The sequence below is a fragment of the Urocitellus parryii genome, chromosome 3 (assembly GCF_045843805.1).
Source record: "Urocitellus parryii isolate mUroPar1 chromosome 3, mUroPar1.hap1, whole genome shotgun sequence".
Lineage (NCBI taxonomy): Eukaryota > Metazoa > Chordata > Mammalia > Rodentia > Sciuridae > Urocitellus > Urocitellus parryii.
The window spans coordinates 81,870,271-82,014,449 of record NC_135533.1 but is presented as its reverse complement, the minus strand read 5'-3'; the positions used below and the strand labels follow the sequence as shown (position 1 = coordinate 82,014,449).

General features: G+C 35.7%; 2 protein-coding genes, 1 non-coding gene and 1 pseudogene across 3 annotated transcripts; 1 reads left to right on the top strand and 3 right to left on the bottom strand.

Moving 5' to 3' along the window:
• Window positions 1-22,014: 22,014 nt before the first annotated feature.
• On the bottom strand, window positions 22,015-22,121 carry LOC113190753 (U6 spliceosomal RNA). The gene has a single exon (XR_003301822.1). It is a non-coding gene; the product is annotated as a U6 spliceosomal RNA (small nuclear RNA).
• Window positions 22,122-32,242: 10,121 nt separating this feature from the next.
• On the bottom strand, window positions 32,243-32,605 carry LOC113190752 (immediate early response 3-interacting protein 1 pseudogene; annotated as a pseudogene).
• A 15,843-nt stretch (window positions 32,606-48,448) lies between these two features.
• Stk31 (serine/threonine kinase 31) lies at window positions 48,449-129,697 on the bottom strand. The gene is made up of 24 exons (XM_026400223.2): window positions 129,648-129,697; window positions 127,006-127,052; window positions 126,864-126,916; window positions 124,306-124,404; window positions 120,291-120,365; window positions 118,602-118,760; window positions 108,696-109,054; window positions 107,321-107,495; window positions 105,268-105,383; window positions 102,470-102,629; window positions 98,903-99,025; window positions 90,763-90,942; window positions 82,834-82,950; window positions 81,167-81,286; window positions 79,716-79,847; window positions 77,028-77,129; window positions 75,594-75,674; window positions 73,590-73,715; window positions 72,659-72,784; window positions 72,391-72,477; window positions 71,359-71,508; window positions 68,361-68,483; window positions 52,564-52,632; window positions 48,449-48,679 (listed from the first exon to the last, which is right to left on the bottom strand). Exons 1-24 carry the CDS (start codon window positions 129,695-129,697, stop codon window positions 48,449-48,451), a joined length of 3,060 nt encoding a protein of 1,019 aa, XP_026256008.1.
• Window positions 94,893-95,136, top strand: LOC113190728 (mitochondrial import inner membrane translocase subunit Tim9-like). The gene is made up of 2 exons (XM_026400227.1): window positions 94,893-95,008; window positions 95,091-95,136. The coding sequence occupies exons 1-2, from the start codon at window positions 94,893-94,895 to the stop codon at window positions 95,134-95,136; spliced, it is 162 nt and encodes a 53-aa protein (XP_026256012.1).
• Window positions 129,698-144,179: the final 14,482 nt, after the last annotated feature.

Here is a 144,179-nt window from a genome sequence, read left to right as displayed (position 1 = left end):
CATAATTGACATTTTATCAATAGCTCTTAGAGATGCCAGTAACGGAGGTAGCTCTGTTTCCTAGGTGTCTGGGGCCTGGATGCCCTATGCACAATTCTCTTTGTGCCTATTTTAGTCACACTGGTCCAGGCACATTCTGGGCTCATAATAGGTGCCTGTGGATAAGACTGGCAATTTCCCAGTCTCCTGCCTCTGCTTGGCCATGCAGAACAGCACTTATAAATGGTTCCTGCACGGGTGACCCTGGTTCCTGCCAAATAATCTGCCAATGGGCCAGAGAGTTTAGTTGTTTTCCACTCAACAACTTCTCCCATTGACTTTAGGCCCATTAAGATCAACTTTCCTCTCTATTCCTCAGGTTCCCCTAAGGCCAGTTTTTTTCCCCCTCTCTCTGCCTATATTCTCTTCCCCTCAGTTGCTGCCACCACCAGCCAAGGTAGCTCACTTAATGTATTAGTTCTTATGTTTGAAGTTCCTGACTTTCTGTGTCTCTATGGTTTCCTTAACAGTCCAGTACTGAATTTCAGTGAGTTCTCCTAGTTACTCACTTTGCTGAGGAGCAGACTTCCCACTTCTTAAATATGGAGTTAAGGAATTGCTGGGAAGTACATCCTCCCCCTAATCTGCCATCTTTTCTCTTTCCTACTATAATACTTTTTAAATTATTTTAATTATAATAAATATAATCATAGGGGCTGGGGATATGGCTCAAGCGGTAGCACGCTCGCCTGGAATGCGTGCGGCCCAGGTTCGATCCTCAGCACCACATACAAACAAAGATGTTGTGCCCGCCAATAACTAAAAAATAAAATATAAAAAAAAATCATAGTATAGAAAATCTAGAAACTTAGATAAAAGAAAAAAAATGCTATTAAAATCATCACCCTAATATAATCTAATTTTCTATTTTGTGTTGTACTGTCATTGGGACAAGGGTCCTGAAGAGGTCCCTCAAAAAAGAGGTGGACCTCAACTCAGGCTTAAGGATTCTTGACATCATCACAAAAAGGAATTTGAAGGCAAGTCAAAGTGAGGAACAGATTGTACTTATTGAAAGAAGGAAGTACACACTCTGAGGGGGCAGAGTGCTGTCATTAGAGAGAAAAGCACTCACCATATCTCAGGCATATTTATTCATGTAAGATAAATAATACAGGGACATGATCACAAAGCTCTCCTTTGTGTTGATCACTGAGCATGTTGACTATTACTAGGATGGAGGGGTTATTTTTTTCTTTGTTTTTGATACATGCTGCTTTGTGAACACAGTACTATATTGGTATACCTGTGGATAAAGTCAAATAAGTGATTTAATAGTGCTGTTTGTGATCAAGGGATGTCAAAATGACTTTTAAATCTGGACTCTTAATCATGGCCATTCTTTGTGTTGTCCTGCGTGTCTCTTTTCTACCAATCCTTGTGTTTTCTATCCTACCTCTTGGTACCATAATTCAGAGAAAATACCTTTAGCAAATAAGTACAAGAATGTCAGTGGGCAAATCATCTTTGTCCCAGTTCAGATTCCTATGTTCTGACTATGGATGCTTCCTGGCTCTTTCTGCTCCTGAGTTCCAGATCTCTGTCTCTTTTTAACAATTAAATCTAGCTTTCCCAACTTCTAATTTCAGAACCTTTATTTCACCTAGAAATTCCTGGAAAAGAATGCTATAACCTACTAAGCATCTGCCAGGACCTTGATCTTTTCCCGGACCTTGATCTTTAAGTTGCTTCTAAATTCTGTTAACTTGGGGAACTTTAACCATTAACTTAGCAGTTTGGAATTCATACTTCTGTTCTATCTCTCCTAAATCCAGTCCACCTGACTAACTTTGTTAACTTATCCAACCTTCTACAGTGATCAAACAAACACAATTCATAATGTTAAGTGACCTATCGTATGTTTACTTAAAAGAATACTTAGAACACTGTTTTTAAAAGGTTTATGCAGGATTGATTACAATATGAAAAATAGCTATAGCATAATTTTAAGCAGAAAAAAATCTATGTACAATTTTATAACACTTTTTAAAAGGCTATACATGGAGGAAAAATGGAAGGGAAATGCTACAATGTAAAAAATTTTTTTAGGATATTGAAATGTTATATTTGTTATGCCAGATTTGTGGGACCCCCAATAGACCTCCAGGAGCTGAATCCGATGCAATCACAAAAGAGTCTTTATTTCAAGCTTGAGCCTGGACTCACAACCATTCCTGACACAGCAGTTCCAGGAAGTGAGTCCTGGTCCTTTGTTCAGTGAGATTTTATAGGTTTTGGGGGGATACTCTATGCGTCACAACGGCACACAGCAAATCATTCCATACCGCGGGAAAATCAAACAACAACTCCTAACATTGATTAGCACATTCAATGGCGGGAACAAGTTGGGTAGGGGTGATTGGTTAGTACAATAAAGGGGATTCGTTTGAACTGATTGGTTTAGGCCAAGAGAGGTGTACGTGCTAAACTACATGGTTTCCCAACATGTTATCAACCACCATAAACTACTTGGGGGTCATCTGTCATCTCAGGTATTTTCCCTGTCTCCAGCTGATTAGAGGTTGCTAGGGCGGTTGCTATGGGTCCTCACCTAGCCTAACTGAGTCAGGGACACCTGGCGCCTCAGACCTCTCCTGATATTTACAGACAAACAAATCAGCAGGGTGGGTATGTGCTTAGGAGTGCTCTGTGGATTTTTCCAAGGACAAGGGTCACGCCCCCTTCCTTAGGACAGGCCTTAGAGGTAGAAGCTGCTGTAATTTATTTGTTTTTAAAAATGGAGTCACATCACTTTCTCATTTTATCATTTCCTCTTACTTCTATCCCCAGGGTTTTCTACTATGTATGTATACTTTTTGTAATAAAATATATATAAAATAAATAACATTAATAAACTAATGAGGGGCTGGGGTTGTGGCTCAGTGGTAGAGTACTCACCTAGCATGTGCGAGGCACTGGGTTTGATCCTTAGCACTACATAAAAATAAATAAATAAAATAAAGGTATTGTGTCCATCTACAACTAAAACAAATTTTTTAAAAAGAAACTAATGGGGGAGTGGGGTTATGGCTCATCAGTAGAGCGCTCACCTAGCACATGTGAGGTGCTGGGTTCCATCCTCTGATTTCATTAAATAAATAAATAAAGGGATTGTGTTCAACTACAACTAAAAAAAATTAAAAAGGCATCTAATAAAAAGGTCTAAGGTGTAATTCAATACCTCTCGTTTATACATTTTTAAAAAGTAATACATAAGTAATCAAATTTTACTTTGTCAATTCAATCAGGATCCTAACATTGTCAAAAGTTCTATTTAGGCTGTCATGGTCTTCAAAGGCCTCAGCTTCTTAATTACTAGAGGTCAGTTATCTCTTTGTCTTAGCACGAGTTGGCCTTTTCAATCCTTATTGTGTTGGATTCTTAATATAGGCCACAACTCATTAATGTGAGCCAAACCCTTCATATGTGAGCCACCACACATACAAAATTTATTTTTACTAAAAACAAGAATATAGGGGTATATGATATATATTGTTGCAATATAAAACAAGGATATAGGGGTATATGATATATACTGTTGGACTTATGGATTATATGAGAGATTAGTTTAGAGAAGATAACTTGCTATAAATTAGATATGAGGAAAGATGAAGCATCCAGTGACCAAAAAATGTTTATGATTTTCTAAAACATGTCATAACTGAATGTCTTTGAGTATGTAAACATGAATATGTACAGTGTAGATAAAATAGTCAAGTATCAAACAGTAAAAGTGAAGAACACAATAACTGCGGTATGTATTTTCTATTTTCTAAAACATTTTTAAGAAAAAAAATATGTCCATCTTCTAAACCTTTAAGTGAACTGCCAAAAATTATACTCTTCAAGTTTATATAACAAACACAAAAAGTTTGGGAACACAGAGTTCAATAATGCTTATTTTAATCTCACCACATATAATAATGTCTCCATCCATTGCAATAACTTCCTTTCACTCAACTCTTATAATAAAGAGTAAAAGAAAAAACTAACATAATTACTACTTCTCTCAAGTCAGTTTCAGAGTTAATTAGTTCACTTCAATCTCTTACTCAGACCAAAACTGGGAAATCTGTAATCCCATATTAAAAATATTAGCTCTACAGATATTAGCTCTATTAGCTCCCTAGCAATGGTTTTGGTCTCAAAAATCACCTTCAATTACAAACTTTTTCTATTAAAGAGACCATATCTCCTACAATAGGAAATTTAATTAAGAAAATTAAACATGCATAGAAATTAAAATTTATTTCCTCACATGCACAATGATTCTTTCTGCCAGTGATTCAAAAAAATGACTTGTGAGGTGGGCCAGAGGGAGGCAGCATTCTGTGTCATTTTGTTTTGTTTTTGTTTTTCTTTTGGTACCAGGAATTGAACTCAGAGGCACTTGACCACTGAGCCACATCCCCAGCCCTATTTTGTAGTTATTTAGAGACAGGGTCTCAATGAGTTGCTTAGTGCCTCACATTTGATGAGGCTAGCTTTGAGAATTCTCCTGTCTCAGCCTCCCAAGCCACTGGGATTACAGGCGTAGTCCACCTCGACGGGCTCTGTGTCACTTTGTGACCTGGGACTCAAGTAGTAAGAATAGGCTTCACTGCGAGCAATATACTTGCTCCCATACAGCAGTCACAGCCACCGTGCCTGGGCAGGGTTCTAGGCCTCAGCATCAGAGTAGGTTTCCCACACAGGACTACCAGGTACCTAAGCGGGACCAATGGCATTAGCACCCACACAGAACCTTCAGCCACACACCCAGCAGAAATCCCTGACGTCACTCCCATGCAGGAACCCACACACAGGAATTCTGGCTGCCACTCCCATGTGAACCCCCAGATGAGGAGTCTTCCAATGTGGGGCACCCTCAGTTGCCCCCATCTTTGGACTCTGCAGCAACGGAGATAGTCCCCTACGTGTGGTAGCCTATGAGCACCTGGGAACTTCACACAGTCTCTGAAGACAATGGACAGCCACACACAGCACACCACAGAGTTCTCTGAATACATCATCCACATCCAATGTCATCACCTGGCTCCCCCAACCCTGACACCTAATCGCTGAAAGCAGCCACTTCCATTTTGGGTCACCTTCATCGCCATTTTTAGTGGGGGCAACTCCCAGTTTGGAGCTCTGGCTGGCCAGGTACCCAATTTCTAACTCGCTTGTCACTCCAGCAGCTACTAACCTGGCTCAGTGACACTCTGGTTTCTTTCACCATCCTGAGGACAGAGATACCAGTTAACAGACAACCTTTCCTGCTGGATGAGTAGGGAAGTAGGAAAGATACTGTTCTCCAACCAAAACAATCCTTGTTTCTTCTTTTGAGATTTTCTTTTTCTTCTCATTCTCTAGTCTACTGCCCTCACATCTCCAACATATGTAAAACCAAGTACTTTGCATGAATTAGGATTTTGAGGACTGGGATGCCTAAATAGTATATTACAGTTGTGTTGTATATTCTTTTTTTACCCTCCAATTTTCACTATTTTAACACTTCTTTTTTCTTAATATGTATGTGTTTGTTTTATGTACTCTACAGTCTTCCCACTTACTTGTCTACCCAAAATTACTTTCTGTTCTCCTGCTACTAACCTTCTTCCTTAGATTTCTCCTTCACACCTCCTAAGATACAATATCTCTATATCTTCACCTCCAACCTCCTCACCATAACATTCTACACCTCACCTCTGGTTCTTTGTCTACCATCAGAAACAGTAAACCCTTTTACAAATCTACTAATTATATTGTAGATAATAATTAAATTCACCATTTTGGTACACTGTGACAAACTGTAAGCAGCTTAACAGCAACTATTTGTTTTTAGGTTCTATATTGTTTGTATTAGGATCTGTTAACATTGTCCTCAAAGGAGACAATACAGGAGTACTATAAGCCTACAGGGTAGGCTTATAGTACTATAAGCCTACAGGAGTACTATAAGCCTAAGGGTAAAAACCATCCACAGTGCTAGAAGGGAAGACACAGATGCTACATGAAAAGACAAGGGAGGAGGTGCCCCAAATAAATCAACATACCACATTATTAGAATCCATGGCCAGCACAGCAGAAGAAATAATAGAGAAGGAGTTCAGGATATACATAACTAAAATATTCTGTGAATTAAAGGATGATATAGGACAGCAAATACAGGCAGCAGAAGATCATTTTGACAAAGAGCTACATAAACAAACATAAGAAGAAAAAGATTACTTCAGTAGGGAGATAGAGGTTAAAAAAAACAGAAATCCTTGAAATTAAACAAAAAATAAACCAAATTAAGAGTTCAGTTGAAAATATCACCACCAGATTAGACCACTTGGAAGACAGGACCTCAGATAATGAAGACAAAATATATAATCTTGAAAAGAATGTTGACCACACAGTGAAAATAGTAGGAAACCATAAGCTGAACATTCAATAATTATGGGATAGCATATAAAGACCAAATTTAAGAGTTATTGGCACAGAAGAAGGAATAGAGTTCCAAGCCAAAGGAATGAACAATCTATTCAATGAAATAATATCAGAAAATTTTCCAAACATGAAGAATGAGGTAGAAATCAAATATAAGAGGCTTATAGGACACCAACTGTACAGAATCACAACAGATCCACATCAAGGCACTTTATAATGAAGTGCCTAGCATACAGAATAAGGAGAGAATTTTAAAATCCACAAGAGAAAGGAATCAGATAACATATAGGGGGAAATCAACTAAAATCTCTGTCAATTTCTCAACCCAGACCCACAAAGCCAGAAGATCCTGGAACAACATAAAGCAAGCTCTGAAAGAAAATGAATGCCAACCAAAAATCTTATATCCAGCAAAATTAAGCTTTAGATTTGATGGCAAAATAAAAACCTTCCATGATAAACAAAATTTAAGAAAATTTACAGCTAGAAAGCCTGCACTACAAAATATCCTTGGCAAAATATTGCATAAGGAGGAAATAGAAAATGACAATGAAAATCAGCAAAGGGAGGAATTACACTAAAGGAAATACTAATCAAAGGAGAAACCAAGTCAAGTTAAATGCCAAAAATAAACAAATATGACCAGGAATACAAATGATGTCTTAATAATAACCCTGAATGTTAATGGCTTAAACTCACCAATCAAAAGACATAGTCTGGAAGATTAGATTTTTAAGAAAAAACTCAATAATATGCTTCCTTCAAGAGACTCATCTCATAGGAAAAGACATCCACAGACAGCAGGTGAAAGGTTGGAGAAAAAACACACTACTCACATGGACTGTAGAAACAAGCAGGGGTTTCCATCCTCATATCAAATAAAGTAGATTTCAAGCCAAAGTTAACCAAAGGGGATAAAGAAGGATATTTCATACTGCTTAAGGGAACCATTCATCAATAAGACATAACAATTATAAATATATATTCCCCAAATAATGGAGCATCTACATTCATCAAACAAACTCTTCTCAAGTTTAAGAGTCAAATAGACCACAACACAATAATTCTAGGTGACTTTAGCACACCTCTTTCACCACTGGATAGATCTTTCAAACAAAAGCTGAACAAAGAAACTATAGAACTCAATAATACAAATCAATAATTTAGTCTTTACTGTCATATATAGAATATTTTATCCTTCAATAAACAAACTTTCTTCTCAGTAACACATGGATCCTTTTCTAAAATAGACCATACATTATGCCACAAAGTAACTCTTTGCAAAAACAAAAAAAGTAGAGCTACTACCCTTTATTCTATCAGATCATAATGGAATGAAATTAGATATCAATGATGAAATTAAAAACGGAAGCTACTCCAACACCTGGAGACTAAATAATACGCTACTGAATGAACAATGGGTTGCAAAAGACATCAGAGAGGAGATTGAAAAATTCCTAGAGGTAAATGAAAACATAGATACAACATATTTAAATCTCTGGGACACTAAGAAGGCAGTACTAAGAGGAAAGTTCATTGCATGAAGTTCACTCCTTAAAAGAAGAAAAAGTGAACAAATAAATGACCTAACATTACATCTCAAAGCCCTAGAAAAAGAAGAACAAATCAACACCAAAATAGTAGAAGAGAGGAAATAATCAAAATCAGAGTAGAAATCAATGAAATTGAAACAATTGAAAAAATTGACAAAACAAAAAGTTGGTTCTTTGAAAAAATAAATAAAATTGACAAACCCTTAGCCATGCTAATGAAGAGAAGGAGAGAGAAAACTCAAATTACTAACATCTGTGGTGAAAAAGGAACTATCACAATAGACACTACAGAAATATAGATAATAATTAGAAATTATTTTGAAAATTTGTATCCCTATAAAATAGAAGATATTGAAGGCACTGACAAATTTCTAGAGTCATATGATTTGCCTAAACTGAATCAGGATGATATACACAATTTAAACAGATCAATTTCAAGCAATGAAATAGAAGATGCCATCAGAAACAGACCAACCAAGAAAAGCCCAGGGCCAGACAGATACACAGCTGAGTTCTACAAGACCTTCAAAAAAGAACTAATATCAATACTCCCCAAATTATTCCATGAAATACAAAAAGAGGGAACACTTCAAACTCATCTATAAGCCAATATCACCCTGATTCCAAAACCAGGCAAAGACACATCAAAGAAAGAAAACTTCAGACCAATACCTCTAATGAACATAGATGCAAAAATTCTCAATAAAATTCTTGCAAATCGAACACAAAAAAATATCCAAAAGATAGTGCACCATGATCAAGTGGAATTGATTCATCCCAGGGATGCAAGTTTGTTTCAACATACAGAAATCAATAAATGTAATTCATCACATCAATAGACTTAAAGATAAGAATCTCATGATCATCTCAATAAATGCAGAAAAAGCAATGGACAAAATACAGCACCTATTCATGTTCAAAACACTAGAAAATTCCAGACACAGTGATGCCTGCCTGTAATCCCAGCAGCCTGGAGGCTGAGGCAGGAGGATAGAGAGTTCAAAGCTAGACTCAGCAAAAGTGAGGAGCTAAGCAACTCAATGATACGCTGTCTCTAAATAAAATACAAAATAGGGCTGGGATGTGGCTCAGTAGCTGAGTGTCTCTGAGTTCAATTCCCAGTACCAGAAAAAAAAAAAAACTAGAAAATAGGGATAACAGGAAAATATCTCAACAGCACAAAAGCTATCTATGCTAATCTCCAGGCTAACATCATTCTAAATGGAGAAAAATCAAAAGCATTTCCTCTAAAAACTGAAACAAGACAGGGTTGCCCTTTTTCACCATTTCTATTTAACTTAGTTCTTGAAACTCTAGCCAGAGCAATTAGACAGATGAAAAAAATTAAAGGGATACAAATAGGAAAAGAAGAACTCAAGTTATCATTATTTGCCAATGATATGATTCTATACCTTGAACACCCAAAAAATTTCACCAGAAAACGTGTAGAACTAGTAAATGAATTCAGTAAAGTAGCAGGATATAAAATCAACACCCATAAATCAAAGGCATTTTTGTATATAAGTGACAAATCTTCTGAAAGAAACTAGGAAAACTACTCCATTTACAATTGCCTCAAAATAAAATAAAATACTTAGGAACCAACTTAACAAAAGAGGTGAAAGACCTCTACAATGAAAATTACAGAATGCTAAAAAGAAATTAAAGAAGCCCCTAGAAGATAGAAAGATCTCCCTTGTTCTCAGATAGGCAAAATTAATATTGTCAAAATGGCCATACTACCAAAAACACTATACAGATTTAATGTAATTCCAATTAAAATCCCAATGACATTCTTCATAGAAATAGAAAAAGCAATCATGAAATTCATCTGGAAAAATAAGAGACCCAGAATACCTAAAGCAATCCTTAGCAAGAAGATTGAAGCAGGTGACATCACTATACCAGACTTTAGAGAGCAATAGTAATAAAAATAGAATGGCATTGGCACCAAAATAGACTTGTTGACCAATGGTACAGAATAGAGCACACAGAGACTAATCCACATAATTATAGTTATCTTATATTAGACAAAGGCACCAAAAACATACATTGGAGAAAAGATAGCCTCTTCAACAATTGCTGCTGGGAAAACTGGAAATCCATATGCAACAAAATGAAATTAATCCCCTATCTCTCGCCATGCACAAAACTCATGCACAAAAAACACTCAGCTACTGAGCCACATTCTAGCCCTATGTGTGATATACTTTGTATACAACCAGAGATATAAAAAAATGTGCTCTATATGTGTAATATGAATTATAATGCATTCTGCTGTCATATATGATAAATTATAATAATAAATAAATAAATAACTTGTATGCTTGACAACAACAAGATTTTAATTTACCAAAGTAGTCAAATAACATATGCTTGATATCTAAGATAAGAATTTTTTTTTACCTTTACAGAAACTATCCTTCATCTCACTTCAAGAAAATAATCTATATTTCAATCCTCACAAAAATGTAAGGCATACATAAGGCATACATATTCATAGAAAAATAGTGGATGCTAGGTGTGGTGTTACATGCCTGTAATCCCAGTGACTAAAAAAACTGAGGCAGGAGAAATGCAAGTTTGAGGCCAGCCTTAGCAATTTAGTGAGACCCTGTCTCAAAATGAAAAATAAAAAGAACAGGCGATGCAATTCATCCCAGTAGAGTGCCCCTGGGTTCAATCCTCAGTACCAAAATTTTTAAAAAGTGGAGCTTTCTTTTTGAACTCCTAAGATCGAGAGCCTTAGGGAGGTTTGAAACTCCAAGATCGATTCACTTTTTCTGGGAGATACTACTTGAGGGTTAATAGCACTTAGAAAGCAATTCTTGTAATCCTGTCTCTTTTTACAGGCCTGCTTTGCCTCAACAACCATGGAAGACTTTCAAGGACAAAGACTCATGCCTCTTACTCTCTTCAGTATCTATCCCAGTGTCCTACCCATTATTTCAATTATGATAAATGTGATCCTTGCCAGGAACCCCACCTCTCATTCCTCAATTTCCTTCCTCCTGTGTAAAAGATGAATAACAGTTACACTTCACAGGGTTATTGTGAAGATTAAATGAGATAATGTAGGTTAAATGACTGACATCCATCCCACCTCAGATACTGTGGTAATGCATTCTATATAGCTTTTAATCGTGAAACAAAAAACATTTACAAACTTCATAAAGTTTTAACACAAAAGGAGGTGAGACTTGAAAGCAACAAAGGTTTTGCCAAATGAGCCAAATAGAGGTGCTCCGTGCATGACTCTGCCCCCAAAGAACCAGGGCAACAATGGAAAAACTACTTCAAGGACACTGAGGGAGAACTCTAAATCAACAAGGAAGTGTATAGTTGGAAAGGTGACCTAAAGAAAAGAACAAAGCAAATTACAACTTCAACCCTAGCTGCCTGGCACAGGGTGGGATGACCCCCTCCACAGTACCAGGAAAAGGTTAACCAGAATCCATCCCCTATCATAGCAATCCTAACTGAGGAAAATTCCATGGTCCTTACATAATTTAAATACAGTCTAGGAGGTGGCTGGTCTAAGACTAACTGCTCTGCTCCAGAGAAAGAATTCACATTGGGCCTCTCCCAATCCCCAGAATATAAACTGCTACAACTTCCACTGCTAGACGCCATCTTGTATTAGGGGACAGACGGCAGCTTGTACCCTGAAGCTGCCAGAAGCCTTGGGCCAGTGAGTGCCTAACTTGGAGGAAGACAGCCCCCTTAGCATCCTGTAGCTTCAGGACCAGCAGCTGCCATAGCTACAGCTCAGTCCCACCCATGCTTGCTGAAACTATAGAAGGACTCCTCCCCTAGCCTCAGCTTGGGACTTTGTTACTGGTACAAAGTTCCAGCTTCATCTATGCCTGCCAATTAGGAGCGGAGAAAGGTCCCACTACATTCCACCTCCAGTCCCCAGCACCACCTGTGCTCACCTAGGGAACTAAGAACCAAGTACCTTCAGTATTGTAACTACTGGTGCCAAGTCCCAGCTTTATCCATGTCTATCCACTGTAAACTGGGAAAGGTCTCAACTTTGTCCCACAACTCTAGGAATGTGGCTAACAATACCACAACCCCTGACCCACCAGTGTGCCCTGTCCTATCCACATTCTGCAGCTCCAGGACCACAAATAACAAAGCCACAAGACCCAGCACCACTCATGCTCAACCTACAAGACCTAGAAAAGGTCTCCATGTCCTTCTCCTCCAGTAACATGGACACCAGAACAAACTCAAATGTGACCTACACATGCCCTGGGAAGCCTGGGGAAGATCTTCTTCACAGCCCATGGACTTAGGACCACAATTGTCAGTGCCAAAAGCTTTGATCCCATTTGTGCTTGTCCCTTAGGACTGAAGAAGGTACCATCTGGGTCCCACAGCTTCAGGAAACTGGTTACCTGTGCTATAAGCCCAGTGACATCCATAATCATTCCATGGGACCCATTGCAGATCCACCATATGTTTAATAACCATTCATAATAGAAATTTCTCAACAAATTAGATACAGATGAACATATCTCAAAATACTGAAGGTTAATAAAAACCCACACCCAGGATCTTACTGGAACATGGAAAAGCTTATATAATTTCCTCTAAAGTCAGGAACAAGACAAGGATGTCCTCTTTCACCAATTTATTTAATATAGTACCACAAGTCACTACAAGAGCAGTCAGGCAAGAGATAGAAACAAAGAGCATCCAAGTTATAAAGAAAGAAGTTAAATTATCCATGTTTGTAGATGACATGAATTTACACACAGAGAAACCTAAGAACTCCATCAAAAACCTGTTAGAACTGATAAACAAATTTAGTAAAGCCGTAGGATACAAAACATTAAAAAAGTGGCATATTTATATACCAATAATGAACTTGCTGAAAAAGAAATCAAGAAGGCAATACCATTCACAATAGCTACAAAAATAGAATATTTAGGAATAAATTTAACCAAGAAAATGAAATATCTTTTCAATCAAAATTATAAAAGACTAATGAAAGAAATTATAGAGGACCCAAAAATGAAAAAAAATTCCATGTTCATGAATCAAAAGAATTTATATTATTAAAAGGACCATACTACCCAAAGTGATATATATAGAATCAATGAAATTCCCATCAAAATACCAATGACTTTACTCAAAGAAATAAAAAAAATCCTGAAACTCATACAGAAATTCAAAAGACTCAGAATAGCCAAAGCAGTCTTGAGTAAAAAATACAAAGATGGAGAATGATTTCAAAATGTTTCACAAAGCTATGGTAAACAAAACAACAGTGTACTGGCATAAAATAGATACAGAAACCAATATAACAGTATAGTGAGCACAGAAATTAATCCATATTCATACAGCCAACTGATTTTTAACAAGTACACTAAGAATATGTGGAGAAAAAAGTCTTCAGTAAGTTGTGCTGGCAAAGTTAGCTATACAGATGCAGAAGAAACTAGACCCCTCTCACTGTACTCAAAAATCAACTCAACTGGGATAAAAAATCTAATGTAAAACCTGAAACTATAAAATTATTATTAAAAAAGCAGGGGAGGGGGGACACTTCAAGACATTGGTGTAGGCCATGATTTTTTTACGTAAGACCCCAAAGGCACAGGCAACAAAAGTAAAAGTAGTCAGATGGGATTATGTCGAACTAAGAACTTTCTGCATAGCAATGGAAATGACAAATAGAATTAAGAGCCAACCTATAAATAGAAGAAAATATTTGCAGGTATTTGCATCCCAAAAGGGATTTAATATCCAAAGTATACAGGGAACTCAAAAAGCTACACACACACACACACACAAAGGCTAAGGATATGAAAAGAAGAAATATAAATGGCAACAAATACTCAAAAATGCTCAGTCTCACTAATCACCAGGGAAATGCAAATCAAAACCACAATGAGACGTCAACTTACTCCAGTCAGAATGGCTATCATCAAAAAGACCAAAAAAAAAAAAAAATGCGGTGAGGATGCAGAGAAAAGGGAACTCTTAAACATTGCTTTTGGGAAAGTAAATTAGTATAACCATTATGTTAAAAAAATGGAGATTTCTTAAAAAAAATCTAAAACTAAAAATATAACTACCATATGATCCAGCAACTCCACTACTGAATATACATCCAAAGAGATAAAATCGTTATGCCTAAAAGATACCTGCACTCCCATGTTTATTGCAGCATTCTTCCTAATAACTAAAATATGGAATCAACCTAGGTATCCAGAAGCAGATGAACAGGTAAAGAAAATGTGGTATGTATACGCATTGGGATATTATTCAGTTATAGAAAAGAAGGTAATTCTGTCATTTCCAGCAACATGAATAAAACTGTAGGTCATTATATTAAATGAAATCAGCCAGACATAGACAAATACCATGTTCTCACTCATTTATGGAAAATCAAAAGTTGATCTCATAGAAGAACAGAACAGAATAGTGTCACTAGAGACTAGAAAGAGAAAAAGGTTGAGAGGCTAGAAAGAAATTCAATATGGAGCAGAAAAACACATGAGGAATTATTTCTGGTTTTTCTATAGCACAGTAGCATAACTGTTGGATAAAACAATCTATAATATATTGCAACATGACTAAAAGATCATTAAGTTCCCAACATATATAAATGATGTTTGAAGAGATGGAAATATCTATTACTCTAATTCATGAATGGCATACATGTTTCAGATTACCATAACATACCAAAAAAAGCATGAAAATATGATGTCTCAATTAAAAAACATAAGAAATAAATAGACAGCCAAAGAGCTGGTTTGTTTTGTTTTCTGGAGCTAGGGATCAAACCAAAGAAATCCTCACCCAGGTCCTCACCCATGGTAGGAAAGCACCATTTCACTGAGCTATATCCTCAGACCCAAAGTGAAATTTTAAAAACTATTGTATCAGCAACTTAGGGTTTTCTTAATTATGTTAAAGTCACCTATGGCTGCTCAGATTTGAATTTTCACTCTGAATGTGTTTGTTTCAGTCCTGTAACAAACCATATCCCTTCCAACCTTGAAAATAATTAAAAGAAATTATTTTTATCGAGCTCATTACTTGTTGTCATAACAACAAGTTGGGATATGAGGTGTTCCCCAAAGCTCCTACATTAATGCAGAAATATTAAAAAATAAAATAGATTGTGAGACTGAAGGCATTCCCTCCAAAATCTTGAACAAGACAGGGATGCCCTCTCTCACCACTTCTATTCAATATAGTTCTCGAAATACTGGCCAGAGCAATTAGACAAACAAAAGAAATTAAAGGCATTAAGATAGGAAAAGAAGAACTTAAATTATCACTATTTGCGGATGATATGATTTTATACCTAGAAGACCCAAAAGGGTCTACAAAGAAACTACTAGAGCTAATAAATGAATTCAGCAAAGTGGCAGGATATAAAATCAACACGCATAAATCAAAGGCATTCCTGTATATCAGCGACAAATCTTCTGAACTGGAAATGAGGAAAACCACCCCATTCACAATATCCTCAAAAAATATATAATACTTGGGAATCAACCTAACAAAAGAGGTGAAAGATTTATGCAATGAAAACTACAGAACCCTAAAGAGAGAAATAGAAGAAGATCTTAGAAGATGGAAAAATATACCCTGTTCATGGATAGGCAGAACTAACATCATCAAAATGGCGATATTACCAAAAGTTCTCTATAGGTTCAATGCAATGCCAATCAAAATCCCAACGGCATTTCTTGTAGAAATAGATAAAGCAATCATGAAATTCATATGGAAAAATAAAAGACCCAGAATAGCAAAAGCAATTCTAAGCAGGAAGTGTGAATCAGGAGGTGTAGCGATACCAGATTTCAAACTGTACTACAGAGCAATAGAAAGAAAAACAGCATGGTACTAGTACCAAAACAGGCGGGTGGACCAATGGTATACAATAGAGGACACAGAGACCAATCCACAGAATTACAACTATCTTATATTCGATAAAGGGGCTAAAAGCATGCAATGGAGGAAGGATAGCATCTTCAACAAATGGTGCTGGGAAAACTGGAAATCCATATGCAACAAAATGAAACTGAATACCCTTCTCTCGCCATGCACAAAAGTTAACTCAAAATGGATCAAGGAGCTTGATATCAAATCAGAGACTATGCGTCTGATAGAAGAAAAGGTTGGCTCTGATCTACATATTGTGGGGTCGGGCTCCAAATTCCTTAATAGGACACCCATAGCACAAGAGTTAATAACAAGAATCAACAAATGGGACTTACTTAAACTAAAAAGTTTTTTCTCAGCAAAAGAAATAATAAGAGAGGTAAACAGGGAGCCTACATCATCGGAACAAATGTTTACTCCTCACACTTCAGATAGAGCCCTAATATCCAGAGTATACAAAGAACTCAAAAAATGAAACAATAAGAAAACAAATAACCAATCAACAAATGGGCCAAGGACCTGAACAGACACTTCTCAGAGGAGGACATACAATCAATCAACAAGTACATGAAAAAATGCTCACCATCTCTAGCAGTCAGAGAAATGCAAATCAAAACCACCCTAAGATACCATCTCACTCCAGTAAGATTGGCAGCCACTATGAAGTCAAACAACAACAAGTGCTGGCGAGGATGTGGGGAAAAGGGTACTCTTGTACATTGCTGGTGGGACTGCAAATTGGTGCGGCCAATTTGGAAAGCAGTATGGAGATTCCTGGGAAAGCTGGGAATGGAACCACCATTTGACCCTGCTATTGCCCTTCTCGGACTATTCCCTGAAGACCTTAAAAGAGCATACTACAGGGATACTGCCACATCGATGTTCATAGCAGCACAATTCACAATAGCTAGACTGTGGAACCAACCCCGATGCCCCTCAATAGATGAATGGATAAAAAAATGTGGCATCTATACACAATGGAGTACTATGCAGCAATAAAAATGACAAAATCATGGAATTTGCAGGGAAATGGATGGCATTAGAGCAGATTATGCTAAGTGAAGCTAGCCAATCCCTAAAAAACAAATGCCAAATGTCTTCTTTGATATAATTAGAGAAACCAAGAACAGAGCAGGGAGGAAGAGCAGAAGGAAAAGATTAACATTAAATAGAGTCATGAGGTGGGAGGGAAAGGGAGAGAAAAGGGAAATTGCATGGAAATGGAAGGAGACCCTCATTGTTATACAAAATTACATATAAGAGGTTGTGAGGGGAATGAGAAAAAAAATAAGGAGAGAAATGAATTACAGTAGATGGGGTAGAGAGAGAAGATGGGAGGGGAGGGGAGGGGGATAGTAGAGGATAGGAAAGGTAGCAGAATACAACAGTTACTAATATGGCATTATGTAAAAATGTGGATGTGTAACCGATGTGATTCTGCAATCTTTGTAATGTTTTGAATAACCAATAAAAATAAAATTAAATTAAATTAAATTAAAAAATAGATTGGGGGAGTTGTAACCTAATCAGTCCATCCTAATTTGAATGGACTAACTGGGTGGTAAACGTAGGCAAATGGAACATGGCTGGAAGAGGTGGGTCACTGGGAGCATATTCTGGAAGGGTTCATCTTCCCTGTAGCCACTCCTCCCTCCACCCCACCTCCTGTTTCCTGACTTCCATGAGCTGAGCTGCTTCCTTCTGCCACACTCTTCACCCTCACCTTGGGCTCAGAACAACAGAATTGGTCATCTATGAACTGAGACCTCTGAAAGCATGAGATCCAAATAAACTTTCCCTCCTCTAAGTTGTTCTTGTTCAGTGTTTTGGTCACAGCAATGCAAAAGCTGACTAAAACACTTAGTAATCTATTTTATAATAATCTCTCAGCATGGCTTGAAACACATTATGAAACAGTGGGGAAAGGTGATTATTTACAGGGGAATAAAAATTGTCATTTGCTTTAAAGAAAAAGAGCTTCTGACAATTTTTACAGCAGCTCACAAGAAATTACTTAGATAATTCTACTGAAACAAAGTGTCATCACATATTTATCTGTTATAACTGATGCTTATGTGGGGGTTGAAAAGGATATAGTGGAAATAAAATTTTGTGAACATGAATTGCACAAGATGATGCATATCATGACTCAGGCAAGTAAAATAATCTACAGTAATCATATGCCGTTTGTTATAGCAATGGTAATTCGCAGTTATCATTTGATTGCCATAAATGAAGCTGATATCAGATAAAAATGAATCATGACATTCAAGGAAAAGCAAATAGATGTCAAAACATTAATCTACATATTATTCGGGGATAGTCAGGAAAACATAATAATTAAGACTATATATTTTAGTATGAATTTTTTAATAATTTTTTTAAAGAGAGAGAGACAGAGAGAGAGAGAGAGAGAGAGAGAGAGGAGAGAGAGAGAATTTTTTTAATATTTATTTTTTAGTTCTCAGCGGACACAACATCTTTGTTTGTATGTGGTGCTGAGGCTCAAACCCAGGCCACATGCATGCCAGGCGAGCGCGTTACCGCTTGAGCCACATCCCCAGCCCCTTAGTATGAATTTTTAAAGAAATATTTATGTTCCCAGAATATCTGTTAATAACTAGCGATTTAATTACTTCAGTAATATCTACCTTTCTCTAAACTAACTAGTAGTGGCAAAGGGGGTGGGCAGAGAAGAGCAAACGGGGAAAAGGGAGAAGAGAAGGCAGAAGGGAGAAGGTACCCTAGGCAGATATGAATATAGACATTACTTAATTTGAAGGAAATAAAGGACAGACAAGACTTTCAGAGTCACAACCCTTCATGCTAGATAAAATGGTTCTTCTCAAGAAGTATCTTTTGAAATGTTATATGTAAAAGTACAATGTAATGATAAAAACACATGAAGAATTTAATTCTTGAGCTAAGTAATTTTGTGATCTTATTTCTCTAGAATTTTCCCTTTCTTTAAAAGGAGTCCTTTTAAAAACAGTGGTTCTAATACTTATTGTTGACTTCTACTTTGATGATTTTTTCCACTATGCTATCAGGTATTTAAAAGCATGACACTAAAATTCTGTAAGACACTTCCTTAACTTACATTAATATTCTCCCAAGACTTTTCATTCTGAATAGTTTCATTTTATGAAAATACTATTTTTATATACAACTCATTGAACATTTTGTCATCTAAAAATAATTTTTAAATTGGAAAATCTTTCCTCATGGTTATTCCAATTGACAGTTTAATTTACTACCAGAGTTTTGCCATGATTTTATTTTCTGGTAAGTAGAAAGAAATTCATAGGTCATAACATCCTAACTTAGAAACTTTCTCTTTAAGGAAAAAAAAAAGACGGAGTATTTTTGGTTAAAACAGATTTCAATATACTTAACTTCTATTTTCCTTTTAAAATAGCTATATTCTTTTCACATATAGAGAAAAAAAATCTTCCCAAAGTTATTTTAGAACTATTTCATTTATTTTATTTTTTATTTTTTTTCCTTTTTTTAAATTTTTATTGGTTGTTCACAACATTACAAAGCTCTTGACATATCATATTTCATACATTAGATTGAAGTGGGTTATGAACTCCCAATTTTACCCCAAATGCAGATTGCAGAATCACATTGGTTACACATCCACAATTTTACATAATGCCCAATTAGTAATTGTTGTATTCTGCTACCTTTCCTATCCCCTACTATCGCCCCTCCCATCCCCTCCCATCTTCTCTCTCTACCCCATCTACTGTAATTCATTTCTCTCCTTGTTTATTTTCCCATTCCCCTCACAAACTCTTATATGTAATTTTGTATAGCAATGAGGGTCTCCCTTCATTTCCATGCAATTTCCCTTTTCTCTCCCTTTCCCTCCCATCTCATGTCTCTGTTTAATGTTAATCTTTTCTTCCTGCTCTTCCTCCCTGCTCTGTTCATAGTTGCTCTCATTATATCAAAGAAGACATTTGGTATTTGTTTTTTAGGGATTGACTAGCTTCACTAAGCATAATCTGCTCTAGTGCCATCCATTTCCCTGCAAATTCTATGATTTTGTCATTTTTATTGCTGCATAGTACTCCATTGTGTATAGATGCCACATTTTTTTTATCCATTCATCTATTGAAGGGCATCTGGGTTGGTTCCACAGTCTAGCTATTGTGAATTGTGCTGCTATGAACATCAATGTGGCAGCATCCCTGTAGCATGCTCTTTTAAGGTCTTCAGGGAATAGTCCGAGAAGGGCAATAGCAGGGTCAAATGGTGGTTCCATTCCCAGCTTTCCCAGGAATCTCCAAACTGCTTTCCAAATTGGCCGCACCAATTTGCAGTCCCACCAGCAATGTACAAGAGTACCCTTTTCCCCACATCCTCGCCAGCACTTGTTGTTTGACTTCAGAATGGCTGCCAATCTTACTGGAGTGAGATGGTATCTTAGGGTGGTTTTGATTTGCATTTCTCTGACTGCTAGAGATGGTGAGCATTTTTTCATGTACTTGTTGATTGATTGTATGTCCTCTTCTGAGAAGTGTCTGTTCAGGTCCTTGGCCCATTTGTTGATTGGGTTGTTATCTTATTGTCTAATTTTTTGAGTTCTTTGTATACTCTGGATATTAGGGCTCTATCTGAAGTGTGAGGAGTAAAAATTTGTTCCCAGGATGTAGGCTCCCTATTTACCTCTCTTATTGTTTCTCTTGCTGAGAAAAAACTTTTTAGTTTAAGTAAGTCCCATTTGTTGATTCTTGTTATTAACTCTTGTGCTATGGGTGTCCTATTAAGGAATTTGGAGCCTGACCCCACAATATGTAGATCAGAGCCAACTTTTTCTTCTATCAGACGCATAGTCTCTGATTTGATATCAAGCTCCTTGATCCATTTTGAGTTAACTTTTGTGCATGGCGAGAGAAAGGGATTCAGTTTCATTTTGTTGCATATGGATTTCCAGTTTTCCCAACACCATTTGTTGAAGATGCTATCCTTCCTCCATTGTATGCTTTTAGCCCCTTTATCAAATATAAGATAGTTGTAACTTTGTGGATTGGTCTCTGTGTCCTCTATTCTATACCATTGGTCCACCCGCTTGTTTTGGTACCAGTACCATGCTGTTTTTCTTTCTATTGCTCTGTAATATAGTTTGAAATCTGGTATCGCTATACTGCCTGATTCACACTTCCTGCTTAGAATTGCTTTTGCTATTCTGGGTCTTTTATTTTTCCATATGAATTTCATGATTGCTTTATCTATTTCTACAAGAAATGCCGTTGGGATTTTGATTGGCATTGCATTGAACCTATAGAGAACTTTTGGTAATATCGCCATTTTGATGATGTTAGTTCTGCCTATCCATGAACAGGGTATATTTTTCCATCTTCTAAGATCTTCTTCTATTTCTCTCTTTAGGGTTCTGTAGTTTTCATTGCATAAATCTTTCACCTCTTTTGTTAGGTTGATTCCCAAGTATTTTATTTTTTTGGAGGATATTGTGAATGGAGTGTTTTTCCTCATTTCCAGTTCAGAAGTTTTGTCGCTGATATACAGAAATGCCTTTGATTTATGCGTGTTGATTTTATATCCTGCCACTTTGCTGAATTCATTTATTAGTTCTAGTAGTTTCTTTGTAGACCCTTTTGGGTCTTCTAGGTATAGAATCATGTCATCTGCAAATAGTGATAATTTAAGTTCTTCTTTTCCTATTTTTATGCCTTTAATTTCTTTCGTCTGTCTAATTGCTCTGGCCAGTATTTCGAGAACTATATTGAATAGAAGTGGTGATAGAGGGCATCCCTGTCTTGTTCCAGATTTTAGAGGGAATGCCTTTAACTTTTGTCCATTCAGAATGATACTAGCCTGAGGCTTAGCATAGATAGCTTTTACAATGTCAAGGTAAGTTCCTGTTATCCCTAGTTTTTATAATGTTTTGAACATAAAGGGATGCTGTACTTTGTCGAATGCTTTCTCTGCATCTATCGAGATGATCATATGGTTCTTATCTTTAAGTCTATTGATGTAGTGAATAACATTTATTGATTTCCGTATATTGAACCATCCTTGCATCCCAGGGATGAATCTTACTTGATCATGGTGCACAATTTTTAAAAATATGGAACGCTTCACGAATTTGCATGTCATCCTTGCACAGGGGCCATGCTAATCTTCTCTGTATCTTTCCAATTTTAGTATATGTGCTGCCGAAGCAAGCACTATTTCATTTATTTTAAATTGATCCTATAATAATTAAAAAGAAAATAAAGAATTCAACAAGCCCAATCCTAAGATTTACCAACCGTTAACAAGATAGGCTTCAGGAGAAGTTTCAAATCATGCTTTCCATTTATTTATTCAAAAAATATTACTGAAAGCCTGTGATAGCTACAATCTCAGACCTTAAAGATTTACATATAATGAGATGCAGAGACAATGGAGTCTCCCATGCCTCACCAGAGGTGTCTTCTCCAACAGCCAGTGTAGACATGATTCACTTTGAGCTAGTTATTTGACCTGAAGACCAGGAAAAGGATTCTTTCTGACCAAAGCAACCACCTCAAAGTGAGTCAAGTCTACACTAGCTCAAGGGGAGATCTCCAGCTATAGTAGGTCAATGGGAGCAAGTCTCCATCTACATTGGTTCAAGGCAAGTGGGTCCACATCTACCCTGGCTCAAGATGAGCGAGTGTCTACACTGAGCAGGAGTGGAAGGCACAGTGGTCCAGGCCCTGGAGAGGATAGCTGCTGGACTCCAGCCTTTGCCCTGAGGCCTCCCTCTTATTTAAAAAAAAAAAATGTCTTTTTTTATAAATCTTTGAACGTCAATTTTATTATACAATCTGTGAAGAAAAGAAATTAAGAATATATTGCTCCCAAAACATGGGAGAAAGGACAAAGACAACAGGGGGAAGCATCCCAGGGGAAAGTCTCTATGATGTGTCTTTGCAGGTGGGGGCAGAGGAGACCCCTGGTGGATCCAGAGGTTCCTGCCTGGAATTTGTGTGGAGAAGCCTGAGCCAGTGGGCACTCTTCAGGGTCTGCCGGCTGTCCCTTGGTTCTGTCGGTCTAGGCTCAGCATTTCCACTGGAGCCACTCTGTTCTTCACTGCTAACCGACCAAAGCAGGGTACACAGCAGAGCTGATGAAGGCAGGTGCTGATCCTCCTCCTCACCCTCATAGAGGTATGCAGCCCTGGCATCATCATATTTCTTATTTGACAGGGACACCCAAGTATTATAGGGGCTGTAGCCCATGTCAAATATAGTTGTTATAATGGCGGGACCTGGGAGGTTGAGGAATGCCTGATCAGAAGGACTGGGTGAGGATTCCTTGCCCTGGCTCAGCCATGGGTACCCCATTATCTGCTCTAGGGTGGGCCTCTGTGTGAGGTCCACTGTCAGGATCTCACAGATGAGACCCTGAGTTTCCTCTGAGCTCCCTCAGAAACATGCAGGGGAATATAACATGTTCCCTCCATGATCAGCTTCCTCATCTCCGGAGCAGTGTTGGCCATAAATGGGCAACTCCCTGTCAGCATGAAATAGAGAAGGACACCCAGACGTTTGCCTGGGGGCCCTCGTATTCCTCCTGCCCAACTACTTCAGAGTCAAAGTATAGGAGAGTACCCCAGAACCTGTTCAGCATCTGCCCAGCTGTGAATCTGGTGCTCTGTCCAAAGTCAATGAGTTTCATCTTGCCACTGGCATCCAGCACAACGTTCTCTGGTTTGAGGTCCAGGTGCAAGATACCCTTCTCGTGACAGTACTGCAAGGCACTCATGATCTGCCTGAATAGTCTGCCTTTCACATCTAGAGAAAAAAATTCCTCCTCCATGCCTCTTCCTCCAGCATGCCACCAGGTTCTGAGATGAGGCTCCAGAGATGTCCCCCACCTGCATGTTCCATGGTAATGTAGACATATTTGATGGTCTCAATGACCTGGAAGAGCTAGATCCTGTCTGGGTGGTCCAAGCCTACCATCAGATCAGGTTCAGATAGGAAGGGGAGGTTCTAGGCTGTTTTTGCCATGACCTTCACCACAACCTCTTTCCCCATGACAAGATGGTGCATAAGCTTCACCTTGGCGAAGTCCCCTTCCTCAATGCCCTGCACAACTTCCTAATGGTCCATGATGTTGGGCTCATAGGAGCCCAGCCCCTGGAGCTCTACACTACTCTGATTACTCTCACTGCTTATCCTAAAATGGAACACCATCTTAGGATGATAGCTAAATTTGATAGATAGATAGATGGACTCAACCATCTATGAACTGAGATCTCTGAAACTGTTAGCCCCAGAGAAGCTTTTCCTCCTCCAAGTTGTTCTTGTTGGGTATTTTGGTCACAGCAACAAAAAAGCTAATTAAAACCCAACCATACACACATGCCGCGTCCCCTCGCCAGCAAAGGAAACACGACACAGGATTCTTCCTTCAGCAGCTTATTCAGGCCTTTGTTTAGACATGTCTTTTAGCTTGTTTCTCTCTACTACTACTACTACTCCTACTGCTACTCCTACTACTACTACTACTACTCCTACTGCTACTCCTACTACTACTCCTACTACTACTGCTACTCCTACTACTACTACTCCTGCTACGTGCCCCAGCCTTAATAAAGCAGATAAAGCCCCAATGCACAACTGCCACGTGGATCTTTCTCATAGGGTGTTTTACAGCTACGTGCCAACTCTCCCAAAATAAGGAGTTGTTTATCACAGGCCACGGCGCTTATCAGCGCCATCTTGTAATGGCGGCCACAGTACACAGAAACGGCTCACCACACACACACACACACACACACACACACAAAAAAAAAGCTAATCACACTAAAGAAAAGTTATAGTTGTAATCAGTTTTCATTGTACCAAGAGTCAACTTGTTCATAACTAAGTGAGTCCCCCTAAAATCATTTCAAAGAGTGATTAACGGGGCTGGGGATGTGGCTCAAGTGGTAGCGCGCTCGCCTGGCATGCGTGCAGCCCGGGTTCGATCCTCAGCACCACATACAAACAAAGATGCTGTGTCCGCCAAAAACTAAAAAATAAATATTAAAGTTCTCTCTCTCTCTCTCTCTCTCTCTCTCTCTCTCTCTCTCTCAAAAAAAAAAAAAAGAGTGATTAACATAATCATATTTGCTACGGAACTCATATTTATTAAATTATTTATTAAATTGTTATTCATATTTCAAATTATTCAAATTTGAAAGAAACTGACATATTTCTCCTGGAAGCCATGGAGTAAGAAAATGATGTTCCAGTTAAAAGATAATATGGCAAAGACTTATTTTTTTAACAATAAAGAAATTAGATAGCCAATATATAAATTGAGTCTTTGAAATCCTTCAAGGAAGCAGTTTTAGATTCTGTGTCAAGAATAATTTAATAACTTTAAATCTTAATGAAAGAAAAATTTATTGTAGTCCCCCTCACCCAAATAAGTCTGATTTTATTGTTTAGAAATCACTTTTACAAAAACCCTCCCTTCATCTGCCCACTGCAGGATGCTATGGATCCAGAGCTACACCTGGTGGCCATATACAAATTTACAAGAAACTCTTCCAAACCCCATAAGTCTCCCAAAATAACAGTACATTATTACTTAATAGCTGAGTAAATTAAAGCTTTTAATGAAAAAACAAAATTTTTTAATGAAAAAAGATTTCATGAAACAATTCATTTGTTCACATTCTTCAGTTTCCATTTGGACAAATATATGTATAAATTTGTTTCTGTTAAACTGTTTCTAAAACAAATTTTTAAGCCTGATATCATTGGGATCAAAAGAGTGAGCCATTTTTATGGCTTATAAGACATATGACCAAGCTACCTTCCACCACTGCCACATTGCTCTCACAAATGACAATCTGTATCAATGTAACCAATATTATGTAACTAGATACTTATAATTTTGCTGCTTTACTAAGCATAAAATACTATCCAAGGATTAATTTGACTTCTTTGAATTTTGAAAAAATAAAAATTTAAACCTATACCTACTAGAATCTTAAGTTTTCTAAATTTGTCAATTTCTTTTAAATTTGAATAATTACTTTATATGCTTTAACATTAACCCTTTGTCTCCTAAACTCATGCTATATTCTCTGGTCAGCTCTCATCGTTAAATTATTTTTCAATATGTTAATTTTTGTATATTTTAACTTGTTGGTGATAACCAATATATTCCAAGCTAAGAAATACACTAACTTTCCACAAACATGACAAACATTTTAAATTTTGTTTTAATGTATGCACATTCAATGTGAGAGCAAACTGTCCACTACCATAAGTCAGAACTAAACAGAAGTGTGACTGGTAAAACCCAAAATACATGCTTTCAGAGCATTACTTCTTAATGTAATCCCCCAAATTAACTACATGAACTATACTTAAAGGTACTTTATATAAATATAGATTCCCACATCATATTTCTGATATAGGAGGCAGAATCACTGGGTATAAACACTAGAAAACTGTATTTTTTTTCTTTGGAAACTATATTTTTGATAGATAATCAGGTCATAAAGGAGCAACAAAGTGATCTCATAAACATGAGTCACTCAAAACTTTACTAATATAACATTCCATGTTTTCCTTTTTGAAATTATTTCTTCTAATTTGTTATATATAATATCAGAATGCATTTAAATTCATAGTACACAGAGCACAATTTTTCATATCTCTGGTATACATGTATTTGGGATAATGATGTCTATTCTTATTCTCTGTCTTTCCAACTCCCTGCCCCCTTCCTTCCCTCTCTTTTGCCCTATCTAAAGTTACTCCATTTCTCCCATGACCCCATCCCCATTATGGATCAGCATCCTCATATCAGAGAAAACATTTGGCATTTTGTCTTTTGGGATTGGCATACTTCAGTTAGCATGATATTCTCCAATTGCATCCGTTTACCTGCAAATGCCATGCTTTTATTCTCTTTTAATGCTGAGTAACATTCCATTGTGTGTGTATGTATGTATGTGTGTGTGTGTGTGTGTGTATATATATATATATATATATATATATATATATATATATATATATATATATATATATCACCATTTCTTTATCCATTCATCTACTGGAGGGCATCTAGTTTGGTTCCACAATTTAGCTGTAATGAATTGTGCTGCTATAAACATTGATGTGGCTGTGTCCCTGTAGTATGCTGTTTTTTTTAAGTCCTTTGGTTATAAACTGAGGCATGGGATAGCTGGGTCAAATGATGGTTTCATTCCAAGTTTTCCAAGGAATCTCCATACTGCTTTCCATGTTGGATGCACCAATTTGCAATATATGAGTGTGCCTTTCTCACCACATCCTCGCCTGTGGAAGACCAACCTTGCACTTGACTGAGTCACACTCCCCGGCTGGGTGCTGAGGTGCTCAGTCACAGAAATATGGCAGAGCTTTCCCCACCCTTCTTGGGTTCGGTCAGTGTCTCCTGAATGGGTGTGTCTTGCTACAGCAGTATGGAGATTCCTGCCTTCACAGTGTCTCAGAGATTTAAATATGTTGTATCCCTGGGATGAATCCCACTTGATCGTGGTTCACTATCTTTTTGATGTTTTTGTATTCAATTTGCCAGAATCGAATTTGCCAGAATCTCATTTACCTCTAGAAATTTTTCAATCTCCTCTCTGATGTCTTTTGCAACCCATTGTTCATTCAGTAGCATGTTATTTAGTCTCCAGGTGTTGGAGTAACTTCCATTTTTAATTTTATAATTGATTTCTAATTTCATCCCATTATGATCTGAGAGAATGCAGGGTAGTAGTTCTACTTTTTTGTATTTGCTAAGAGTTGCTTTGTGGCATAATTTACATTCTATTTTAGAGAAATATCCATGTGCTGCTGAGAAGAAAGTGTATTCACTCATTCATGAATGAAATATTCTATATATGTCTGTTAAGTCTAAGTTTTTGATTATATTATTGAGTTCTATAGTTTCTTTGTTTAGTTTTTGTTTGAAGGATCTATCCAGTGGTGAAAGAGATGTGTTAGAATTATTGTGTTGTGGTCTATTTGACTCTTAAACTAGAGAAGAGTTTGTTTGATGAATGTGGATGCTCCATTGTTTGGGGAATATATATTTATAATTGTTAATGTCTTGTTGATGTATGGTTCCCTGAAGCGATATAAATGTCCTTCTTTATTCCTTTTGATTAACTTTGGCTTGAAGTCTACTTTGTTTGATATGGGGATGAAAACCCCTGCTTGTTTCCACAGTCCATGGAAGTGATATGTGTTTTCCCAACCTTTCACCTGCAGTCTGTGGATGTCTTTTCCTATGAGATGAGTCTCTTGAAGGCAGCGTACCGTTAGGTCTTTTTTTAAAATCCAATTTGCCAGATTATGTCTTTTGATTGGTAAGTTTAGGCCATTAACATTCAGGGTTATTATTAAGACATCATTTGTATTCCTGGTCATATTTGTTTATTTTTGGTTTTCAATTTGACTTGGTTTCTCCTTTGATTAGTATTTCCTTTAGTGTGATACCTCCCTTTGCTGATTTTCATTGTTGTTTTTCATTTCCTTCTCGTGGAATATTTTACCAAGGATGTTCTGTAGTGCAGGCTTTCTTTTTAGTTATAAATTCTTTTAGCTTTTTTTTTTATCATAGAAGGTTTTTATTTTGTCATCAAATCTAAAGCTTAATTTTGCTGGATACAAAATTCTTGGTTGGCATCTATTGTCTTTCAGAGCTTGCTTTATGTTGTTCCAGGATCTTCTGGCTTTGTGAGTCTGGGTTGAGAAATTGACAGAAATTTTAATTGATTTCCCCCTATATGTAATCTAATTCCTTTCTCTTGTGGATTTTAAAATTCTCTCCTTATTCTGTATGCTAGGCACTTCATTATAAAGTGTCTTGATGTGGATCTGTTGTGATTCTGTACAGTTGGTGTCCTATAAGCCTCTTATATTTGATTTTCTACCTCATTCTTCATGTTTGGAAAATTTTCTGATATTATTTCATTGAATAGATTGTTCATTCCTTTGGCTTGGAACTCTATTCCTTCTTCTGTGCCAATAACTCTTAAATTTGGTCTTTTTATGCTATCCCATAATTATTGAATGTTCAGCTTATGGTTTCCTACTATTTTCACTGTGTGGTCAACATTCTTTTCAAGATTATATATTTTGTCTTCATTATCTGAGGTCCTGTCTTCCAAGTGGTCTAATCTGGTGGTGATATTTTCAACTGAACTCTTAATTTGGTTTATTTTTTGTTTAATTTCAAGGATTTCTGTTTTTTTTAACCTCTATCTCCCTACTGAAGTAATCTTTTTCTTCTTATGTTTGTTTATGTAGCTCTTTGTCAAAATGATCTTCTGCTGCCTGTATTTGCTGTCCTATATCATCCTTTAATTCACAGAATATTTTAGTTATGTATATCCTGAACTCCTTCTCTATTATTTCTTCTGCTGTGCTGGCCATGGATTCTAATAATGTGGTATGTTGATTTATTTGGGGCACCTCCTCCCTTGTCTTTTCATGTAGCATCTGTGTCTTCCCTTCTAGCACTGTGGATCCGAGGTGTTATGGTTTTTACCCTGTAGGCTTATAGTGCTCCTGTAGGGTTCTAATACCTCTCCTTTGAGGACAATGTTAACAGATCCTAATACAAACAATATAGAACCTAAAAACAAATAGTTGCTGTTAAGCTGTTTACAGTTTGGTCACAATGTACCAAAATGGTGAATTTAATTATTATCTATAATATAATCAATAGATTTGTAAAAGGGTTTATGGTTTCTGATGGTGGACAAAGAACCAGGGGTGAGGTGTAGAATGTTATGGTGAGGAGGTTGGAGGTTCTGTGTGGGTGCTAATGCCATTGGTCCTGCTTGGGTACCTGGTAGTCCTGCGTGGGAAACCTACTCTAATGCTGAGGCCTGGAACCCTGCACAGGCACGGTGGCTGTGATTCCTATATGGGAGCAAGTATATTGCTCACAGTGAAGCCGTATTCTTACTACTTGAGTCCCAAGTCACAAAGTGACACAGAGCCAATCGAGGTGGCGTATGCCTGTAATCCCAGTGGCTTGGGAGGCTGAGACATGAGAATTGTGAGTTTATTAGCTCTTAGAACTAATAAATTTAATCAATAACCAATTTTCCCAGCACTATTAAAGAGAATACTGTTTCTTTAATGTATATTTCTGGCACTTTTGTAGAGGATCCGTTTGCTTTATGTATGAGTTTATTTCTGTCATCTCTATTTTTTCTCTTGATCTGTGTATCTGTTTTTATGTCCATACCATGCTGTTTTCATTACTAGGCTCTATACTATGTCTTAAAATCAGGTATTACAACTCCAGCTTTGTTCTTTTTACTCAAGGTTGCTTTGGCTATTTGGGGTCTTTTGTGTTTTCATATGAATTTTGTTTTCTATGTCTGTGAATAATGACATTGAAATTTCAATAGGGATTACAATGAATCTATAGGTTGCTTTGGGAAATATTTTAACAATGTTAATTCTTCCAATCCATAAACACAGGATATTCTCCCACTTGTTTTTGTTGTTGCAATTTCTTTCACCCATGTTGTATAGTTTCAGTGTACACATCTTTCACTTCCTTGCTTGTATTTATTCCCAAATATTATGATTATTTTCATGATTTCTTTTTTCAGACAGTTCACTCTACATAGTGAATGAAAATATTAATTTTTATGTTGATTTTGTACCCTGCAACTTCATTAAATTTATTAGTTCTAAGAGTATTTTTTGGTGAAATCTTAAAAAAGTTTTCTATGTATAAGATCTTGTCATTTGCAAACAGAGACAATTTTACTTCTTTCTTTTCAATTAGGATGTCTTTTATTTCATCTTCTTGCCTAATTGCTCTGGCTACAACTTCCAGTACTCTGTCCAATACAATTGGCAAGAGTGGGTATCTTTACCATGTTCTTGTCTTAAAAGTAACTGCCTTCAACTTTTCACCATCAAATGTGATGTTACCTATGAAACTGTCTTAGATGGCCTTAATTATGTTAAGGTTTTTTCCTCCTATACCTAATTTGTTGGATATTTTTCTCATGAAAGGATGTCTAATATTGTCAAGTGCTTTCTCCTGTGTTCACTGAGATCACCTGGTTTTTGTACTTCATTCTGTTAATGTAGTGTATCATACTTATTGATCTGCATATGTTGAATCATGCTTGTATCCAGAATAAATTCAATTTGATCACAGTATATGGTCCTTTTAGTGTGCTGTTGAATATGGTCTGCAATTATTTTGTTGAGGATTTTGATATTTATGTTCATCAGGGATACTGGCCTATAATTTCCTTGTTGTGTCTCTATGGTTTGAATGTGCCCCTGAAATTCATGTGCTGTAAATTTAATCCCCCAATACATATGTTATTTGAAGGTGGGACCTTTGGGGGTGATTGGGTCATGAGGATTAATCCATTCATGAATTAATCAATTAGTGAGTTATTGAGGATTTTTTTGTTGTTGTTATAAAAACAGACTATCTAGCATGCATGGTCTGACTCATCATGTGATACCCTGAACTACTTTGGGATTTTACAGAGTACGCATCAGCAAGGCTCTTATAAGATGTATTCCCTCAATCTTGAACTTATTAGTTTTCAGAATGGGAAGAAATAGATATCTTTTCTAAATTTTCCAGATCTTGATATTCAGTTACAGTAACTGAAAATGGACTAAACTGGTGTTATTATCAAGGTAATGCTGCCTTGTAAAATGAGTTTGAGAGTACTGTTCTTCACTTTTGGGAGAGTTTGTGTTTTGTGTTTGTTTTCTGAAAAGTTTAAGAAGGACTGGCACTAATTCTTCCTTAAATACTTGGTGGAATTCACTAGTGAAGCCACCAGGTCTTGGTCATTTCTTTGTTGATTTTTAAAATTACCACTTCTTGTATCTACCTATCTTTTATCTGTCCAGATTTTGCTTCTTAATGATTCAGTCCTGGTGGAGTTGTATATTTCTATTAATTTGACCATTTATTGTAGGGTATCTAATTTATTGGAGTATAATTGTCCATAGTAGTCTCTTCTTTGTATTTCTGTGGTATTGGTTGTAACATTGCCTCTCTCATGAATTAGTTTTTTTTACTTAGTCAAACTTAAAGGTTTGTCAATCTTATCTTTCAAAAAGAAAAAACTGTTTCATTAATCTTTTGTATTTTTTCTCCTAGCCTCTATTTATTTTTGTCTGGACCTTTATTCTTTCTTTCCTTCTGCTGATCTTGGTCTTTGTTCTTTTTTTTTTTTTTTTTTAAATAGAAACTCTGGTTTTATTTTAAATTTTACATTTTTGTCAAGTGAAATATCAGCCTGCTAAGAAATGAATATTCTAGTAATGACTGAAATAATAACTTCACTGGTATCTCTTCTTCAGGGTCTCCATTTCTCCCATTGTTGTTCACCCAAATAATAAAAGCAGTACGATAGCAACTGAGTTTACTATTATCAATGGCACTCACATTACAGTTCTTACAGATCGAATCAGGTTCATTAGCTAAGATTTAATTCCTGGTTCCTCTCCGAATCCACCAATTCCCTGGTCCGTTCCCCAGCCAATGTTTTTAAGGAAGCGCTCCTCGTGCAGCACGGCGATGGCGTTAACACACCGCAGGGCTGCCTGAAGTAGTGAATACAGGGTAAAGGCCATGGTCACCGGGAGCCTTCACGAGGCCCAACTGAACCCCCTCCCGCCGCCGCCGCAGCGGATGTGGCGCCGCCACCACCCCCGCTCTCTTGGTCTTTGTTCTTTTTCCAATTCCTTCAGGTATAAAATTAGGTAGCTTATTTGACATCTTTCTCTTTTTCTTCATATATGTTTATTTTATAAATATCTCTTAGAAATGCTTTTATCTTGTAGGTTTTAATATGTTTCCATTTTGTCTCAAGTTATTTTCCTTTTGTTTTCTTTGATCCACAGGTTGTTCAAGAGTGTGTTGTTTAATACCCATATATTTGTGAAGTTTTCAATTTTCCTAATGTTTTGATTTCTAATTTCATACGTATCATTGTGGCCATAAAAGATTCTTGATAAATTTCAATCTTATTAGATTTAATATTTGTTTTGTGAATCCACATATGATCTGTCCTGAAAAATATTCCATGTGCTCCTAAAAAGAATGTGTATGCTGTTCCTGATGGATGGAACATTCTCTATTTGTCTGTTAATTCCATTTGGTCTATAGCATTACTGTCTGCAATTTCCTTATTGATTTTATCTGAATGTTCTATCAATTATTGAAAGTGGAGTATTGAAATAGGGATCCCTATCATTAAATTGTTGGCTATTTCTCCCTGCAGATTTTTAAATGTTTGCTTTATATATTTAGATGCTTTGATATTAGGTGCATCAAGTATTTATAACTGATAATATAATTATAATTTGCCCTTCATCATAAACTGTCTCTTGTGGCAGGTTTTTACTTAAAAGATTATTTTGCCTAAGTAGGACCACCTGTGCTTTCTTTTGCTTATCACTTATTACATGAAATATCATTTTTCCCTTTTTAAGATTTTTTGTTTTAATTAGTTGTACATGACAGTAGAATGCACTTTGATATATCATTTATAATGGAATATAATTTCTCATTCTTCTTGTTGTACATGATGTAGAATCACACAGATGTATAGTTATCTATATACATAGGGTTATAATGTCTGTTTCATTCTACTATCCTTTCTATCCCCATACCCCCTCCCCTCCCTTCAAATGTTGGCAAGGATGTAGGGGAAAGGTACATTCATACATTGCTGGTGGGAATGCAAATTGGTGTAACTATTATGGAAAGGGGTATGGAGATTCCTCAGAACCACCATTTGACCCAGCTATCCTACTCCTCGGTTTATACCCAAAGGACTTAAAATCAGCATACCACACTGACACAGCCACATCAATGTTTATAGTAGCTCATCACAATAGCTAAAAAACAAAACCAATCTAGCTGCCCTTCAACAAATGGTTTTTAAAATGTTATATATATACACATATATATGTATATATGTATGTATATGTGTGTATGTATATATACACACACATATATATACACACATATTTATATATAATGTACTATTACTCAGCTTTAAAGAAGAATGAAATTATAGCATTTGCAAAATAATCAATTTTAAGTAAAAACCTGCCACAAGAGACAGTTTGTGATGAAGGGCAAATCCATCAATTATAAATACTTGATGCACCTAATATCAAAGCATCTAAATATATAAAGCAAATATTTAAAAATCTGCAGCAAATGCTATAAATGGAGCTGGAGAATATCATGCTAAGCAAAGGAAGCTAAATTTATTCAAATGTCCTTTCTGTTCCTTTCTCTCCTCCTTTCTGAAATTCTTTCCATGGTGTTGAAATGCTTGATGGTATCCCCATAAGCCTCTTCTGTCCTGTTTTTTTTCTTTTTTTTTTTTAGAGAGATAATTTTTTAATATTTATTTTTTAGTTTTTTGATGGACACATCTTTATTTTTTATTTTTATGTGGTGTTGAGGATTGAACCCAGCGCCCTGCACATGCCAGGAAAGCACGTTACTGCTTGAGCCACATCCCCAGCCCTGTCCTGTTTTCTTAATTTTGTTCCTACTCCTCAAACTAGACAATCCCCCAACTGACTCAGCTTTATGATTACTAATTTTTATTTCATCATTTAAAATATGTTAAGCCACTACAATGCATTTTTCATTTCAGTAACTTATTTTTGGCTTCCTAGTTTCTATTTGGTCCTTTCCTTTTTCTTTTTGGACTGGGGATTGAAACCAGGGGACAGTTTCCCACTGAACTACATCCCCAATCTTTTTTTAAATTATGATTATTTTTTTTTTAATTTTGAGATAGGGTCTTGCTAAGTGCCTCACTAAGTTGCTGAGGCTGGTCTTGAATTTGCAATCCTTCTCAGCCTCCTGAGTCACTGGGATTAAAGGCATATGCCACCGTGCTCAGATGGTTTTTTCTTACAATACCTATCTCTTAGTTGACATTCTCCATCTGGTAAGAGATTGTTCTCATGCTTTTAACTTCTTAAATATGATTTCTTTGAGTTCTTTATACACATTTGATACAGCTTTTGTGCTACTAAGTCCAATATCTAGCTTTCCTCAGGGATATACTTTATTAACTGTTTTGTTTTTCCTGCACATGGACCATACTTTCCTGTTTCTTAGTATATTATCTAATTTTTTTTTCAAAACTGGAAATTTTAAACAATATAATGTGTCAACTTTAGAAATCAGATCTAATCTCTGCCTCAACTTGGGATTTGTGGTTGTTCTTGTTTCTGTTAATGATGCTAATATGTTGCTGAGTAACTTTTCCTAAATTAATACTGTAAGGGCTATATTCTTTCTCATAGGCCACTTAGCTTAATGGTCACCTAACATTTGAACATTCATTTCCTTAAATGCCTAGAACCAGTAAGATTCCAAACTTTGCTGAAAGGTTACATGTATCCATTGAGGCACACCTTAAACATTCTGGCAGTTTATAACTCTGCCTTTGCTTTCAAATTCTGCTTTTTAGAATTTCAAGATCAGCCACAAATGAAAGATTAGGGCCTTCTCAGGGGTTTCTTAGACATGCGCATGGCTCAATATGCACACAGTCTTCTAGATACTCAAGAATTTTTCAGAGTGTTTCAAGACACCCTAGAAATATCTCATTCTCTAGATTTTCCTATCAAATTGCTTTTTCCACCTAATATGACTGCCTCAGCAGCTACTATATTAAACTGCTGTGATGCTTTTTAAACAAATGCCATGGGAAAAGGACTTTTCTGAGTTTCAAATCAGATAACTTCTAAATTAAGACAAGTCCTGAGAATGGGGCTTTTCCAGGGTGATGAAAGACCGGTAAAACAGTGACAATTCTATAGCAATGAGGCTTTTGAGAACCTCCAAACATTCTGCCACCTCCAATGATGTTAAGCCCACTCATTTTCATTGATAACACAACTTTGAGGCTGCTACAGTTTATGAGACTTCTGCAGAGCTGTGGTCAAGGGAATGGAAATAGGTCTATTAAAACATTACAAAGTTTGCTGTTTTTGCCAAGACCCAACCATTTTTTCTTGAATAAATGTTCTTTAGATTGTTGTAAGCAACTGGTTATTTCTAGAAGTATGAAAAAGTTTATTTTGACCATTTTTGTCACTATTCTTGTTGATTTTATGGAGGGATACATTTTCAGAGGACCTTATTCTGCCTTCCAAAACTATTTCTACGCATAATATGGTTATCCCGATAACTAGGGCATATTAAAATATACCATTTTCTGAGTTAAAAGACAGACGCTTAGAAGAAATCTAACAAATGTTAAAATTAAAATACATGCTGAATGACTTAGCATTAATACTATGAAATGGGCCAGAGGTTTCCCATTTGGTTTCCAGATGGTTTATATTTTTGGTTCTCTCCCTTTTCAAACCCTGACCTAAAACAACATTTCATGCATTACTTTAGTTAAAATGTACTATCCTTAAATTTTTCCTTACCTCCAATCTTTTCATGCCTAAATCATTCTCTCTCTGGTTAATTATTCTATACTAAAACAGGACTATCTTTTTTAGCTGCTCCTAAGTTTATAAGAGGATCTCACCTCTTGCAAAGCAGCTCAATATTCTCTATTATCTGTCCCAAAATACTTCTTAAAAGTTATTTCTTGGGCTGGGGATGTGGCTCAAGCGGTAACGCGCTCGCCTGGCATGCGCGGGGCGCTGGGTTCGATCCTCAGCACCACATAAAAATAAACATGTTGTGTCCACTGAAAACTAAAAAATTAATATTAAAAAATTCTCTCTTAAAAAAAGTTATTTCTCAATTCCCTTATAAATGTTCTGTAATACAGCTAATTTCTTGGCATTTCCTAAATCCACATTTGAACTTTCCTAATTTCTTTGACCTGCAATGCACTTTTTCCTGTTCCAACAAGCAGAATTCTACCATGCTCCTTCAAAACGAATCAAATGTTCCTCAATCTCAGCATTCCTCTCCTCCCTTCTTTTTTAGTGCTCTTATTATAGTATATTACATGCTGCATTATTTACAGACTGCCTACAAAGCAGTTTGCCTCTGCAACAACATTCAAGAGACACTTATGTGACTGAACAGACATATACTTGGAATTTGTTGATTCTCACTACATATTAATATTTGCCATTTTAAAACATGAAAATTTAAAAATTCATCTGAGTAGATGACATGATCACAAAATATGAGACCACAAAATATCATCTTCATACTGGTTTCATAAGAGATTAAGAGGTATTATGATGGAGAAAAATGGATATCATTGTTTGCGCTAAAGAAAACTAAATTGAGTTACCCTCCTATAGAACTTTTTAAAACCTTTAATATTGAATATGTACAATCAAACTTCAATTTATCACTATTTCACAAAAAGCTAATCATGGAATTCACTTTTGTTTAGTAGAATACCCTTAGGAAATCCTGGTCTAATTCTTTATTTTAAGTAGTGTAAATGAGGTGGTCTATCCTTGCTCCCTTTAATCCAAATTTGCTTTAACCTTATCTTCTGAGCTTTTAATACTGAATCAACTAAAATTGAGTTCTACTGTAAAATAGAGAAGTCAAAATGCAGCAATGGCTTGAAAATTGGCAGTGGTTCCCTTGTTAATTAACTGATACATAAAAACTGTCCATGCTTATGGTATACCATACTATGTTTTGACAAATATATACAATGTGTAATATTCAAATAAGGGCTAACCTATCTCCCCATTTATAATTTTGATAAAAACACTCAAAATCCTTTCTTACAGCTTAAAAAACAGTGCATTAACTATAAAAAATTGAACACCAGAATTTCTTTCTCCTAACTAAGTATAACTTAAAACCCATTAATCAACCTTCCTCAAATACTTCCCTTTAGTGATTCCCTTTAGTGCTCACTATAATGACTTAAAGGATTTGTTAAAAGAAATTGTTAAGACTCTATTCCCACAGAGTTTCTGATTTGGTAGAGAAGAAGTAGAGCCAAGAATTTTCATTTCTAACAAGCTCCCAAGTGATGCTGAGGCTGCTGATAAAGGAACCATACCTCAATGTAGAGATTCATTCTCTCAAATAGCATGAAATCTTAAGGATAGTACAGAGATTCCAAAATGGTAAGGAACATCAGTTTCTTCTAACTCATTCTCCATCATGCTAGTTCATGGCTCACATCCTCAAGGTCACCTCATGATCCAAGAGGACTGCTCAATTTCTAGCCATCACATTAACTTTTGGGCAGTAGGAAAGGGGTAAAGGCAAAAGGGTACGTCTCCTACCTACATCAGCTTCTTTTAAGGAGCCTCATTTGCAATAACCTAAACTACCCTGAATAATAGAGACAGTGGTAAGTGTAGTCTTTTTAAGTATACTGCATCCCAAGTCAATTACTGAGAGTCTATTCCTAAGGAAGATTGGATATTGAATAGCCAACTGGAAACTTCCATGCTACTTTAGTCTACATATACTTCAATCACCATGTCCAATAATTTTTCCTAGTTACTTCATAAATTTGCTCCATATATTTCATCTCTATACCTACTTCCCTAGATCTTGCAAACCATCACCTCTCATTTCCTTTATTATAATTACCTTTTTACTAGTCTCCCTACCTCCTATCCTGATGATAAGCAGAAAATCAACTATGAAGAAGCTAAAGCTGGGCTGAGGTCATGGTTCAGTGGTAGAGCGCTTGCCTAGCATGTGAGAGGCACAGGGTATGATTCTCAGCACCACATATAAAGATCCAATGACAACTGAAAAAAATATTTAAAAAAAAAAGAAGCAGCAACAGCTAAAGCTGCCTATAATTCTTAAATGAATCCCTATTTCCTCCAAAAAAATCAGTAATAAACATTTTTTTTTCATATAAAGTCCTAATCTATCCTGCTCTACAGTTTTAACTACTAACCCCAAACAAACTGTTTCTCCCTTCAGCTTTTTCTACTAGCAAATTATAATACTCTTGCTCCTCTCTTCACTTTTGATACTCATATTTTAAGATTTAATTAAGAGGCTGGGGGTGAAATTCAGCAGAATTCCTAGCATGTGCAAGGCCCTGGGTTTGATACCCAGCACCACAAAAAAATAAATAAATAAATAAAAGAAATAAAATTGCATACAATTTCAATGTGAGTAACAAGGCCTAATTAGCTAGACCAGCCCAAAGTTCATTAAAAAAAAAAAGAAAGAAAGAAAAAGATTTATTAAGGGAGAGGTAGAGTAAGATGGCAACCCAGTAAGATCTTCCAATGATCCTCTACCTCACTGACACATTAAATTGAACAACTAATAACAAATTACCCTCACAAGAGCTTAGGAAATAAGGTTGAGAGATCACAGTGCCTGATTTTACTATAACAAAATTATAACAAAATTAAAAAACAAAATGAAGAAGGCAGGAAGTAAAGAGTTGCCTAAGTCATCCCTTACACCTACCCAACTCAAAGCAGCCCAGCATAGAGAGATTCTTCTCCCTTGGGGGAGGGAGAAAGAATTAAATCCAAAGCCCAGTACCCAGGCCTGCTATGGTAAAACTAAGTGCTGGAAAAAGCCCTACAACCCCTATACCATCAGGCTAACACCCACAGACTAAGCTGCTGCAACTGTTAGACCAACCAGCTGAATGCTCCCTCCATGCCTCTTCCAAACCCTGGGCAGCATTACAAGGAACAAGACTCCACCCATTGGAGAGTAGGGCATGAAAGTCAGCACAGGGCTTTTTCTTGGAGCCCAGGGGCAGAACTACTACAGTAAGATCAAGCAACCAATAAAACTGAAAGCCCTATAGCAGGCCAGAGCTCACAGATGGGAGCCCCTAGATCAACCTCAGCATCAGATGGATACCTATGCACCAGTGGGACAGACTCAAGTTTCGCCCTGCATTATTTGCAGTAGTGGAATAAGTCCAAGATATACTTTTCCTCCTGAGACTCTGCAGGTCCCTACAGCTATTAAGACTCACATTCAGATTAGTATCAGCTTTGGTGGTAAAGAGATTGTCTCTATCATGCATTTCCCAATCTTGGTGAGAGCAGCACAGCTATCACCAAGCCAGTGGTCACACATGGGGTTCTAGAACTGGCCTAGCATCACGCAAAGACCTGTGTCCCAGTGGAACAGAATCATGTTTCAGTCTGCATTACCTACCGCCAGCTACAAGTGGGCCTCATTGTACCCTAGACTATGCAAATCCTGAACTTGGAGACTTGTGTCTACAAGTTCAGATACAATCCAGCCTATCATCACTCTTAAGTAGCCAAGGGACTGTCATCACCAACACTACCCCAACCTCAGACAACAAAGAATAGTTAAAGACTATTCACTGGGAGTAGGTCATAATAGTAAGCACAAAATTTTGCCCTAGAAATTAGTGCTGAGCTGATGAAATCTAACACTGGTCACATCCTAAAGATTCCCGTCCCCAGACCTGCCTGTGCAAAGAACTTTTAGAATAGCCCCATGTATAAGAAGACACACAACTGCAGTCTATCAGACTTCTTCTGTAACTATCTTCATCTTTTGCTGAGTACAGCAGTCATGGGTCATGAGCCCACTGCAATAGGCCTTAGGTTCTATCCCAGTATTATGCTGGTGTTGATCGACTGTGGGCTTAGGTGTGACAGAAGTTGGCAGCACTGGTAATCACAGGTGTGACAGAGAAGCCTGGGGCTGGTCCACAGAGGGTAACTATGCCCAGAGCCAGGCATACTTCACAGTGCCTGAACACAGGCTGGGAACTGTAGACAAAGCATTTGACCTACCTTGGCCCTAGGGAGAGGTTTGTGGGAACAAACTACTCTTTCTAGGTACTCTATCAGTTCTTTCTAAGAACACACAACCGTGTGTTTGGGACAAACCTGGGTTTGTATTGTCCTCTACTGCTGAAATAGTAACAACACACCAACAGCAGACTCCCAGCAAATCTGGACCTGGGTTTCAGCCAATGCTAAAATAGTTGAGGCAACAACAGGCTCAGCAAAAATAATAAGCCTACTTAGAATTTTTGTTAAATTAGGAAAGCTGAAAAATTGCCTAGTGCTTCAATGCCCACTTGACATCACATGCCAACAAGCATCAAGAGCTTTCAGGAAACTATGATATCATCTAATACTTGAAATACAGTGCCAAAGGAAAAATCAGCCAACATTTTGGCCCTTGCCCTCTAAGGTCAGCCCCAGAGAACAATAGGACCCCTCTCTGGTGAGTCATCTGATCTGCCAATCAAGGAGTGGACCCTGCAAAGAAGGGGGTCACTGGAGAGGGAAATGTCCCTGATGCTTCCAAAAGAAGCCACTTATGGTCAACAAAACTGACCCATTCTGGCAGATAGCAACACTGGCAGAAGAAAGCTTAAGGAGCCAAGAGGCTTCACACATCTCCCCAACAGTGATCTCTGAGGAATTTCAGATGACTCTTAAGAGTAGAAAGGAACCCTCGCATGCACAAGGCCCTGGATTCAATCCCCAGCACTGCCCAAAAAAAGAGTAGATAGAAACAAGATCAGTTTTAATCAACTTGATCTTAAACACCTGGCAGGAGAGTGTAGCCTAAGCACAGTCCAATATGAACATTTAAAAGAAAAAAATAATAGTTTTTTAAATGTAACCTAAGATGTACCCTTGTGTCAGCCCTACCAAAATTAAATAGAGCTGGAAGCTATAAAGGAAGGGTTGTTGTGTGGGAGTGACTAATAATAATGATCACAAGGGACTTTAGAGTTGCAAGTTTGTCCTAATTTGAGCCAGATCTCATACACCTACAAATCTTCTTAACCTTCTACATTGATGAACTTGATCTGATTTTCACTGATATGAGTTACTGTCTCCATGGTTTTCAGAGACTGGCTGAAATACTAATTGCTTTTGTGCTATTTACAAAACAAGTAATGCTTTGCTGTCTTGTTTATTGTTGTCTTAGCATGATCCCTACTCTACATATGCTGTCCAGTCACCTGTCATCTGCCACTGTGGACCCCTGAACTGTTCTGATGCTGAATATCCTTAACTGTCCATGCCCCACCTGAAAGAAAACAGGACTTTGGATTACTTCCCCCAACTTTGCCCTCTTTCAGCAGCAAGCAGCTTGGAGATGTTGTTGCCCATTTTTCTATAGATGGAATTTAGAAACTGACAGTGGGGAAATGTAACAATTGTCTACTTTGTGCTTTGAATACATCCCTTGCTGCTCTGCCACTGCAACTTTAATTTTTAAAATGGACATGTTTCTTTCTCTTCCTCTTTCCCTGCTCCTCCTTAATCTCTTCCCCTCCCTAATCTCAGGGGAAACAAGATTACATTTCTTCCCCATTTTATGCAGAGTTATGTGTCCTTGAGTAGTACCCACAACTGGAATGTAGTAATCCAGACTTTGGGGATGGTACCAGAAGATCTCAGAAACTACTATCTCCCAAATTAACAAGTGAATTACAACTCTAAAGGAGAACTACACATGGAATGTAGCTTTTAAATTACCTCTTCTAAAGCCCCTTGTTGGGCCTGGGATACAGCTCAGTTGGTAGAGTGTTTATCTCCCAGGCATAAGGCCCTGGGTTTAATCCCCAGCCCTGCCAAAAAGGAAAAAAAGAAAATACCTGTTCCTGCTGATGGACAGAATTAAAGGTGCCCTGTGTTTCTCCTTTACTAGCAAAGCAATAAAAACCTTTTTCCTTTTTCTCAAAAAATAAAATGAAACAAAATAAAACAGTGCCAGAAACTACCAGATAGTAATCCATACAGGAAAACTCTCAGGCAGAAAATTTAAAACATCTGTTTTAAGGAAATTTCAATGAGCTTGAAGAAAACAGAAATGTTTCAATACCCTGTAAAAGAAACTTAACAAAGAGATGGAGGCAATTAAAAAGTCAAACAAATTCTTGAGATGAAAATATACTGTGAAATTAAAAACACAATGAAAGGTAACAATAGCAGGATAGAGTAAACAGAAGAAAGAAGTAAGCTCTAAGACAGGCTGTAAAATATGCAGTTGGAGGAGAATAAAGAATGACAAGGAATAAAGAAAACTTAAAGGAACTTTGGGAAATTAAAAGAGCAAATGTTGGGGCTGGAGATGTGGCTCAAGCAGTAGCACACTCGCCTGGCATGCGTGTGGCCCGGGTTCAATTCTCAGCACCACATACAAAGATGTTGTGTTCGCCGAAAACTAAAAAATAAATATTAAAAAATTATCTTGCTCTCTCTCTCACTCTATCTTTAAAAAAAAGAAAAGAGCAAATGTTCAGGTTGTTTGGGTTCAAGAAGGACTTGAAAATGCCAAAGAGATAGAAAGCTTATTCAAAAAAATAACATAAAACTTTCCAAACCTAGAAAAGGATACAAATATCCAAGTACTGGAAGGTTAAAGACTATCCCAAGATCTAATCAAGCTCCCAAAGGTAAAAGATAAACAGAAGACTCTTAAGGCTGAAAGAGAAAAGAAAAGAATAAAACACACAGATGTCCCAATCTGCATGACAGCAGACTTCTCAGCAGAAACCTTACAGGCCAAGACAGAGTGGCAGGAGGCCTTCATGGTACTGAAGGGAAAAAAAAACTGTCAACCAAAATGTACTGTACTCAGCAAAGCTATCCTTTAAAACTGAAATGAAGATAAAGATATTCTCAGACAAACAAAAGCTGAGAAAATATTTCTATATCAGACATGTTTTACAACAAACACAAGCAAGTTCTTCAAACGTAAAGAAAAACATTAATGAGTAAGAAGAAAACCTTAGAAAGGGGCTGGGGATGTGGCTCAAGCGGTAGCGCGCTCGTCTGGCATGCGTGCGGCCCGGGTTCGATCCTAAGCACCACATACCAACAAAGATGTTGTGTCCGCCGAGAACTAAAAAATAAAACATTAAAAATTCTCTCTCTCTCTCTCTCTCTCTCTCTCCCCTCTCTCACTCTCTCTTTAAAAAAAAAAAAAATATATAAAACTCACTGGTAAGTTTTCAGAATGTTCTAATATTGTAAGCATAGTACATAAACCATTCATTGTTTTAGCATGGAAACTAAAAAACAAAACACTTAAAGATAATAATAAGTGCATTAATATATTAGGAGATAGGCAATATAGAAAGAAGTAAAATGGAATATTCAAAATTCAAAATGTTGGGAGGAATGCAGTAAAATAGTTTTCTTATTAATATATTTTCTCTTATAAAATTTGTTTCTGTTCTTATCCTTATGATCTATTAAGCTGCTATCATTTCAAATAGCTTATTATAATTAAAATGTTTTTGTTAGAGAAACCAAAAATAATAAACAAGGATTAAAATGTACTACAGTAAATCACTTTACCACAAAGACAGAAAAATAGAAAAAAGGAAACTATAACTAAAAAAAAATTACATAATGGCTAGTAAGATTATATCTACCAATAATTACATTGAATATAAATTGATTAAATTCTCCAATTAAAAGACAGAATGACTGAATAGTTAAAAAAAAATACCCAACTATATGTTGCTTACAAGAAATTCCCTTAACCTCTAAGACCACACATACATAAAAAAGTGAAATAATGGAATAAGATATTCCATGTAAATGGGGTAAAAAGAAAGCAGGAATAGCTATACTTACATTAGATAAAATAGACAAATGCAATAAAAAGAAAAAGTAAGGTCAAATAATGATAAAGGGATCAATTAAACAAGAGGAAACACAATTCTGATTGCATACGCACCCAATACAGCAATGCCCAAATGTATAAAGCAAACATTAATAGTTCTAAATGAAGAGAATGATTTCAATACAATAATAGTTGGGAAACTTAACCCAGATTCAACAGTGAATAGATCATCAAGAAAGAAAATCACAAAGATACAGCAGAGTTATAATGCACCCCAGGCCAAATGAACTTAACAGATATCTAAAGAATATACATTTTTCTCATTAGCATATGCAACATTCCCCAGGAAATGAAAGGCCTCAAAAACAAGTCACAACATTTTTTTTTAATTTAAATCCCTTTTCAAATCACAATTAAATAAAACTAGAAGGCAATTACAAGAAAAATTCTGGACACTATATAAATACATGAAATTTTTTTGAAAACCCAATGGATTGAGGAAGATACAAGAAGAAAATTTTAAAATTTCTTGAAAACAATGAAGACACAACTTACCAAAATCTATGAGATACAGCAAAAGTAATACTAAAAGTAAAGTTTACAGCAATCAATACCCACATCAAAAGAAAGATCTCAGATAAACAATCTATCACTGTATCTCAATGAACTACAAATAAAAAAATAAACTAAACCCAAAATTAGAGGGAAAGAATGAATAAAGATCAGAGCAGAAATAAATAAAATGGAGACTACAATATCACAAAAATTCAACAAAACAAAAAGCCTTTTCTTCAAAAAGGTTATATAATAAGACAAATCATTAGCTATACTAAGAAAGAGAGAGAAAAGATTCAAGGAACTAAAACCATGATTAAAAAAAAAAAGGAGACACTAAACCAAGTGTGGTGGTGCACACCTGTAATCCCAGCAACTCAGAAGACTGAGGCAGGAAGATCACAAATTCAAGGCTAGTCTCATCAAATTAGCAAGGCCCTAGGCAATTTACAGAGACCCTGACTCAAAATAAAAAATAAAATGGCCTGAGGATGTGGCTCAGTAGTTAAAATGCCTCTGGATTCAATCCCCAGTACCAAAAACAAAATGAAAGTGAGACAGATATTACAACTGACATCACAGATACATAAAAGAGCATTAGACATTATTATGGACTGTATGCTGAAAATACTGATAACCCAGAAGAGACAAATTCCTGGACACATATGCCACTACCAAAACTGAACCATGATGAAACAGAAAACGTGACCAGAACAGTAAAACAAGTAATAAGACTGAATTAGTAAATAAAAAGCCTCCAATCAAAGAAAGCTTAGGACCAATGGCTAAATTCTACCAAATATTTAAAGAGGAAATAATACCAATTCTTATGTATTCTAAAAAAATATATAAGATAAAGGAATTCTTCCAAACATATACTACAAAGCCAGCCATCACCCTGATATTAAAACCAGATAAGAACAAAAAAAAAAAAAGAAAGAAAGAAAAAGAAAACTACAGGCCAATAGCCTCAATGAAAATAGACATAAAAATCCTCAATAAAAATATTAAAAGATACATCCAAAAGCATATTAAAGGGATCATTCACCCTGATCAAAGGCATTCCAAGGATGCAAAGTGGTTCAATATATGATAATCACATAAACAAAATAAAGGACAAAAACCACATAGTTATCTCAACAGATGCAGAAAAGATATTTGATAAAATTCAACATCCCATCTAATTACACATAGAACATATCTCAACACAATAAAGGACATTTATAATAAGCCAACAGCTAGCATTACACTAAATGGGGGGGGGGGAAGCTGAAAGCTTTCTAAGATCTAGAACAAGACAAGAATGCTACTTGCACCATATTTCTTCAACACAGTGCTAAAGTCCTAGCCATAGGAATAAGGCAAGAGGGAGAAATAAAGGGCATTTAAATTGAAAAAAGTCAAATTATATTAGGCTTAAATGTAAGATTGAAACTATGAAACTACTAGAAGAAAGCACAAGCAAAATGCTTCAGGATAATGAAATGGGCAAGAACCTTTTGGACAAGACCCCAAAAGCACAGGAAACAAAAGCAAAAATCGAGAAATGGAATTACATCAAACTAAAAAGCTTCTACACAGCAAACAAAGAGACAATCTATAGAATAGGGGAAAATATTTGCAAACTACACATCTGAAAGGGGGCTGATATCCAGAATACTTAAAGAAACTCTAAACCCTTAACAGCAAAAAAAATAATAATAATAATTAATTAAATAACCTGATTTCTAAAATGGGCAATAGCTCTATATAGACATTTTTCAAAAGAAGACATACAAATGGCCAACAGGTATATGAAAATGCTCAACATCAGTATTATCAGGGGAATACAAATCAAAACCACAAATGAGGTTATCACCTCACCCTAGTAAAAATGGCTATTACTGAAAAGACTCAAGATAACAAGTACTGGCAAGGATGTAGAGAAAGGGGAACTCTTGTACACTACCGGTGATAATATAAAATAGTAGAGCCATTATGAAAAATAGGATGGAGATTCCTCAAAAAATTAAAAATAAAACTACCATATGATCTAGCAATCTATTCCTAGGTATATAGCCAAAGAAAACTAAATCAATATATCAGAGAGTCATCTACACTCCTATGTTACCAGCAACACTTTTCACAAAAGCCAAGTGAAAACAACGTAAGTAGAAAATGTGGCGCATACACAACAGAATGCTATTTAACTATCAAAAATGAAATTCTGTCATTTATGGCCATATGGATGGAAATAGAGGTCTCTGTGTTCAGTGAAATAAGTCAGGCACAAAAGTTGTGGGCTAGGGTTGTAGCACAGTGGCATGGTGCTTGCCTAGTGCTTATGAGGCACTGCGTTCAATCTTAGCACCACACAAAAATAAATAAATAAAATATGCATCCATTTACAACTAAAAATATTTTTTAAAAAGACTAGTACTCATGATCTTACTCATACATGTAATTGAAAAGAGCTGATCTTATAGAAACGCAGAAAGTAGAACGATGGTTATCAGAGGCCAGGGAGAGTATGGAAAGGTGGAGAGGGCTGAAGAAAGGTTCATACATGAGCACTAAGTTACAGTTAGAACTAAGAAGTTCTGATATGCTACTTCACAGAAGGCCAACTCAGATAATAATAATGTACTGTACATCTCAAAAGGCTAAAGAAATAATTTTAAAAGTTTTCAATCATAAAGAAATGTAAATGTGAAGATGATTATGTTTAACTTGATTTAAACTTCTATAAGTTTAAATGTAAATATGTATATGTACACATGTATGGAAACATTACATGGTATTCCATTAATATTCACAATTTTTGTTTTTAATAGTTAAAAATAAATTTTAAAAGAATTTTAAAGCAATAAATAAAATCCTCTAGAATGTTTTCCCTAACACTACTCCTCTGCGGATGAGAACTACTCCTGGATAATCCCATAATGCCCAGGGCTATCACAGGATATTCCATATTATATTATGAAGATCTGTTTATATATCTGAATCTCAATAAATTGTGAGCTTCATAAGAGCAAGGACTATGTTTTAATTTACCTTTATGTTTCCAGAACTGGATACAAAGTACATACCAACTATCATCTGCTGAATAAATATCAGTCTTCACCATCAACCAGCCAACATACTGAAAATCTACATAGAATAGGAATCTTGCTGTCTAATAGCCTCTCCTAGTACAAGTATCACAGTCTAACTCAATTCCAACAATTACAGACAGAAAATTCTTCCTTGATAACCCCAAGTTAAGCAAAATTTCAAAGCATACAAACAGCTTTTAGACATATGCAAACATTTTTTATTTTTCACAACCTGAATACCAAAGATGAAATCCAACTAGTTCCAGAACATTTCCAAATCTTTTGTCTATTAACCAAACTAAACAAAGTTTTTAAAAGGAAGATCTGCAACATTAATAGAATATTAATTTATAAATCAATGCTGGCTTCACCATTTCTTGTCTTTTCTTTATATTTATCCAAGTTCTCCATCTTTAATTCGTCGTCCTTTTTATATTGAGTATATTCAATCTCTTTTTCTGGGTTTGGAATTGATTTCCCCTTCGGTAGCAAGAAACATTCAGCATTCAAAACTTGCTCAGCAGTCATTGAACTTCTAAAATATATCAAGCTACAGAGAAGGGATTTGACATTATCATCCTGCAAAGAAAAAAAAAAACAAAAAAAAATCAAAATCAAAATAAATGAACAAAAGGACAATCCTGTTTGTCACTGATACAAGCTAAAGTCAAATTTTCCTATTTAAAGATTCCTACCAATTTCAACTACTTTTTAATGTAAATGGATAAAATAATAGAATTGAATTCTTAGGGGGAAATGAAAAAGGAAAAAGAATCACAGCTGAAATCTCTCTCTCAAAAAAAAAAAGTGAAATTTCAGCAAAGGACATTTTATAATTTTCTCCATTCTGTCCTTTATAGGGCACTGATCAGAGTTTCACACTCTGAAAATTTCAACTAAACCCCTCTGCTTGGAAGGTTAACTCCACCAAGTAGATCTGGAACAAATTAAAATCTTATGTTCTTAGACCAAAAAAAAAAAAAAGACTCATAATAAATGTCAATTTACATGTTAATTTACAAAGTTTACCTAACTCCCAACAAAAATACCATCAGTTTTTTTCTTTTAAATTAGAGCAGTTAATCCTAAAGGTCTTTTACAAGAATAAGCAGGAATAGCCACAAAACTCTGATTATTTAAAAAAATTAGTAATGAGGAAGGATTTACCCAATGAATTTTTCCAATGTCTTAAAGACTATGTTTTCTTTTTATTTATTGGTGCATTATAGTTGTTCATGATGGTGATATCTCTTATTTACATATTTGTACATGCAAACAATATAACAATATAATTTGGATAATATTGTTCTCCAGTAATTCCCATGTCCCTCCCCACTCACTCCCCCTAATCCCTCTCCTCCATTCCACTGATCTCCCTTTGATTTTGATGAGATCCTCTTCCCATCTTTCTTTTCCTTCTTCCTCTCTAGCTTCCAAATATGAGAGAAAATATATAATCCTTAACCTTCTGGGTTTGGCTTATTTCAATTTAATATAATGTATAACTGTTTTCTTAATTTCAGTTTTGGGTGTTCATTGCAAGTGTACAAAAATACAATCAATTTCTGTAACTAATCTTATATCTTGCAACTGTGCCTTCTTTGTAACTAGTTTTAATAGCTCTAGTTAAGATAGACAAGGATGTCTTCTCTCACTACTTATATTCAACATTGTAAAGGAGAGGCTGTAGTTATGTGTGCAAGAAAACCAAGGCATCTTGAATAAAAAGAAGTAAAAATACTACCTGTATTTGCAATGGCATTAGGAGATATATAGATATACAGATATAGATCACTAAGAAATCCACTAAAAACTATTAGAACAAATACTTAGGAATAAATTTAACATAAGAAGTAGAAAACCCTCTGAAAAGTACAAAATATTGCTGAAGAAAAATAAACATGTAAATAAGTGGGAAAACATCCCATGTTCATGGATCAGAAGACTTAACATTGATAAAGCGGCAACATTCCCCAAACTGATCTACATATTGAACACAACTTATCAGAATCTTAACTGACTTCTTTGTGGAAATTGACAAGCTAACTCTGAAATTCAGATGAAACTACAAGGGATCTAGAATAGACAGACAATCCTGAGAAAGGAGAAGTAGAAGGACTCAAATTATCCAATTTTAATAACTATCCAGCAACAGTAAGCAAGACAATATGATACTGACAAAAGAACAGACTTATGTATGTAATTGGTCCTTGTCTTGTGATAGTTTAACTTATAATTTTTTTCTACTTTGCACTGGTGTGAAAACAATGCATATTCAGTAGAATATCATACTTCAAAATCTTAATTTTGATCTTTCCCCCAGGCAGCAATACACAGTACAATACTTTCTCATGATGCTACACAGCTGCTCTGAGTTGCAGCTCCCAGTCAGCCATGTGATCACCAGAGTAAGGAAGCAATATTCTATAGTGCACACTGTTGTTAATTATGATGTTAAATTTAGGTGCATTCTCAACTCACAATATTTTCAATGTATGACTGGTTTATCAGGATATAAACACATAAGTTGAGAAGCATCTATAGATTGATGGAATAGAATTAAGTCTACAAATAAAGCCATACATCTATGGTCAACCAATTTTGATAAGGATGCCAAGACAATTCAATGGAGAAAGAACAGTCTTTTCAACACATAATGTTATGACAACTGGATAGTCACATACAACAGAATAAAGCTAGAACCTTACTTGCAAACTTTATAAAATTTAATCTGAAATAGATCAGAAATTTAAATACCAAGACCTGAAAGTATAAAACTTTAAAAAGAAAATATAGAGATAAATATTTGTGATTTTTTAGATTTAGTAAAGGACTCAGAAAACTAAAGCAGAATCAACAAAGGAAAAAAATTAGATTTCATAAAAATTCAAATCATTTATGCTTCAAAATATACCATTAAGAAAATAAAAATACCACTCACAGAATAGGAGAAAATATTTGCAAACCATACATCCAATAAGGAACTCACATCCAGAAAATACAAGCAACTTTATGACTCGATAATAAAAAGACAACCCAACTTAAAAATAGGAAAAGAATCTGCACAGGCATTTCTTCAAGAAAGACATATGAGTAACAAACACAGGGGAAGATGGTCAACATCATTAGTTACTAAGAAAATGGAAATCAAAACAATGATGAAATAATATTTCACACCCACCAGGATCACTAGAAATCAAAAAGTCTTACAATAAGTGTTGTCAAGGATAAGTAAAAAATAAAACTCCAACACATGCTGGTAATAACGTAAAATAGTGCACTGTTTTTGCAGTTCCTCAAACTAAACAGAGTTGTGACATGACCCAGTAATTCTAATCCAAGGTATTTATCGAAGTGAAATGAAAACATGTCCACTCAAAAATCTGTACACAAATGTTTATAGAAGCATTATTCAAAAGACAGAAAGAACCCAAATGTCCATCAACAGACAAATACAATGGTAGAAAATAACTTTTCTACTAAACTTTAAATAACAAGGGTTCCAGATGTTCACTGTGGCTGAAGCATAATCTCTGATAGAATGCTATCTAACAGCAAATAATATCAATAATAATAGGCTTTTCAAAGTGTAAACCATTATCTTCTTTGTTATCTCATTCTATATAGGCAGCCAGAGTGCCTAACACAGTTTCATAATTTCCCAAAAGTTGTCTCAAATACTTTTTACTACTGCCCAAGAAGTGTGGCAAACTTCCTAAATATTATTTCTAAGGTTTTTTTTTAATTCATGAATATGAGTATCATAACAAAATATATATCTGTGGTCAAATAAGTTTATTGTCTTAAATAAAGTTATATGTATTTCTTCACTGATGCATATCCAAACCATCAAAATGGCATAAAAACTTTTAGAATCAGATATTTATGCTATCTTTTAACCTTTTAATATATAATCACACTATATTTCCTCCTTCCCCTTCATAAATAAAAATTAGCTTCCCCTAAATTACTTCATATTTTATTTTTAGATCTTGGTTGTTTACTTGTTCACATTACTAAATTGTTATTTCATTTTCAATGCTGCAATCCTTGTAACCCCAACTCCTAGTTCAATTACTGGCACACAAGAAGTACTTGAAATATGTTGGCTAAAAACATATGGATGAAAAGCAATTTCAATGACAAGTGAGAATTTAAAAGAAAAATATATTTAGGTACTCATTAAAAAAGCTAAAACATTAATTTCAATATAATCTTGAAATACTGTAAACAATACTTTTTCTTATTAAATATAGATATATATGTATAAAATATGTGTGACACAATAAAGCCTAGTAATATTAACTATTTGACAGAGGTTTAAATGATAAGTAAGGCATTTAAGTTTTCTCAGTACTCTCTACTATGAATGCTCTTACAAAGATTATGACATTTTCAATAAAATACTTAAGTTTACATTGTTATACATTTCAAAACAGTAAATGACAAAAAAGGTCACATACCAAATGAAACTGATCCACTTTGGGGATTCCGTCTTCATTTGTCTCAAATTCCTGATTTTGAACAGAAAGCTGTAAAAGAAAATAAGTTATGAACAGATTCCAAATTTATCAAGATAGTAATTCTACAAGAGAATCAAATATAAAATTCCTTAGATCCATGTGAACAGAGAAAACTTAATTTACAAAAACACATTACTCTTGCAGGATACAAAAACTTTAATAACTACTTACTCACAATGATTCCTAAGGCTCCTGAAGGACTATTCAAAAATTTATGAATACACTATAAATGCTAATATTTCCTCATCTTATAAGAAAATGTGTTAAAACTTAATAGTCTATATTATTTTGGCTTCAACAATATTTAAAAATTAGGTACAAAGAAAATAAACCAGACAAGTTTCCTTCCTTCTAATACTTAACTTGTATTCAAAAACTATAAGCTAAACTAAGAAACTATTAAATATAGATTTCTTACATGCGCAAAGGTATGCTGAGTCCCATATTTTTACATCACCCAATGCTAACAACCATCTATCAGTGACTACTCTTATCCTATGCACAAAATCAAATGTAATACTCCTAAGGAAAATCCTATGCATCCCATAATTTCATATAAAAATACTATTGTACATTATCTCCAAAAGATAAGGTAAAAATAACTTTGATATCAATACCCAGTTTTCAATTCTTTTTTATGGTGTACATACTTTATTTCTATTGTTATCTAACTTTTTTCTTTTTTATTGATTTTTTTAAATATATGACAGTGGAATGTATTACAATTCTTATTACACATATAGAGCACAATTTTTTATATCTTTTTATAAAGTATGTTCACACCAATTCATGTCTTTATACATGTATTTGGTTTTTTTTTTGCACTACAATTCTTATTACACATATATACCACAATTTTTCATATCTCTGTTTGTATATAAAGTAGGTTGACACCCAATTCGTGTCTTCATACATGTACTTTGGATAATGATGTCCATCACATTCCACCATCCTTACTAATCCCCTGCCTCTTCCCTTTCCCTCCCTCCCCTCTTCCCTATCTAGAATTAATCTATTCCTTCTATGTTGCTCCTCCCCACCCCACTATGAGTCAGCCTCCTTATATCAGAGAAAACATTTGGCATTTGTTTTGGGGGGATTGGCTAACTTCACTTAGCATTATCTTCTTCAACGCCATCCATTTACCTGCAAATGCCATGATTTTATGCTCTATTATTGCTGAGTAAAATTCCATTGTGTATGTATGCCACATTTTTTTATCCATTCATCCAATGAAGGCCATCTAGGTTGGCTCCACAGTTTTAGCTATTGTAAATTGTGCTGCTATAAACATTAATGTGGCTGTATCCCTGTAGTATGCTGTTTTTAAGTCCTCTGGGTATAGTCCAAGGAGAGGGATAGCTGGGTCAAATGGTGATTCCATTCCCAGATTTCCAAGGAATCTCCATACTGTTTTCCATATTGGCTGCACCAATTTGCAGTCCCACCAGCAATGTATGAGTGTACCTTTTTCCCCACATCCTCTCCAACACTTATTGTTGTCTGTCTTCATAATAGCTGCCATTCTGACTGGAGTGAGATGATATCTGAGAGTAGTTTTGATTTGCAATTCTCTGATTACTAGAGATGATGAGCATTTTTTCATATATTTGTTGACTGATTGTATATTCTCTTCTGAGAAGTATCTATTCAGGTCCTTGGCTCATTTGTTGATTGGGTTATTTCTTTTTTTTTTTTTTTTTTTTTTTTTGGTGCTTACCTTTTTGAGTTCTTTATATACCCTAGAGATTAGTGCTCTATTTGATGTGTGAGGGGTAAAGATTTGGTCCCAGGATGCAGACTCTCTGTTCACCTCACAGATTGTTTCTTTTGCTGAGAAAAAACTTTGTTGTTTGATTCCATCCCATTTATTGATTCCTGTTTTTAATTCTTGCGCTATAGGAGTCTCATTAAGGAAGATGGGGCCTACTTTTTCTTCTATTAGATGAAGAGTGTCTGATTTAATTCCTAGGTCCTTGATCCATTTTGAGTTAAGTTTTGTGCATGGTGAAAGATATGGGTTTAATTTCATTTTGTTGCATATGGATCTTGAATCATAAATTATTTTACTTTTTACAGTTCATTTAAATGCAAGTCCAAGTAGTCCCTCCCATTATAATTATTATAAACCTAGAAATAACATAAAATATAACCAAAGGAGACAAGTGGATCCAAGATGGCAGGCTAGAGGGAGGCTGCATTCCCTGTCACCCTGTGACCTAGAATTCAAGCAGTGGGAAAATTGTTTCTCTGAAAGTTATTAGAGGACCCCCAACAGTTATTAGAGGACTCCCACACAGGAATCCTGGTCACTGAGTCCACACAGGTCTCTTGGCCTCAGGGTACACTCAGGACCCCCCAGCCACCGCTCCCATGTGGACCCTCATCTACTAGCGTGGGGCTCCCCTGGTTGCCTCCATCTTGGGACACTGCAACCACTGCCATAGTCACCTGCATCTGGGGACACTGGACAGGGTCTGGAGACAGCCACCAGCCACAACACTGCACTCCACAAAGCTGCATCTCTGAACATGCTGCCCAGTCCAACCTGACACCCCATCTCTGAAAGCAGCAACCTCTATCCTAAAACAACCTCTATCTTTGTCACCAACTTTGGTTATCCTTGATACCACCAATGCCATTTTTAGTTGGGACAACTCCTAGCTTGGGACTCCAGCTGAGGCCTAGAAGCAATATCAAGGTACCCACAGCCTCCCAACTCCCCCGTCTCCCCCATAGTTACTAACCCAGCACAGTGCTTGTAGCTAAGTGGCCAGTCCATAGCTGGCAAAGACTGATCCTGACCTGCCCAAAACAAAACAGCTTTTGGGGACAGATGCTCAGGCCTCAGAGTGCAGCCCACAAGACCTCTGAAGAGAGAGGCTCCTGCTTGGGAAGTAGAAAGGGAGGGGGTGAGTGAGGTACAGTTTAGAGGCTAAAGTAGAGACTCAGAATTGTGAGGTCTGCATGCAATAAAAGGAGAAAAGACCAGGTGCCCTCATCACATGAGCAAGCCCCAAAGGAGACCTTGGGGTGCAGTCTCCCAGCAGAGAAAGCAAGTGCTATACCCCACATCCAGCAGTTCTGCTCGCAAAACCAATCCTCCCACCTTAATAACCTTCACCATCCTGAGGGTGGAGATACCATCAAACATTAGACAATCCACCTATTAGATGAGAAGGGAAGCAGGAAAGATACTGGACTCCAACAGAAACAGAAACAGTCTTCAATTTTACTTCAAGATTTTTTTTTCTTTTCTCTCTCTTCCTGCCCTAACATCCCCAACATTTCTGAAACCAAATACTTTTCATGGATTAGGCTGCTGAGGACTGGGATGTCTGAATAATATATTACAGTTGTGTTGTATATTCTTTTAAATCGCCTATTTTTACACTTTTAATTTTTCTTAATTTTTACATTTGTTTTTTACTCTCTATATTATCTTCCCACTTACTTGTCTACCCAAAATCACTTTCTCTCTTTTCTCCTGTGACTAGCCAACTTCTTTCAATTCTTCTTTCACTCTTCCTTAACATCTGATCCTACACCCCACCCCCAGTTCTCTGTGTACAACATCAGAAACTGTAGACCCTTTTGTAAACCTCCTGTTTATATTGTAGATAATAAATTGAACTCACCATTTCTGTATATTGTGACAAAACGGTAAACGTCTTAATAGAAGATATTTGATTTAAGGCTGTATATTGTTTGTATTGGGATCAGATAATATTGATCTCAGTCCCTGAAAGGAGAGGTATTGAACCCTACAGGGACACTATAAACTAGAGGGTAAAAACTCAGGAAAAAAAATCCCTATAAAAAGAACAAATCAAGACCAAAAGTAGAAGACAGAAAATAATTAAAATCAAACAGTGGCTCAGGAAGCTGAGATAGGAGGATCACGAGTTCAAACTCTAGCCAGAGCAATGAGACAAAAAGTGAAGTGCTGAGCAACTCAGTGAGACCTATTTCTAAATAAGATACAAAATAGGGCTGGGGATGTCATTCAATGGTTGACTGCCTGAATTCAATCCCTGGTACCCCCCCACACACAAAAAAAAATCAGAGCTAAAGTCAATGAAATTGAAACAAAAGAAACAAGTGAAAAAATTCACAAAAACAAAAAGTTGGGTTTTTGAAAAAATAAATAAAACTGATAAATCCTTAGCCATGCTAACGAAGAGAAGGAGAGAGAAAACTCAAATTACTAAAATCTATGATGAAAAATGAAATATCATGACAATTTTTTCTCCAATAAAATAGAAAATCTGAAAGACATTGACAAATTTCTAGAGTCATATGATTTACCCAAACTGAATCAGGACGATATACACAAGTTAAACAGACAAAGTTCAAGCAATGAAACATAAGAAGCCATCATAAGCCTACTAACAAAGAGAAGCTCAGGAACAGACAGATTCCAAGCTGAGTTCTACAAGACCTTCAAAGAAGAATACCAATACTCCTTAAATTATTCCATGAAATAGAAAAAGAGGAAACACTTCCAAACTCATTCTATGAGTCCAATATCACCCTGATTCCAAAACCAGGCAAAGACACATCAAAGAAAGAAAACTTCAGACCAATATCTCTAATGAACATAGATGCACAAATTCTCAACAAAATTCTGGCAAATCAAATACAAGAACTTATCAAAAATATAGTGCACCACGATCAAGTGGGGTTCATCACAGGGATGCAAGGTTGGTTCAACTTGAAAATAAAAAATCAGAAATGTTAAGTTCACTTATTATCTACAATATAAACAGTAGGCTTACGAATCAATAAATGCAGAAAAAGCATTTGACAAATATAACACCCCTTCATATTCAAAACACTAGAAAAACTAGGGATAACAGGAACATATCTCAACATTGTAAAAGCTAGATATGCTAAGCCCCAGACCAACATTATTCTAAATGGAATAAAATTAAAAGCATTCCCTCTAAAAATTGGAACAAGACAGGGCTGCCCTCTTTCACCACTTCTATTTAACATAGTTCTTGAAATTCTAGCCAGAGCAATGAGACAGACGAAAGATATTAAAAGGATATGGATAGGAAAAGAATAATTCAAACTATCACTATTTGCCAACAACATGATTCTATACTCAGAGGATCCGAAAAATTCCACCAGAAAACTTCTAGAACTAATAAATGAATTCAGCAAAGTAGCAGGATATAAAATCAATACCATAAATCAAATGCATTTCTGTATATAAGTAACAATCCTCTGAAAGAGAAACTAGGAAAACTACCCCATTTGCAAAAAATATAAAAATAAAATAAAAAATAAAACCTTGGGAATCAATGAAAGAGGTGACAAACCTCTACGATGAAACTACAGAACAGTAAAGAAAGAAATTAAAGAAGACCTTAGAAGATGGAAAGATCTCCCTTGTTCTTGGATAGGCAGAATTAACACTGTCAAAATGGCCATGCTACCAAAAATACTATATAGATTTAATGCAATTCCTATTAAAATCCCAATGATATTCTTTAAAGAACTAGAAAAAGCAATTATGAAATTCATCTGGAAAAATAAGAGACCCAGAATAGCTAAAGCAATCCTTAGCAAGAACAGTGAAGCAGGTATCACTATAACAGACCTTAAATTATATTACAGAGCACTAATATCAAAAACAGCATGGTATTGGCACCAAAACAGACTTGTAGACCAATGGTACAGAATGGAGGACACAGTAAGGAAACCCAAACAAATACAGTTATTTCATACTCGACAAAGGTGAGAAAAATCTTTACCACATGCATGAATGGTGTGACTCTACTTTGTGTACAACCAGAGAAATGAAAAACTGTGTTCCATTGTGTACTATGAACTGAAATGCATTCTCTGCTGTCATGTAGAACAAATTAGAATTAATTCATTAAAAATATATATAACCAAAGGAAAATTCTGAAGGATAAAAAGAGGAAATTAAGCTATAAGAGACTACAGGGGGGCTGGTGCTTTAGCTCAGTGGCAGAGCACTTGCCTAGCACACGTGAGGCACTGGGTTCAATCCTTAGCACCACATAAAAATTTTTTTAAAAAAAGGAGTTTACATTGCTATGCTATTCAATAAAGAGAGAAAGAAACTATAGGACTTGAGGAACAAGATAGTGCCAGGGAGTCTTCTGTGCCCCTAACCAAAACAGGAAGTAACCAAGGCTTGTCATTTCCCAATCCCCAAGCTAGCAACAGAAATCAGGCCAAACAGGGTCCTTTCCTGAATTTAATAGAAATGCCACCAACACAGATAGGTGAGCCTAAAAGAAACAATGAGGGATGCAACAGAAAGGCCAAGGTCACAAACAAGGGGAAATCACACAAGCTGCTGGTCTAATAAGTGCACCCTAACTCCCACAAGAATACCATCATAACTAGTGGCTGGTTCAGGAAGTAGTCTCTATCCACCCCACAGAGAGCAGGGTGTAATAGTTAATTTGAATGCCAACTTGACTGGATTAAGAGATGTCAAAGATTAAGAGGCTTCTGGGTGTGTCAATGAGGGTGTGTCCAGGAATGACTACATGTGAAGTAAAGTGGGGACCTTCCCTACACTTGGCACCACCATCCAACAGGACAGTGGCTTGGATAGAATAAAAGTCAGAGCAACAAGGAAATAGCAGCAGATACAAGCTCAATTCTTCTTAAACACATTCTTTTTTTTCTTTTTGTTATATATGACAGCAGAATACATTATAATTCATATTACATATATAGAGCATAATTTTTTCATATCTCTGGTTATAAACAAAGTAGAGTCACACCATTTGTGTCTTCATACATGTAATTAAGGTAATGATGTCCATCTCATTCCACCACCATCTTTTCTACCCCCATGCCCCCTCCCTCCTCCTCTCTCCCCTTTTCCCCTTTGCCCTATCTAGAGTTCACCTATTCCTCTCATGACCCCCAACCATATTATGAATCAGCATCCTTAAATCAGAGAAAACATTCAGCATTTGGTTTTGGGGGATTGGCTAACTTCACTTAGCATGATATTCTCCAACTCCATCCATTTACCTGAAAATGCCATGATTTTATTCTCTTTTAATGCTGAGTAATATTCCATTGTGTATATATACCACCATTTCTTTATCCATTCATCTACTGGAGGGCATCTAGGTTGGTTCCACAATTTAGCTATTATGAATTGTGCTGCTATAAACATTGATGTGGCTGTGTCCCTATAGTATGCTGTTTTTAAGTCCTTCAGGTATAAACCAAGGGGCGGAATAGCTGCATCAAATGGTGGTTCCATTCCAAGTTTTCCAAGGAATCTCCATACTGCTTTCCATATTGGCTGTACTAATTTGCAATTCCACCAGCAGTTTATGAGTATGTCCTTATCCCCACATCTCTCATTTCTAACACATGGTGATAGAAAGGGGTTTTATTTCATTTTATTGTTGTTTGTATTCTTTTTAAAAAATGTTTATTTTTTAGTTGTACACAATATCTTTATTTTTATGTGGTAATGAGGATCGAAACCAGGGCCTCGAATGTGCTAGGCGAGTGCTCTACCACTGAGCCACAACCCCAACCTTTGTTTGCATTCTTAACAGCTGCCATTCTAACTGGAGTGAGTTGAAATCTTAGAATAGTTTTGATTTGCATTTCTTTAATTGCTAGAGATGTTGAACATTTTTTCATATATTTGTTGATTGGTTGTATATCATCTTCTGAGAAGTGTCTGTTCAGTCCCTTGGGCCATTTACTGATTGCATTGTTTTTTTGGTGTTAAGATTTTTGAGTTCTTTATATATCCTAGAGATTAATGCTCTATCTGACGTGCACGTGGCAAAAATCTGTTCCCAAATTGTAGGCACTCTATTCACCCAATTGTTTCTTTTGCTGAGAAGAAGCTTTTTAGTTTGAATCTATACCATTTGTTGATTTTTTTATATTAATTCTTGTGTTACAGGAGTCTTATCAAGGAAGTTGGCGCCTAATGTGCCATGAGATTTGGGCATACTTTTTTCTTCTATTAGGTGCAGGGTCTCTGGTTTAATTCCTAGATCCTTGATCCACTTTGAGTTAAGTTTTGTGCATGGTGATAGAAAGGGGCTTTATTTCATTTTGTTGCATATGGATTTCCAGTTTTCGCAGGACCATTTGTTGAAGAGGCTATCTTTTCTCCAATGTGCATTTTTGGCACCTTTGTCTAATATGAGGTAACTGTATTGTGTGGGTTTGTCTCTGTGTCCTCTATTCTGTAGCATTGGTCAACAAGTCTATTTTGGTGCCAATACCATGCTGTTTTTGCTATTTTTGTTACTAGCTATTCTTTGAGCTCTGTAGTATACTTTAAGGTCTGGTATAGTGATGCCACCTGCTTAGTCTTCTTGCTAAGGCTTTAGCTATTCTAAGTCTCTTATTTTTCCAGATAAATTTCATGACTACTTTTTCTATTTCTATGAGGAATGTCATTGGGATTTTGATTGGAATTGCATTTTGACAATATTAATTCTGTCTATCCAAGAACAAGGAAGATCTTTCCATCTTCTAAGGTTTTCTTTAATTTCTGTCTTTAGAATTCTGTAGTTTTCATTGTAGAGGTCTTTGACCTCTTTTGTTAGGCTGATTCCCAAGTGGGTTTTTTTGTTGTTGTTGCTGTTTTGTTTTGTTTTGTTGAGGCTATTGTAAATGGAGTAGTTTTCCTCATTTCCCTTTTAGAGGATTTGTCATTGATTATACAAAAATGCCTTTGATTTATGCTTGTCGATTTTGTATCCTGCTATTTTGTTGAATGAATTTTAAAATTGGATGGGCTAAACAGGATGAACAGAAAAGAGTTGACAGAAGATAGAATCAATGAACTTCAGAAGAGACCAATAGACATGACTATGTAAAAGTAATACACTATGAAAGAGGGAAGCAGTATATTTTTTTAACTAATAAAGAGGGGAAAAAATTTTAAACCAAAAATTCTATATTCAGCAAAACTATCCATCAGAAATTAAGGTGAAATCAAGATGAGGGAAATCAAAAGAATTTGTTACAGGATAACATAATCTCAAAAAATGGCTAAAGGAAGTATTTCAAACAAAAAGAAAATGATTTTCTGAAAAAAACAGAAGTCCTGGGACATTGAAAAGGAAGAAAGAACATAAATATGATTAAATACCAAAAGCTTATCCTTCTCATCATGAGTTTTCTAAAAATTATAACACCATCTGATACTCAAGACAATGATCCTTTAAAGTGGGGAGGGTAACAGAACCTAAATGGATATAAGGTTTCTATACATGATTCAAAGTGATAAAATGGTGATACTACTATATGTGATAAGTCACACATGTATTCTGTAATACCCAGACCAATCATTAAGAAAATCAAGGAGGCATTACACTCAAGCACACCATCAACTTTTCCATTTGCTCCCCAAACCCCAATGAACACCACTCTGGCTGAACTAAGTTCATTCTGATCTCCAGGCTCCTACTAAGCTACAATCACCCACTGTCTTCCTGAAACTACTATCATGATTATCTACCAGAACTTCATCAGCTACAATGAGATCTTCTCCTACATTTACAGGTTCCAGAGATCATTGACAGGCTGGTTCCTGAAGGTAGAATGGAAGATGATCAGTATCACAGGGAGTTAACATTGATGACTTGCTCACTGGTGGAAATGCCTCCATTGAAGACCCCAAGGATAAAGGCACCGAAAGCACAGTAATCACTGGTGTTGATACTGTCACGAACCATCACTTGCAGGAACCAGCTTCAAAAGAAACTACAAGAAGTACATTAAAGAGTACATGAAACTGACCAAAGGCAAACTTGAATAATATAGGCTAGAAAGAGTAAAATCCTTTCATGATAGGGGCACACCTTTGTTAATTTCAAAAACTACCAGTTCTTTAATGATGAAAATAGTAATCTGGGTGGCCTGGCTACTCTGCTGGACTATAATGAGTGGCCCCATATGATTTGGCTTAGAAATGAAAAACTGTTAGCAAATTTGGCAATTACTTTCAGTTTATCAATGTCATAAGTGCTTACTATTTGTCATCCACATAACAGATCTTAATACAAATGGGACTGACAGCATCTTGAGTCTGTCATTTATTTTGACTATGATTTATCTGGAGTAGAGACCATGTTTTTAAGAAAAAAAATGTCATGTAGGTTGTCTACACATTAAGTGCTTTTAAACTAACAAAATCTATAAAGATATCAAGGTAGACTTTAAAAGTTTCCAAGTTATTCACACAAAGGCAAGAAAAAAGAAATGGGTAAGAAACAGAGGAAACAAGCAACACCAATAATAAAATAGTGGACTTAGCCCTAACTTATCAATAATCACCTTAAATATAATGATCTAGGTGCCCCAATTAAAAGACAGAGATTAGTAAATTAAAAACATGATACAAGAATTAACTTTTAGTCCAAAAACATAGACACCTTTAGAGTAAAAAGACAGTGATATATATCATGTGAACATTAATTTCAAAAACATAAGATAAAATCAAGCATGTTTTACCCTGTATTCAGGTCACAGAAGGACCCAAGTACTGCCTCAGAGCTGCCTTTTTAAAGTGGGCACAAGTCTAGGGATTCATGTTATCCATCCTACACCCAGGGGAACTGAGGCTCAAGAGGCAAGGACATTCACCCAGGGTCAACAAAGAGAAGTCTACACAAGATGGCCAAATAGAAGTAACCAGCACTTACCCCCTCCAGAAAGAAGAAAAACAACAAATGAATAGCATCATTTCAGAGTGAGCGACTCAGAGAGAGCACTAGAGATCAGCAAAGGAAAAAGAAGAATCCGGTACACACAGATTCCTGGGCGGGCAACACAGAGAGAGAAGAGTATAACAGCAATTGCAACCGTGGCTCCCCAAGTAAGGAGGAACACACACAATTGCATGGAAAAGGGTAAACAGAAGAGTTTCAGCATAACCAATGGTCACAGATACTGGAAATCCTAGCTACAGGAGCAATGTATTAGGAATTGGAATAACAAGAAAATCTTGAAGTAGGGTTCCAAAGAATAAACTGTACAATGGGGAGAGAAATAAGAAATAGACATGAATGTAATTGTGACTAAAATTTTAACATTCATTCTTACATCATCAAGGCATACATTAATACAACTACTAATTAGATGCCTATTGTGCTTGAGGTATTGAGGATAAAGTAGCCAACAAGACAGACAAGCTGCCCTGAAGAAACTTATACTCTAGAGGTAGTATAACCATGGTAAAACACAAATAAACCCCTGAGAGCTCCACCTGTTTTTAGTTGATTCTAAAAATCACTAATCTTGGAGGTTATGCAGCTAAACAATATATTAGTATCCCAGCAGCTTTACCTTAGCTGATACCTCTGACTAAAGCCACCTAATACATTAGAACTATTCTGTAAAAGGTGCATTTCATCATCTTGTCCAGCAAAAGTTGCCTTTCTGTCATTATACCCTTTCTTTGAGGGACAGTTGCCTTTGCCTTTTTTTTTTTAATTGTGGGGGTAGGGTCCAATACTAGGGATTGAACACAGGAGCACTGTACTAATGAGCTGTATCTCCATCCCTTTTTATTTTTGAGACAGTGTCTCACTAAGTTGCCCACCCTGGCCTCAAACATGCAATCCTCCTGCTTCAGTCTCCCAAGTAGTTAGAATTTTAGGGAGATGTGCCAGAAGATGAAAAGATCTCCCATGCTCTTGGATAGGCAGAATTAATATTGTCAAAATAGCCATACTACCAAAACTATTATACAGATTTAATGCAATCTCTATTAAAATCTCAATGATATTCTTTACAGAAATAGAAAAAGCAATCATGAAATTCATTTGGAAAAAATAAAAGAGACCCAGAATAGCCAAAGTAATCCTTAGCAAGAAGACTTAAACAGGAAATATCACAATACCAGACCTTAAACTATAGAGAAATATCATCAAAAATGGCATGATATTAGCACCAAAACAGAAATGTAGACCAATGGTACAAAATATAAAACATAGAGACAAACCCACATAAATGCAGTTATCTCATACTACACAAAGGTGCCAAAACATACAATGGAGAAAAGACAGCCTAATTCAACAAATGCTGCTGGTAAAACTGGAAATCCATATGTAACAAAATGAAATTAAACCTCTCTCTCTCACCCTGCACAAAAATCAACTCAAAGTAGATCAAAGACTTAGGCACTAGAACAGAGACCCTGCATCTAATAGAAAAAAAAAAAAAAGTAGAGTGACCACACACATGTAGAGGAGGAGAAAGACCATGCTGTAGCCCCCATCTACAAATGCATGGCTCTCCCAGCCTGCTTCCATCTTGAGGCACCAGAGCCACCTCCAGAGACCATCCCCACAACGTATTAGCCTCCACCTTGGGGACAACTGGCAGTGCCTGGAAGCAGCAGCCTGCCACAGCACTGCATCTCTGAACAGGCTGCTCAATGTCACCACACAGTCTTCCCTCTCAGCCCTCTGAAAATAATCACCTCCATCTTGAGACACCTCCACCACCATCTTGGGTTACCTCCACTGTCATACCACCATCTTTAGTTGGGGCGGCCTCCATCTTAGGACACCGGCGAGGACCTGGAAGTCTTAACATCAAGGTACCTACAGGTTTGACGCTGCCACCGCCACCAACTAGGAACATGCCCACTTCCATCTAGAGACAACAGCCAGGACCTGGAAGACAATCACCAAGGTCCTTGTGGGCTTGGTTACACCAGAGGTATACCAGCTAGCCTACTTCTCTTGATTCCTCTTTCACTCTTCCTGTAATCTAATATCTCTATATTCTTACCTCCTACCTCATAAACCCCACATCCTATACTCACCCCTCAGGCTCTCTCTTTGTCCATCATTAGAAACTGTAGACCCTTATGAAAACCTACTATATATATTGTAGATATTAATCAAACACATCATTTATTTTTACTATGACAAAGCTGTAACTGTCTAAATAGGAGCTATATGGTTTAAGGCTGCACATTATTTGCATTGGGTGCTATAAATATTGGTCTCCCCCTTAAAGGTGAGGTATTAGCAATCCACAGGGATACTACAAGATTACAGTGTAAAAATTGTAATACCTCAAATCTGCACTGCTAGAGAGGAAAGCACATGAACAGTATGAAAAAACAAGGGAAGAAAGTGCCCCAAACAAACCAAGATGCTACAATAATAGAATCCACTGACAGCACAGATGAAATGTCAGAAAAGGAGTTCAGAATGTACATAATTAAAATAACCTACAAAGCAAACAATGATATAAGAGAACAAATACAAGTAACTGATCACACCAACAAAGAGATAAAAGAGCAAATACAGGCAGCAAAAGATTACTTACATAAGGAGACAGATTCTGAAAAAAAATCCTTTAAATGAAAGAAACAATAAACCAATTTAAAAATTCAATAGAAAGCATCACCAACAGATTAGATCACTTGGAAGACAGAACCTCAGACAATGAAGACAAAATATACAATACTGAAAATAAAGTTGACCACACAGTGAAGATAGTAAGAAACCATGAACAGAACATTCAAGAATTATGGGATAACATGAGAAGACCAAATCTAAGAATTATCTGGATAGAGAAAGGCACAGGGATACAAGCCAAAAAAATGCACAATCTCTTCAATGAAATACCATCAGAAAACTTTCCAAACATGAATAATAAATTGGAAAATCAAATACAAGAGGCTTACAGGACACCAAATGTACAAAATTACAAAAGATCCACCCCAAGGCACATTATAATGAAAATGACTAGCATACAGAATAAGGCAGAATGCTAAAAGCCATAAGAGAAAAGTTTCAGATTACATATGGGGGAAACCAATTCAGATATCAGCAGATTTTTCAACCCAGACCCTCAAAGATAGAAGATCCTGAACAACATATACCAAGTTCTGAAAAAAAATGGATGCCAACCAAGAATCTTATATCCAGCAAAATTAAGCTTCAGATTTGATGATGAAATAAAAATCTTCCATAATAAATAAAAGTTTAAAGAATTTATGAGAAAACTACAGAACAGCCTCCACAAAATACTCCATGAGGAGGAAATTAAAAATAACAATGAAAATCCGCAAAGGGAGGAACTACACTAAAGGAAAAGCCAAACAAAAAAGAAAGCAAGTCAAATTAAAATCCAAAAATAAACCATAATGATCAGGACTACAAACCATATTTCAATAATAATATGTTTGAGTAAAAACTTTATAGGCATATGTAGTTATTTGGGTTTTACTTCTAGATCTAATATACATTTGGAGTTATATTTGTACAAGTTGCAAGAAATGAATTAAAGTTTCTTCTGTGCATGTGTTCCAATACCACTTTTGCTGAAGATTCCTTTCACTCACCCTTCCATTCACTTGTATATCTATCTAATTTCACACCAACATTACACTAATCTTACTATAATTTTACTAAGTCTTGAAGTTAGATAATATAAATTCTCCAATTTTGTTCTTTTTCAAAATTCTTTTGGTTATCCCAGATTGTCTGCATTTGTATACATTATGAAATCTGTTAACTTCTGCCTCTCCCTCCAAAAATAAAGAAGCAGCATTCTGATGAAATTACATTAAATCTATAGATCAATATCAGAAGAACTGACATGCATACAATATTGTCTTTCATTCCATGAGTATACAGCATATCTCTTTGATTTATCTACATATTTTCAGCAATACTTTGCAGTTTATCAGTGTACAGTTCTTGTCTACCTTTTGTCAAAAATTCTGTATTTTTGATACTTTCTTGATTTTTTATTTCAACTTCCTATTATTTGCTGCTAGTGTACATAAACCCAATTACACTGAAATTAAAACAGCTACCTTGCTAAACTCAGGTGTTCTAGTAGCTTTTATGTACATTCCTGAAATTTTTCCACATAATAATGTCATCTACAAATGTTAGATTTCTTTATTTTCAAGCTGTATAAATTTTACTTCTTTTTATTGCTTTATTGTATTGCTAGAACAGGGATCAGAAAACTATGGCCTCAGCTCCTATCAATTTCACTACCTGTTTTTGTATAGCCTATAATCCAAGAATGGGTCTCACATATTTAAGTATTTAAAAGAACATCAAAGGAACACTATTTTATGATATGAAAATTACAAAAAATCCAAATTTCAATTTTCTACAAACAATTTTTGGAATAGAGTCACACTCATTTGTTGACATACTAGGTATAGCTGCTTTTGTGCTACAAAAAAAAAAATCAGTGCTTACAACACCAAACATATGGTTCACAAAGCCTAAAACATTTACAAGCTGGACCTTTACAGAAAATGTTTGCTGATTGCTGGGCTAGAACCTCCAGTACAATGCTGATTATAAGAAATGCCCTTATTACTATTTAATCCCTCATAATTCTTAAACCATGGATAAGAAATAGTTGGTTTAAAATGGAAGCAGGAACATTTACCCAAGGCTCAGTTAGCATTTATTTTTCATATATGCATAAACTTCTTCCAGATTAATACAGGACAAAATCATTTTCACTGTTAATCTTGACTTTAACAAAACTAAGACAGCAATATAATACCTATCTTACAAGCTACTTGTAAAAAGTATACAGTAGGTAATAGGAAGTGTATCAACAGTTTATGATAAATCTAAAAACTAAAATTCTACCATTGTTCTTTATCCAGAACAATATGTTAGGAAGAATTGCTATAATCGTCACTTTAAAAAGGAAATATATATAAAAATGATTGATCTATTTAAAAAATAACATACCCACAATAAAAGGCAACCATAAGCATATAAGTCTGAACTTGGAGAAGGAGGTTTCCCCATTTTCAATTCAGGTGATATCAAATTCAAGCCACCAACCATCATGTTCACCGAGGTTCGCTGACTCTACAAAAACAGTATTTTAAATATTTTAGGGTCAACAAATTTGATGAGGTTTTGTGTAAAATACTCGGCATCTGATTAATAAAAATCCACCTGAAATATTTCATTTTCTTGCTCTCAAATATATTATCTAAATTTTGCTATTACAAATTGCTTTTAAAATTAGTTTCATAAAATTAACAATGAGTCTTTGATTACATTCAGGTTATAGACTTGGATAGATCAAAAGTAGATCATTTATTTTAGTAAGTTTCACAAGGAAATGCACCAGTGTTACTTTCTAATTCTGAAAACTCTAAGCTTTATAAAAACTGAAAATTTCTTTTCTTATTAATTATTTTCTATATATACCATTTCTAACATACCAAAGGATAATCAATGGCAATAGTATGACTCTTAAATTCAGTCAGACCTGGGTTATAATCCCTACTCTTCCACTCATTTGCAGTGAAGCCTTGGCTTTAACTTTTTTGGGCCAAAAATTAATTAATTTATAAAACAGAAATAGTATCTACCTTACAGTTATTATAACCATAAAAGTAATTAGCATTATGCCCAGCACATATTACTTAGTATTAATTATATATTCTCCACCTACTATCTTTATCCTTGCTTCTCAAAATGTGGTCCAAAAAACAGCAACTAAGGTACCAACTGGGAACTTATTATAAATGTAAGAATCTCCATCTCACAAATGCCAAATAATAATGTGCACTTAAACAATATTCCCAGGTAATTTATATGCACTGTAAAAACTCAGATATCAAAGATGTTGAACTACACACTACTTTTAAAATTGCTCTTACTAGTTAATATACTTCAATCTAAATATAGTATGAAAATATAGCAAAAGGTGAGTTTAATCAGTACTTCAGATTAAATAATTTTAACTAGTAAAACAATGTTTTGGGAAATAATAACAGGTAACAAACAAGGAAAAAGAGGAAGAGTAATTCTTAAGAGTAGTCATATCTACAGTTGTATAAATGATATGTTCAAAAGACAAACTGGGCAGGATCCCTAGAGGTTGATAACCTTAGTGGAACATGACTGTAATCCCAGCAACTCATGAGGCCGAGGCAGGAGGATCACAACTTCAAGGCTATCCTCAGCAAGTTAGCCAGGCCATAAGTAACTTAGTGAGGCCCTGTGTCAAAATGAAAAATAAAAAGGGCCGGGGAGAGGCTCAGTGGTTAAGCATCCTGAGTTCCATCCCTGATACAAAAAAAAAAAATGCTGAGAACCTTTTAAAACTCATCATTTAGTCATTTTTCTCAGGATGTCATCTCAATTTTCAGATAAATTAATATGCTAAAATAAATATTTTACCAAATCAATCTGTATAAATCCTGTTTCATTACAGTTTTAGATTTTCACTTTCTAATCTTTTTAGGGTACCATATGAAAGCCACTGAGACTATATATACACTGATGGCATTACCCTATGACTTGCAGATGACCAAAGTATAAGACATTATAATATAGTAGTGAAAGGGAATTAATCAGATAATAACAAAAGCTGGCAAGGACATGGAGAAACTAGAATCCTTATACATTGCTTATGAGGATGTAAAATGATAGTTACTCTTAAAAACAATTTGATTCCTCAAATAGTGAAAGAGTTACCATATGATCTAGTAATTTTCCTACCGAAAGAAATAACATATCTACACAAAAACATGTACATTAATGTTCATAGCAACATTATTCATAATAACAAGTGAAAACTAAAGTATCAATTTATGAATAAACAAAATATTATTTATATATATATATATATATACACACACACACACACACACACACACACACACACACACACTGAAATTTATATTTGGTCATAAAAAGAAATGGCATCCTGATGTATTCTGTAACACAGATGAACCTTGAAACTGCAATACAGTAATATAAGCCAATCACAACAACTATATATTCTATGATTTCATTTATTCAGATGTCTAGAATAGGAAAACCACAGAAATAAAGGACATATTAGTTTTTTCAAAAGCCTGAATAGAGGAAGAAATGAAGAGTGACTGCTTATCAGTATGGGACTTCCTTTTGGGAGTGATACAAATTATTCTGGAAGTAGACAGTGGTGATCAATACACAACTCTAGAATGTACTAGAAACTACTACTTATTTGAACACTTTATAACAGGTGAATGATATCTCAATAAAGCTGGTATATTTAAAATAGGAATTTCTGATTCAGTCATTTCACATATCAAAACAAGTGCTGTACACAATAAATGATTTTTATTTGTCAATTTAGATAAAGAGTCTTGTTCCCTCAAGACTATGTTGATACTGCCAATTCTATAAAGTTTTTTTCACAACATGCTCTTAATTGTCTGATCTTTGCTATCTCTGCTAACTCTTACAATCTCTTGCTATCTCTGTGTACACTAAGATGATAAGGCTCCAAATTAAGAGCCATTGTAGTTGAGTCAGAATTTAAATAAGAAAGTCCAAAGTTCCCAGGTTTCTAAAGTGCACATTATTAATCAAAAATTAAAAAGTATGTATTTTTAAATTTAATTTATGGGAAATGGGACACCAGCAAAGAGGGGTTCTTGTAAATTTCCTAGTGGTTGAATATTTCCAGATAATGGTAAAATAGTTAATGTTGTCAATACTATTGAATGTAATCTCAGGTTGCTCCTAATATTTATGGTAAAAATATACAATGCAAAAACTTGGAAACTCTTGTTCTAGCACCTGATTGACAACAGGTAACTGCTTATACTACATCACACACCTTAACTGAAAGCACAGGTCTTACAATAAATTATTATATAATGCGTAAGTGCTGACTTACTGCCTAATAATATTAAATAAAAGTCTAGAACTTATTTGTAAAACTATGATATTTTACCACAGATTTAGTGAAGTCAAAATCTCCAACAATTCCTTGTTCACGATTTAAAGCAAATACGTTGTTCTGATGAAGTGATCCATGAATTATGTCAGCCTTGTGCAATGTGTGCAGGCCCTGGGCAACACCTTTCATGACCTTTAAAGCTTCCTATAGGTAACAAGAGGTTAGAAAATAGGCAAATCATTTTAACACGTGAATCTTTTCCCTGTTAAGACTCTGTTTCAGGATGAGTAAAATTTCCTCCAAATAAACCTTTAGTAAGAATACAGCATAACACTATAGTGAAACATGAATACCCATGTTTACAGTATCACAACTCACAATAACCAAATTATGGAATCATCCTAGGTGTCCGTCAATGGATGAACAAATTAAGAAAATGTGGTATATATACACAATAAAGTTGTATTCAGTCAACAAGAATGAAGTTATGTCATCTGTAGGAAAATGGATGGAACTTCAGAGCAGTATTTAGCAAAATAAAGTCAGAAAGTCAGGGGCCATATATTTTCTCTCATATATTAAAGCTAGAGAGAAAAAGTGGAAAAAAGGTAGAGAGATCTCATGAAAACACAAGGGAGATTAGTAGAGTCTAAAACTTTTATTTACTATTACTAAATAAAACAACTAGAAGAGACTGAAAATAATGTTCTGGGTAGTCTAAATTATAAATTCACAATGATAAAAATTAAAGCTGACACTTAAGTGCTTATAATACTAAATTCTATACTAGGCAATTTATATATAACATAGCTTAACAATTTATAAGTTTGGGATTAATAACCAAGAACACATATATTTCAAGTCTCAACTGTATCTCTGCCTGAGGGACACTGTGCAAGTCAAAGACTCACTTTTCTCATTTGTATAATAGAATTTTGTCACATCACAGAGTGGATGAGACAATTAAATAACATAAGTCAAAATTTTACACAGTATCACATGTAGGATGACCTAAATAAATATTAGATATTAAATATTAGGTGTTATTTTCTCATTAATATATCCATGGAAATTGTTTTGACTTACTTCTGAAGTTAAAGGCATACTAGCTTGAATAGCACTCAGGTTTGCCCTAGGATAGTATGGGACCATCAGATAAGCCATAGGATCAGACTAAGAAGCAAAACAGAGAAGGTGACTCCAGTTAAATATTGTTCAACATATTTTTATTACACACTGATTCTATAAGATAACTTTAGCTTATGTTAGAAGGAATGAATTACTGCTCTAAAACATGGAAACCAAAACTTAATATAAATATTAAGTCTATAAGAGATAAGCATAAGAACTTTACCTTACACAAAAACAGGAATATCAATGGCAGTAACCCGGAATCTTCTTTAACTTCTCTCCAAGCTCTGTGATAGGTAGCTGCCCTCTGAATCACCCTGGCTTCTGTGTCAACATCCACAGAATAGCCCTTGTATCAAGACAGAGACACTGGTAATACCAACATTTAAAATCCCACTCTAATTATAGATCACTCCCCTTAAACATAATAATTTTAAGTAAATCAGATTACATTTGATTTTCTATTCTAATTTTGTAAGTATTTTTTCTGCTTTGAATGCTATAATTTTTTTTTTAAGGAGAGAGTGAGAGAGGAGACAGACAGAGAGAGAGAGAGAGAGAGAGAGAGAGAGAGAATTTTTAATATTTATTTTATTTAGTTCTCGGCGGACACAACATCTTTGTTGGTATGTGGTGCTGAGGATCGAACCCGGGCCGCACGCATGCCAGGCGAGCGCGCTACCGCTTGAGCCACATCCCCAGCCCTTTGAATGCTATAATTATGAAAAGAAAAAATAATTCTACCTGTAGCTTACTATACACATTCTATTATGTGTAGCAACTAAGGCTAACTTAATAGTGTCACAAATCAATCACAAAAGAAATTAAGAAGTAGGAGCTTGTGTTGGCAACATAGCAGAGATTTTGAAAGGAAATCTAAAAATAAAGCAGAATCTTAAAAGACTACTGGATAGACTGTAATAACTTCACCAAAAAAAAAAGCAGTGAATCCCACTAAAGACAGATACTACTTACAAAAATGAAGGAAATTTAAAAGTCAAAATTAATTCTGGCAACCAAAATAAAAGAATCATCATCACGCCGGTTAACTTACATCCTTCATAAAATAAAAAGTGAGTTTTTTCTTTCCTGAAAAGTAACACCACTACTTCCCAACTTATAAAACTCCCACAAATCAGAACTTAAGCAATTACCTTTAAAAGAATTGTCTGCCCATTAACTTCAGAGCACACCAAAGGACGCTTGCTGCTAAGTTCCTTCATGGGCTCAGCGTCAAGAATATCTCGTTCCAAGCTCATAGTAAGAAGACCACCAGAGTTCTAGGCACAAGTTTTTATTACAGTTGTAGAATTTAACCATGTCTAGTACTTTTAAATCATCAACATAGTTAGCTACATGCTATTAAATGGAATGAACATCATCAACCCTACTAGAAAAAACAATAAAACAAAAATGTTGAAATTTTTTTGTATTTTTTCTGGTTTCTGACTTGAACTCCTACCCACAGTGTAATCATCATATAATAATCACTGTTACAGTTCTAGAACAGATACTACAGATGACTGGGATTAACCAGATAGGCTGCCAAGAAAACTTAATGTTTACTTGAAAAACCTCATGGTTTTCTGCAAAATACTAAAATAATGACAAAGTAGTTGTAGAATAGGAATGAGAAATCTGAAAATTATAACTACCATCAAATAATTCTAACACCTCTGCCTCTGTTTGAAATCCTCAAAAGTGAAACTAGGTTTCAAATGTTTTAATTCCACAAGATATTTCTGCAATTTTTTAAAAGAATAAATTTTCACACCAAAATCTGACAGTTAATATTATAAATCACTTTACTGCTTTGTAGTTTTAGTAAAAAGGGTCAGAGGAGTATTTCCTAGTTAAGTGACATTAATATATTTAAGTAATCCACAATACATATAATCGATCTACAAAGGAGTCCAGAGAATACTTCCCAGTTAAACATCTTAAAATCATTAAAGCCTGCCATAAACCATGATTAAAACCTTTTATAATCTTCTACAATAAAGAAGATTAACATATTTTTAGAAATGAATTTTCATTTCATGGCATACATAAACACTCACCTACACAATATGAGACACTCTAGAGTTGCATAATTGCAGGTAAAACTCATCATTTTCATGTCTAGTCTGTAAAGACTTTATATTAATTGTTTAAGAAATTTTGATCTTATATGAGAATAAACTCATGTGTTTATACAAACATCCCTTTCAATACTATATTTAAGCTTATGATGGAATTAAATGACAATCATAAAGAATACAGTTGGCCCTCCATATCTCTGTATTCCAAATCTGTGCAATCAACTGTGACTTGAAAATGTTTTTTAAAGTGTGTGTACTGAACATGCACAGACTTTTTTGTCATTATTACCTAAACAATACACAACATTTACATAGCATTTACACTGTACTAAGTATCATAAGTAATCTATGATGATTTAAAGTATACTGGAGGATACACGTAGGTTACATGCAAATACTAAGACATTTTATGTAAGGAATTTGAACATCTTGGATTTAGGATGGGATGGGTGGGGGGGTCCTAGAACCACTAAATACCAACTAACAACTATACCTCATCTAGTTCCTCATCCCTAACAGACAATAAAACACAAAGAGAGAACAGATTCTGCCCTGAGAGCCAGAATTTACCAATCCTGCTCCATACTGTCCAGGTCTAATGTTAATCTCCCAGCCTTTGAATTGGCCTGCCTAGAAAACAAAACCCACCTCAACAACTCTACCTTAACCTTCTTCTCTCAATTTTTTTCCCCAACCTGCTCTAACTTGAAAATCACATTAGGTTTAAATTCCTCATGACTAACAGTATCCTGTTTTTATATAACTCTCAAAACTGCAGTTAAAATTTTGTTTTATCATTTCAAAAAAAAAACCCCACAAACAAGTGCCATACCATCTTCTGAATGAGAATGAAGAGAAAATAGAGAAAAAGATGTAAATGAACATAAAAATTCAAATCTGCACTGTGCAACTACTTAAGACAGTCTTGAGAAAAGGTGCTAATAATATTTTTAAATGTTCATCAGAAACATTTTTATAGAAAAGGTATTATAAATTTAACACTGATATACAGTCTGAACATTATCACTTTTCTACACTCTCTGCAGAGTAGCAATTCTCAGGGGAAACAAAGCTTACCATGAATTTAAGTAATCCTATTTCAGGATAAAGCAGAGGCAGCTCAGGGAACCATTTCTGTGCCAAGCTATTCAGCTTCTCCTAAGTTAAAAATGTAATTTTTATTGTAGATCAATACATATTTAATTGTTATGTGTTCCTTTTCAGGATAATACAGTATATCAGCATCAGTCTTTTTACATATCTAATAAGATATATGATCCTAATTTTGATTTCTATTTTTCAGAAATACCAAGCAAAAACCAAGTGATACCTTGAATCAAAATTAGCACTTTACAAATAGAAGAAAAACTTAATTACCAAGTTTATGCCTTGTATACATATATAAGCCTAAGGTCAAAGTTCATACTCACTTCCAAACTAAAATGAAAATGTATAATACTATATCAACTTGAATAATAAACTGTCATTATTTCCTAAAATATTAAGAACATGGTAGCATTTTAAAATAATGCATGTCTCGTTTAGAAGAAAAGAAATTATAAAAGCCTGAGACAAAAAATAAATACATAGCTCTGCATCACTCACTCTGAAGCAAATGTGAAAACTAAAGATCCTTACAAAAGGAAAATCATGTCACATGCTTAAGAAAAACTTCTAAACTTTTGTAAATTTTATCAAAAGATTCATAAGGTGTTACATATAGTCAGATGAGTTTGGTAATTAAAGCATGACACTTAAAATGTCTATTATTTTATAGTACTTTTTTATTTTCATAGCACTGTAAATTGACTTCTTCTCTATAATATGCCTCAGACGTAAAGTACAATATTTTTTCCTTTTTAAAGAGAAAAGACACTGATAAATTCTTCTAAGGTAACAGTAATTAGGGGTAGAATGGATGACTTAAGATACAACTTTCTCAAAAAAACAGGTAGTTCCATGTTACATTCACCAAAAATAAAGAATGTTGTTCCATTAATGTTTACATTGAAACATTATGCTAAAGTGATGTTCATATAGGTTTATTTGAAGAAATTCTTATGCTTTATATTAAACAAAAAAAGATGCCTCTGTGTGTATGTGTACTGTAATCTCAATTCTGAAAACCAACAGAAAAAAAAAGGTAAAAGGAAGTCAAAAGTTAATTGTGACTACTAACTAAACTACCACTAGGTGAAAAAGTTATAAGTAATGTCTTTTCCTTTTTTATAATTTCCACAATGGTATGGTCATGAATTATTCTTTCATAAATTAATTTCACTAGGGGTATAGCCCAGTGATAAAGAGCTTGCCAGAATGTGTGAGGCCCTGGGTTTCATCCACAGCACTGTCAAAAGAAAAAAAGAAATAAATTTCTAAATTCATATAAATATTTTTATGCCAAGATAATACCTCTGGCCTTGTGATTATAGTCCATTTTATAGAATGAGTATTTTAATTCAATTTATAGAGCAAAATCTGATTTAAAATTTCAAAGAATCAAAGACTTACATATTCCTCCCTTTCATGATAAATTTCCTGAAAGACACTGTTGCGCAACTGAGTAATTTCTTGTTTTATTTTTTCAATCTCAGATCCATCATGGTCATCAGACTTTAATCAGAAAGAAAAAATGGTTTTACAGGCTCATTAAGCAGACTAAAATCAAGTCTTCCCATAAAATTAGTTCAACTTCTATGTAAATCATTCTGAGTGATATCTGTGCATCCTTCAGTACCTACCATCATAATACTTGTTAAAGTAAACTTAGTTCAGTTTATTCTAACACTGATTTTTTTCCAAAACCTACAGGAAGAAACTATAAACAATAAAGATAAAAATCAATTACAGAGATTTTTTTGGTCTTTTAATTTGCTGTAGATTTTCTCAAAGATCAAGATGACTGGGGCTGAGGTTGTGGCTCAGTGGCAGAGCACTTGCCTACCATGTGTGAGGCACTGGGTTCAATTCTAAGGACTGCATATAAATAAATAATAAAACAAAGGTCCATCAACAACTAAAAAAAATATTTTTTTAAAAAAAAGATGACAAACTGCAGTCATAAAGTAAACGTGTTCAAACAGCAACCAAAACTGAATTACCTGGAATTGTTTTTTATATAAGACTTTGTTAAAAATACAACATACCAAACTGTAAAAAACAACAGTCAATGTGTGAATAATCTACTACAGGAAAAATTATTCAGAACTCACAAACACTCTGTAAGACCCTAATGAAGTTTTAATTAAAAAGCCAACTTAAAAGATATATATGCTTTTAGGACTGGGATGGTGGCTCAATGGGAGAGTGCTCACCTAGCATGCATGAGGCACTGGGTTCGATCCTCAACACCACATAAAAACAACCTAATGTATCCACCCAAAACTAAAAGATACATAAATAAATATTTTTTAAAAGATATATATGCTTTGGGCTGGAGTTGTGGCTCAATATTAGAGCGCCTGTCTAACATGCATGAGGCACTGGATTCAATCCCAGCACCACATAAAAATAAATAAATAAATGAATAAAACAAATAAATAAAGGTAGTGTGTGTCAGGGTTTTTAGCCCCCATCTCCTCCTGACCAGCGGGAAAAGCACGCCCCGACCAAGACGAGACAAGAAAGGTAAAGGTCTACTGGCCGCCCACACTCAGCACCCAGCTCTCCCTCCTGGGAGGACAATCAAACGTGCCAGGGAGAATAGTCAAAGCAGGATCTCATTTAATAAGGAAGTACACACAGCTTATATACTGCACAGGAGCCAATCAGAATGAAGGTCAGAAGGGTGGAGTAAATTCACGTGTACACCCATCCCATAGTCTGTAAGGGAAGGCACAAGCTGTCCAGAGGGTGGAAGAGTCCTGGACCTCTCCTGGAGGTGGTCTGCCTCCTCCGTCATGGCCCACAGCACCGCCTCCCGGCTAATCACCAGGAGCCGTCCCAGCTGCATGTGTGGCCTCAAGAGCAGGAAGCAGGCAGCCATGCCCTACAAGTGTGTCCATCTACAACTAAAAAATATTGTTTAAAAAGATATGTGCTTTAAAAATTATATATTTTTCTCCAAATGTTGAAAAATTAGACAGAAAAGGCCTACCTTCCCCACAGTCCAGAATAGGATAAAGCTGGAAAACTCTTAAACTGTGAAATTAGATCTAGAATAATTACCACTCCACTCCCAACTAAGTGTTCAGAAGATGAAAAGAGATGATCAAGTTTGATTAATCTATTATGAAAAAAAATTCATAATAGATTCCTTCTGTAAAAATATTAAATCCTCAAGAGAATACAGAGAATTGCCAGTTTACTCACAATGTTTCAAGCCTAAAGGTTAGTTGAGATTGAATACCCTAATCCCTCCATCTGTTTTCATATGAAAACAACTTAAAATACTTGCAAGAAATATTATATGACTCTGTCTCAAAAGAAATAATTTGAAAGGGCTGGGGATGGAGATATGAAAAATTGTGCTCTATATGTGTAATGTGAATTATAATGCATTCTGCTGTCATATATAATAAGAATAAAATTTCTTTAAATTTTTTTTGAAAAGGGGGAAAGCATGGGGGTGGGTCTGGTGATGTAGCCCAGTGGTAAAGCACCCCTGGGTTCAATACCCAGGAGCAAAAAAGAAAGCAAGCATAGAAAAAGAAAGAAGTATTAAGTATTATGTCCAGTCATTTAAAAAAAAAAAGAGTAAACAAAAGATACCATGATCTCAAAAATATACCTTTAGGGAAGTACCCTATTTATTACCTGTATGAAGTAGATTTTATACTACAACAGACAGTCTTAACAGTTCAAAGCAAAAAAGTCTTAAAAATTTCTGCAAAATGTTCATGTTACTGAACACCAAGGAAGCCATGTAAAGTGTTTTTAAAGAACATTTAAGAGGCAGAAATGTGATATGGTTGAGTGATAGAGCACTTGTCCAACATGCTGGGATTCAATCCCCAGCATGGCAAAAAAAAAAAAAAAAAGAATATAAAAACATTTACTTAAATGGGAGAATGTTTACACTGTTAATATAGTCTCAATTATTTATACACTCAGAAAAAAAATCTAAAGTATATAAAACACAACATAAATGTAATAGCTCTCTTATTTTAAAAAGTATATTTATGTACAACTTTTATGAATAAAGCTCTAGTAAAATGAGGTACAAACAGAGTTCAGTTAGAAGCAACTGTTTTTCCTTACTTCTTCCAAATTATTCTTTTCAACCAACTTCCATCTTAGTCGAGCTTTTAAGCCTTTCAGTGTCTTCTTAATGGACAGCAAGTGATCCACACTGGGGCTCTTATTTAAACATTCAATAATCTGTTTTTTAAACTAAGAGAAAGAATTACCATATTTTCAAATACAACAGACTGTAATATTAACTGAACATTTACTTACTGACCATATATTATTTCTCCAAGATCTGACTACAACTGAAATACTCTGAAAATTCTATAATTTTCAACAAGACAATTCTACCAATTTCCTAATTATCCACACTTCAAGAAATCTGTTTCAGCACTAAAAGTAACAAAGTCAATACTTCAACTAAGACATACAATAAGACATACATTGTTAATATGGATGCAAACTGGGATATCTAGTGAGGATGTAAATTGAAATAATCTTTCCCAAAGTGGTTTGACTATATGTACCAAGTTTTAATAATTTTCATTCATTATAATGTGGGAATTAAAATTTTAGGAATCTGAGAGATTATAAAAATTATGGGCCAGGCATGATAGTGCACACCTGTAATCCCAGTGGCTCAGGAGGTTGAGTTCCAGGAGGATTGCAAGTTCAAAGTCAGTCTCTGCAACTTAGTGAGGCTCTAAGCAACTTAGTGAGACCCTATCTCAAAATAAAAAATAAAAAGGGCTGAGGATGTGGCTCAGTGCTTAAGCATCCGTGGATTCAATCCCTGATACCAAAACAAAAAACAAACAAAAAAAAAGTGTGTTGTTTTGTTTTTTGTGTTTTTTTAAGGCAGGAGAAAAAGTTACCTTAATGTCCAACATATATGTTGAAAGGTTAGATAACATTATACTTCTATATAGGAATGATGATTTATCTACTCAAAATGACAGCACAAAAGAATCTTAATCATATGGGAAAATGCTCATAATATACTACTGAAACATAATAATAAGCATTCTGTGTATATTTTCTCTCCATTCAAAAAGGAAATAATATGAATCTTTCTCAAAGGACAAAAGAATTATAAAATGTATTTAGTCAGACACAGAGGCACACACCTGCAATCTCAGCTACTTGAGAGTCTTAGGCAGGAGGATAGCAAATTTGAGGCCAGCCTGGGAAACTTAGAACATATCAAATTAAAAATAAAAAGGGCTACAGATGTAGACTCAGTGGTACAGCAGCCCTGGGATCAATCCCCAGCTATTAAAAAAATACACACATACATATATATGTGCATAAATCCATATATATGCATATATTTATATCAATAAAAATCATCATTCCCACTTTATAGTGAATTCAATTATATACCTTATAACTACAGCTACAGTTTTCTCAGCAATAATAATTTACTGACCCAATGAGAATTAAACAACTAGAGAAAAATTTAAATGTTAAAAAAAATCCAAAGCATCAATTTGGAAGAACATTAAGACAAAACAAAATCCAACCTCAGCACTGTTCCTGTACTTGGATTGTACTGTGGCAATGAGCCTTTCCTCTGAACGGATTTTCTGTAGTACTTGACTGTAAGTATTTAAAATGATCTCCTTATCTGCATCACCTTGCTCCTAAATAAAATCACATGTGGAATCACACATGAGAATAGCCAAAAATAGTTAAAATCTTCAATAATAATAAATAAAGTTCAAAATTACACCTTTAAATTACTATATTTATTTCAAACTACTACTCAAGAACAATTTTTTTCTAGATAGAACCTTGATATTAAAGACATTTAATGGAAAATTTTACCTCTATTACTCTATATATTATCCCCAAAGCTGTCTGGAATACAATGCTAAAGAAAATCAGGAATACTAACCTGCTAAATAAAGAAACAAACAATATAAAAAACTTCAACACTCATTGTAGAAATCATCTATTAACATCCACTTATATCATACCTGACAGCACCAACCAAACCTATTTAACAAAAGGAAAATTCAGTTGTTCATAGAGTAAAAAAGAAAGAAGTAAAATGAAAAGCATAATCACTAAGACTTTGGAAAGCAACTTGAACAACTAGTGAGCATCCTAATGAGAAATGTTAAGATTACAAAATACTCTTCTGGAATCAATATCAAAAGCAGTAGAAGATGGGAAATAATTGAAATCAGAACCTGAATCAATGAAACTGAAACAAAAAGAATTTTTTTAAAAATCAACAAAATAGTTTGCTTGAAAACAAATAAAATTGATAAACCCTTTGGGAAGGGGAGATGTTGAGAGCCACAGCCAAAGGGGCCCCTTTGGCTGTGGCTCTCAACATCCTTAGCCAAGCTAACGAAGAAAAAGAAAAAAAGACACTCTCATTATTAATTATTTTAGTAATTTACTAAAATTCTTGTTTAAAAAAAGGAAATATCATGGATTGTGGTTGTGGCTCAGTGGTAGAGCACTTGTCTAGCATGTGTGAGGCACTGGGTTCAATCCTCAGCATCACATAAAAATAAATAAAATTTGATACAGGAATACATATTATATACAATAAAAAAGGGAATACTAATTAATCTGTGTGTCTACTTCCAAAGCTCTCCCAAATTTTTAGTTGTTTTTAGTTGAAGTCACTATATACAATAAACACAAGCATCAAATGCTATAGAAAGCTGATCCACTCAGATGAAGAGATATTTCCTTGAATTAAATATTAGCTTTCAAAGTGTGAAATGTTCTTATTAAAGTGAAAATACCACCCTACAGAAGAATAAGATTTTGCACTATATACAGATTACAACTTCAAGTGTTACTCTTTCAAACAGGACTATAAGAGGAAAGATCATATCAGTCTTAATACTTCCTAGTTAGCAAAAAAAACCGTCTTAATAGTTAATACTTTCTGGGCTGGGGATGTGGCTCAAGCGGTAGTGTGCTCGCCTGGCATGCATGCGGCCCGGGTTCGATCTTCAGCATCACATACAAACAAAGATATAGTGTCCGCCAAAAACTAAAAAATAAATATTAAAAATTCTCTCTCTCTCTCACCTCTCTCTTTAAAAAAAAGTAATTAAAAGTAATTTTAAAAAGTAAAACAAAGTAATTAATAGTTAATACTTTCTAACTAACAAAAGAAAACATGGCTTCAAAGAAAGCAATAATAAAGAATATCAATACTCACAATCAGAGATATTTCCAGCTCTTTACAGACACATGACTCAGTCTTCTCTAGGATTTCATCAATATTACCAAGTGTGTCTTCAGAAATCAGTGATTCTTCCAAAGACAGATCAAAAGCCTCATTTGCAAATAAATAAATAAATAAATAAACTCAATTAATTAATTCAGTTAGGATTCATTTTACCTTTATACCTGAAAAAAAGCATTAGGAATGCCCTGAGTGATATAGGGGAAATAAGATTACAGAGGAAAAAAGAAAAGACTTACCCTCATAAAACACATGTACCAGAAAAGAGAAGTTACATGCATATAGCACACCTAAAGAAAATTAGTGTTTAAGAAAGGTGAGAGGGAGATCCAACATGGCGGCCGGCGAGGAAGCAGCGACTCCAACGTCTCCACTTTAACGGGATATGAAAGACTCATCGAAACAGCTGCAGCCTAGCTACGGAGGAACTTCTAGCATAACTTCCTTAAGAGGAGAGCTGCCGTGAACTGGTAGGTTTACTCGAAGTGACAGGTTGCCCCAGAGAAGTGGATCTTGGAAGGCCACGCGGGCACAGAGGTCTAGTCCCCCAACCATCAGCCGCTCCGGCAGGCGGCTCCCCCTGGAGGCCTAGCCCTCGCCCTGGGAGAAGCGGCCCCACCCGCCCGCTTCCTAACCTGGCAGCCACAGCTACTCAGCGATAAAGGTGCCCACGTGGCGGGTGCAGAAGTTAAGTCCTGCAGACGCCAGCCACCTTTGCAACCCCCGGGAACCCTGAGTGGCTTGGCCCGCCCCGCCCGAACCGGCAGTCCTCCGCCATACGGGCTCCCCCGGGAGGCCTAGCTCTCGCCCTGGGAGAAGCGGCCCCACCCGCCCGGTTTCTAACCAGGTGGCCTCAGCTACTTGGAGATAAAGGTGCCCTCGTGGTGGGTGCAGAAGTTAAGTCCTGCAGACGCCAGCCACCTTTGCAACCCGCGGGATCCCTGAGCGGCTTGGCCCTCCCCGCCGGAACCGGCAGTCCTCCGACATACAGGCTCCCCCGGGAGGCCTAGCTCTCGCCCTGGGAAAAGCGGCCCCACCCGCCCGGTTCCTAACCAGGCAGCCACAGCTACTCGGCAATAAAGGTGCCCACGTGGTGGGTGCAGAAGTTAAGTCCTGCAGACGCCAGCCGCCTTTGCAACCCGCGGGAACCCTGAGCAGCTTGGCCCTCCCCGCCTGAACCGGCGGCGGGTGCAGAAGTTAAGTCCTGCAGACGCCAACCGCCTTTGCAACCCGCGGGATCCCTGAGCGGCTTGGCCCGCCCCGCCCGAACCGGCAGTCCTCCACCATACGGGCTCCCCCGGGAGGCCTAGCTCTCGCCCAGGGAAAAGCGGCCCCACCCGCCCGGTTCCTAACCAGGCAGCCACAGCTACTCAACAATAAAGGTGCCCACGTGGCGGGTGCAGAAGTTAAGTCCTGCAGACGCCAGCCACCTTTGCAACTCGCGTTAACCCTGAGCGGCTTGGCCCGCCCCGCCCGAACCGGCGGCGGGTGCAGAAGTTAAGTCCTGCGGACGCCAACCGCCTTTGCAACCAGCGGGATCCCTGAGCGGCTTGGCCCGCCCCGCCCGAACCGGCAGCGGGTGCAGAAGTTAAGTCCTGCAGACGCCAGCCACCTTTGCAACCCGCGGGATCCCGGAGCGGCTTGGCCCGCCCCGCCTGAACCGGCAGTCCTCCGCCATCCGGGCTCCCCCGGGAGGCCCAGCTCTCGCCCTGGGAGAAGCGGCCCCACCCGCCCGGGTCCCAACCACGCGACCGCAGCTACTCGGTGATAAAGGTGCCCCCGCAGCGGGTGCAGGAGTTAAGTCCTGCTGATACCAGCCGCGTTTGCAAGCCGCCGGCACCCAGTGCGGCTTGGCCCACCCCGCCTGAACCGGCAGTCGGCCTCCACCATCCGGGCTCCCCCGGGAGGCCTAGCTCTCGCTCCGGGAGCAGCCCCCTGCAAGCTAGGCGAACCTTTGACCCATCGGGAGGTTAGGCCCAGCAACCTGCGGAGTGATAGAGGTGCCCCTCGTGCCTGCTGGGTAGGCGGACCTTTGACCGACCAGCAGAGCAGACCTAGGGCCTCCCAGCGTGGTAGACGGATCACACCAATTGGAGGAGGATCACAGCCACTACATGCCCTGCAAGGGTGATTATTCAACTATACAAGAGCAATATAAATAAATAGAGGAAAAATTTCAAAAACACAACAGTTTCACCAAGCAGAAAGAAACGCCAGCAGTATGAAAAGACAAGGAAAGAAAGGACCACAGGCAATGCAGGTCAACTCAACTTTAGAAGAGGTAATAGGTGCAACAGATGGAATGTCAGATAGAGAGATCAGGATATACATGCTTCAGATGATCTGGAGTCTCAAGGAAGACATGAGACAGCAAAATCAGATAATGAAAGATCACATTGACAAACAAATCCAGGAAGTAAAAGATCAATTTCACAGGGAGATAGAGGAAATAAAAAACAAACAAATAGAAATACTAGAATTGCAGGAAAAAATAAACCAACTTAAAAACTCAATTGAGAATACTACCAGCAGAGTAGATCACTTAGAAGAGAGAACATCAGACAATGAAGACAAAGTATTTCAACTGGAAAAGAACATAGACAGCTCAGCAAGTCTGCTAAGAAACCATGAACAGAACATCCAAGAAATATGGGACAATATCAAAAGACCAAATTTAAGAGTCATTGGGATACAGGAAGGCACAGAGCTCCAAACCAGAGGAATACACAGCCTATTCAATGAAATAATACGAGAAAACTTCCCAGACTTGAAGAATGAGACAGAATCCCAAATCCTAGAAGCCTACAGGACGCCGAATGTACAAAACCATAAGAGATCCACACCTAGACACATTATAGTGAAGATGTCCAACATACAGAATAAGGAAAGAATTTTAAAAGCTACAAGGGAAAGGAAGCAGATTACATTTAGGGGTAAACCAATCAGGATAACAGCTGATCTCTCAACACAGACTCTGAAAGCTAGAAGATCCTGGAATAACATATTTCAAACACTGAAAGAAAATGGGTTCCAACCAAGAATCGTGTATCCGGCAAAATTAAGCTTCAGGTTAGAAGATGAAATTAAAACCTTCCATGATAAACAAAAGTTAAAAGAATTCGCAGCTAGAAAACCATCTCTTCAAAAAATCCTTGGCAAAACATTGCAGGAAGAGGAAATGGAAAATAACATTGAAAACCAACAATGGGAGGTAGGACAGTAAAGGGGGGAAAGTAGTCAAAGAGGATAACAAATCAGGTTTAGTAACATCAACAAACAAATATGGATAGAAGTACAAACCATATCTCAATAATAACCCTAAATGTCAATGGCTTAAACTCACCAATTAAGAGACACAGGCTAGTAGAATGGATCACAAAACAAGACCCAACAATATGCTGTCTACAGGAGACGCATCTGATAGAAAAAGATATCCATAGACTGAAGGTGAAAGGTTGGGAAAAATCATACCACTCATATGGACAGCGGAAACAAGCAGGCGTGTCCATACTCATATCTAATAAAATAGATTTCAAGCCAAAGCTAATCAAAAGGGATAAAGAAGGACACTTCATACTGCTCAAGGGAACCATAAACCAACAAGACATAACAATCATAAATATATATGCCCCAAATAATGGTGCAGCGGTGTTCATCAAGCAAACTCTTCTCAAGTTCAAGAGTCTGATAGACCACCATACAATCATCATGGGAGACTTCAACACACCTCTCTCACCACTGGACAGATCTTCCAAACAAAAGTTAAACAAGGAAACTATAGAACTCAACAACACAATTAATAACCTAGACTTAATTGACATATATAGACTTTACCACCCAACATCAAGTAGTTACACTTTTTTTTCAGCAGCACATGGAACCTTCTCAAAAATAGACCATATATTATGTCACAGGGCAACTCTTAGACAATATAAAGGGGTAGAGATAATACCATGCATCTTATCTGATCATAATGGAATGAAACTGAAAATCAATGATAAAAGAAGAAAGGAAAAATCAAGCATCACTTGGAGAATGAACAACAGGTTGCTGAGTGACATATGGGTTATTGAAGACATCAAGGAGGAAATTAAAAAATTCCTAGAGTTAAATGAAAACACGGACACAACATATCGGAATCTATGGGACACATTGAAAGCAGTCCTAAGAGGAAAATTCATTGCTTGGAGTTCATTCCTCAAAAAAAGAAAAAACCAACAAATAAATGATCTCATACTTCATCTCAAAATCCTAGAAAAAGAGGAGCAAAACAACAGCAAAAGAAGTAGAAGGCAAGAAATAATCAAAATCAGAGCTGAAATTAATGAAATTGAAACAAAAGAAACAATTGAAAAAATTGACAAAACTAAAAGCTGGTTCTTTGAAAAAATAAATAAAATTGACAGACCCTTAGCCATGCTAACGAAGAGAAGAAGAGAGAGAACCCAGATTACTAGCATACGGGATGAAAAAGGCAATATCACAACAGACACTTCAGAAATACAGAAGATAATCAGAGACTATTTTGAAGCCTTATACTCCAATAAAATAGAAGATAGTGAAGGCATAGATAAATTCCTTAAGTCTTACGATCTGCCCAGATTGAACCAGGAGGATATAGACAACCTAAACAGACCAATAACAATAGAAGAAATAGAAGAAACCATCAAAAGACTACCAACTAAGAAAAGCCCAGGACCGGATGGGTATACAGCAGAGTTTTACAAAACCTTTAAAGAGGAACTAACACCAATACTTTTCAAGCTATTTCAGGAAATAGAAAAAGAGGGAGAACTTCCAAATTCATTCTACGAGGCCAACATCACCCTGATTCCGAAACCAGACAAAGACACTTCAAAGAAAGAAAACTACAGACCAATATCTCTAATGAACCTTGACGCAAAAATTCTCAATAAAATTCTGGCGAACCGGATTCAAATACATATCAAAAAAATTATACACCATGATCAAGTAGGATTCATCCATGGGATGCAAGGCTGGTTCAATATACGGAAATCAATAAATGTTATCCACCACATCAATAGACTAAAAAATAAGAACCATATGATAGTCTCGATAGACGCAGAAAAAGCATTCGACAAAGTACAGCATCCCTTTATGTTCAAAACTCTAGAAAAATTAGGGATAACAGGATCATACCTCAACATTGTAAAAGCAATATATGATAAGCCACAGGCCAGCATCATTCTGAATGGAGAAAAATTGAAGGCATTCCCTCTAAGATCTGGTACAAGACAGGGATGCCCTCTCTCACCACTTCTGTTCAACATAGTCCTTGAAACACTGGCAAGAGCAATTAGACAGACGAAAGAAATTAAAGGGATAAAAATTGGAAAAGAAGAACTTAAATTATCACTATTTGCAGATGATATGATTCTATACCTAGCAGACCCAAAAGGGTCTACAGAGAAGCTATTAGAGCTAATAAATGAATTCAGCAAAGTGGCAGGATATAAAATCAACACGCATAAATCAAAGGCATTCCTGTATATCAGCGACAAATCCTCTGAAACGGAAATGAGGACAACTACTCCATTCACAATATCCCCCAAAAAAATAAAATACTTGGGAATCAACCTAACAAAAGAGGTGAAAGATTTATACAATGAAAATTACAAAACCCTAAAGAAAGACATAGAAGAAGACCTTAGAAGATGGAAAAATATACCCTGCTCATGGATAGGCAGATCCAACATCATCAAAATGGCAATATTACCAAAAGTTCTCTATAAGTTCAATGCAATGCCAATCAAAATCCCAGCTGCATTTCTTGTAGAAATAGATAAAAGAATCATGAAATTCATATGGAATAATAAAAGACCCAGAATAGCAAAAACAATACTAAGCAGGAAGTGTGAATCAGGCGGTATAGCGATACCAGACTTCAAACTATACTACAGAGCAATAGTAACGAAAACAGCATGGTACTGGTACCAAAACAGGCGGGTGGACCAATGGTATAGAATAGAGGACACAGTAACCAATCCACAAAACTACAACTATCTTATATTTGATAAAGGGGCTAAAAGCATGCAATGGAGGAAGGATAGCATCTTCAACAAATGGTGCTGGGAAAACTGGAAATCCATTTGCATCAAAATGAATCTGAATCCCTATCTCTCGCCTTGCACAAAAGTTAACTCAAAATGGATCAAGGAGCTTGATATTAAATCAGAGACACGGCATCTGATAGAAGAAAAAGTTGGTTATGATCTACATACTGTGGGAGCAGGCTCCAAATTCCTCAATAGGACACCCATAGCGCAAGAGTTAACAACTAGAATCAACAAATGGGACTTACTCAAACTAAAAAGTTTTTTCTCAGCAAAAGAAACAATAAGAGAGATAAACAGGGAGCCTACATCCTGGGAACAAATCTTTACTCCACACACTTCAGATAGAGCCCTAATAACCAGAATATATAAAGAACTCAAAAAATTAGACAATAAGACAACAAGTAACCCAATCAATAAATGGGCAAAGGACCTGAACAGACACTTCTCAGAAGAGGACATACAAACAATCAATAAGTACATGAAAAAATGCTCACCATCGCTAGCAGTCAGAGAAATGCAAATCAAAACTACCCTAAGATACCATCTCACTCCAGTAAGATTGGCAGCCATTAGGAAGTCAAACAACAATAAGTGCTGGAGAGGATGTGGGGAAAAGGGCACTCTTCTTCATTGCTGGTGGGACTGCAAATTGGTGCAGCCAATTTGGAAAGCAGTATGGAGATTTCTTGGAAAGCTGGGAATGGAACCACCATTTGACCCAGCTATTCCCCTTCTCGGTCTATTCCCTAAAGACCTAATAAGAGCATGCTACAGGGACACTGCTACATCGATGTTCATAGCAGCACAATTCACGATAGCAAGATTGTGGAATCAACCTAGATGCCCTTCAATAGATGAATGGATTAAAAAAATGTGGCATTTATACACAATGGAGTATTACTCTGCATTTAAAAATGACAAAATCATAGAATTTGGAGGGAAATGGATGGCATTAGAGCAGATTATGCTAAGTGAAGCTAGTCAATCTTTAAAAAACAAATACCAAATGACTCCTCTGATATAAGGGGAGGAAACAAGGACAGGGTAGGGACGAAGAGCTTGAGACGAAGATTTTCATTAACAGGGTTGAGAGGTGGGAGGGAAAGGAAACGAGAAGGGGAATCGCATGGAAATGGAAGGTGATCCTCAGGGTTATACAAAATGACATATAAGAGGAAAGGAGGGGTAAGACAAGATAATTCAAATGGAAGAAGTGATTTACAGTAGAAGGGGTAGAGAGAGAACAGGGGAGGGGAGGGGAGGGGAGGGGGGATAGTAGAGAATAATATAGACAGCAGAATACATCAGACACTAGAAAGGCAATATGTCAATCAATGGAAGGGTAACTGATGTGATGCAGCAATCTGTATACGGGAGAAAATTGGGAGTTCATAACTCATTTGAATCAAACTGTGAAATATGATGTATGAGGAACTATGTAATGTTTTGAACGACCAACAATAATAAAAAAAAAAGAACTTAAAAAAAAAAAAAAAAAAAAAAAAAAAAAAAAAAAAAAAAAAAAGAAAGGTGAGAGGACAATGCAGAGGAAAAGTAAGAGCAAAAGCAAAACCTAAATGATGTTTGTTGTTTTTTGTTGTTGTTGTTGTTGGGTTTTGTTTTGTTTTGCTTTGTTTTTTTTGACAATAATGAAAGGAGCAGTCTGACTAAAAGCTGATAAAGAACCTTGATCCTCAGGTAGCAAATTTAAACCTGACAGGGATGAGTAGACAATGTTAGCTTTTAAACAAAGGATATGAGTAATGTATATGGATCCCCCCCCCATTTTATGCCACAAATGCCACTGAATAAGAGTTTCCTTTACCTTTAGAGTGCTCTGGAACCATGCTACAAGATGTTGCAGAGAAGCCTCAGTTTCACTCCTCACATTGGTGAATTCCTGTCTTTTATCACACTTCCACTCATAAAATTTTTTAAGTATTTCTTCAGAATTTGTTCCTTCTTTGGCCTGTCCATACACTGCTTCTAAAGAGGTTGATAAATCCTACAAAGAGAAATACTTCTATTTATTAAAGATTATTTTCAGGCATAGAAGTGCACACCTGTAATTCTATTGACTCAGGAGGTGGGGACAGCAGGATCACAAGTTCAAGGCCAGCCTCTGTAACTTAGCAAGACCTTGTCTCAAAAAAATATATATGTACAGGCCCAGAAACTTAGCTCAATGGTAAAGCATCCCTGAGTTTAATCCCAAGAACCAGAAAAAAATATATTAAAACTTATTAACTTCAAGTTAGGATTCAAGCACTGTATTGAACATAGGAGATGAAAAAACAGTATTTGAATCCCCATTCTTAAGAAGTTTATAAATAAAACTTAAGACTTATCAGATGAAAACACAGAACTATCTAAAAGGTGATTTTGGGACCATTTTTGAAGTAAGTTATATTAAGTCAATTCATTCAAACAGCAAGTTTTATATTCTTAGGGGTTTTTTTATTCGTTGTTCAAAACATTACAAAGCTCTTGACATATCATATTTCATACATTTGATTCAAGTGGATATTCTTAGGTTTTTAACAAACTAAATTGTTAAAATTAATTGGCCTCTATTTCCTGACTTTAAATAAGAGTAACAAATGTTTGTCCTGACATGGTGTTCCCAGTATATTGCTGGACAAAAATATATTATATATACACCAAAATATACAAATAATTCCAATTAAGTAAAAACATTAAGCATATATATGTACTTGAAAACATTTTTAAAAGACTGGGGGGAAAGGAATTTTTTTAAAAAAGGGATTTAACCAAAATAGAAAAGAAACAAACGAGAAGGGGATCAAGAGGGAATAAGGACAGGAAGGCCTAGGGAAGTAATGGGAAACAAAATCCACTAAATTATGCTATGTACATATATGAACATACCCCAGTGATACCACTTACATACATATATATTTATAATGCACTAATTAAAATAATAATAGGAGGGAGACAGAGCAAGCAGATGAGGGAAGGAGAAAAAGAAGGGGAAGGAAAGGTAAAATGCTGGGAGATGTGATTTATCAAATTATGTCATGTGCATGTACAAATATGGCATAATGAATCAATTATTTATAATTAAAATGTACCAATAAAAACAAAGAAAAAGTAAAGAAAAAAATAAAGAATGGAAGAGACAAGGTAGTCTCAACAAGGTAGCCAACACAATCTGCTGGCTCTCTCAAGGAATCAAACCCTAGAAATGGTACAGAGACAAGAGAAAAGCTTAATAGTTTCCAAAAAAAAACTTATCACAAAACTCTTTGAGAAATCCTCAAAAGACAATGGATGGTTCTTACCACTAAATGAATAGTTCTTGCAAGTGTAAGAAGATCTATATACCACAGCAAAAAAATAACTTGTGGGAAAACAGAACTTCCTTCATGTACCGTACTCTCTCTCTCTCTCTCTTTCCTTGGGCAGAAAAACAGCAGCACCAGCAAGAGGCAATGGGGTTATACCACATAAGGACACAGATGAGGCAAAAACTGATAACCAGGAGAGCAAGGTTGGCCAGCCCCTGAGCATTCTTTTTCCTTCCCATTTCTCCTAAATACATGGGAGCATTTATGTCCAAGTGGTAGCCCCCAACAGAGGCTGAGGTAAAGGAACTGGGAGAGATATAGAACACAATTTTTCATATGTATAATAAGAATTGTGATGCATTCCACTGTCATGTATTTAAAAAATAAAAGCAATTAAAAAAGAAAAAAATAAAATTAAATGAATTGGGAAAAAAAAGGAACTGGGAGGAATGTTGATTAAGACCATCTAGAAGAGAAGCAGATAGGCAATAGCTACACCCTAACTGCAACACCAGAAGTTCTACACCACAAAAAACAACCCCATTCTATTCCCTAAAGGCATCAGAAATCTTTAAAAATTATAGTATAGGATGTCACTCTTACTCTGCCTCTCTACCATGTTATCCCATACCTACACAACATACAGAGCTAAGGCAGTTCTAGTCTCAAGGAAATATGTAATCTTAAAGACAGGTAAAAGGGAAGATGAAATGTGTGAAATACACAAGTTCTTGGAGAGAAGTACAACAAAATAAGCCGCCTTATAAAAGAAGAAAAATCAGTAACAGATTCCCAGATAATAAGAACTCAAAATAAGCAAACAAATAACAAAAGAAAGAGTATTGGAAATACAACCTGGTACTTATAAATAATAACCAACGAAAGATAATGGGTATGAATGGAACCAATTTAAAATAAAAAACACAATGGACTAGAAAAATGACAGAAGACATACAGTTAGAGAACCTACTGGTGAGACAGATAGTTAAATCAAGGATACCTCCAAAAAGCCCCTAAAAGGGATAAAAAGAAAAAACTGCATTAACAGTTACAATATGCAGAGGATAAAAGAAGTTTAAATATCCATGTAACAGAAGAGCTGGGATGAAAGAAAAATTCACGAGGTGGGGTAAAGAAAAAAAAAACAGCTGCAGCAGTTTCTTAAATATATATCAAAGATTTCCTAGAATTAAAGAAAGATAAGAATTCAAAACTGAACTGACCTGAATTATATCAAAACTTAAACATGTTATAGTGTAATTTAGTAACAGTCAAGAGAAAATCTTAAAGCTTTCAGAGGGACAAAAAGTCAAAGAACTGATAAATTACAAAACTCAGATAATAATAGATTATCATTATCAAAGTTCCATAGAGAAAAATGGCCTTTGGATCTAATAATTTTATAGCCAGTTAAATAATTATTTATATGAGAGACAGAAACATGATATCTTTAAACATTTAATACCTCATAAAGTCAACTACACAAAAATGTCTCTGAAAGCACAAGGAAAATATCCTAATATCTTGAAAAAGTCCAAAGACACCAAATAACACCTAAGAAATAATGAGAAAGTAACTTCAAATTTTATTTGATTGAACTATCAAACACAGTATTCATAACTTGTGACTATAATCCTAATCAACAATATTGGTTGTTTTGCTGGTTGCTTTAGGGAATGAGACAGAAAGGGGGACACCAAAGACAGGGGAGATCTTAAGTATTAGGGATAGAAGTGAGACAAAAAGGAAAAAAGAAATCATGATACAGATACAAAAATAAGATCATGGAAATAAGTTCTAAACAAACAATAATTAGATATGTAAGTCAACTAAGTTACCAATCAAAAGACAAATTTCTAAGTTGAAGTCTTTTAAGAATTGATCATGAGTGCATTAGCTAAGAGGTAGTTCAAAAACTGGATACAAAGAAAAAAAGAAAAAATATATAAAGTAATTATTAACCAAAAATAAAAGTGGGATGGGAATTTTAAAAGGAAACAAGATTTTATACCAAAATGTGATAAGTGAAAAAATAAGATTACATAGTGGTTAAAAAGAAAAGTTTAAAATATAATTGTGAATATATTAATGTCCAGTGTGTTTGTGCGTGTGTGTGTGTATCCCTCTAGTTCCTTCAGGTGTTCAAAATACAAAAAGTAAGTAAGGATAAGGATTAAAGCTTAAGATGATATACAGTTATGCATTATTTAACATTTCAGTCAGTAAAATCACATATACAACAGTGGTTCTATATGACCACAACTGAACTGAAAAATTTATATCACCTAGTGATGCCATAGTTATCATGATGCATTACTGACATGTTAGTGGTGATACTGGTGTAAACAAACCTACTGCACTGACAGTTGTATAAAAGTATATAACACATAAAAATTATGTATAGTACATATTTGAAAATTATAATGAAAGATTGTTACTAGTTAATGTATTTAATAGTCTAAGGAACCTTTTTGTTATTTTAAGAGTATACTACTTCTACTTATTTAAAAAAAGTTAACTCTTGATTTTTATTTTAAAGGCAGCACATCTCCCTACAAGATTAAGATATTGGATAAAATTCAAGGGACTCATCTTCGACTGAAGCACTCCTGACCTGACTGGTGATTAATAAACATACCAAGAGAATATGGCTGCACAAATGCCAGAATCTGATCAGATAAAACAGTTTAGGGAATTCCTTGGAACATACAATAAACTTACAGAAACCTGCTTTTTGGACTGTGTAAAAGACTTTACAACAAGTAAAACCTGAAGAGATCACCTGTTCAGAACATTGCTTACAGAAATAGTTAAAAATGACACAAAGAATATCCATGAGATTTCAAGAATATCATATTCAGCAGAATGAAGCCCTGGCAGCCAAAGCTTGACTCCTTGGTCAACCACGATAGAGAGAAATCCTGATGGATGGACTTTCAATGAAAGATTGCCAACAGCTGTTGCACTGGAAATGAGGATTTATATGATGGAATCCCCTGTTAAACCACCTGTCATGACTCTTTGGCAGTGAAAACCAATGAAGAAACATCATCACTGTTCACCAAGAATAATTAAAATAAAAGATCTTATTGTTCAGAGAAAATACTAAGATACATTTGTTGAGGCCTTAAGATTCTGCAGCTTGGTCACACTTGATTAGAAAAATAAACCACTGTTTCTTCCATTGTGACTATTAATTTTAAAGCAAAATATGTGTCCAATCATGTATGAGATAGAAAAATTTTTATCCTAAAAGTGAAATAAATGGAAATATCACTAAAAAAATTAACTCTTAAAACAGTCTCAGGAAGGTACCTTCAAGGAGGTACTCCAGAAGAAAGCATTATCATCATAGGAAATGACAGTTCTGAGTGTCTGAAAGACATTCCCAGTAAGACAACATGTGGAGGCAGAAGACAGAAATATTGATTATTAAGCCCCTGCAAAGGCCTAAGCTACTGTGTTTGTGTCTGTTTTTAACAAAAAAGAAAAGAAAGTTTAAAAAGTAAAAATAAATAAAAATTTGAATAACAGAAAAAGTTTATAGATTGAGGATACAGAGAAAAATATTTTTTACAGCCATACAATGTATTTGTATTTTAAACTATTACTACATGAGTCAAACATTTGAAAAATAAAGTAAGCTAAGGTTAATTTCTTATTAAACTAAAAAATTGTTTTTATTAGTGTCACCTAAGCATAGTGTTCATAAAGTCTACAGTAATGTAAAATAATGTCCCAAGGCTTCACACTCACTCATCACTCACTTAGCAACTCACCCAGGGCAACGTACAATCCTGCAAGCCCATGGTAAATGCTTATAAAGGTGTACCATTTTAATCTTTTATACCATATTTTTCCTATACCTTTTCAATGTTCACACTCACAAATACTTAGCACCACCTTACAAACGCCTACAGTATTCAGTACAGAAAAAAATGTACTTATTTGTAGCCTAAAAGAAATAAGCTCTACCACTTATAGGTACCACTTATAGGTATTCATTAGTAGGCTATATTACCAGGTTTATGTAAGTATACTCTGCGATGTTTGCACAACAATGGAACTGCCTAACAATGCATTTCTGAGAATGTATCCCCTTTATTAAGTGATAAATGACTGTGTATATCTAGAATTGCACCCCAAGAAAACCTAGAATATACTTTTTTAACTCATAAGGAACAATTATGAAAAACCAACCATGTATTTTATGCCACAAAAGGATTAATAAATGCACTGGAAGTTAGAAATCATGAACTTTAATTTTTTTTGACTTTCATTATAGAAATATGTTTCTTAAGTACTTGAAAAATATAAACAAAGTATTTCTTAGCAAAATGAACCCAAATTTAAAGAATATTCTGGTGACGTAAATAAATAAAGAGACAAGGCAGGCAAAAAGTCTTTTAATTCAGGTTAAGCATCTCTTCTCCAAAATGCTTGAAGTGTTTTAGACTATCTCCAAATACTTAATGAGGTATCTTAGGGATGTATTTTCCAAGTCAAGACACCAAATTCATTTGTGTTTCATATACATCATATACACATACCCTAAAGGTTACTTTTAAGTAATTTTTGCATGAAAAAAATTGCATACATTGAACCATTAGAAAGCAAAAGTGTCCATTCATGTTAAAAATACTAGAGAAACTAGGGACATAAGGAATTTACCTCAACATCATACAGGTTATATATGACAAAACAAAAGCCACCATCATATTGAATGGGGAAAAATTGAAAGCATTTACTCTAAAATAGAAACCAGACAAAAACGTCCACACTCATCACTTTCATTCAATATAGTACTTGAAATTTTAGCCACAGAAATTACACAGGAGAATAAGATACAAAAAGGAAAAGAAGGAGTCAATGTATGGCTGTTAACAGATGATGATTCTATACTTAAATTTAAAAAAAAAAACTCCACTAGAAGACTTTTTGAGCTGATATACAAATTCAGCAAAGTAGCAGGAATAGAAGATCAACATACAAAAATCAATGGCTTTTCCATACACCAATAACAAATCCCCTAAAAGAAACATAATAATTTCATTCATGATTACCTTAAAAAATAAAATATTTAAGAATAAATCTAGCCAAAGAGTTGAAGACCTCTATAATGAACATTACAGAACATTGAAAAAGAAATAGAAGACACTAGAACATGGAAAGACCTTCCATGTTTGTGAATGGACAGAATTAATATCATTAATATGGCCATATTACAAAAAGCAATCTACAGGTTCAGTGCAATCTCCATCAAAATACCAATGACATTCTTTTATGGTAAACTAGGGAAAAAAAGATCTAAAATTCATAAGGAAAAATAAAAGACCCAGAATAGTCAAAGGAAATCTGAGCAAAAAGAACAATGCTGGAGGCATTGCAACTTCAAGTTATATATACTACAAAACTATGATACAAAAAATAGGTTGATATTGGCATAAGAACACATACCAAGACCAATGAATAGATGACAGAGACAAAGCCACACAAATATAGTCATCTGATTTTTGACAAAGATGCCAAAAACATGATAGAGGAAATGTAAACTTTGTAACAAACAGTGCTGGGAAAACTAGATATCCATATATAGAATAATGATGTGTGTTTTCTGCTTTGCTTTGTTGGCAATACTAGGGATTGAATTCAGAATCTTGAACATGCTATATGCAAGCACTCTACCACTGAGCCACATTCCCAGCTCTACATACAGAAAAACGAAACTGGATTCTTCTCTCTCATCCTGCATAAAAGTAAACTCAAAAGTAGATCAAAATCTAAAAAATTACAACAGAAACCTTGCAACTACCAGAAGAAAATACAGGGTCACCACACCAACATATAGGCAATGACTTCCTCAAAGCTCAGGAAATAGTACCAAGAATAAATAAATGGGATGGCATCAAATTGAATTGTTTCCGCACATCAAAGGAAGCAAAGTATAGAGCCTACAGAATGGGAGAAAATCTTTGGCAGTTACTCTTTAACAGGGGATTATATACTAAGAACTCAAAAAACTGAACACCAAAAAATAAAAATAACCACCCAATCAATAAGTTGGCAAATGAACTAAACAGACACTTCCCTGGAAAAATACAAATGATCAAAATATAAGAAAAAAATGTTCAACATCTTTAGCAATCAAGGAAATGCAGGGCTGAGGTTATGGCTCAGTATAGAAGGCTTGCCTAGCATGTGTGAGGCACTGGGTTGGATTCTCAGCACTGCATATAAATAAATAAATAAAAATTAAGGTCCTCAACAACTGAAAAAAAATTTTTTAATTAAGGAATGAAAATAAAAACTGTGCTGAGATTTCATCTCACCACAGTTAGAATGGCAATCATAAAGCACATCCTAGCAACAATTTTTTCATACCACAATATTTTCATTCTGTTGTTGGCATTTTTCATTCCTGTAAGGGCCGTCTCATCAGCTGTAAGCAGGCCTGGGTTCTATCTCTAGTACCGGGAGGCAGGAGGAGGGTGTGGGGGGTACACACAACGACTTAAAATGGAATTCAGAAAAAAAAAAAAAAAAAAAAGCTGTGCAGCTGTCAGTACTTTCTGAAATCTCAAGGTAAACACTAATTTCACCTCTCTCACTGAGTAAATTTATAATTTAATATATATTTAATATATTTTTAATTCCAACCTTCAATGTTTTTAAGCGTTTATTAAGCGGTAATTCATCCACTTCCAGAATAAAAACTTCTACTGCCATATATAGCTTCTGTTGTACTTCATTTCTTTTGGCAATCAAAACATTCCCTTCATTCTGGAGGAAGGAAAAGAAAAACCACCATTAATATATCAGGTGTTTTTCACGCATTTACCTACATGAAAAAAAAAGTGAATTCTAAAATTTAACATTACTTTCACTAAGCATAGTAGCATTTAAGACAAATACTTTTCTCCTTATCACCAAAGAGACAAAGAACATCTCTTCCCTTAATAAAAACATTTAAATTCAACAATCTTGCCCTGAGAATCTTTATTTTTTATTATGTCTGCAATGAAAGTTGTTAATAAAATTATACAAATTCCTATTAATTACACACTAGCTTTCTTTTACTCCCAACCCATCCTCAATTCTTTCATCTAGTCATCTTTCAAGATTTAGTTAAACTTCACCGGAACAAAGCCTCCAATTTGCCCAAGAGGTTGTTTGTAAATTATGTACGTAAAACATAACCAAGAGGGGCCTGAGGTTGTGGCTCAGCAGTAGAGCGCTCACCTAGCAAGTGTGAGACTCTGGGTTTGAGATCCTCAACACCACATAAAAATAAAAACAAATAAAAATAAAGGCATTGTGTCCAACTACAACTAAAAAAATTTTTTAAAAAGATAACCAAGAACCCTATGCATTATCTCTATTGCAGTACTTACCATTTTATATTGAACTATTAGTACATCCATCTAATACCAAAAAAAGAGAAAAATTATGTCCTAAATATAAATATATATATATGTATATATCTCTCCAAATTATAGATAATGGCTATATATAGCCATTATCTATAATAATATCTGGAACATATACTTAAAAGCTTGAATTTCTGAATATTTTTTCTTACATAAGCTCAGACTATTTTATAAACAAAAAGAAAACAACTTCAAGTAAAACTTAATCAAAAAATAAAATAGCAAACAAGGAATTAGGCAGTACATACATAAATAAAAGTAACAGTTCTAAGACCAAATTAAATACAAGATGGTTAACTTTGAGTGCAATTTTTATTACATATTTATTCAATAATCTACTCTTCAGTTTACAAAATGAACCTTAAGTCCTGAAACATCAAAAGAAGTAAGAATAATTAATTGCTTAAAAAAAAAAAGACATTTGCACTACTAGAACATTGTGTCTAAAAGTCAAATTAATCTTCTTTCCTCTCTGTCCTGAATTATTTTCCCATGCCCAAACCACAAAAATAAAATAAGACCATAAAAGCAGGTTTTTTCATCTTACTATATGAAATTCATTAAGATATATTTAAAAACTGACCTTGTGGTTTAAATGGAAAGAGAATAACTTTTCAGTCACACAAGCCCGGGTTCAAAATTCCATATCAACATTTAGAACTACACAATCTTGACCAATTTCCTTAACTCTGGTGAAACTGTTTCCTCATTTATGTAATAGTAACAAAAATGACCATTTTAAAAAATCAATATGAGGTGCTCATCTAGCATGCATGAGGCACGGTTCAATCCTCAGCACCACATAAAAATAAAATACAGATATTGTGGCCACCTACAACTAAAAAATAAATATTTAAAAAAAGAAAAGTTAGTGTGAAAGGGAAAATACTGGGGAATAATGATGGCCAAATTATATTGTTATATTGTATGCATGTACAAATATGTAACAACAAATCCCACCATTATATATAATTTATAATGCATGAATACAATATTTTTAAAAATTAAGATATGGAGGTTTATAAAATACCTACAACATTGCCTATATTTTACAGAGATTCAAAAATTACTGATTTTGATATTTTTATTTCCATAGTAATAAATAACCCAATACCCAAATCCAATCCTTTCTCCAAACTAAACATTCCTGGCATTTCCAAAGGCCTAGTTATCCTGTTCACACTTTTTATTTAAAGCCAATTGGGTTGCCAATTGGTCAACCTAGGTATAAATAATGAGTAAGATGTTCAGAGTATAACCAGAGGCAGAAACAACCAATACTTAAGATGGAACAAGTCCAATGACAATAAAAAGCTCATAGGTGTTACAGACAGCTTTAATGGTTATGGGAAATATCTTTACAAGAAAAAAAGGTGTTCATTTTCACTCAATACAATAAACTAAAGAAAAGTGAAATAAGAAATAAACAGACTTTTACTTAAGCTAATAAAAAAATGCACATGAAGGCTGGGGCTGTAGCTCAGTGGCGGAGTGTTTGCCTAGCATGTGTGAGGCAGTGAGTTCAATCCTCAGCACCACATAAAAATAAACAAAATAAAGGCATTCTGCCCATATACAACTACAAAAAAAATTTGATTTACATGAAGTATTTCATTCTTCATACCTTCCCCACTCACAAACTACCTCTCAACACTAGATGGCTTAGATAGTATATAATAACATGGAAGAATCTAAAACACTACTTATACTAGAAGACAAGATCCACATGAGCATGTATGAAAGTTATCCTAGTTCACAAGGCTCCTATGAATCCCTCAAAAGTTCATAATTATTATAATAACTCCACAAGTTGAGCTTCCCAGAGTCCCTTGAAAGACACACCCAAATGCAATAATCCCCATTAAGAATCTGTAGTTGAGGCTGGCTGTTGGCATACTCCTATAATCCCAGCCTCAGAGGTGGCTGAGGAAGGAGGATCACAAGTTCAAGGTCAAACTCAGCAACTTAGTGAAATCCTAAACAATTTAAGGAGACTATGGCGTTGGAGAAGATAATGCTAAGTGAAGTTAGCCAATCCCAAAAAAACAAATGCCAAATGTTTTCTCTGATATAAGGAGGCTGACTCACAGTGGGGTAGGGAGGGGGAGCATGGGAAGTATAGACCAACTCTAGATAGGGCGGAAGGGTGGGAGGGAAAGGGATGGGGCAGGGGGTTAGCAAGGATGGTGGAATGTGATGGATATCATCACCCAAAGTACATGTATGAAGACACGAATTGGTGTCAACATACTTTATATACAACCAGAGATATGAAAAACTGTGCTGTATATATGTAATAAGAAGAAAACAATTTAGCAAGACTGTTTCTCAAAATAAAAATTTAAAGATTGGCGATGTAGCTCAGTAGTAAAGCATTCCTGAGTCCAATCTCCAGTATCAAAGGATAAAAAACAAAAAGAATTTGTAGTTGATAATCGTTCCTAGTCCAGATACAATCAGGACTTACAGTTACTATAGATAATTTTGTCCAGTAATACAGGTGAACTATTTTATCAGATTTCCAAGAGAACAGAGAAGAGTTAATCTTCTATTAACCATTTAATCTTCTATTAACCATTTATCTACAATCACCAATTATCTTTCTTATAAGGCAATACTTTTGTAGCATTTTCACATTAACCATTTGATTATATAAAGTATGTATTTAAAATGTGAATAAAGCATTTAGTTTATGCAAATACTGCAATAGCCGCGTCCATCTCTGCTTTCTCAAAAGATAGTATGCCTTCATGTTCAACTGATTAAAAAATATAAAAGAGAAAAATTCTCAACCCACCACATTATAACAACTTTGGATCTTCTCCTGAGCCAGACTATATTCTGCCCAAATTTTCTCCAATTCATTCAAAGAAGCTAGAGTAGTAATGCACCCTTCATCCAACACTTGTATAGCATCTGAAAGGTCATTTCCAAAACGAACACTGATGTTGACACGCCTATTTTTTTAAAACAGCAAAAAAGATAAGGTCAAGAAATCAGAAAATTAGCATAAGAAAAACTTACATATTACTGGTCTAAAAGTTACTATTACCATTACTGGCTATAAAGAGATACATTTTAAAACACTATATAAAATAACATATAACTTTAATAAAAACTTGATTTTTAAAATTGGAGGAAAATAAATTTTTAAAAAGCATGATATAAAAAGATACCTTCAAACATCTGAAGATTTAAACAATAACAAATGTCTTTTTTAAAATTTTTTTATTTGTTATTTTTAGATATACATGACATTAGAGGGTATTTTGATATATTACACATACACAGAGTGTAACTGATTCTAGTTAGGATCCATTCTTGTGATTGTACATGATGTGAAGTTTCACTGGTGGTGTATTCACAAATGTCAAATGAACTTTGAATTTCTGATCTATAATCATATTTGTAAGAACTTTTCTGAAAATTTTAGACACAGCCAATCTTGTTTAGCAAAACTAGGATAGTCCTGGTACCCTTACAAACAGACTAGCATTTGAAGAGTTAAAAAATACAACCTCAAAAAAAAAAAATACAATCTCCAAAAAAAGAAAAGAGAGGCAGGCTAATTAGAAAAACTAACAAGATCCATTCACTTTTTTTTCCTGAGCTTCCAAGCAGACTGCCACCATTCTAATAGGACATTGTTCCCTCAAACATAGATTAAAGCATATTGTCATTTTGGACCAAAATCTTGTCTTAAGCTTTGTCAGAATGGCCACTTGGTTTTTGGTAGTATATCAAAAATTCATTAGGCTCTAAAGGGACCAAGTTGCTCAAACTTTTAAAAGACACACCACATGCCAACTGATAAGATTTATACTGGAAAAAAAAAAAAAGAAAATTCCATTGAGGGGGAGAAAACTAACAAAATATTTATTCAGGGAAACATCTCAAGGTATCAAAGTGCAGGAGAAAGTGAATTACTGGTTTTAAGTACAGTGTACAGGATGAAAAGAGTCTGTGTCAAGAACTATTTTATTCAAACTGACAATTTAACAACCTTAATGAACAATAATGCAACACTCTGTTAAGATAAAATACCTACTGTTATGGTTTAGATATGAGGGAGTCCCCCAAAAGCTCATGTGTGAGACAATGCATGAAAGTTCAGAGTGAAATGAACTTTCACTTAACCTAAAGAGTGTATTAATCCCCCATAATAGGGATTAACTGGATGATAATTACAGGCAAGTAGGGTGTGGCTAGAGGAGATGGGTTATGGAGTCAGGGGTGTCTCTGGGGTACAGATTTCATCCTTGGAGAGTGGAGCTTGCTCTCTCTGCTTCCTGGTACCATGCTCCCAGTTGCTTTCCTCCACCTCACTTTTCCACCATGAACTTCTGCCTAACCTCAGAACAAGGGGAACAAAGTCAGCCATCTGTGAAGTGAGACCTCTGAAATCATGAGCCCCAAATAAACTTTTCCTTCTCTAAAACTGTTCTTGTCAAGGCTTTTTGTCACATCAGCAAAAAAGCTGACTAAAATACTTACATAATTCTATTTTTTAATATTTACTTTTTAGTTGTAGTTAGACACAGTAACTTTGTTTTATTTATTTTTATGTAGTATTAAAGATGGAACCCAGGGCCTTGAATATGCTAAGTAAGCCCCCATAAATCTATTTTTATTAATCTATATTTATTATACATTTTATTTCCTCCCAGAATACTAATTTAAAAAACAACAACTTGTTTCTACTTAAGGAAAAAAAAAAAGCCACGAATCAAATGAACCAAAAAAAACTATTAAAACACTGTTTTTGTAGCAGAAAGGAGGCAATGGGGTTTAACAAGGCATAAAAACTATACCTGGAACATAAAAAGAAATCTAAAGGAGACACTCTAGGATGCTGCCAATTGCTGGCATCATGAAGCAGTGCCAAAAACCTACATAATTTTAATGCAGACTTTTAAGAAATACTGAATAAACTCAACATAAGATTTGTGAACTCATTTCTTCCAACTCTATGAAGATCACTTTGTAAATAATATATTTTTTATTTAGACAGAGCACAGTGAAGTAATTTAGATACCTGAAGCCTTTAGTTTCAGTATTCTCAAAAATAAATAAATAAATAAAAATAACCCCAAGCAAAACAATGACATGGTAGTTTTCCATCAAACTACCTCTTAGAAGTTGTGTTTGGGGGTTTTGCTGTGTTGGTTAGTTTTTTGTCTTCTTTTTAATGCTGGGAATTGAACCAAGGGTGCTTAACCATTGAGCCACATCCCCAGCCCTTTTTTCTTACTTTTTGAGACAGGGTCTTGCTAAGGCTGGCTTTGAATTTACAATTCTCCTGCCTCAGCCTCCCAAACTACTGGGATTATAGGTTTGTGATACCTGTCTTTTGTTTTTTTAATTTCACTCTCAGAGGTGGTCTTAGGACACTAAAGTTTCAAGTAGTGACAATAGAAAACTAACAACAAAGACTATAAAAATTACTCTCAGGAATAACTATTTTTAGTTTCTCTTTAAAGTCATAAAAATACAAACATTAAATTTCAAACCAAAATAGTAGGCATTTTTAAAATCCCATTTAATTGGTAATTATTTTAAATTATCCTTCCTTCTCAAAAATATGCTTTTACATACCTAATTTCTTTCAATTTTTCCACCTTAGCTGCCAGATTTTTCATTCTGGTACCTACACGAGTCTTTAGAGTACTTTCTAAATGTTTAGTCAAATCCAGGGTAGCTGCTTTCTCTTGCTGAAACAAAGAACACACACATGCTAGTGAAACTCAAATAGGAAACTGTATTTCTGCCATTATTTAAATGATTTTTTTCAGGTGTAATTTAAAGTTAAATAATGTTTGTGTCAAAATGAGTTGAATTGTTGAGCACCCAGCTGGTGTCAGAGAATTGGACCACTGATCCTAGAACAACACATTAACATTTGAAAACCACAGTTACTCTTTTTTTTAATATTTTTTTTAGTATAGAGGGACACAATACCTTTATTTATTTTTATGTGGTGCTCAGGATTGAACCCAGTGCCTCACACTGTGAGGCAAGCACTCTGCTACTGAGCCACAATCCCAGCCTCACACAGCTATTCTTGGGAGATTTCGAGGAAGAATGAACCTGAAACTGAGCCTAACTTGAAGCCTAACTACCATAAAAAGGAAATATATAAAGAAATCAGAAGTGCAGATTAAGTAATTCAAGATATACACCAACCAAAATGCAATATATAGGCCTAACTAGAGGGCATTCAGACTGGAAGAAATGAATCTGTAAAAGGACTTTCATAGAGAGCAAGATAAAAAAATCAGAACACTGTCTGAATTTTAAATTATATTAAGCAAGTACTACTTAGTTTCAGTATGAATAGTATTATGGTATGATCTGGTTGTTTTTTGTTTGGGGGGTTTTGTTTGGGGCTGGAAGTTAAACCCAGAGCTTTGCACTTCTAAGCATGCACTCAATGAGCTACACCAGCACCAAGTCCTTTTATTATTATTATTATTATTATTTTTAGTTGTAGTTGGACACTACATGTTCATGGACCTTTATCTTAATTTATTTTTATGTGGTGCTGAATATGGAACCCAGCGCCCCACACATGCTAGGAAGGCACTCTACTGCTAAGCCACAAACCCTGCCCCACCCATTCCTTTTGAAGTCCTTTCCTATTATCATTGTATGCATACTAAACAATATGAAATTCTACAAATGAGATTTGTTTTAAAATAATACACAAAGGACAGATTTAACTAAGACTAGACCACCCATGATCATAAAAACTGATATTGAGTACATGAGGATTAATTATTTAATCTTTCTCCTTCTGGAATGTTTAAATTTTCCATAGCTAAATGTTTTTTTTGTTTTGGGGGGAGTTACCACAAATTGAACTCAGGGACACTCACCCACTGAGCCACATCCCAAGCCCTATTTTGCATTTTATTGAAGGACTCTGAGTTCCTTGGCACCTTGCTTTTGCTAAGGCTGGCTTTCAACTGGTGATCCTCCTGCCACAGCCTCCTGAGACGCTGGGATTACAGGTATACTCCCAGCTAGCTAAAAGTTCTTTAAAGAACATAAAAGGAACTGGGTGTGGTGGCACACATCTATAATTCCAACAACTGAGGAGGCTGAAGCAGGAGGATTGCAAGCTCAAACGCAGCCTCAACAACTTAGCTAGACCCTAGAAAAATGAGTGAGATTTCATCTCAAAATAATTTTTTTTAAAAAAGGTCTAGGAGGCTGAAATTGTAGCACAATGGTAAAGCACTTGCCTACCACGTGTGAGGCACTGGGTTCAATCCTCAGTACCACATAAAAAAAAATTAATATATAAGTGTATTGTGTCCATGTACAACTGAAAATGTTTTAAAAAATAAAAATAAAAAGGTCTGGGGATGCAGCTCAACAGTTAAGTGCCCCTGAGATCAATCCCTGGCACTCCCCCCACAAAAAAAAAATAACATAAAATATAAATGAGAAATTCAATTTCAGACATCCAATGAAATCCACACATTATTAATTTAAAATGTAAGAAAAATTTTTCATCTATAAACAGATATAAGAAAAGGAGAAAATAAATTGGGGAGTGGAAAGAAGAGTTCCCCTTCTGTAAGAGCAAATCAATGTACACATTTCTTGGTTGAACATTCTTTACAACTTAAGCTATTAAACATACCTGCAGCTCCTGGGAAATCTGTTCTACTTTCAATTCTAATGCCTTATAACTTTCCAGAAGAGCCTCCTTCTCTGTCTTTAGTTTTTCATTTTCTTCAATCAGTTTCTGGTCCTGCTTAATTTTTGCCAGGCTGACATTAGACCCTAAATTAAAGTCAGCAACAGCCAAACTTTCCCTATTAAAAACAAATACATTCATTTTTAAAGATATACCGTATAAGGCTGACAATGTTCGAAAATCAAAATTACCTTGGATTTTTATAATTGTAGAGTTAGCTTTGGAAACTAAAATCTTTATCTCATTCAACATTTAAAATTTTTAATTTAATGCAAATTAGATTTTACAACTGAGTCATGATTCAAAAACAGTACCTCCAACTATCCTATATTCCAGATTCCTCATTAGCACAATCAACTGAAAAAAAACAAAGTAAATCACATTTCTCACAAATCTTTCTCACAATTGTGTCCCCGCCCTATTTGATAATTCAGTTCCTAAAACACTTGTAAGATCCCATCAAATAGCTATGTCACCCAAAACCTGCCATTAAGGTTTGGCTCACAATGCGGATATTTGCTATATATAAATATCAAATCTTAGTTTTTTGCTTCAAGTTGATGATTCAAAATTACCTAAAAAAGGAAATCCTAAATATATGTTTAAGTTATATATGCCAATTCCCCTGATCTGCTTATTAATATTATGCATTGTGATATAATAAAATATCACAGTGAACCCCATAAATATGTACAATTACTGTTTTATTAATTTAAAATACTTTTTAAAAATTGAATTCCTTTTGGAATAATCAAATTCCATCATAATAAGTTTTCATAGGAAGAACAAAGAAACTCATTCAAATATTATTATAGCTATAGGAAAAAACACCAAATCTTTTCTTTCTTTCTCTTCTTTCTTTCCCCACCACCCACCATCCGAGCCCCACTCTTCTCCCACAACATACACACTGGAGAATGAGCCCAGGGCCTCGTGCAATGCTAGTTCAGGCTCTACTACAGTAGAGCTATACCCCTAGATACAACTTCAAATATTATTTGAAACTTGGCTTTGCATCAATAATTCCCACTTAGGGGTAGATTTTTATTTTTGATAAAAGCATTCAAAAGAGTTGGCATGAAAGTTGTTACATGAATTTTCAAAAATCCAGGAATTATTTTTCTTTCAAATCCCTCTGAATGAAAACATTCTGTTAAAGAAGAGAGCAGGTATTTGAGAAAAATATAAATTACCAAAACTGCTCCTCAAAAATCACTGACATAGTGAAGGATTCCAAAAGCATGAGCATTAACTTCTACAAGGGCCACTACCATAAATTTGAACTTAGTTAAAACTAAAAACCCCACTACACTCTTACTTTGGAAATGTCACAGGATTTCCCGCATCATTTTCATTCTTCAGATCAAGAGTCAGCCTTCCATTTAAACGTCCCTTTGGCCTACTGAAGGTTGACTGGTTCGATCTGTGCCCCCACAAGGGAATGGGGTTCTTGAGATTCCTCAGAGCAAGTTGACTAGGATCTGATTTTTTTTCCTCACAGGCATTAGGGCTGGAAGAGAGTTTGCATTTTTCTGCAAATCCTTTCTTAGCCACCTCTTCCCCTATATCAACACTGCCATACTCAGCCTGAGCAATAACTGTTCCATCTTGATAAGTTGCTTTAATTCTCATTTTTATTTCCTTTTCAAAAATCAAGCTCCCCAAAAAGGTTCTGCCCTAAGAAAGACAAGAAAGAAGACATTAACCAGCTACATCACATTTCTCTTCACTTTTCTTTCTATCCTTTTTTTTTTTTTAGGTATGTTTCTTCATTCTAGAATCTATGTAAAGTATCTTACCTTGTTGTTGGCTACATGCAAATATATTTCCGCATGTGTATGAATGTATTCCAGTAACATAGTTGCTAAAAACCCATAAATAAAGCTAATACCTGTATAAGCAGCCATGTTTATAAATTTTGAAATGTATACTAATTAAATATGTAGAATAATTTTTGAACCCAAGAGAATGTACTAACAACTCTGGCCCCCATATAAATATAATGGTATCCTTATATCTTCCCAGAAGATCTAAAATCTGCATACTACAGTGATACAACCATGTTGATGTTTACAGCAGCATGATTTATAAGAGCTAAATTATGGAATCAACCCAGATACCTGTCAACAGATGAACTGATTAAGAAATGGTGACACACACACACTAATGGAGTTCTACTCAGCCACAAAAATTAATGAAATTATGGTATTTGCCAGCAAATGTATAGAAATGGAGAACATCACATTAAGTGAAATAAGTCAAACTCAGAAACTAAATGAGTGCTTTCTCTCATAGGCAGAAGCTAGAGTAAAATAAAAGAGGAGAAAAGGATAGGATAACATAATGATAAAGGGAAGATAAGTAATGTAAAAGAAGGAGCTCAAAAGGCAGAGTGGAAGAATGGGTAAAGGAAGACAATGTAAAATGAATTCTTTAAAAATCAAATTATGTGTATATATAAATATACAACAGGGAACTTCACCTTTATGCATAGGTAGAAAGAAGCAATTAAATATAAATTAACAAAAGGAAATCTAGTAGCATAGAGAACGGAGAATGGGCAAAGGGAGGGAGGACAGGAAGGACAAAAGAGAAGGAAAGGGAAAGAGCATAAATTAAAATCAAATTCCATACATGTATGAGTTTGTCAGGATAAACCCAACTACTATGTATAACTATAAAGCTCTAATAAATAAACAATAATGGTGTCCTAAAATGAATTTCTGGTATTTAAAAAAGATATTCAATTTCAACAAAATTTAACAGTTTTAAAGGAGGAGTCAGGTATTTCAACAAAACAGTTTTAAAGGCAGAGTCAGGTACTGTGGTTTTAAAGTAACAGGAGTTAAAAAACCAGAAACTCAAAGCACAAAAACATCAGCAAATTCTTTTAAAAATCAACAAAGAAAAATTATGGAATGTGCAATGCTAGAAATTTCTATACTCATACTTTCTTAAATAAAATTTTAAGGAGGCCACAGCAGTACGAGAAGCTACATGAAAAGTGAGGTGCTGGGGCTGGGGTTGTGGTTTGGTGGGAGAACACTTGTGTAGCATATATGAGGCAATGGTCCCAACCTCAGCATCACAAAAAAATAAAGGTATTGTATCCACCTACAACTATAATAAAAATTTGTTTTTAAAAAAAAAAGTGAGGTACTTGCTAACTCTTAATTATTAACTATTACTCCACTACAAATATATCTAAAACATATTTGAGAATGAAAGATATGGAAACAACCTAAATAAGAATTTTCCTACTCTTCAAGAAAATTGTAATTTTTTAAAAAATTACTTTGATATGATCTAATTACTTTTAATTCCTAAAATTTCTCTAAGCTCCTTTCCTGATTTTTACCCTACACTATAAATGCAATGAACAATTTTTTTCAGAATCTGTAAAACAAATTTAACATAGAGAATGGAGAATGGGCAAAGGGATGGAGGACAGGAAAGACAAAAGAGAAGAAAAGGGAAGGAGCAACAAAATTGGTGGATACTGTGTAAGGTTACTGGTTACTTAGGGATATAATTAAAACTGATGATCCATATCTTACAAGAAAAAGCTTTATTTTTAGCTATATTCCCACTAGATAAATATCAAAAACAATATAATTTATGGAAATAGAGCAAACTAAATAAGAAATCATATCAATAATACTCAGAAAAATAAGAATGCAGAGATCAAACTAAAAAAACTGAAACTAAACTAGACAGATTTTAAAAAGAAAAACTTCAAAATCCAAAAAACTTAGTAACACTGGTAAGGATTAAATATTTTCTACTTATTTTAACTAAACAGCAATATAGAGGGTAGAAAGTGAGACCTATAAAGGGGATTCTTAACTTTTCTTGTGCCATGGGCTCTTTTATCAGTCTTACTAAAATTTTTTGGACCCCTTTATCAGAATAATGTTTGTAAATGCATGAAATATGTAGCATCACAAATAAAAATATTTCACTGAGATACAATTAAACACCATGTTAAAAAAAAACCCTGGGCCTAGAAGAATTTCTATGAGGGAATAGAGGAGATTCAAACTGTTTTTGTATTTAAGGATCACCAACCATCCTTATAAAAAAAAAAAAAAAAGTTTTAGCCCACAAGCCAAAATGAAAAAGTTTTAAGGTTAACAAAATCATGGTTATAAATGTCTCAAAGCATGAAATTTAGAAATATACAAATTATATCAAGAGGCCTGAATTCTCCAAGAATACCACTGTAAATATCAAATATGGTTCAGAAAGCATTGCCAATCAAATGAGATGAAGCAAGCAAAGACAACTCAAAATGTAATTCACTAAAATACATCATCTTAAGATTTTGATCAATTGGATAGTTTTCTATTAACATCTTACCTACAAAAACCTTTGTTTTCCAACCACTATTGCCAAAAGCTTATCTAAAATTCAAGTATATGCCAGTCAGAGTGGGGCATGCCTATAATCCTAGCAACTCAGAAGGCTGAGGCAGGAGGATTCCAAGTATGAGACCAATCTCAGAATTTAGCAAGGCCCTAAGCAACTTAGCAAGAAGAACCTGTCTCACCATATATAAATAAAAAGGGTTAGGGATATAACTCAGTGGAAAGTGCCCCTAGGTTCAATTCCCAGTAACAAAATAATATTCAAATAAAATTTCTACCCCTAGGAAGTGTTTGAAAATTATGGCTAGAATACGTAGAATTCTTAATCTATCAAGAATTTGGGGGGGTTCTCTGCTTCCTGGTTCCATGTTCTGAGATGCTTCCTGTATACCACACTCTTCCACTATGATATTCTTCCTCTCTTCAGATCCAGAGCAGCAGAATTGGCCATATATAAACTGAGACTTCTGAATCCATTTCAGCACACATTCAAGAATATAAAATGGAGTAGGGCAATATGACTAATGACTGTAACCCCAGCAACTCTGCAAACTGATGCTAGGAAAACTGATATCCATCCCTATGTGGATGAATGAAACTAGATCCCAATCTCTCACCCTACATAAAAGTTATTTGAAATTGATCAAAGATATAAGAATTAGATTAGAAATTTTCCAACTGCTAGAGAAAATATAGGGCAGCAGTTTATCATATAGTTATAAGCAACCACTTCTTCAACAGGACTCCTACAGCTCAAGAAATAATATCACGAATTCATGAACAGGATGGAATCAAACTGAAAAGTTTCTACACAACAAAGGAAACAAGAGTGTGAAGACATAACCTACAGAAAGGGAGAAAATCTTCACTTGTCACTCTGCTGACAGAAGATTATTATCCAGAGAATATAAAGAACTCAAAAAACTAACCACCAAAAATCAATAACCCTATCAATAAATATGCAAATGAACTAAACAGATACTTCTCAAAAGAAGAAATACATATAGCCAACAAATAAACAAAAATAATATGTTCAACAACTTTAGCAATTAGGGAAATACAAATCAAAACTACACTGAGGGCTGGAGCTATGGCTCAGCAGTAGTACACTTGCCTGACATATGTGAGGCACTGGGTTCAATTCTCAGCACCATATATAAATAAATAAAATAAAGGTCTATCAACAACTAAAAAAAAATATTTTTAAAAAATCACACTGAGATATCTCATTCCAGTTAGAACTGCAGCCATTAAGAATACAAATATTAATAAATGCTGCAGAGGATATTAAGGGAAAAGGACAACTGTTACACTGTTGGTGGATTGCAAATTAGTACAATCACTATGGAAATCAGTTTGGAGGTTCCTCAAAAGACTAGAAATAGAACCATCATATGACCCAGCTATACCACTCCATAGTATGTATCCTGAAGAATTAAACTCAGCAAGACATAGTGGTAAAACCTGTATTCCCAGCTATTCTGGAGGTTGAGGCAGGAGGACCACGGGTTCAAGGTCAGCCTCAGCAACTTAGTAAGACCCTGTCTCAAAATAAAAAAATAAAAAGGGTCAGAAATGCAACTCAGTGGTAGAACTCCCCTAGGTTCAATTCCTAGTATCACACACACACCCACATACACACAAATTAAAGTGAGTACATTATAGCAATACCCATGTTTATAGCAGCACAATTCACAGTAGCCAAATCATGGAACTGACCTAGGTGTCTGCCAATGGATGAATGGATAAAGAAAACTGGTATATATAAAAAAGTTTTATTCAGCTATAGAAAAGAATTAAGATTATAATATTTGCATGAAAATGGATGGAACTTGAGAGCTTTATGTTAAATGTATATTTTCTCTTATATGTGTAAGCTACAGAGAAAAAAGGGAAAAAAACAAAAAAGGTGTGGAGAATCTCTTGAAAACAGGAAACCATTAGAATAGAAGAAGGTGAGTAAAGGGAGGTAGGAGGCGAAGGAAAGCGGTGTTACTGGGGGAAAAAACTGACTAAATACTTAACAAATTCTACTATTGTGTACAATTATAATACACCAATTAAAAAATCTGAGAAAATAGGGAAAAAAGAATCTTTGTCTTTGGACAGCATATAAATTCAAATGCAAATAATCTACTGCCGAGTTTCTGTTCTCATGACTAAAAGGCTTAGGGGTCACTCCAGTTAAACTGGGCTGCATGAAATAACCACACAAGAGACACAATACCTTTTTCTTTGGGGTCGCTGTGACGGCTCCTCTGACCTTAAGGTCAGGAAGAAAGAGAGTGAGAGCACTCACTGACCCTTTTTATTGAGAAGAAGCTATTCAAATGAGGCAAGGGGTCAGGTTTCAGGGGGCTGAGTCTATCTTCATGATGTCCACTGTCAGCAGGTTGACTGACACCTGGATAGGCCACACCCAAGGGGACAGTAAGAGAAGGGGACACACACAAGGCACTTCCATGGAAGATTCTATCCTAAACAGGACAAGGAATTATATTACAAAGGAACAGGTGAGCATAGCTTCACCCATGGGGCTGAAGCAAGACACACCCATGCACAAGACACCAACCCTCAAACCCAAGAAGGGTGGGGAAAGCTCTGCCACATTTCTGTGACTGAGCACCTCAGCACCCAGCCGGGAATGTGACCCAGTCACGTGTAAGGTTGGTCTCCCACAATCTACTTTCTACAAAAACTTGAATTACCTACAGCTGAATGCTGTAAAGGTACACAACTCCTTTAGAAATTTTTATGTATAAATTTGATTTTTAGACTTCTCTTTGAAGTCAAATTCTTTTTAGTTATAGTCACCCATCACAATTAGTACCAAGTTTTCAACCAGATTCTCCCTGAATAATTATATCCACAAAGAAAGAATGCTAAAATTGAATTTTCAGTTCTAACTAGCAATGAGAATGACAAGGTAGGGGATAACATGAGTGTTTTTTACCATACTTTGCCATAAATATATATGCCAAATATTCTTTTGTAAATGTTAAAATATTTAATTTTTATCATTACAAATGTATTATATTTTCCATTAAATCTGTGAGAGAGATATACACAAGTACTTTTAAAACATATTTACGAGATAAGTTACCTTTTAAATAAATCTGGTTACTGGTTCAGTGTTAGAGTCTGTAAACAAGTCAGAATGGCGTCTGGCATTTTGCCAGAGGGAGTGGTTTGTGAAGTGGCGCCAGCGAGCCATTAAGTGTGGAGATTCCTTATTGGTTGATTGCTGTATCTAGTTTATGTTAATTAAGATAAGCTGTGTGGAATATATATATACCGCTCCTGTCCTACAATAAAGGGCTCCCACTCCTGCTGTATCAATCTACACAAGTTGCTTATCACCCCCCAGTTATTTTGCCCAGCCAGCCGGGCTGCGGCAGTTCAGAACACAGAACTTTCAATAATTTAAAAAAGGATTAATGTGCTGGGTGCAGTGGTACATGTCTATAATCCTAATGGCTTGAGAAACTACGTCAGGTAGGTCCAAATTCAAAGCCAGCCTCAGCAAGTTAACAAGACCCTAAGCAACTTAGTAAGGGGGTTAATCAAACAGGGGGTTGGGGTTGTGGCTCAGAGGTAGAGCACTTGCCTAGAATGTGTGAAGCACTGGGTTCAATCCTCAGCACCACATAAAAATAAGTAAATAAAATAAAGGTATTGTGTCCATCTACAACTAAAAAAAGTTAAAAAATAAAAAGGGTTATTGATATATATACACAATGGAATATTACACAGCATTAAAGAGAATAAAATTATGGCACTTGCCGGTAAATGGATAGAGTTGGAGAATATCATGATAATCGAGATAAGCCAATCCCCAAAAAACAAAGGCCAAATGCTCTCTGATAAGTGCATGGTGATCCATAACAGGGAGGGGGGAAGTATGGGGAAAATGGAGGAACTATGATTGGGCAAAGGGGAGGGAGGGGAGGGAGGGTGCATGGGGACAGGAAAGATGGTGGAATGAGATGGACAGAATTACCCTAGGTACATGTATGACTGCACATATGGTGTGATGCTACATTATGTACAACCATAGAAATTGTGCTGCAATTGAGTACAATGAATCAAAATGCATTCTGCTATCATACATACCTAATTAAAATAAATAATTAAAGAAAAAAATTTATCAAGTCATACTGATTGCCACAGAAATTAGCCAAAGGGGGGGGGGGAAGGATTGCTTGAGCTAATAACTTTACTGAATCTATCTTTCAAGGTGTGGTTTCTAAATGTGAATAAATCCTTCATTATAAAAAAAATTTTAAAAGGGGTGGGGATGTGGCTTGGTTGTTAAGCACGCCTGAGTTCAATCCCCAATACTAAAAAAAATTAATATCTAATGTCACTTTTTAATTATTTCATTTCATTTCATTTTCCAAAATGGTAAGTTTTATTCAGAAACAAGTTAGCTCATATGCTTTATACTTTATTCTTTTTTTTGTGAACGAAAAATTTATTTGCTCATTTCTTGCATTTGAAGTACTCTTCGATGACTCTACCTAATCTTGAATATGTATACTAGAAATTGGCTAAAATCTTTACACTGTTAAAATCCAATTTCCAATCTTTAGCTCTCATTCTGATTCTATATATGCTTTTTAAAGTATTCAAGGCATATATAAAAAATTCAGTCTTGGGTTGATCTTCAGCAATTTGTAAGCATCGTTCGGAGTATCAATTTCAACCATGTTATATAGCATTATGTGAATATGCTGATTTAAAACTGTGCTCAAGGCATTTCAGTTCCCAGAATACTTTCTGCAATACTCTGTGGGGAGTATTTACTTGTTTTTGTTTTTATAGAATCCCTACCATTCACCCATTTATTTAAATTCTAGATAAAATAAATACTTGCCTAACACCTAACATGCAGGGAGATTAGGCATAAAAAAAAAATTTGTCAAATATAGAGACGAATATAATATTTGTCTCTACCAAGACAGTCTTACCTCTACCAAACTCACTATCCTGTGGGAGAGAAAAATTACATTTTTACATGCCTTACATATTACACAACTAAAACAGCTGCAGGGGAACAAATGTATGCATTAGAAAAATCTACATATATGACTCCTGATCTGGGAATTAACGACTAACTGTGGACTTCTTATGCAAAGACATTCAAGAATAACTATTTTTTCCAGATAACAGTCTGCTAATTAGCTTATCTCTAATTATTTTTTTAATACTGAACTAAATATCCAAATACAAATGTTTATACATAGCTGCCTAAAAAGAATCTATGGAGCATACAGAACAGTCTCAACTGAAGTTTATTCCCTCAGTTCCAAACTTTAAAAAAATGCCTTCTAGCCCTTGAGGTGTAGTTCAGTGATTGAGCAAGTGCCTAAACAACAAAAGATCCTGGGTCCCAGACCACAAAGAAAACAAAACCAAAAAAGCCTTTTCTTTCTTGATTCCTGTTTGTTTCAACCAACATACATCTGTGTATCATCTTACCATGAAAACAGCAATGGATTTGGATGAATTCTAGCCACCATGGCTCTGCACTAAGTAGCTTTATGATTTTGAATACATTATTAAGTTGTTCTAGACCATAATTTCCTTATTTGGGAAATATGATAACAGTAGATCAATTTTAAGTCTGTGACTTAATATTATAGGGTTCTAGGCATGTGGGAAATTCAAAACAAACCTTTACCTTGGTCAAAGCTATTATTAAAGAAAAATTTAATAAAAAATTAGATTTTAAACCCAAAATACTAGGTATAATTTTATAATATCTACATTTTATATAAGTCTGAGCTGTATACACAGAAATGTTTCTCATATGTAACCACAGTGCAGCAAATTTAACATTCAACACATCAGCAAGATTATCAAAACACACAAAAAGATGCAAATACAAGGTTTCTAAGTTGTAAGTACTACTGTTCCATATAATGCGGATTAAATCATTTTTCATATAAGCCACTTGAGTTGCTAAACAAAACTATTACAAACCTATTACTTTGAAATGTAATATCCCTCACCAGCACTACCACTCACAAAAAGAACATATCATTATTGTATAGTAAACTTAAAAGGAGGTATTCCTATAAGTCTATCCCTGAAATTATCAAATGTCTTCCACAATTAGTTAACTTACCCACAACCCAATGGAAATAAATACAAACTAGAATCCAGATTAGCAAAACCCACAACTTGATGGAAATACAAACTAGAATCCAGATTGGCAAAAACATCACTGTCAATGACTATATCATAGTATAAACCTCTACTAAAATGATAAAATCTGATTAAGTATAACCCCACTAATTTCAATTTGTGATATTTATGGTCAAGGCTAGGTTAAAGACCACTTTTACTTAATATATTCACAAAAATGATAATCAAGTAATTGCATTCATTATTTTCTTCAGCATGTTAAAAAAACAATCCTTTTAAACTTTTACATCATAGACAACTATTCACATTTGTTTTATTTATATATGTGTGTGTGTATACACACACACACATCACTTATCTACTCATCAAGAATGTCTACCTAGCAAACATAAGCATGATTATATAATTGCTTTGGAATTATTTTATGCCTTGTGTGTATATGTGTCCTTGTGTGTGCATGCAGTGAGCACACACTAGCACATACAGTACTGGTGATAAAACCCAGGGCTTTATGGCTATGCATGACAAATACTCTATCACTAAGCTATATCCCCAACCCTGGATTGTTTTAATAATTCATATTTTCTACTAATTTATATGGGTTTGTAATATTAAACAAAGTTAATGAGACTTAACTACACTAACATCTTTTTCAAGCACACAGTTTTGTTTTTACTAACAAAAAATGTTCAAAATCTGTAACTTGCCTGATCAAACTGGGTAACTTCTTGGCCAGAAGGAATCTGTAGTCCCCAAAGTCTATACTTTTTGGCAACACTGGAAAATTGCAGCTCCAAAGGAATTTCTACTATGTCAGATCGGTTTAGAATTTCAGTGTTTCCATAGTCAACATACCTCACCAGACACTAAAAAAAAAAAAAAGGAGGGGGGACAAATATCAACACTCAATCTAAATTAAATATCTCCAGAGAAACCATAATTTGCAGTTTTCTGTTGATTACCTGTATATTAGGATGGAATTTTACCTCAACCTAACAAATGCATTCAGGATCAGAACTCTAGTAATATAATCAAATGAAATCACAGTGTTTCTATATTTGGTACTAGTTAAGTTCCAACATTCCCATTTTTCATCTATCTTTTTTTTATTAACAACTAGTATGTCACACAAACATGAATCTATTAAGCTTATGGCCCTCTCTTATTTTCTTTATTAATGTTAAAATCAATCAACAAATCAATCAATCTTAAGTTGGAAACAAATCTAAAAAGAAAAGTTATCAAACTTCCTTTGATAAAATTATACTCACTCCAACTAGACCATGAAAGAGATCAAACTCACCCTTACTTTCGTATCTAAAAAAGTCAAACGTCACCTTGCCCCTTGATTCAAAAAGTTAGAGCAGCCAATCCAAAAATAAATGCAAAATATAATTCCAAGTGTTAAATGATACGGAAAATATCTATTAGAAAGGACAGTTTCACTAAGATAAACCATTACCTATGACAATAATAAACAATGAGTTTTTTTTAAAAAACAAGATAATCAGAGTTTTAAAGTTGTTTAATCTTAACACTGTATTACACCAAGAAAACTATTTATAAAACACATATATTATAAAACATATTTTAAGTCCAGAAAGCAAATATGGAAGAAACCCTAAGGGAAGACCTGTGAAATGTTTTTATACTGCCTACAATGTGCAATTGCCACTAAACAACTATTCAGAATCTCTTCTCCCCAAATCCTCCTAAAAATCTTCCACAACTGGCTGGGGCTGGGGCTCACTGGCAGAGCACTTGCCTAGCACATGTGAGGCACTGGGTTTAATCCTCAGTACCACATAAAAAATAAATAAATAAAGTAAATAAAGGCATTCTGTCCATCTACAACTACAAAAAAAATTTTTAAGAAAATCTTCCACAAGCTTTCAAGGTTAGAGAGAGAAAATTAATCATATTAAACCTAGGAATAAGAATATGGCAAACCAACCTTCATTATTAAAGATATTCACAACTAAGTAAAAAACACACCTAACTTCAGGATCAAATGTTCTTTTCCTATTCATCAATCTTAATAAAATGAACTTTTAATGTTATTCATTAGCAAGGAACAAACATAATTATTAAAAACTGAGGTGCAAAGGACCAACCAGTCACCAAAAATAATCCTCAAGCTGTATCAACTATTCTTTGACAGCCCAAGATAATTATTAAAAAAAAAAAACTTAAATTCAGAAAACATTCCTGAATCTTATCTGTTTTCAAGTAACTAATTTCTTTTTGTGTTCACTAGGAAAAAAAAACATGTTTTAATCAATTTATAAATTCACTAAACCAGACCAAGAATATGCAATGATAGGCTAAATAAGCATCAAATTTTGGAAGCACATTAAGAATTCCTTAGGGCAAAAAATCAAACACATATTTCTTGCCTTTTCATCACTGATGATTTTCAATACTTTGCATCTGTACCAACACTTATCTTCAGAAAATAATCCACCATAAATCTAAAAACAGAAAGCAAAATTATTTGGTATCTTAATGAAGAAAAGCACACTAAGAAGATTAGCATTTATTAAGTGCTTACTATGTGTCAATAGAGTTTTACATACAATAATTTATTAAATGCCCAGAACGCCATAAGGCAGATACTTTGTTTTCACCACTATGTACCCAATGTCATAAGTTAGTATTGAGCAGAACCCCTCCAAGTCCATTATGCTATTCTGCACCTCAAAAGAAACAAACAAGAAAAGTTTCAGGAGGCTGAGGCAGGGAGATCAATCACAAGTTTAAAACCAGCTGAGCAACTTACTGAGACCCTGTCTCAAAATAAAAAGAAAGCTGAGGATGTAGAGTGCTAGCCTAGCATGCATGAGGCCCTGGGTTCAATCCCCAGTACTGAAAAAAGAAAAAAAGAAAAAAAAAAAACTCGAAACAAAAGAAGGCACAAGTATCAAAGACTTAAAATAAAACTATTTTAATGTCTGAAGACATAAACAGGTATAATTATTCTTAGACCTAAATATGCTGAATATTCTACATAAGCCTAATTCTCAACCATGGTGGGATCCATTATTTCCTATCAACCAAGAAAAAAATATTTTTATACTTTTTATTTTATATATAAGACATCAGTGATATCAAGTGGATAACTGGACAATAACCTGAACAATGAATTTTCATTTATTTAATAAATTTGTGTTTAATAAAAGAGCATAACAAAAAAATTTTGCATACTTTCAGTCATTTGCTCAGCCTTAGCACTGAGAGCTGATAATTCTTTAAAAGTGAGAAGAAGACTGTCTCCTCTATCCTATGCATTTTAGGATCTTTACCAGCATTTCCCCTGACTTTCATCCACTAGATGTCAGTAGAACCACTTTCAGCTGTGACAACCAAAAACTGTCTCCAAACATTTTCAAATGTCTCCTGGGAGTAGGAGTGTGGGGATAAAAATTCACTCCAGGTTGATAACCACATTGAAGCAATATTGTCCCCAAGGGAATGAAAAGTGGCTCTTAGTGGACAGGGGGAAAGGGATCTTAGCTATTACAATGGTTTGTAGCCCTATCTGACAACAGAGATATACAATATATTTGTGATATTAAAATATGTTTAGGGAGAAAGGCCCATCAGGAAAAAAACAAGTCTAAAATGCTCCTTAGGAGGGAATCATTAACCAAAGGTTAAAGAACATGGCTTTCAATGACAGTATAAAATTAAGTTAAAACATTACTGAACTGGGACAAATTCACATATTTATTTTAAAACAAAAGTAATACATAGTAAAACCCCTCAATTCCCTAAAAATGACAAAGGGCAAACCTATGCAGAGCCACAAATGTGCATCTAGCAAATCAAAAGCTACAAATGATAGATGTATTCAATTAGTACCAAACTCTGGTTCCCTCAGCTAACACTAAACAACTAGAGGTCAAGAAAGAGCACCAATAGCATGGAACCCTCTCCCAATAACTTTATTTCATTTTTAGTAAGCAAACAAGTTTAGGAGCAAAAATAGATGACAGTTTTAAATCAACAGTTTTATTCTAATTTCAAACTCTATAAAAGATCAAATTATCTTTAATTAGGCTTTGAAGCAATATACCAATATGATTAACACTTGGTAAAAGGCACGTGACAGACATGGTATATGATTACAATCCAGGTGATGTATGAATGAGGATACTTATATCCAGGAATAGAACTGGGATCCAACCAAGCTGAGGAATCCGAAGTTCTTGGCTCTGTAAGTGTAAATAATCAGAGGCACCATAACATATAAATCTATCCCAAATAGTCTTGTATTGAGAAAACAGTCAGAACTATATATTCATTTCAATTATGCCTGGGCCCAATCTTCTCCCACAACCCCAACTAGCCATAGCAACTGACCTTCTCTACACAGTGAGGAGAAAACTATTAGGATCACCAAGAAAATTTTACAAAGTGTAATCAGAGATGATCGAGGAATATAATCAGATTCCTATTATTGAAGCTAATTTGAATTTCTGATAATGCAAGTGACTTATTTTGTATTCAACAGATAAAAAGGTATTGTTAATATTTAAACTATTAAATATAGTCACAGACTTCAGGAACACTAACAAGAAACTTCACAAACTGCATTACCTTATCCATCTAATGCTTAATTTCAAACTATGTTCCTTCCTTCTTAATTTCTTTTATATTTTTACATGTGCTATTGGGATTTTAATTGTCTTAAAACAAAACTAAAAGAGGTGTATTATTAAAAAAGAAAAGAAAAGCACATAAAAGGACTTAGTTCAGTGGTAGAATGGAGAATGTATGCTTAGCACGTGCAAGACCCTGAGTTCAATCCACAGCACACACGCAAGTGACTTCCAAAAGACTAAGACATTTTCCAACTTCTGTCTCCAGAAAATAATTTTACACTTACACTAATTTCACATATACACTAGGATATTTGTGCTACCATCTGGATTTTATTTACATATATGTGCTTATGTTATGTACTCCATTCTATATCTTATTCCTTATTAGAAAACAGAGATATAACCCTGTCTTAAGCTTTTTGGGCTTCCATAGCAAAATACCTTAGATTGAGTATCTCATAAATAATACATTAATTTCTCACAGTTCTGAAGGCTGGGAAATCCCAGATCAAACAGCCAGCAGACTCAATGCCTAATATGTTTCTATTCCTCAGAGAAGACACCTTCTTGGTACTTTCATGTATCTTCACATGGTAGCACCCTGATACCTCTTTTATTTGGAACTTCTCTTGTAAGGGCACTAATTTATGATATAGTGCCTTTGAGTGGTAAAAGACACGTGACAGACACTCAAAGGCCCCAACTCTCAGTACTTAACCTTAGGAATTAGAACTTCAACACGTAAATTTCGAGGGAAAAAAAAAACATTTAGACTACAGCTATCTCCCTCATTTAAATAACCAATTAAATGGAGGAAGTTAACTAAAGCTAGGCACCCACCCAACAAAATTTATGGAGGTACTCACTCTCAGGTGCCAACCCTGCACTTAAAATATAAAGATGAGTGCCTCTTAAAATTTTATAATTGCCTCATTCTAGTACCAGCCTTCCAAAGATGGTCAGACAGTATTCTAAAAGTCCGTTAAATTTTCCAATATAGAGTTAACAGTCAAAGAGATGGGTAGATCCGCCCTTACCTAGCTAGTGACTTTCATAAAAAGTTATCCTGGCTTTTTTCAGGAATTTCAGGAAAAAATAAAAAATAATAACACCACCTGTCTTATATGGGCACTACGAGGATTCAATGAGTTAGCAAAAAGTGCTTAGAATATTGCCCACAAAGGAAGTAAAAGTTAACTATTATTATTACTACTGCTATTGTAAAATACTGAAGGATATTTAGTTGACCCTCAGTTTTTCTCATTACAAATAATGCTGAAATAAATATCTTTGTATAAACATATGGGTGCACTTACAAAAGTGTTCAAAGGGTAAATTCTTGGCAAAGAAATTGATGCACCCAAGGGCGTCTATTATTTTGAAAAAAAACAATTAATACCCTATAGTCACTTATATAAAATAAAGATGCCAATACAATTCAGTAAAGAAACAATGGCGTTTTTATTAATCATTCTGTTAAAGTTGTTATATCCATATTGGAAAAAAAATTCAACCTCTCCCTTATATCACAATCACAAATTTACTGGAAATAATTGTAGCCTTTAAAAAAGGCAAAAGCTTCTCAAGACATATCCATATTGCAGCTATGTCAGGATTTCTTTCCATTTTAAGGCCAAATAATATTCAGTGCATAAGCATTTTTGAATGAATATATTTATTATAAGTATTGTTTACACATTCTAAAATCCTTTCAAATAGACTTTAAGTTCCAAAAACTATAAAAAATCTAAGATGTAAGAAAGTTAACAAGAGGGATGAAATAACTATACCCAAGAATATGGCTCACCTTCTTTGGATCAAGATTTCCAAAAACTGAATTGGCATGGGGACAAACTTCACACAGCGAAGAACCAATCTTCATAATATCTTTATTTCTATTGATATTCTAGGAAGAATGAATAAATTTGACACTCAGTAAAATATTACTTAACTGTTATAAAACTGAGAATTCTTTTAAACATATTTAAAAGGTTTTGAAACTTAGATATCAGATTGTATTCTTACATCATTATTTTTTCAAAATTAAAATCAGTTATTATAAGAAATAAGACTAGTCTATAAAAAAATGTTTACTTTCCAATTGGCTTAAATCACTTATTCAAATAAAATATAAAAGGTTATTAAGTTATATATAAAGAGGGTTCCCTGGAGACTGGTTGATTCCAGAGCTAGGAAACAAAAGATGTTCCTAGAGTATCTGATGGTGTCAAAAAAAAAAAAAAAAAAAAGAGAGAGAGAGAGAAGTGGTAAAAGAATGGGACATTTTTAAGGGCCAAGTAACCAATCTGTGTTCTCTGGCCAACATTTGTCCTAATGGCCAGAACAGAATTATCTGAACAATAAATAATTACAGCATTAGGTTATAAATAGTGGAATAAATACATACATCTATATTAATATAAATAAATTATTAAAAAATTAAAAATGATAGAGAGAAACAGCTCTTCCTTATAGAAGAACAATTCATAAATGCACCAAGAATGAGGAGATTAGAAAATCAGCATTAGCCAAATACTAGAGTAAAAAAATTATAAAATTTGTGGGTTAGCTTGTAATCCCAGAAGCTTGGGAGGCTGAGGCAAGAGGATCACGAATTCAAAGCCAGCCTCAGCAAAAAGGAAGTGCTAAGTAACTCAGTGAGACACTAACTATCTCTAAACAAAATACAAAATAGGGCCAGGGATGTGGTTCAGTGGTCAAGTGGCCCTGAGTTCAATCCCTAGTATCCCCACCTGCAAAAAAAAAAAAAAAAAAAAAATGGTGGATGAAAAAGTTCCCATGCTATAGGAAATATAAAGAAATTTAATTCCCTTCCCTCTGACACCATGTACATACAGTTCACAAAATCAAAAACCAGTATGTAAGCTGGGCACAGTGTCATTGCATGTAACCCCAGCAACTCAGGAGGCTGAGGTAAGAGGATTGAAAGTTGAAAGCCAACCTCAGCAAACTTAGCCAGACCCTGTCTCACAATAAAACATAAGAAAAAGCCAGGGATGTGACCCAATGGTTAGCACCATGGGTTCAATCTCTGGTACAAAAAAAAAAACAAAAAACACCACAGAATCAAAAAAAAAAAATTAGTGGATAATTGTGTTTATTAGAGGAATTTCACATTCTTAAATTCTGCCAACACATGCACTTTGGTGCTTATTCTTTAAATATTTATTTATTTATGTACCTTCAGTTTTAGTTGGATACAATAGTTTGTTTTTATATGGTGCCAAGGATCGAACCCGGTGCCTCATGCATGCTAGTTGAGTACTCTACCACTGAGCCACCACCCCAGCCCCTTAATTTTTTATTTTCAAAACTGAATACACTATCTGACTTGTAGCCTACCAAGAGAAAATTGGAAATGTTTCATAAATGCTTCAAATTTTATGATGAGAAAAATTAGCATATCTTAAATTCAAACTTAAAAACGATCAGAAAAAAATGAGTTTTCTTTCTCTTCTAGAGAAGGTCTTGAGAGATATGGTAGCTTTTTCTTCTCACTGGTTTTATTCCCTTTACAATCAGCAACCATCTGAAGATAAAGGAGCCTTCAGAAAAGTTCTTTGGGCTGGCCTAAGAGCATTCAGAATGTTACAATGTTTGACATACCACCACAGGCTTTCCTATAATACAGCTTCTAACTAAACTAGGCTGTCCCAAATCCCTAGTAACAGAATTGTTTTCCTTTATAACAAGAAGGTTGAGAAAGCATTAAACGTCTTCATGTCGTGTGTGCCAAGACAGATTTTGAAGGGTTTGTTCTGTGATACTTAAAATTATGTGATTGTATAAATGAAAAACATCAGCTGAGCCTATGGTGGTTCTCTGTGTCCTAAATATGTCCATGATAGGATCAAGCATTTTTTCCTTATAAAGGAGCATAAAATCATTGTTAACATGTTGAAGGTACAAGCAGAGTCAGAAAGCTAAATAAATGAAATTTGTTTGATTAATTAAAAGATGACACTTAAAATTTTTCTTTCAAGAAACAATCTTTAAAATGACCACTAGATGGAGCTATAACTTCACTCAATTATGCAGCACCCTCTAGCCTCTTAAATTTATGCAGCCTAGGACGTTGGTATTAATTACATTCAGTGTAATTATGAAGTCACAATCTTGCTGATTTTAACATTTTTACTCATTACTATGAATATACTACTCATATTTCAACTATAGTTACAGTTATAACCAGTTACATTTTAATAATGCTTAGGGCTAAACAATTTAACAAAAATTAGGCAGTGATAATGATAAACATACTTACTCCTAGGTTTTTTGTTGTTGTTGGGGAAGACAGGTTAGGGAGGGAGGGGAAGAGAAGAAATCAACCTGACTGCTATTTACCTGGGCCCAAAATGTTACTGCATCTTCAACATGACTTCCAACCACATCTTCAACTAAAACCAAATCACAATGTAAAGAAAATTAGAAATTAATCATAATAATCTAGCTCTTACACCCCAAAAATAATTTTTAGCATCAGTACCTTTATTGTAATGTATATCTTCATCCATTTGGACAATTCCTGAAAAACTAAAACAATTCAATACTTTGAATTAGGTTATAATAATCCACTCATTAACAATAAAGACTAAACTACATGAAGCTCAAACTTTCTCAAGTGTGTTCTGCACTAATGAATTCTGTCAAAATTCAAACTCCATATTAAAAATGAGCTGAAACATTCTCTTCAATAGTTCCTATTCTTGTGAGAATATTGTAGTTTACAATTTCATCATTTATAGTCTCTGTCCTTAAAATTGTCATTAACAAGACTTTTACAAATTTACACTGAAAAAGATATGGAGGTTCTTCAAAAGACTAATCATGGAACCACCATATGACCCAGCTATACCACTCCTCAGTATTTACCCTAAAGAATTTAAGTCAGGGGCTGGGATTGTGGCTCAAAGGTAAAGTGCTCGCCTAGCATGGATGAGGCACTGGGTTTGATCCTCAGCACTACATAAAAATAAAATGCAGATGTGTGTCCTCCTATAACTAAAAAATAATTATTTTTAAAAAAGAATTAAAGTCATTATACTATAGTGCTACATGCTTTCCCATGTTTAGAGCTGCCCAGTTCATAAGCCAAACCACAGAACCAGCCTAAGTGGTGATCAATGGATGAATGGATAAACAAAATGTTCCATACATACACAGCAGAGTTTTATTCATCCTTACAGAAAAAAAACGAAATTGTTTATTTACAGGAAAAGAGATGGAACTAAAGATTATTAAGCAAAATAAGCCAAACTCAGAAGATCAAGGGTCATATGTTTTCTCTCATATGTGGAAACTAAAGAGGCAAAACGGAAAAGAAAGATGGGGGCAAGAGGTCTCATAAAAATCAAAGAAAGATCAACAAAGGAAAAGGACCAAGGGGTGGAAGGTGCAGAAGGAGAGGGGAAGTGCTGAGGACTGATATTGTCCAAATTATGTTGCTATATTGTGTGCACCTACGAGTATGTAACAACAGATCCTATCATTATGTACAACTATAATGCACCAGTAAATAAAAGGGGAAAAAACAGGAAAAAATTACACTAAAGATAAGTCATGCATTTTGATCACTTACATAAATCAAAACTTTGGAACAATGTGCCTATTTTTATAATAAATTAATGACTTGTCAAACAAAAAGAAGGCTTCTATAAGAAGAAACACTACAAATGCTTCATACTGGTAATCAATTTTCTTTTAAAGACACAGAGGCTATTGTTTTTGAAAATACCCTGGGACTAAAGATGGTAAAATAAATCAAGTTTTGCCCATTACTCAAAAAAATTTTTTCATCACACAATATTATACTTTCCCAACTGAAAAGTATTTCAAAAGAAATGTCTTCTACTTTATAATTTTATTCTCAACACACTAGAATACTGTACTGTCCATTCATAGATACTGAAGAAAAATAAAATGTTTTAATTGCTCAGTCCCAGCTGATTTTACTTCCTTCTCAGAAAAAAAGTAATTTACAGAAGGTACATATCAACAATCTGATGGTGAATTTGATATGATTAGCTGGCATGACTCACACCACTCTCTGCACCCCCTTACCACCACCACTACTATTTTTATGGTCTTGAGTTTTTAAGACAAATATTCTATGCAGCTATATGTTGAAAAGGATGGGGGTAGTTCTCTTCACAGAACTGCCTTAAAAAGGCAGACATCCCAGGGCTGGGAATGTGGTTCAGTGGTTGAATGCCCCCCTGAGTTAAATACCCGTACACCTCCACACCCAAAAAAAAAAAAAAAGGAGCAGAGCAGATATCCTACAGTCTGTCATGTTTTTAAAAAACACTTTTTTAAAGAGTTATCTAAGAACACCTCTATACCAAAGTTTCAAATGCTCTAAACAAAGAAAAAAAGATTATTAACTCTTCATAACAGAAGAAAAAAAAGCCTTATAAAACCTTCAAACTTCATTCTTATGGTTTTTGTTACAACTTTAATTTTTTTTTTCCTTCAAATACACTAAATGCCTTTCAAACATCTTCAAACCAAGGACTCTTCAATACTGGTCAAAACTAATTTTTAAATTAAATTGACTGAAAACTTGTAAAACAAAATTGGAATCTGTTTAGAGGGATTACGTTTCCCTTGAAGACATTATGCCTGGGATTTAGTTTTAAAAAAAAAAAAAGTTTACTTTGTAAAACTTACCACTTGCCCTAAAAAGTTATTTTCTACCAGTTTTAAATCTTATTTTTAAAATGATTGTCCCGCACGTTCATGCAGCACTGCTACAGTCCCAACTTTCCGCTTAAATGGATTACCAAACCTCCACTTCAAAAAGAGAATTTGTAAGGCAGGCACAGGTGGCTTCACTCTTGTTGTAGAAAGGACTTTGAAAATTTAAGTGGCGCAGATTTGCGGGAAAGAGAGCAAATAATTCCACCCCAGGCTTTACCAACATTGTTATCTGCAAACCCGTTTCGCTCCCTGGCACCAAATTCTGAAACCTGGGCGCCCATAGCCCCTTCGCGGGACCAGGCGGCCCCAGGGCGCGGAAGGCCAGAAAGCAGGCCTCGTGCGGAACTTGAGCCCTAAAATGCAACCAGCCCCAAAACTAAGGTCCCAGAAGTGGCCACCATCGCACCTGCCACAAGGATTACTACTGACCTCACACTTTCTGTCACAGACGCTCTAGAAAAGGGCCCCTGGCCCCACATGTTAGACCCTCAGCCCGCCGCCCGCTTCCCGCCACAGCAGAAAGCCCTCGGCCGTCGTCGCGCACGTGCAGACGCTTACCGCGCGTGCTTCCGCGACTCAGAACCCACGCTGCGCTTGCGCACACGGTGCTGAGCCATCATCCGGGCTTGGCGGGAGCCGCTGCCACTTCATAAGACCCCGGAGGCTGCTGCGAGGCAGGCACGTGCATGCCTAAAATAGTACTGAGGCTGCGTGCTGGCTATTTATAGTCCCGTATCACACCTGTGGGCCAATGGCGGGTTCGGTTTTTGAGGCGTTGAACCATGATGCAACACTGTGGCGTGAGATTGTGTGGGCCTTCCTAGTTTGTTCACACGGGTTTAAATCTCAAAACTCCCAAACTGGAAGATTTCCAACATATGTACAAGACGTAAATAAGAAAATTACCTTAATAATTGAAAAATGTGTTTTACAGATCAATGGCTTTACATACATTTCTCAAGCCAGCTTTAGCATTCATTTTCTCGAGCAATGCCGGTTTTTTTCCCACAAAGTTAAAAGAGGAAAAAAAGTGTACTTCAATTGTAAATACTGTACATTGTGGCAAATCTTGCACAATTTAAAATGATCACCAATTAATTTTTACAAGCTTGTTTGAGGTATAGTTTATGAACAAAAACTGTGTTAAGTGCACACTATGTTAACAGTGAACAATTATATACACTGATGAAATCACCCCCACAAATCAAGATGAACAGTTCCATCACCCCCAAAAGTTACTCACGCCTATTTACAACGCCTGGCTCCCCTCATCTACCTTTTGGCTTTCTTTCTCCGTTCGTTAGTTTGCATTTCTAGAATTAATATTAATAGAATCATACAGCATGTTCATTTCTAGAATTAATATTAATAGAATCATACAGCATGTTCATGTTTATATGGTTTCTTTCAAGCATCATATTTTGTCCTATATAGCAATACTTTTTGTTTTGTTTTTTGTTTTTTATTGGTACTAGTCCATTGAATATGAATACAAACCCAATTTGTTTACATTGTGATAGACTTTTGGTTTGTTTCCACTTTAGGATTGTTTCAAATAAAGCTGATATTGTGCAAGTCTTCGTATGGACATATGGTTAGTTACGTTAAGAAACTGCCAGTCTGTTTTACAAAGTAGTGGTATTAATTTATATTACCACCAACAGGGTTAAGAGTTCTGGTTTGGGCTGAAGATGTGGCTCAGTGGTTAAGAGCCCCCAGATTCAATCCTCAGTATCAAAAAGAAAAAGAAAAAAGAAAGAAGAAAAAAGAGTTCTGGTTGCTCCATATCCTCATCATCACTTGATATGACCAGTGAATTTTGTTGTTGATATTGCTTTTGTGGTGCTGAGGATCAAGTCCAGGGCCTTGCACATGCTAGGTAAGCACCCTACCTCTGAACTGCACTGGCAAACCTTTTTTATTTTTAGACAGGGTCTTTCTAAGTGGCCCAAACAAGCCTTGAACTTTCAATCCTCCTGCCTCTTCGTCCCTAGTAGCTGGGATTATAGGCCTATAGGCCTATGCTGCCTTGACGAGGATAATAGATGTTTTTAAGTTTAAATATTTAGAGTGGGATCTCCTTGTATTTATTTTTTTATTTGTCTATTAATTTAAAATGATGAGCTATTTTTTGTATTTTTTCCATCCATATATCTTCTATGATAAAGTATCTGTTCAATTTTTTTCATTTTTAATCGAGTTGTTTTATTACTTTTAATAATTCCTTATATATTATGAATACAACTTCAGATTTGCAAATACAGCTGTCTTTTCATTCTCTAACAAGAGTATTTAAAAAGGTTCAGGGACTGGAGGTGTAGCTCAGCATTAAGTCAGGCCCTAGGTTCAATTCCCAGCACCCAAAAAAACAGGAGCAAAGATTGTTAATTTTGATAAACTCCAATTTATCAGGTTTGTCTTAAAGATCATACTTTTGTGTTGTGTCCGAGAAGCCTCTGGCTAACCACTACTTTCTTCAGATTTCTATGTTTAAGCTTTACTTTTAGATCTGGATACTCTTTTAGGCATTTTATATAAGATGTGAAATGAATCAGAGTTCTTTTTTTGCATATGAATATACAGTTTTCCCAGCACCATTTATTAAAGCCATTCTTATTTCTCTAGTACATTGTCTTTGCACCATTATCAAAGGTCATTTGAACATATGCATGAGGGTCTATTTCTGGATTCTATTTTTTCATATTCATCTCTTTGCCTTCTTTAGACTGTAAGCCACATTCCAAAATTATTCTTTTTCAAAAGTGTTTTAGCTTTGTAGCTTCATGCAAATTATAGTCAACTTGTCAGTGTGTACACACATACACACAGATATATTCACATATACAAATCTTGCTGAGATTTTGATTGGGATTACACTGAATTTATACACTAATTTGAGAATTTACACCTTTACTATATTAAGTCTTCTAATCCATGAACACGGTTGTAATATCTCCATTTATTTATTATTTTATTTCTTTGAGCATTATTTTGTACTTTTCAATATAAAAATATTACACAACTTTTATCTGATTTTTCCCTAAGGATTTTTATTTTTTCATGCTACTATAAATGGTATTTTCTACTTCATTTCAATTTCTGAATTTTTGTTGTTAGTATGTAGAAATATAATTTTGTACATTGATCATATTTGCATTCTTACAAACTCACTTATTTCTAGTGATAGTTTTTGTATATTTAACATAATTATCTACATAAATGCTCATATTGAGTGCATATAATGACTATTTTATTCTCTTCTTCCCAAATTGCATGTCTTTTATGTCTTTTTATCTTGCCTTAATACAACAGCTAGAACCTCTATTATGATGTTGAATAGAAGTGCTGAGAATAGACATTCTTGTTATGTTCCTATCTTAGGAGGAAAGCATTTTCCTTTCACCATCAAATATGATGTGAGCTATGGGATTTTAGTAGATACCCTTTAGCAGATTGAAAAACTTACCCTCTATGCTTAGTTTGCTGAGAGTTTTTATCATGGGTATGCATTGAATCTTTCAAATATATCTTTTATATCTATTGAGATAATTTTGTAGTTATTTTTTAGTCAATATGAAAAATTACAGAGACATTTTCAAATGTTAAACCAACCTTGCATTCCGAGGATAAAACCAATGTGATCATGATGTATTATCCTTTTTATATATGCTTGTATTAGATCTGATAAAATAATTCAGAATTTTTGCATAGATGATCAAGAAGGGTATTAAACTGAAATTTTCTTTTCTTTGTAATAAGAATAATACCAATTACAATATAAGATGTAAAGAATTCCCAACTTAAATTTTTCAGAAAAGTTTGTATAGAACTGATATCATTTGTTTTTTTTAAATATTTGATAAAATGTACAGTACAGCTACCTGGGCCTAGACTTTTCTTTGTGGAAATATTAACTACCAATTCAATTTCTTTAATTATATAAGGTTAATCAACTTATTTATCATTGAGTGAGCTTGATAGTGAGCTTTGTGTCTGTATTAAAAAATTTTTAACTTCTTATTTTCCTGGTGCCTCAATATTCCCACAAACAGGCTGTGGGTACCCTGCCCAAGCAAGCAGGTATACAATATATTTGCACAAACTTGGGGTAGAGGTATCCCATTTTCCTTCTTCTGTGATCTAATGTCAATCGTCAGCACCATTGAAATTCCCTAACTTTTGCTTGTGTACTCTGCTCTGACCCCTAATAAGCACATGGATCCTCACTCTCTCTCAGCAACCACCTCTTTGACTGAACCTACTCCGATAGGCCCAAGGATTCTATAAGCTTCAAACTTCTGTATATCTATCCCAATCATATATACTTAGTATATATTATATATTTCTACAACTCTCTCTTTTTCTTCTTCCCTCCCTTCCTTGCTTTCTTTCTTTCCAGTGCTGGAGATCAAACCCAGGGCTTCCACATGCTAAGCAAGTGCTCTACCACTAAGCTCTATCAATCCCGAGCCCTAGATTTTTTTTCTTTTTAATTAACATATAATCATCATACATATTTGTGGGGTACATATTTATGTGGGTGGGGCATATGTGTGAGCACCTTGAGTGTATGAGTGTGTGCATGTGTGCATGCATACTAGTGCCTGTGAGTATGTGCAAGAGTGAGTGTGTAAGTGTATGAGTGTGTGTGTTGAGTGCAAGTGTATGAGTGTGAGTGTTGTGTATGTGTGTGAGCATGTATGAGTGTATGTATATAAGGATATGTGTGTATATGCATGTGTGTGACTGTGTGTGAGTGCATGTTTGTGCCTGTGGGTGAGTGCAAGTATGTGTGTTGGTGTGAGTGAGCATGTGTGTTAGTGTGAGTGTGCAAGTGAGTGTTGTTGTGTATGTATGTGTGTGAGTGTATGTATATAAGGGTGTGTATGCATGTGAGTGTGTGCACAGGAGAGTATGTGTGTGTGAGTTTATGTGAGTGTTTTAGTATGTGAGCATATGTAAGTGTCGTGTGTGTGCATGTGTGTGGGTGTATATGAGTGTGTATGAGAAAAGAGGATTGCGAGTTTAAAGCCAGCCCTAGCCACTTAGTGAAGCCCTAACCAACTTAATGAGATTCTGTCTCAAAATAAAAAATAAAAGGGCTGGGGATGTGCCTCAGTGGTTGAGCATCCCTAGTACCAAAGATAATAATAACAACAACACAACAACAATCAAACCAAACACATTCAGGAAAACTGTGTCTAACAGCAATATAACCTCCCTTCCAATCATACATAGGCACCAATACACACACATAGGAGCATGCACACGCACATGCACCACATACATATGCACACATCCTGCATGTTGAGATTTCTTCAACAGCCAAGGACTGAAAGCCACATGGTAACTGTGAGGATGAAAGGGAACAGTAGCCCGTGTGCCATGACAGGAACAAAATCTCATTCTGGAAAGTTCTGCATATGTCATCAGCACCTCCTCTCACACACTCTAAGGCCTGGCACTGCAGTTGACTGGAGGCCATCTTTGGACTCCATGGCTTGGACCACCATGGCTTCCCCTATAAAGATCAGCCTGGGATTGTATCGTGCCATGTTTTCTAGAGACCCAGGAGCTACTGAGACTTGCCTTGGATATTTTGGCACAGAGGAAGGAGCCCTCAGAGAGTTGGACAATGGCCTTGGCCTTATGACCTACCCTCCTGGCAACTGCTAGCAGTCAGCTTGGGGAGAATTGGGCCATGCTTCTTGCCTTGTGGACCCATGGGTGAAAGGCTGAGGCAGAGAAGAGTAGGACAGATTTCAAATCTCACTCAGCTCGTACTTCTTTGGTGGTCTTGCGCAAGCCCCTCCTCCTGCCAACCCTTGGTTTTGTCCTCTGTAAAACGGGGATGCTCAGGTGGCCTGAAAAGAGTCTGCCGATGAGTTAACAGATCATAGCATCTTTTCAGGCCACCTGAGCATCCCCGTGACGGTGAGTGCTTGGCAGAGTTCTGCCTTCCCTGTTTTCTTTACTCTCTTGCTTTGGGAGAGAGGAACATTGGGCAATTTAGTTCAGCCTTCAACCTGGACAGGAATCCTTGCCCAAGAATTGGTGGCATGCTGGTTGAATCCCTCTTCATTTTCCCAACGAATGAATGGAATATCCTTCCTTAGGACCAGGGATTTGCCAGTGTTTAAATTCAGATGGCTCCAGGGGAGGCATATTTCCTCTCCAGTTGGCCCACCCTGCTGGATGGGCTCTGCAAACTAAAGGCCTTGCAGAGGAAGTCCCAGTGTCAACCCCAAAGCCTCCTTTCCAACATTGTCTGCTTTGCAGCCATCTCAGAATTCAAGACACTGTTCATTTTCAAAGGAATGTGCTGGGACGGAGGAGATGGGGTCAGAAACACCCATTTCCAAAGTGAACAAAGAATGCTTTTGAGGGAGAGGAAATATGTCACCCTTCCAATCATACATAGGCACCAATACACACACATAGGAGCATGCACACGCACATGCACCACATACATATGCACACATCCTGCATGTCACCATCAATCAGCCCCTTCATGCTTGCTATTTGCAGCCAGAGTTCCCTACAGATGTGCTCCTGGGCTGGGAGAAGGAGAAGCTGGAGCTGGAGGGAGGGAGGGTAGGCAAAGATGTCCTCAAAGAGTTAAAACCTTGCCTCGACATTCCTCATAGAAATATAAAAAGCAATCATGAAATTCATCTGGAAAAATAAGAGACCAAAATAGCTAAAGCAATTCTAAGCAGGAAGAATGAAACAAATGGTATCACTATACCAGACCTTAAACTATACTACAGAGCAATAGTAACAAAAACAGCATGGTATTGGCACCAAAACAGGCTAGTACCAATGGTACAGAATAGAAGACACAGAGACTAACTCACAAAATTACAACTACCTTATATTAGAAAAAGGTGTCAAAAGCATGCACTGGAGAAAGGATAGCATCTTCTACAAATGGGGCTGGGAAAACTAGAAATCCATATGCAACAAAATGAAATTGAATCCCTATCTCTCACCATGCACAAAAGTTAACTTAAAATGGATCAAGGATCTAGGGATTAAACCAGAGACTCTGTGTCTAATAGAAGAAAAAGTAGGGCCTAATTTCCATCCAGTGGGGCTAGGCTCCAACTTTCTTAATAAGTTGCCTATAGCACAAGAATTGAAACCAAGAATCAACAAATGGGATGGATTCAAACTAAAAAGTTTTTTTCTTAGCAAAAGAAATAATGTATGAGGTGAATAGGGAGCCTACATCCTGGGAACAAATTTTTACCCCTCACACATCAGATAGAGCTCTAATCTCTAGGGTATATAAAGAGCTCAACAAGATAAGCACCAAAAAAACAAACAATCCAATCAATAAATGGGCCAAGGACCTGAACAGACACTTCTCATAAGAGGATATACAATCAATCCACAAATATACGAAAAAATGTTCATCATCTGTAGCAATCAGAGAAATGCAAATTAAAACTACTCTAAGATATCACCTCACTCCAGTAAGAATGGCAGCCATTATAAAGACAAACAACAACAAGTGCTGTCGAGGATGCGGTTGAAAAAGGTACACTCATTCATTGCTGGTGGGACTGCAAATTGGTACAGCCAATTTGGAAAGCAGTATGTAGATTCCTTGGAAAACTGGGAATGGAACCACCATTTGACCCAGCTATTCCTCTTCTCAGACTATGCCCAAAGGACCTAAAAACAGCTTATTACAGGGACACAGCCACATCAATGTTTATAGTAGCACAATTCACAATAGCTAAACTGTGGAGCCAACCACTGATGTCCTTCAGTGGATGAATGGATTAAAAAATGTAGCATTTATACACAATGGAATATTACTCAGTAATAAAAAAGAATAATATCATGGCATTTGCAGGGAAATGGATGGCATTAGAGCAGATTATGCTAAGTGAAGTTAGCCAATCCCAAAAAAACAAATGTCTTCTGATATAAGTGGGGGTGACTCAAAATGGGGTTGGGAGGGAGAGCAAGGGAGGAAGATTACCTCTAAATAGGGAATAGGGGTGGGAGGGAAAGGGAGGGAGAAGGGGAATAGCATAGATGGTGAAAGGAGATCCTCATCATTATACAAAATACATGTATGAAGATGTGAATTTGGTGTCAATATACCTTATATACAATCAGAGATATGATAAATTATGGTTAATGGTGTATTAAGAATTGTAATGCAAAAATAAATAAATAAATGAAAAAAAAACCTTGCCTCGGGACAGACTGTGCATGCTCCACTAATCTCCCCAACCCTGCCCCCTCGGTTCAGCCAAATAACAGCATGACATTTTTCATCCTTTCACGAGAAACACAAAGATGGGAAGATATTCCCATAATCCTGTTCTGCGTGCCTAACCGAGTGTTCAGTTCCATGGCATTTGTCCAGTGCCAGCCCCAGCAACATGAAGGGCAATCTCATCCCTTCTGCAATTTTTCCTCACTACTGCTTGATTAATTAACTGGCTACTACACCAGCAGAATACCTAACACCTCCTCTTCCTCTATTCTTCCTTTACAGTTTTTTTTCTCCTTTGCTCCACTTATATATACTTTATATCCCATAATTTTCACCCCAAAATAAAGAGAGAGGTAGTGAGAGAGAGAGAGCAGAGTCCATCTCAGTAATTTGATATAATGATAGCATGTCACCAAAGAGGAATTAGAAAAATCTGTAGATATTTAATGTATCCCTTTTTTTTTCAAGTAGAGCTCTCTGAAAGGAGCATTAATATTCATGGACAAAGGAAAAGAGTATACTCAACAGGAAAATTCCAAATTACTTACAGGGGAATGGCCAAATTCAATGAATTTTTAAGCACTATTATTTAACTAATAGTGCTGGAGTCCTCCAAATCCCAGTTCCTCCCCATCAGTAAATGTAAGTGGGGTTTTTGTTTGCCTTCAAGGGTTCTATGCTGTTGAAACTGGAAAATTGGCCTCTGTGTTTCCTCCCCTCCTGGGAGAATGCAGATAAAGAAGAAAGACATCAATAAAATCCTTTACAGTATCCCCAGGCTGGAGTTGTGGTCCCTCTCCTGCCCTCTCCTGTGGTCCTTCATTGGTAGGACAGTGTTCTGAGGGCTGGGGCTCTGTGGGTAGAATGGTTCCCTGAGGATTCCTGCTGGGCCACCCTCTTGCTGTTCACTTGGATTCCGGTTTTGTCCCCTTGGTGAACTGCTGGATGATCACAGCCATGTTGTGTTAAGCCCTAGTCATGAGAGTCAGGGAGGAGCAGAGACAAAACAGCCAAGCCTCAGAGCACCTAGCATAGGGCAGCCGGACGGCAGCAGGGGCCGGCAGACACTCCGTCCAATGACCCTGAGTGGCAGATCCTCCTGGTGACCATGATGTTTGTGGGGTCCCATTAGGGACAGTAGGAAGGTGTTCCTTTAGGCTTGAGGGACACAGATGCCCAGCTCTGTCATGACCAACAGGGTCAGAAACACACCTGAACTTGTGGGTCTGAATCATTTGCCAATTGTGGTACTACAGCTAATACCAATAACTTATGAGCAATACCATGTATTTCAATTTTTTTCTTTATATTTTTATTCCTTTTTTCTTATATTGGGCACTTTACCACTGAGCCACATCCCCAGCCCTTTTCATTTTTATTTACAGACAGGGTCTCAATAAGTTGCTTAGGACCTTGCTAAGTTGCTGAGGCTGTCCTCTAACTAGAGATCCTCCTGCCTCAGACACCCAAGCTGCTGGGATTACAGGTGTGCATCACCTCACTTGGCTTTCTTTATATTTTCTTGTTGAGCTCTAACTCCCATAAAATAAAATACATCAATGTGGTTGCAGGGTGCAGCATGTTGGCTATTTCACGTCTGTTCATACTCTACCTGAATCAAAAGAGAGAATTTTACCATCTGAGAAGGAACTCTGGTTCCTCCCCCGCAAGCCCATGCACCCTCCCCAAAGACAGCCACCTTCTGCCTTCCTGCACCATGAAAGAATTTTGCTTACCCTTAAACAATTTTTTTAGTTTCTTTTTTTAATTTGCTCTAATTAGTTATAGCTGACAGTAGAATGTACTTTGACTCATCATACATAAATGGAATATAACTTCTCATTCTTGTACATGATATAGAATCACAATGGTCTACAGTCATATATGCATATAGGGTAATAATTTTCAATTCATTATACTGTCCTTCCTAATCCCATACCTCTCCCTCTCCCTTTACTCCCCTCTATCTAGTCCAAAGTATCTTTATTCTTCCCTAGCTCCCTCTACCTTAGTTTGAATTAGCATCCTCATATCAGAGAAAACATTTAGCCTTTGGTTTTGGGGGATTAGCTTTTCCCACTTAGCATGATATTCTCTAGCACCATCCATTTACCAGCAAATACCATAATTTGGTTCTCTTTCAATGCTGAGTAATATTCCATTGTGTATATAGATCACATTTTCTTCATCTGTTGAAGGTCACCTAGGTTAGTTCCATAGGTTGGCTATTGTGAGTTGAGCTGCTATAAATATTGATGTGGCTGCATTACTGTAGTATGCTGATTTTAAGTCCTTTAGGTATAAACCTAGGAGTGGGATAGCTGGGTCAATTCCAAGTTGTTCCATTTCAAGTGTTGTGAGGAATCTCCATACCACTTTCCATAATGGTTCCACCAATTTGCAGTCCCAATGTATGGGTATACCTTTTTTGCCACATCCTCACCAACATTTATTGTTGCTTGTATTCTTGATAATTGCCATTCTGACTGGAGTGAGATGACATTTTAGTTTTTATTTGCATTTCTCTAATTACTAGAGTGGTTAAACATTTGTTCATACATTTGTTGATTGATTATATTTCTTCTTCTGTACAGTGTCTGTTCAGTTCCTTAGCCATTGGGTTATTTTTTTTTTTGATGTTAAGTTTTTTGAGTTCTTTATATGTCCTGGAGATTATTGCTCTATCTGAGGTGCATGTGGTAAAGATTTTTCTCCCATTCTATAAGCTCTTCACATTACTGACTGTTTCCTTTGCTGAGAAGAAACTTTTTAGTTTGAATCCATCCCATTTATTGATTCTTGATTTTGCTTTTTGTGCTTTAGGAGTCTGATTAAAGAAGTCAGGTCATAGGGCAACATGGTGAAGATTTGGGCCTACTTTTTCTTATATTAGGCACAGGGTCTCTGTCCTAGTACCTAAATTTTTGATCCATTTTGAGTTTCATGCAGAGTGAGAGATAGGGGTTTAACTTCATTTTGTTACACATGGATTTCCAGTTTTCCCAGCACCACTTATCGAATAGGCTATCTTTTCTCCAATGAATGTTTTTGATGCCTTTGTCTAGTATGAGATAACAGTATTTATGTGGGTTTGTCTCTCTGTCTTCTATTCTGTACCATTGGTGTACCCTTGTAATTTATGTCAACAGAATCATGCAGTATATATTCAATTTTTTCCAAATATTAAGTTTTGGAGTTTTAGCTACATCTTTGTATATAGTTGTAGCTCATTATTCTTATTACTGTGCAGTATCCCAATGTATAAATAGACTAGAATTCAATTACACTCTCCTATGATGGCCCTAGGGACTGTTTTCCTGGCTCTTATGAATCAAGCTGGCATGAACATTCCTTTCCCTACTTTTCAGAAGTTATTCACCCTCATTGTTCCTCAAAAGATACCAAGGGACAGAATATCTGGTCAGAGGGCAAATTACCATTCAGCTTTAGCAGGAACTGATAAATGATCTTCAGAATGGTGGCCCCAATTAACATGCCCGCCAACAGTGCCTAGGATTCTAGTTACGCCCTCACTGTCACCAATTCTTGGTGTTGCTATCATATCTATTACTTTCAAGTCTTTGGGTCACCAGGAAGTAGCAAGAGGAAACCCTGACAGAGACCAAGTGGGGACATTCACTCAGAGCAAGAAACAGAAAGAGTCAGAGAGAGAGAGAAAGAGGGAAACACAGTCAGGAAGAACCAGAAAAGTAAAGGTAGAAACCCAGACAGAGAGGAACTTTGAGAGCAAGGTCAACAGGTAAAGGAAAACACATTCAGAAAGAAAGGAGAAAGAAAAGGAAGATGGAAATAAACTTGGCAATGGGCAGAAGCTGAGGAAGGGGTAGGGGCAATGTTGACTGAGGAGCCAGTAGCAGAGGAAGAGAGAAGGGCACAGGGAACAAATGACCTTGGGAGGCAGGCTCTGGAGAAGGCCACACATAGAAATGGGTCTCCTGGTATTATATAAAACATGGCCTTTTAAAAAAGTACTTCTTGATATTTTTGTGTTTATATGTTTATCTGGCCTCATGGAAAATGCATGAGGAATAAGTGGTTTCAGGGAATGTTTTATACATGACTCAGGAGCTCTGAGGAGGCAGAGGTGGTGGGAGGGGGAGAGGTGTTGGTCACTCCTTTCTTGGGCCTCCCTGTCAGGTGCATGGAGCAGACAGGGGTTCTCACAAGGTCATGGGGAAGGTGGCCTAGGTTTGTGGACAAGATGGTGCACCTGGACCCACTCTCAGCTTCACCCATGCTGGGACTTTGAACATCCTCATCTCCCTGAGCCTCATTTCCCCTCTGCACCATGGGATGCTCACAGTGCCCATCTGGGGAGAGGTTGATCTGACTTGGGGCCAGGGGGACCACAGGGCTTAAAAAACAAAGGCCATCAGCAATTTAAAGCACATCCTAAAAAGCACAATGTAAGCAGAGGGCTCGGGAAAAATGCAACCCTGGTTATTGTCTCCCACTAAACTGAAACACACCAGAGGATAGCAATCTACCTAGAGTCAGTCATTTTTGTCTGGTCAAGTCACTTATATTCAGAAAAGTATGTGGCACACTGTGGCAATAGATGCTCCCTAAGTAACACACACTCTAATGTGTGTTATGGAAAGAGTCAACAGAATACTACTCAGCCCTTAAAAAAAAAGAATGACTTTACGACATTTGCTGCTAAAAGGTAGATCTGGAGACTATATGCTAAGCAAAATAAATCAATCCCCCCCCCAAAAAAAAACAAAGGTCAAATGTTTTCTCTGATATGTGGAAGCTATCCCACAATAAGAGAGGGGATAGGAATTCCATAGATTAGACGAAGGGGAATGAAGGGAAGGGAGAGGAATAGGAATAGGAGAGACAGTGGAATGAATCTGGCAGAATTTTCCTATGTACATATATAAATGCACCATAGCGAATCTACACATCATGTACAAATACAAGACTGGATCCTAATTAGAATAAGATGTACTCCATCTTTGTATAAACATGTCAAAATACGCTCTACTGTCATGTATAATTAAAAAGAACAAATTTTTTAAAAAGGAAAAAAGAATAAGTGAAAATGGAATTATATAGAACTCAAAAATGTATAATCTTTTTTTAAAGAGTTTTCAACTTGTGATCTACTGATTTTCTACTACAAAATAATCCCCTGTGACATAACTGGTGACACCTTCATAGTACCACATCACATGTAAGAATTGTAACTTTTTCCAGTCTCATCTTGTGGCCATCTACACATCTATACAGAAATACATGATCATTTTCTTGGAATAAATGTCTGGAAGAGAAATCAGTGGATCAAAAAACAGGTGCAAGCCAGGGGTGATGGTACCCGACACAGGAGTCTGAGGCGGGGGATTGCAAGTTCAAAGCCAGCCACAGCAACAGCAAAGTGCTAAGCAACTCAGTGAGACCCTATCTCTAAATAAAACACAAAATATGGCTGGGAATGTGGCTCAGTGGCCAAGTGCCCCTCACTTCAATACTGGATACCCCCCTCCAAAAAAAAGCAGGTTCACACAGTAAAATAGTATTCAGCTATAAAAAAAAAAAAAAAAGAACAAGTACATGTTACAATATGGAGGAGCCCAGAAAATGATATGGTAAGCAAAAGAATCTAGACTTGAAAGATCACAGGAACTACTTAAAAGATCACATGATCCACTTATAGAAAATGTTCAGACTTGGGGCTAGGGTTGTGGCTCAGTGGTAGAGCACTTGCCTAGCATGTGTGAGGCCCTGGGTTCAATCCTTGGCACCACATACAAGTAAATAGATAAAAATAAAGGTATTGTGTCCAACTATAAGTTAAAAAAAAATTTAAAAAAAAAATAAAAAAAAAAAAGAAAATGTTCAGACTAGATAGATCTATAAAGACAGAAGATAAATTCCCAGTTGCCTGGGGCTGGGGAGAGAGTAATAGGGAATGACTGCTCAATGGATGGGGTTTCCTTTTAGCATGATGAAATGCTGTGGAATTAGATAGAGGTAAAGATTACAATAACATGGGTGCACCAAATGTCACTGAAATGCTTCAATTGTTTGAAATGGTTAATTTTATGTTATGTGAATTTCACCTCAGTTACAAAAACAAAGCAGGCATAATGTCAAGGCCAGCTTCCACCAATTTGTGCATCCACCAATGATGCATCTGAGTGCCCTCAAAGCTGAGGTGGCACTGATGGCTTTCCATATGCCTGGTTATCTCGGCAGGCGAATGCATCAATTGTCAGTGAGATTGGTTTTACTGGAGTCATTCATGTTCATATTCCATTAACATGATCATATTTTCTGATTATAATGGAGCATTGGTCTTAGTGTTTCTCAAAAATGCATTTTCCATTGATAACACCCATCCTCACCATGAGTGTTAGTCAGCATTTTGCCATGGGACCAAAAAGTCAGACAAGAACAAATTAGAGTAGGAAAAATATATTTTGGATTCATGGTTTTTTAGGTGTCTCAGTCCAGGGAGTGCAAGGAGATGAAGCAGTGACTGTAGAAATAAAGAGTGAGACCAGACCCACTTTACCCCCTGCGAGGTAGACTTTGGCCAGGTCTCCATTTATCACGAGGCTTCCATAAAACCTTTCTCTAATCTGTGCGTGATGGTGGTGCCTGTAGTGACAGCTCCAGGGGAGGCTGAGCTGGAGGATCACTAGAGCCCAGGAGTTCAAGTCCAGCCTGGGCAACATAGAGAGATGCCAACTTTCAAA

Coding starts and splice junctions, on each gene's coding strand:
- Stk31 (XM_026400223.2), bottom strand. CDS start 129,697: ATGTGGGGCCAGGGGCCCTTTTCTAGAGCGTCTGTGACAGAAAGTGTG. Junction 107,496..108,695: donor AATCCTGTGACATTTCCAAA/GTAAGAGTGTAG, acceptor TGTTTTTAATAG/GGAAAGTTTGGCTGTTGCTG. Junction 79,848..81,166: donor AGTACAGGAACAGTGCTGAG/GTTGGATTTTGT, acceptor TCTTTCTCTTAG/TTTAAAAAACAGATTATTGA.
- LOC113190728 (XM_026400227.1), top strand. CDS start 94,893: ATGGCTGCACAAATGCCAGAATCTGATCAGATAAAACAGTTTAGGGAA. Junction 95,009..95,090: donor GTAAAAGACTTTACAACAAG/TAAAACCTGAAG, acceptor CATGAGATTTCA/AGAATATCATATTCAGCAGA.